Raw genomic sequence first — 121,896 nt, forward strand, 5'->3', positions numbered from 1 at the left:
GTTTAACCTCCAAAATGAAATTTATGTATTGAGGTGGCCAGCACATGATCCTGACTTTGAGCCAGCTTGAATGGACAGAAGTTTCATCCAATGGGAGAAGCAAGGGATCACTACGATATGCCTTTTAATTGATAATCTTGAGCTTATTGATTTTCAAACCATGTGTGAAAGATATACTCTAAATCGTCAGGATTTCTATAGATACCTCCAGCTCCGTCATTACTACACCAAAGATATTAAATGTTCTCTTAAAGGGAATATCTCAACCATCACACAAATGTTTATTAAGGCTTATAAATCAAAACTGAACAAGAAAATAATTGGAAGACTTTACCGGAACATTACTGAGTTACGAGGCCACTCAACAAGTTATATTAAGGAGAAATGGGAGAAAGAATTGGACATTATTATCACACATGACACTGCACGAAAAGAAGCATATTCGTCCCCCGTATGTGCTGTCACTTGGTGTTGGCTCTCACTGCGGTATTGTATCACTTCCTGTTCCTGTTTTGGAGCACAGTCGTGTTTTGCTGTCTGTTAGCTGTTAAGTTTGTATAGCTCGATCCATCTGGATAACAACATATTTTAGTGTAATCTTCACCTACTTTATCTAGAGCACACTCTTTACTGAATCACCTGTATTCACATTATTGACTTGATTTGTTTTTAGAAATTTGCTAGCTTAGTGCAGCTAGTAGCTTAGCTCTTAGCCGACTCACTACCAGCATGGCTTCTTCTCCTGTCTCTCCTGCACTTTCCTGCTCTGGGTGTCACATGTTTAGTTACTCCTCGGCCTCCTTTAGCAGTAACGGTACTGGTAATAAATGTAGTCTGTTTGTAGCTCTGGAGGCCAGGCTTTCTGAACTGGAGACTCGGCTCCGCACCCTGGAAAATCCTACATCTAGCCAGGCCCCTGTAGCGGGTGCGGACCATGGTAGCTTAGCCGCCGTTAGCTCCCCCCCAGCAGATCCCGAGCAGCAGGGAAAACAGGCCAGCTGGGTGACGGTGAGGAGGAAGCGTAGTCCTAAGCAGAAGCCCCGGGTACACCACCAACCTGTTCACGTCTCTAACCGTTTTTCTCCACTCGGTGACACACCCGCCGAGGAACAAACTCTGGTTATTGGTGACTCTGTTTTGAGAAACGTGAAGCTAGAGACACCGGCGACCATAGTCAAATGTCTTCCAGGGGCCAGAGCAGGCGACATTCATGGAAATTTGAAACTGCTGGCTAAGGCTAATCGTAGATTTGGTAAGATCGTTATTCACGTCGGCAGTAATGACACCCGGTTACGCCAATCGGAGGTCACTAAAATTAATATTGACTCGGTGTGTAACTTTGCAAAAACGATGTCGGACTCTGTAGTTTTCTCTGGGCCCCTCCCCAATCAGACCAGGAGCGACATGTTTAGCCGCATGTTCTCCTTGAATCGCTGGCTGTCTGAGTGGTGTCCAAAAAATGACGTGGGCTTCATAGATAATTGGCAAAGTTTCTGGGGAAAACCTGGTCTTGTTAGGAGAGACGGCATCCATCCCACTTTGGATGGAGCAGCTCTCATTTCTAGAAATCTGGCCAAATTTATTAACCCTCCTAAAAACTGACTACCCAGGGTTGAGACCAGGAAGCAGAGTTGCAGTCTTACACGCCTCTCTGCAGCTTCTCTCCTCCTGCCATCCCCCCAAAACCCCATCCCCATAGAGTCGGTGCCTGCTCCCAGACCACCAAAAACCAAAGCTAAAATCAGCAAAAAGCTATTTAAGCATAAAAATTCAAAAACAATAAATAATACAGCTTCATCAACTGCACCAAAGAATAAAACAATTAAATGTGGATTGTTAAACATTAGGTCTCTCTCTTCCAAGTCCCTATTAGTAAATGATTTAATAATTGATCAAAGTATTGATTTATTCTGCCTTACAGAAACCTGGTTACAGCAGGATGAATATGTTAGTTTAAATGAATCAACACCCCCGAGTCACAGTAACTGTCAGAATGCTCGAAGCACAGGTCGAGGAGGAGGATTAGCTGCAATCTTCAATTCCAGCTTATTAATTAATCAGAGACCCAGACAAAGTTTTCATTCTTTTGAAAGCCTGACTCTTAGTCTTGTCCATCCTAATTGGGAAAATCAAAAACCTGTTTTATTTGTTATTATCTATCGTCCACCTGGTCCCTACTCAGAGTTTCTGTCTGATTTCTCAGACTTTTTATCTGATTTAGTGCTCAGTTCAGATAAAATAATTATAGTGGGTGATTTCAACATCCATGTAGATGCTGAGAATGACAGCCTCAACACTGCATTTAATCTATTGTTAGATTCAATTGGCTTCTCTCAAAATGTAAAGGAGCCCACCTACTGTAATGATAAGTGTTAACTAAGGTGTCACCAGCAGGTGTCAGTGTTGTACGAGAGCCCACGTAGGAGGGGTGGAGAAGAAGACAAGGAGTTAAGATGGCAGTTCATGTTACATGTCAAGTCTGAGTCTTTTAATAAATGGCTAGCTGAAGCTAGCCCAATGTTCTTCAAGCTCTTTTATTATAAATAAGACAAGAACATTACATGGTACCAGGATCGGGGTCGAGTAAAGGAAGCAACACAACAAGATGGATGCAGTAAAACCGCCGGGTCCGCTGAAGCTGACTGGAAATGTGGATGCAAGTTGGAGAGCTTTCAAACAGCATTTGCAGCTGTACATGGCGGCAGTCGGAATAGATCGATGAGCAGAGGAAAGAAAAATCGCCGTGCTCCTCACCGTTGCCGGCCCAGAAGCGATAGAAGTCTTCAACACTTTTGTGTTTGCTGAACCTGCCGACAAAGACAAGTTTGACGAGGTCGTAAAGAAGTTTGATGAACACTGCCTGACAAAAAAAAATGAAACGTGTGAAAGATACGTGTTTCGCTCACGCCTACAGCAACAGGGTGAGTCATTTGATAATTTTCTCACAGACCTCAAGATTAAAGCTCAGTCATGTAACTTTGGCGATCTGAAAGACTCCATGATAAGAGATCAAATAGTTTTTGGGACTAATGAAAAGAAGCTCCGAGAGAGATTATTGAGGGAGTCAGACCTCACATTGGCCGAGGCTGTTAAAATATGTCAAGCCGCTGAGTTAGCACGATGCCAGATGCAGACATTTCAAGGCCCTGTGCTAGGAGAAAAGCACCAACAAAATGGCGTAGTGAACGCTGTGGCGCCAAAAAGGACGCAGCGGAGCAAGTTTAATGACAGTGCCGACAGGAATAAAATGAATAATAAAGGGATGTTCGCTTGCAAGCGATGTGGTGAAAAACATGAAGCTAGAAGGTGTCCTGCCTTTGGTAAACGGTGCATGAAGTGCAAGGGACTGAATCACTTCACCAAAATGTGTTTCTCAAAGGGGAAGGAACAAAGCGTGCATACAGTCCAGGAAGACATTGATGACAGTGATAACTTGAGTGAAACCTTTTTCATAAAGACGGTGTCACATGGTGAAAATGTGACTGTGCAGTCCTTAGCTGATGTAAGCCAAATGGTTAATGTAGCAGCTAATGATAAATGGACTGTTCCTTTGCTAGTTAATGGGACGGTGGTGACATTCAAAATTGATACTGGAGCCAAAGCTAACTTGATTAGTGAAACGGATTTCCAGACATTGAAAGAGAAGCCTAAAAGGTTTGCAGAAAAAATCGCTCCTTTGAAAGCTTATAATAATCAGCCGATTCAAACAAAAGGGGGATGTAATCTAAAGGTGACAGCTAAAGGCAAACAGCACAACCTGCTGTTCACCATTGTGCCTGCTGGACATGAATCGCTGCTAGGAGACAAAGCATCAGAAGACTTAGGTCTGGTTAAAAGGATTTACCAGATAAACACAGGCAGCCTGGAGATAGCTGAACAAAATAAAAGTGGTACACCGCAGCACTGTGAAGGGACTTCTGCTATAGTGGAAAAGTTTACCTCTGTGTTTCAAGGACATGGAACATTGCCCCAAACTTACAAAATTCAGCTGAAAGAAAATGCCAAGCCTGTAGTGCATGCTCCAAGGAGAGTACCAGCGCCACTTAGACCAGCTTTAAAAAAAGAACTGGAAAGAATGATGCAAATGGGTGTCATTGAGCGTGTGGAAGAGCCTACAGACTGGGTCAACTCTATCACATGTGTCAAAAAAAATACAGGTGACATTAGAGTGTGCCTTGACCCTAAAGATCTCAATGAAAACATCAAAAGAGAACATTATCAGATTCCAAAACGAGAAGAAATCATGAGTGAGATGGCTGGAGCTAAGTTCTTCAGTAAACTTGATGCCTCACATGGATTCTGGCAACTGAGACTGGACCCAGAAAGCAGCAAATATACCACCTTTAACACACCATTTGGGCGTTACTGTTTTCTGAGGCTTCCATTTGGCATCAAATCTGCTCCAGAGATCTTTCACAGAGCTATGGAATCTGTAATTGAGGGTCTTGAAGGTACCAGAGTCTACATTGATGACTTGGTCATTTGGGGAACAACAAGGCAGCAGCATGATGAAAGGTTGAAAAAACTCTTGGGGAGGGTCAAAAAGAATGGACTCAAACTGAACAGGGACAAATGCCTTTTTGGGGTCACGCAAATGACCTTTTTGGGTGACAAGATCACAAGTGCAGGGGTGGAACCTGATCAGTCAAAAGTGCAAGCTGTACTTGACATGCCAGCCCCTACTGATAAGAAAGGTGTACTGCGAGCCATGGGAATGATTAATTTCCTAGGTAAGTTCATTCCTAACCTAGCTGTCAAGACTACATGCCTTAGAGAGTTGCTACGTCACAACACGGTGTTTGAATGGACAAGGCGACATGAGGACGAATGGCAGAGATTAAAGCAGACTGTTGCTGTTGAGCCAGTGCTCACGTTCTTTGATCCAACAAGGCCAACAAAAATTTCCACTGATGCCTCAAAAGATGGCTTAGGAGCTGTCTTGCTACAGATGCAAGAGGACAGTTGGCAGCCGGTAGCGTATGCATCAAGGTCAATGACAGAGACTGAACAACGTTATGCTCAGATTGAAAAAGAGACTTTGGGCTTAGTGTTTGGTTGTGGAAAATTTCACAGTTATGTCTATGGCTTACCAACGTTTGCAGTAGAAACTGACCACAAACCGCTCATAGCAATCAGAAAAAAGAACCTCAATGACATGTCACCCAGGATTCAACGCCTGATGATGTTTCTACAAAGGTATGACTTTGAACTGATTTATACACCAGGCAAATACATTGTTCTGGCGGATGCACTGTCACGAGCACCAGCTCCAAGTGATGACACACAGTGTAGCCCTGTGTCTGTTGATGTTGAAATGCACATAAACATGGTGACTGCTTCTCTCCCGGCATCAGATGTAATGCTACAGCAAATTGCGCAGGAGACGGCGAAAGACCCGCAACTGCAAAAGGTAATTCACCTGAGCCAGAATGGATGGTCACGAGGTGTTTGTCCGGGTTGGTATCCTGTGCGTGCAGATTTGTGTGTGGCTAATGGTCTGCTTCTGAGACAAAACAGGATTCTCATTCCACAGTCTATGCGTCGAGACATGCTACAACGCATTCATGAGGGACACTTAGGAGTGGAGAAATGCAAAAGGAGAGCGCGAGAAGCTGTGTACTGGCCAGGAATCAACAGAGATATAGAGGAGATGGTTCAAAAGTGTGAAACATGTCTTAAACATCGGTACAAGCAACAGAAAGAGCCGATGCTGATTGCAGATCTTCCCACTGCACCATGGCAAAAAGTAGGTACTGATTTGTTTCATCTACATGGAAAGGACTATCTTCTAGTGGTTGACTACTACTCTAATTATCCTGAAGTAGCGCAGCTTTCCAGTACATCAGCACAGTCTGTCATCACACACATGAAAAGTTTTTTCTCAAGACATGGGATTCCCCATTGTGTGGTGAGTGACAATGGTCCACAATTTGACTGCGGTGAGTTTCGTGATTTTGCAGTTCAGTACGGATTTGAACATGTCACCTCTAGCCCTTTGTATCAGCAGGCTAATGGACAGGCAGAGAAAGGGGTCCAGGTTGTGAAACGATTGTTTAAAAAAGCGAGAGAATGTAATGCTGACCCTTACCTGGCTTTATTGAGTTACAGAGCCACTGCCCTGGAATGTGGAGCATCTCCTGCTGAGTTGCTCATGGGTCGCAAACTGCGCACCACACTTCCTCACATGCCAAGGAAGGATGGCTACAGGAGTGACAACAAGTGGGCTGACAAAAGAATGAAGCTCAAGCAAAGACAGAAGAGGAACTATGATAAAACAGCAAGGAATCTGGTGCCTCTGCAGGAAAAGGATGTTGTGAGGATTGATGGTCCTGAGCTGTGGGACAGAAAAGCAACTGTACTGCAAGAGGTAGGACCCAGATCGTTTGTTGTCGAGACAGAGAATGGTCAAGTTTTAAGGAGAAACAGGAGGAGTCTGTTAAAGATTCAGAATGGTGAGAGTCAAGAGAAAGAGACAGGATGGGAACAAGAGAATGTTGCGACAGAAGTGCAACACAGTGAATCTTCTTCATCATTGCCAGTGACTGTAACACTCAGAAGGTCCACTCGACCTAAGAAACCACCTGAGAGGCTCATAGAACAAATATGAATGAAGTAACGGGTTAACTGTGTAAAGAAAGTGGTAAAGCGTTGCTGACTTTAATGTGTTAAAATGTGTTCCTAATGGTTACAGTTACAGGAAGTGAAAGAGTCATAGTGTAATTTTAAAGACCAATGCTAGTTTGTTTGTTGAAATGTGTTGAAAATACCAAGCATGAATATATTTCTTTTGAGCCATATGCATACATTGAGTTACAAGACATAAGGAAAGTTCATTACTGAAACATGTATGTTGTTGCATTCTGTTTAATATGTAAGTGCTAGTGAAGACTATGTGAATGAGGAATAACTGCTGTGACACTGAGGTAATCTTTTAAGCAGCTGAAAAAAAAAGGGGGATGTAATGATAAGTGTTAACTAAGGTGTCACCAGCAGGTGTCAGTGTTGTACGAGAGCCCACGTAGGAGGGGTGGAGAAGAAGACAAGGAGTTAAGATGGCAGTTCATGTTACATGTCAAGTCTGAGTCTTTTAATAAATGGCTAGCTGAAGCTAGCCCAATGTTCTTCAAGCTCTTTTATTATAAATAAGACAAGAACATTACACCCACCACTTTAATCATACTCTGGATCTTGTCCTAACATATGGCATAGAAACTGAAGACCTAACAGTATTCCCTGAAAGCCCCCTCCTGTCTGATCATTTCTTAGTAACATTTACATTTACTTTAATGGATTACACAGCAGTGGGGAATAAGTTTAATTACAGTAGAAGTCTTTGTGAAAGTGCTGTAACTAAGTTTAAGGATCTAATTCCTTCATTGTTATGCTCTTCAGTGCCAACACAGTGCAGAGCAGCTACCTAAACTCTGCTCCCAGTGAGGTCGATTATCTCGTCAATAGTTTTACATCCTCACTGCGTATAACTTTGGATACTGTGGCTCCTCTGAAAAGGAAAGCTTCAAATCAGAAGTGCCTGACTCCGTGGTATAATTCACAAACGCACAGCTTAAAGCAGATAACCCGAAAGCTGGAGAGGGAATGGCGTCTCACTAAATTAGAAGATGCTCATTTAGCCTGGAAAAAGAGTTTGTTGCTCTATAAAAAAGCCCTCCGTAAAGCTAAGACATCTTACTATTCATCATTAATTGAAGAAAATAAGAACAACCCCAGGTTTCTTTTCAGCACTGTAGCCAGGCTGACAAAGAGTCAGAGCTCTGTAGAGCCGAGTATTCCTTTCACTTTAACTAGTAGTGACTTCATGGATTTCTTTACAAATAAAATTTTAGACATTCGAGAAAAAATGATTCATAACCATCTCAAAGATTATTCTTCATGTTCGGCTGCTTTCAGCACTGCTGGTATTTGTTTAGACTCTTTTGCTCCAGTTGATCTTTCAGAGTTAACTTCAATAGTTACTTCCTCCAAACCAGCAACATGTTTATTAGATCCCATTCCTACTAGACTGTTCAAAGAAGTCTTTCCAATTATTGATGCTTCAATCTTAAAAATGATCAATCAGTCTTTATTAGTTGGCTATGTACCACAGACCTTCAAGGTGGCTGTAATTAAACCTCTGCTTAAAAAGCCATCACTTGACCCAGCTGTCTTAGCTAATTATAGGCCAATCTCCAACCTTCCTTTTCTCTCAAAGATTCTTGAAAGAGTAGTTGTAAAACAGCTAACTGATCATCTGCAGAGGAACGGTTTATTTGAAGAGTTTCAGTCAGGTTTCAGAATTCATCACAGTACAGAAACAGCATTAGTGAAGGTTACAAATGATCTTCTTACAGCCTCTGACAGTGGACTCGTCTCTGTTCTTGTCCTGTTGGACCTCAGTGCAGCTTTTGATACTGTTGACCATAACATTTTATTACAGAGATTAGAGCATACTATAGGTATTAAAGGTACTGCACTGCAGTGGTTTGAATCATATTTATCTCATAGACTCCAATTTGTTCATGTAAATGGGGAGTCTTCTTCAGACAGTAAGGTTAATTATGGAGTTCCACAGGGTTCTGTGCTAGGACCAATTTTATTTACATTATACATGCTTCCCTTAGGCAGTATTATTAGAAAGCACTGCATCAATTTTCATTGTTATGCAGATGATACTCAGCTTTACCTATCAATGAAGCCAGATGACACACATCAATTAGTTAAACTGCAGGAATGTCTTAAAGACATTAAGGCCTGGATGACCTCTAATTTCCTGCTTCTAAATTCAGATCAAACTGAAATTCTTGTTCTCGGCCCCACAAATCTTAGAAACATGGTGTCTAACCAGATACTTACTCTGGATGGCATTACTTTGGCCTCCAGTAACACTGTGAGAAATCTTGGAGTCATTTTTGACCAGGATATGTCCTTCAATGCACATATTAAACAAATATGTATGACCGCTTTTTTGCATTTGCGCAATATTTCTAAAATTAGAAACATCCTTTCTCAGAGTGATGCTGAAAAGCTAATTCATGCATTTATTACTTCTAGGCTGGATTATTGTAATTCATTATTATCAGGCTGTCCTAAAAGCTTTCTGAAAAGCCTTCAGCTGATCCAAAATGCTGCAGCTAGAGTCCTGACAGGGACTAGAAAGAGAGAGCAGATTTCTCCCATATTGGCTTCTCTTCATTGGCTCCCTGTTAAATCTAGAATAGAATTTAAAATTCTTCTCCTCACATACAAGGTCTTGAATAATCAGGCACCATCTTATCTCAAAGACCTCATAGTACCATATCACCCCAATAGAGCACTTCGCTCTCAGACTGCTGGCTTACTTGTGGTTCCTAGGATACTTAAGAGTAGAATGGGAGGCAGAGCCTTCAGCTTTCAGGCCCCTCTTCTGTGGAACCAGCTTCCAGCTTGGATTCGGGAGACAGACACCCTCTCTATTTTTAAGATTAGGCTTAAAACTTTCCTTTATGATAAAGCTTATAGTTAGGGCTGGATCAGGTGACCCTGAACCATCCCTTAGTTATGCTGCTATAGGCCTAGTCTGCTGGGGGGTTCACATAATGCACTGTTTCTCATTCACCTTATTTACTTTGTTTATACTCCACTCTGCATTTAATCATTAATTGATATTAATCTCTGGCTCTCTTCCACAGCATGTCTTTCTCTCCCCTCAGCCCAACCGGTCGCGGCAGATGACTGCCCCTCCCTGAGCCTGGTTCTGCTGGAGGTTTCTTCCTGTTAAAAGGGAGTTTTTCCTTTCCACTGTCGCCAAGTGCTTGCTCATAGGGGGTCGTTTTGACTGTTGGGTTTTCTCTGTATTATTGTAGGGTCTTTACCCACAATACAAAGCGCCTTGAGGCGACAGTTTGTTGTGATTTGGCGCTATATAAATAAAATTGAATTGAATTGAATTGAATTGAATTGAATTGAATTGAATTGAATTGAATGTTTAGCCGCATGTTCTCCTTGAATCGCTGGCTGTCTGAGTGGTGTCCAAAAAACGACGTGGGCTTCATAGATAATTGGCAAAGTTTCTGGGGAAAACCTGGTCTTGTTAGGAGAGATGGCATCCATCCCACTTTGGATGGAGCAGCTCTCATTTCTAATAATCTGTCCAAATTTATTAACCCTAAAACCTGACTACCCAGGGTTGAGACCAGGAAGCAGAGTTGCAGTCTTACACGCCTCTCTGCAGCTTCTCTCCTCCTGCCATCCCCCCAAAACCCCATCCCCACAGAGTCAGTGCCTGCTCCCAGACCACCAAAAAACAAAGCTAAAATCAGCAAAAAGCTATTTAAGCATAAAAATTCAAAAACAATAAATAATACAGCTTCATCAACGGCACCAAAGAATAAAACAATTAAATGTGGATTATCCTGGCCGCTCCTTGCTGGTTGCCTCTCCCCCCCTGCCCCCCTGGGGTGTGGGTACCTCCGGGTTCCTGGGTGGGGCTGGATGTTCTGATGTGGGTGGTGATCCGCTTCCCTGGGGGCTGTGGCGCAGGGCTGCATTGGCTTCTTCGGCGTGGGGGGGGGGCTCTGTGGGGGCTCGTGCGGCCCTCGGGTGCCGGGGGCCCTGAGGCCCTGCTGCGGGCCATGCAGGGGGCTGGCTGCTTGGGGGGGCTTCTCGTTGCCTCAGATTCTTTGGCTTTGATGGCTTTGACCTGTTTGACCTGCTGCCCTCTGGCAGGCGCTACAGGTGCATCAAAGCCAGAACAAACAGACTCAAGAACAGTTTCTTCGCCAGAGCAATCACCACCCTGAACTCACACTCACCCACCATAACTGTGCAACACCCACATCTCTGTGCAATATTATATTATTCATACTGAACAATATCTATCACTCCTATATTGTGTAATATCCAGTATTCATTCACTAGTGCAATATTCATTCACTAGTGCAATATTCATCATCTTCATTATTATATGTATACACGCATTTACTTTCTTACAATGTACAGATGCACCAATGTAGGTATGTATGTATATATTTTTATACATTCGTCTCTGGCTCTCTGGACTCTAGCCCCTGGATTGTGGGGGTTCCGTCTGTAGCCTCCCTCCTTCCTCTTCTGGGGAGTGTACGCGGTTGCCATCGGGATGTGTGGCCCCAAGTCTTCTGAGCTCCTGTGCTGTGGATGGCCTGGGTCCCCTGGGTCCTTCCCTATCTACCTCTGGATCGCGGGGGGCATGGTTGCAGTTTTTCGCCCTCATTATCGAATACATTGCATGACAAAGGCGCATACACACACATTACTACAAACAATAAACTTGTGTGTGTGTGTTTGTGTGTGTGTGTATATGTAGGTGCATATGGGTGTGTGTATGGATGTGTGTGTGTGTGTGTGTGTGTGTGAGTATATCAACCCCTTTTATTTTTATTTATTTATCTTTTTATTTATTTTTTTTTCTATCTCCTTTCTTCTTCTTTTCTCCCCCACCCCCCCCCCCCCCCCCCCCCCTTTTCTCCCCCCCACCTCTTGTTCTTGCCCCTTCCTTGTTGCCTGTCAGACTTGGCATGAATAACTAAATAAAAAGATAAATAAATAAAAATAAAATTGCAAACATTAACAAGAAGAGCCTATAGGAAACATATAGAGCTGTTCTTGTCAAAGCAAATATGTTTGGTACATCAGTGCATTCGGATCATCATTCCGATTGTGAAAGATGCCAGACATGACAGGCTTAAAAAAAAAAAAAAAAAAAAAAGCCAGAACAAACAGACTCAAGAACAGTTTCTTCGCCAGAGCAATCACCACCCTGAACTCTCACACTCACCCACCATAACTGTGCAACACCCACATCTCTGTGCAATATTATATTATTCATACTGAACAATATCTATCACTCCTATATTGTGTAATATCCAGTATTCATTCACTAGTGCAATATTCATTCACTAGTGCAATATTCATCATCTTCATTATTATATGTATACACGCATTTACTTTCTTACAATGTACAGATGCACCAATGTAGGTATGTATGTATATATTTTTATACATTCAATTTTTTGTATATTTTACACATTGTTTATTTTCTATATATCTCTTGTTCATATTGATTATACTAGATTATAATATTTTTATAATATTTTTATTTTCATTTTAGAGAGTTTGATTTTCTGTTACATGGCACTGAACAGGAGTGGCCCTCCAATCTCATTGTACATCCTGTATAATGACAATAAAGGCATTCTATTCTATTCTATTCTATTCTCTGGTGTCCTTGCTCCTTGACTGCGGGGACTCCGTCCGAGACCTCCCTCCCCTGTCTGCTGGGGTGGGTGTGCGGTTGTCTTTGGAATGAGTGGCCACGGGTCTTCTTAGGTCTTGATGGGCTGCTGGTGGCCTGGGCTACCTGGGGTTCTCTTTGCCTGCCTCTAGCTTCTGATGGGCGGGGCTGCGGCTTTCTGCCTTCATTGGTAAGCACATTTCATGACACAAACACATACACCCACATAATAAAACAAATGGTTGGTTTGTGTAACTATGCTTCTTCTTTTATTTTGTTTTCCCCACACAATCTTTAATTTTGCAAATATTGTCAATATCTTATGTTTAACAAGTGACGAACTATTTGGTTTACCTACTTGCTCTCTTTCCTGTTTCTTTTTTCTATTTTTCTCCTTTTTTTTCTCTTCTTCCTCTTTCCCTTTCTCTTTTCTTTCTTTTCTCTTTTCTATTTCTTAAGCCTGTCATTTCTGGCACAATTTGTTAAATAGCATGTTAAAAATAATTCAAATAAAATAAAGGGTCACACAGTAACAAGAGGAGCCTATAGAGAACCTATAGAGCTCATCTTGAAATAGCAAATATGTTTGGCACAACAATGCATTCAGATCACAGTTCTGTTTGCAAGATCTGCCAGACATGACAGGCTTTAAAAAAAAAAAAAAATGTGGATTATTAAACATTAGGTCTTTCTCTTCCAAGTCCCTTTTAGTAAATGATTTGATAATTGATCAACATATTGATTTATTGTGCCTTACAGAAACCTGGTTACAGCAGGATGAATATGTTAGTTTAAATGAATCAACACCCCCGAGTCACAGTAACTGTCAGAATGCTCGAAGCACAGGTCGAGGAGGAGGATTAGCTGCAATCTTCAATTCCAGCTTATTAATTAATCAAAGACCCAGACAAAGTTTTCATTCTTTTGAAAGCCTGACTCTTAGTCTTGTCTATCCTAATTGGGAAACTCAAAAACCTGTTTTATTTGTTATTATCTATCGTCCACCTGGTCCTTACTCAGAGTTTCTGTCTGATTTCTCAGACTTTTTATCTGATTTAGTGCTCAGTTCAGATAAAATCATTATAGTGGGTGATTTTAACATCCATGCAGATGCTGAAAATGACAGCCTCAACACTGCATTTAATCTATTGTTAGATTCAATTGGCTTCTCTCAAAATGTAAAGGAGACCACCCACCACTTTAATCATACTCTGGATCTTGTCCTGACATATGGCATAGAAACTGAAGACTTAACAGTATTCCCTGAAAGCCCCCTCCTGTCTGATTATTTCTTAGTAACAGTTACATTTACTTTAATGAATTACACAGCAGTAGGGACTACGTTTTATTACAGTAGATGTCTTTCTGAAAGTGCTGTAACTACGTTTAAGGGTCTAATTCCTTCATTGTTATGCTCTTCAGTGCCAACACAGTGCAGAGCAGCTACCTAAACTCTGCTCCCAGTGAGCTCGATTATCTCGTCAATAGTACGACTTTGGATACTGTGGCTCCTCTGAAAAGGAAAGCTTCAAATCAGAAGTGCCTGACTCCGTGGTATAATTCACAAACACACAGCTTAAAGCAGATAACCCGAAAGCTGGAGAGGGAATGGCGTCTCTCTGTTATGTTGTGCTATTACATGTAAAGGACACACGATGGAGCTGTGACTGTGAATGAAAAGAGATGCTGCATGTTGAGGAGAAATGAAGAAAAAGAAAGTAAAAAAACCTGAAGCTGATCCACATGTGATGTCGGTTATTCTTACTATTTCAACATAGCCACTACACAATATTGGCGACGAGGATGTCTATTTCTGTGCCTTTACCTGCTCCATTTATGCCTTGCCCGGGGGAACCAGCGATAGCATTTCCAACATGGCTAAAGATGTTTGACAACTACATGTTGGTGATAGCGGCGTCAGGGGATGGCTGGCCTGATGCTAGAAAGCGCGCGGTTCTACTTCATGCCCTGGGAACGGAGGGCCAAAGGCTTTTCTACACCCTGCCGAATACCGGAGACACGTTTGCTGCTGCTGTTACTGCCCTAAAGGAACATTTCGTACCGAAGGTGAACGTCGTTGCTGAACGTCATAAGTTTCGACAAAGAGCACAGAGACCGGATGAAACGGTAAATCAATTCCTAGCTTCTTTACGGGAGTTGGCTGCTGCATGTGACTTTGGTAACATGGAGGAACAAATGCTACGTGATCAGCTGATCGAGTGGATTGCTAACACTCGCGTAAGAGACAGATTGTTACTTGAACCTGACCTCACACTTGCTAAAGCTACTACATTGGCGTTGCAAATTGAAAGTGGATTAAGAGATGCTAACGTTCTCTCTGATGCTGCTGGCGCTTCCGCTCCAGTACGGACCATCCAGAAGCAATCAAAGTCGAGCCGCTTCTGGGATACGAAGAAGAAGCCACCGGATCATGCTCCTTCCACTGCTCAAGCCGCCAGTAATCGTCGTTCCTGCTTCCGTTGTGGATCTTCCAACCATCTTGCTAACAAACCCTCCTGCCCTGCTGCTAAAGCGACCTGCAACAAGTGTGGTAAAGTAGGACATTTTTCTCGAGTATGCCGTTCAGCCCAAAAGGAGGTACGTGAGATCATCATTAATGAGCCCACAGTTCTTTACATGAACACTACAGTGCAAGATAAGATCCTCTGCACAGTTCAAGTGACTGTTAATGGACAATGCGAAGATGTTGAGCTGATTGTAGATACAGGCTCATCTGTGTCCATTATACCAGAGAACATTTATCGCACCTTATTCGCAGAGTGTGTCCTAACTGAACCTACATTTGCTCTTGTTACCTATGCAAAAGAGAAAATTTCTGTGAAAGGGTGTTTAAAAGCTACTATTTCTCATGGTAATTATTCTACTGTAGGTACTCTAGTTGTGGTTGACTCAGGTGCTGCTCTCCTTGGCTTAGATTTATTTCAGGCACTACACATGAAACTTGATGGTCGAAAAGTTGTTACTATTATTACTCCTACTGCTGCTACTGTTCAACCTGCTGTGCCACAGATGGTACCAGACAATGCCCCAGAAGTGTCAGTTCAGGAAGTAGGCTATGCTAAAAACTTCATACACAAAGTACGCACACTGCCAAATGCTGTTCCAGTGCAACAAAAACTCAGGAGACTTCCATTTTCAGTGAGACAAGCTGTTTCGGAGGAACTCAAAGGCCTTGAAGATAAGGGCATCATTGAGCGTATTGATGCTTCTCCTTGGGTTTCTCCCATAGTTGTGACACAGAGGAGAGATGGTGGAAAACCACGCATGTGTGTTGATTTAAGGGAGCCAAACAAGGCTATTGCTGCTGATTGCCATCCATTACCACACATGGATGAACTGTTCTCAAATCTGAGAGGGGCTACTGTCTTTTCCACTATCGATTTAGCTTCTGCCTACCACCAAATGCCTCTGCATTCTGAAAGCCGTGATATTACTGCATTTATCACTCATGATGGACTTTTTCGTTTCTGCAGAGTTCCGTTTGGCTTAGCTTCTGCCCCTTCTGCCTTTCAAAAAATGATGTCAATCGTCCTTACAGGTTTGCCAGGCGTACAAGCATATCTGGATGACATCATCTGCTACGGCTCTACACAAAAAGAACATGATGAAAACCTGCAGAGGGTGCTCCAAGCCCTGGCTGACGCAGGTCTCAAACTGAACATGCACAAATGCCGGTTCAACCAACCTTCACTCAACTACTTGGGGCACACCATTTCAAAAGACGGTCTTCAACCGGACCAGGACAGAGTTACTGCTGTGATCCATGCCCCAGCTCCACACGACATGTCTTCTCTGAGATCTTTCCTTGGTCTCGCATCCTGGTACAGTAAGTTCATTCCAGACTTTGCAACTGTTAGTGAACCACTACGTGCAGTGCTCAGAACCTCCACGGATTTACACTTCAAGTGGACAGTGGAAGCAGAATCCAGTTTTACTGCACTTAAAGGACTGATAGTCAATAGCTCTGCCTTAGCTCTGTATGACCCTGAGTTGCCAACCTATGTTACTACTGATGCTTCCGATTATGGACTGGGTGCAGTGTTAACACAACTTCATTCAGATCAAAGTGAGAGAGTTGTTGCTTTTGCATCCAGAACTCTTTCTCCTGCTGAGCGCAAGTACTCTACAGTTGAACGCGAAGCTCTTGCCTGTGTGTGGGCTGTGGAAAGGTGGAGAACCTACCTCTGGGGTCGTCGCTTTGTCCTTCGTACAGACCACCAAGCACTTACGACTTTACTCACCTCCAAAGGGTCTGGCCGTGCTGGACTGAGAATTGCCAGATGGTCAGCTCGACTGCTCTGCTTCACATATGACGTCACTTACCGCCAAGGACACCAAAATGTCACTGCTGACTGCCTTTCCAGGCTGCCACTACCTGCTGCAAATGAGGTCACAGAGGAACCGGACATGATTGCAACCGTTTTTAAAGAGTCACTGTGTGCCATTTCTCTTTCAGAGTTCACTTCTGCCAGTGACATCTGCCCAGAACTGTCACTGCTGCGCAACCAGATTCAGAAAGGTTGGCCCAAGCGCAAACAGGGTTTGCCCGAGAACCTTACAGCATACTTTCAGGTACGACACGAGCTGTCAGTTCATGGTTCACTGATAATGAGAGGGACACATAGACTTGTTGTTCCTGTTTCACTACAGGCCAGAGTTGTTGATTTAGCACATGAGGGTCACCAAGGCATAGTCCGTACCAAGCAGAGACTGCGTGAACTGTTCTGGTGGCCACATCTGGACAAACTTGTACACTCTGTCATTGCTTCCTGTGTTAACTGCCAGTTCAGTGATAAGGTAGCCGTGACTGCCCCTGCTCCACTTACACCAGTCACGTTCCCCAGCAAACCATGGGAAAAAGTTGCGATAGACATTACAGGTCCATTTGACAATGCTACATGGGACTGCCGTTACGCTGTTGTACTTACAGATTACTATAGCAAATGGCCTGAGGTTGCATTCGCCTCTACTGTCACCACAGATGTCATCATTCGCTTTTTAGCCACTGTGTTCAGTAGGGAAGGTAATCCGATGTACCTTGTGTCTGATAACGGTTGTCAGTTTACTTCTCATGCATTCAGTAACTTTCTACGAGAAAGAGAGATACAACACCTAAGGTCCAGTGTATACTACCCTAAAGCAAATGGTGCTGTGGAGAGATTTAACAGAGTACTTAAGGACTGCATACAGACTAGTGAGAAAAGTCACAACTCATGGAAAGAAGCTGTAACAGAGTTCTTGCACAACTACCGAGCTACTCCTCATGCAACCACTGGAGCAAGCCCATTTGAGCTACTGAGAAACAGGAAAATGCGCACCAAGTTAAACATACTACCAGTAGCACTGAAAAGCAAAACACATGCCCAAATCAAAAAGAGGGTGAAACAAAAGCAAACTAAAATGAAGGAATATACAGACAAGAAAATGCGAGCTAAACCATCAACAGTCAAAGTGGGTGACACGGTTCGTGTTCGCAGACCTGAGCACGTTGCCAAAGGATCCTCAAGATTTACGGAACCACGGATTGTCATGAAGAAAGTTGGACAAAACACATACTTACTGAATGATGGACGCAAGTGGAATGCTTCAAAACTTGCACACTTTCCAAAACAAGCCTTAACTGGTTCAGAACAAAACAATGACACTGTATTGGATACCATTGCACTCCCTGAAAACACTGAGTCTGCCGTTACATTTAGAAGAAGTCAGAGATCTAGAAATGCACCAAGATGGTTAACAGGTTTTGTGAGATAAAGTGAGAACTAAATGTAAATCCCTGCTGTTCAGACTGGTACGACTATTCTTTAAGACCAGTAAAGAGGTATTACTATTCTGCTAAGGTACAATACAAGAAAACAAACAGGTTTAAATCAGAGTTACAAATTTAATGGTTCCTATTATGATGATTAAGGTTGAGTAAAACGGTGGTTATTTTATTATACTGCTGTCATTCATTTAATGGACTGTTGCTGCTATAGCTAATACGATTCGAAAATTTTCATGTTACTGTTGGTTCATTGAAATGTTAGTTTTGCATACATAGCTTTCTGCAGTGAGTTATACAGTGAGAATGTTACATGTAAGTAATTGCTTCAAGAAAAGGGGAAATGTTATGTTGTGCTATTATATGTAAAGGACACACGATGGAGCTGTGACTGTGAATGAAAAGAGATGCTGCATGAAGAAGAAGAAGAAGAAACAGCCTTTATTGTCCCACAGAGGGGAAATTTGGGTGTAACAGCAGCCGCAGTTATTATAAATATAAAAAAAGATATAATAATTCACACTATTAAGAAAAGAATATATATAAAATCAACAAACAATATTAACCTTAATACTACTACTAATAATAATAACACTATATACAATGTACATGATGTGCCTGTGTGTTGAACCTTAACAGGCCGGACTATTTACAGTATATTATATATTATCCTACATTGTGTAGGCTATTGTGGTTTTTGTTGGGAGCAGTGATGGTTATAAAGTCTTACAGCTGCTGGGAGGAAGGATCTGCGGTAACGCTCCTTTGTGCATTTAGGATGCAGCAGTCTGTCACTGAAGGAGCTCTCCAGCTCAGCAACAGTTTCATGCATGGGATGGGAGACCTTGTCCATCAGTGATGTTATTTTGGTCAGAGTCCTTCTGTCTCCCACCACTTGCACTGAGTCGAGACGACATCCTAGGACAGAGCTGGCTTTCCTGATGAGCTTGTCTATCCTCTTCCTCTCAGCTGTAGACAAGCTGCTGCTCCAACATACTGCTGCATAGAAGATGGCTGATGCCACCACAGAGTCATAGAAGGTCTTCAGGAGTGTCCCCTGCACTCCAAAAGACCTCAGCCTTCTCAGCAGGTAGAGTCTGCTCTGACCCTTCCTGTAGAGCGCATCAGTGTTATGAGTCCAGTCCAGTTTATTGTTTAGGTGAACACCCAGGTACTTATAAGAGTCCACTATCTCAATGTCCACTCCCTGGATGTTCACCGGTGTCCGTGTGGTGGGTCTGCGCCTGCGGAAATCCACCACCAGCTCCTTGGTTTTAGCGGCGTTGATCAGGAGGTGGTTCCGCTGGCACCAGTCCACAAAGTCCTGAGTCCACTGTCTGTACTCTGAGTCATCCTCACCTGTGATGAGGCCAACTATGGCAGAGTCGTCAGAGAACTTCTGCAGATGGCAGCGTGGGGAGTTGATGGAGAAGTCTGCAGTGTAGAGGGTGAAGAGGAACGGTGCCAGCACAGTTCCCTGTGGGGCCCCCGTACTGCAGACCAGCCTGTCAGAGACACAGCCCTGTGTCCTCACGTACTGTGGGCGGTCAGTGAGGTAGTCCAGTATCCACTCGGAGATGTGGTGGTCCACTCCTGACAGTTCCAGCTTGTCTCTCAGAAGTCCTGGCTGGATGGTGTTAAAAGCACTGGAGAAATCAAAGAACATGATCCTCACAATGCTTCCAGGCTTCTCCAGGTGGGTCAGAGCTCGGTGCAGGAGGTAGATGATGGCGTCATCCACCCCGATGCCAGGCCGGTAGGCGAACTGCAGCGGGTCCAACGAAGACGACACCATGAGGCGTAGATGGTTGAGGACCAGCCTCTCGAGGGTCTTCATTAGATGCGATGTCAGGGCTACCGGCCTGTAGCTGCTAAGATCCTTTGGATGTTTGGTCTTTGGTACCGGTACCACACAGGAGGTCTTCCACAGTTGTGGTACTTTCCCCAGCTTCAAGCTCAGGTTGAACATGTATCCCATGATGCCACACAGCTGATCTGCGCAGCACCTCAGGAGCCTGGAGCTGATGCCGTCTGGACCAGCAGCCTTTCGCACCTTGATCTTACGTAGCTCCTTCCTCACATGATGAGTTGAGAGGGACAAGATGGAGGTGGGGGATGGGGGTTGTGAGATGGAGTCCTCAGAAGTGAAGGGGGTGGGTGATGGCTGAGAGCTGAGAGGTGTGAGGTCCCAAGAAGAATAAAGGTTGGCAGTCATTAAAGATGGTGGGGCTGACAGCAGGGGGGACTGGGCTGGGGGAGGGGTGGGTGGCTGGTCAAACCTGTTAAAGAACTGGTTCAGGTTGTTAACCCACTCTAAGTCTCCCACAACCCTAGGGCTTGGTTTGTGGCCTGAAATTGAGTTCAAACTCCTCCAAACCCCACTGATGTTGCTCTGCTGTAGCTGGTCCTCCATCTTCTTCCTGTAGATGTTTTTTCCATCCCTGATTTTCCTTCTCAGATCCTTCTGCACGGCTCTCAGCTCCTCCTTATTTCCTGATCTAAAGGCTCTCTTCTTCTCCTTCAGGAGAGCCTTTATTTCAGAGTTGATCCAGGGTTTGTTGTTTGAAAAACACCGTACCCTCCTGGTGGGCACAGTGTTTTCCACGCAGAAATTGATGTAATCAGTGATGCAGTCCGTGATGCTGTCGATGTCCTCCCCATGAGGGGCACAAAGCTCTTCCCACACAGTGGAGCTAAAGCAGTCTCTCAGAGCTTCTTCAGTCTCCTCAGACCATTTCTTCACTGTGTGTGTCACAACTGGTTCTCTGTGTACCAAGGGTTTGTACACAGGCTGGAGATGAACCAGGTTGTGATCTGAGCCCCCCAGGGGAGGCAGAGGTGATGAGCTGTATGCCTCCTTGATGTTGGCATACAGTAGATCCAGTGTGTTGGTATTCCTGGTGTGGCAGGTGACATACTGGGTGAAGGTGGGGAGAGTGGAAGACAGGGAGACGTGGTTAAAGTCCCCTGAGATCAGAAAGAGGGCCTGTGGGTGCTGTGTTTGGAGTCTGCTGGTAGTAGCATGGAGGACATCGCAGGCTGCAGCAGCGTTAGCAGAGGGCGGCACATACACAGTTATCACAATAACATGTGAAAACTCCCGAGGAAGATAGTGCGGTCTCATACCAACAGCGAGCAGTTCAATGTCCTTACTGCAGAGCGTCTCTTTGATGGTTAGATGTCTGGAGTTGCACCATGTTGAGGAGAAATGAAGAAAAAGAAAGTAAAAAAACCTGAAGCTGATCCACATGTGATGTCGGTTATTCTTACTATTTCAACATAGCCACTACACAATACTCTCTAAATTAGAAGATGCTCATTTTGCCTGGAAAAAGAGTTTGCTGCGCTATAAAAAAGGACTTCGTAAAGCTAGGACATCTTAATACTCATCATTAATTGAAGAAAATAAGAACAACCCCAGGTTTGTTTTCAGCACTGTAGCCAGGCTGACAAAGAGTCAGAGCTCTGTAGAGCCGAGTATTCCTTTCACGTTAACTAGTAGTGACTTCATGGATTTCTTTACAAATAAAATTTTAGACAGAGAAAAAATTATTCATAACCATCTCAAAGATTATTCTTCATGTTCGGCTGCTTTCAGCACTGCTGGTATTTGTTTAGACTCTTTGACTCCAGTTGATCTTTCAGAGTTAACTTCAATACTTACTTCCTCCAAACCAGCAACATGTTTATTAGATCCCATTCCTACTAGACTGTTCAAAGAAGTCTTTCCAGTTATTGATGCTTCAATCTTAAAAATGATCAATCTGTCTTTATTAGTTGGCTATGTACCACAGACCTTCAAGGTGGCTGTAATTAAACCTCTACTTAAAAAGCCATCACTTGACCCAGCTGTCTTAGCTAATTATAGGCCAATCTCCAACCTTCCATTTCTCTCAAAGACTCTTGAAAGAGTAGTTGTAAAACAGCTAACTGATCATCTGCAGAGGAACGGTTTATTTGAAGAGTTTCAGTCAGGTTTCAGAATTCATCACAGTACAGAAACAGCATTAGTGAAGGTTACAAATGATCTTCTCACAGCCTCTGACAGTGGACTCATCTCTGTTCTTGTCCTGTTGGACCTCAGTGCAGCTTTTGATACTGTTGACCATAACATTTTATTACAGAGATTAGAGCATACTATAGGTATTAAAGGTACTGCACTGCAGTGGTTTGAATCATATTTATCTAATAGACTCCAATTTGTTCATGTAAATGGGGAGTCTTCTTCACACACTAAGGTTAATTATGGAGTTCCACAGGGTTCTGTGCTAGGACCAATTCTATTTACATTATACATGCTTCCCTTAGGCAGTATTATTAGAAAGCATTGCATCAGTTTTCATTGTTATGCAGATGATACTCAGCTTTACCTATCAATGAAGCCAGATGACACACATCAATTAGTTAAACTGCAGGAATGTCTTAAAGATATTAAGGCCTGGATGACCTCTAATTTCCTGCTTCTAAATTCAGATCAAACTGAAGTTCTTGTACTCGGCCCCACAAATCTTAGAAACATGGTGTCAAACCAGATACTTACTCTGGATGGCATTACTTTGGCCTCCAGTAACACTGTGAGAAATCTTGGAGTCATTTTGACCAGGATATGTCCTTCAATGCACATATTAAACAAATATGTATGACCGCTTTTTTGCATTTGCGCAATATTTCTAAAATTAGAAACATCCTTTCTCAGAGTGATGCTGAAAAGCTCATTCATGCATTTATTACTTCTAGGGTGGAGTACTGTAATTCGTTATTATCAGGCTGTCCTAAAAGCTCCCTGAAAAGTCTTCAGCTGATCCAAAATGCTGCAGCTAGACTACTGACAGGGACTAGAAAGAGAGAGCAGATTTCTCCCATATTGGCTTCTCTTCATTGGCTCCCTGTTAAATCTAGAATAGAATTTAAAATTCTTCTCCTCACCTACAAGGTCTTGAATAATCAGGCTCCATCTTATCTCAAAGACCTCATAGTCCCATATCACCCCAACAGAGCACTTCGCTCTCAGACTGCTGGCTTACTTGTGGTTCCTAGGATACTTAAGAGTAGAATGGGAGGCAGAGCCTTCAGCTTTCAGGCCCCTCTTCTGTGGAACCAGCTCCCAGCTTGGATTCGGGAGACAGACACCCTCTCTATTTTTAAGATTAGGCTTAAAACTTTCCTTTATGATCAAGCTTATAGTTAGGGCTGGATCAGGTGACCCCCAACCATCCCTTAGTTATGCTGCTATAGGCCTAGGCTGCTGGGGGGTTCCCACAATAGACTATTTCTTTTCATTCACCTTATTTACTTTGTTTATACTCCACTCTGCATTTAATCATTAATTGCTATTAATCTCTGGCTCTCTTCCACAGCATGTCTTTTTTTCTCTCCCCTCAGCCCAACCGGTCTCGGCAGATGACCCCCCCTCCCTGAGCCTGGTTCTGCTGGAGGTTTCTTCCTGTTAAAAGGGAGTTTTTCCTTCCCACTGTCGCCAAGTGCTGCTCATAGGTGGTCGTTTTTGACTGTTGGGTTTTCTCTGTATTATTGTAGGGTCTTTACCCGCAATACAAAGTGCCTTGAGGCGACAGTTTGTTGTGATTTGGCGCTATATAAATAAAATTGAAATTGAATTGAAATACTGACGCGGGCGCCACTAGTAAACGGCAGCTTTTGTCAGCATACGAGGAAGCGCATTTTCGTTTGCCTGAGACGGTGTCATGTCCTGGGCCGTTGGCCCAGCGTTTTGTGTTAGTTTATTTCCTGAGTGTGTCCTCCCAGTAGGTTGATGTCTTGTGTTTCCTAGTGTTGTGATATGTCTGCGTCTCTGTCCTGAGTCTGTGCCTGTTGTTTAGTCAGTATGTTCCTTGGTTTGTCACTTCCTGTTTATTTTGACAGTCTGGTTTTCCTGTGCTTTGTGTTCAGCTTTGCTTCCCCTGTGTAATTAGTTTCATTTGCCTCACCTGTTGTTCCCTGCTGTTTCCTCTTGCCCTGATTACCCAGTGTGTATTTAAGCCCTCAGTTTCCATGTGTTCCTTGTCGCGTCGTTGATGTTGTGTGCCCGTGTGTTCCCTGTGTTTGCCCGTCGTCTCCCTTCCAAGATTTTTGTATTTGTTTTTCCCCTGCTTAAATAAATCCCTTTTAAGTTACGCTGACTTCTGGAGTCCTTCGTGTCAGCCATTCCTCGCCTGTTTCCTCCCCGGCCATGACAGAACGACGCGACCAGACTATGGACCCCCGCGGATACCAGGAGCCCCTCCGAGCAAGAGGAAGTGATTTTGGAGCTCATAGATCTCTCCAGGAACATCATTCATGCCACTGATGAACCCCGTCAGATTATTCAGGCAATTTTCTGCTGCAGACTTTTTTCTTCCTCCACTTGGCTCCTCACCCATCCTGACACTGCCTCCCTTGCCCATTCCATAATCATGCTCCGGAAAAACTTACAAGCTAAACTGTATAATATTGGTCGCCCTGTCCAGGGCAAAGACACAACCTTTTTCCTCCAAGCCATCACTAATTCACCTCTCCTGCAGCCGGTCATCTCACCTCCGTCGTCTCCTCCGCACCACTGCAGCTCAGCACCACAGGCGCTGCCTCGCTTTCCGGATCCGCCGTCATCCCTTCAACTCACCTCTCCCACCTCGTCATTTTCATCCTTTCACCCACAGCCCACCGCCTCCCCAGACCTCTCTTGGCTGCCAGATGATGTGGAGATTATTGATTCACCTCTGCTGGTGGACATCCTGGATGCTGAGAATCGTGCTTCCCACTCCAACAGAACGCGAAGGAAGCAGCGCTCCCGGCGTCGCCGTGCTCCTCCCCAGCCACTCTCGCCTCAGTCAGCTGTAGCGCCCGCTCAGTCGCAGTCTTCCCAGTCAGCTGTAGCTCCAGCTCCCCCTCAGTCGCAGTCTTCCCAGTCAGCTGTAGCTCCAGCTCCCCCTCAGTCGCAGTCTTCCCAGTCAGCTGTAGCTCCAGCTCCCCCTCAGTCGCAGTGTTCCAAGTCAGCTGTAGCTCCAGCTCCCCCTCAGTCGCAGTGTTCCAAGTCAGCTGTAGCTCCAGCTCCCCCTCAGTCGCAGTGTTCCAAGTCAGCTGTAGCTCCAGCTCCCCCTCAGTCGCAGTGTTCCAAGTCAGCTGTAGCTCCAGCTCCCCCTCAGTCGCAGTGTTCCAAGTCAGCTGTAGCTCCAGCTCCCCCTCAGTCGCAGTGTTCCAAGTCAGCTGTAGCTCCAGCTCCCCCTCAGTCGCAGTGTTCCAAGTCAGCTGTAGCTCCAGCTCCCCCTCAGTCGCAGTGTTCCAAGTCAGCTGTAGCTCCAGCTCCCCCTCAGTCGCAGTGTTCCAAGTCAGCTGTAGCTCCAGCTCCCCCTCAGTCGCAGTGTTCCAAGTCAGCTGTAGCTCCAGCTCCTCCTCAGTCGCAGTCCCAGACCCCTCAGTTAGCTCCAGCTCCCTCTGTTCACCCTGCTCCAGCTCCCTTAGCTCCAGCTTCCCCTGCACCTGTACCTGTTCGGCGGGTGGGGGCGGCCACGGACGGGCTGACCTCGGCACTCGCACCTGTTCCGCGGGTGGGGGCGGCCACGGACGGGCTGACCTCGGCACTCGCACCTGTTCCGCGGGGGGGGGCGGCCACGGACGGGCTGACCTCGGCACTCGCACCTGTTCCGCGGGTGGGGGCGGCCACGGACGGGCTGACCTCGGCACTCGCACCTGTTCCGCGGGTGGGGGCAGCCAGGTCCAAGCCTTCGCATCGGTTTTCTGTGTTAGCTGCAGCAGCAGGGTCTCAGTCAGCTCTAGCTCCAGTCGCTCTCCCTCGCCTTCAGTCAGCTCCAGTAACTCTTCCTCGGTCCCCAGTGTCAGCTGTTTCAGTGCCCTCTCAGTCAGTTCCCTCAGCCCCTGTCTTAGTTCCTTCGGTTTTGGTCCCAGTTCCCTCAGCTCCTGCTCCTTCTGTAGCTCCAGTAGTGTCAGCTCCCTCTCAGGCCCCAGTGTCAGCTAGCTCTCGGTCTGTTTCCACGCAGCCAGATCTCCCTAGCTCTCGGTCTGTTTCCACGCAGCCAGATCTCCCTAGCTCTCGGTCTGTTTCCACGCAGCCAGATCTCCCTAGCTCTCGGTCTGTTTCCACGCAGCCAGATCTCCCTAGCTCTCGGTCTGTTTCCACGCAGCCAGATCTCCCTAGCTCTCGGTCTGTTTCCACGCAGCCAGATCTCCCTAGCTCTCGGTCTGTTTCCACGCAGCCAGATCTCCCTAGCTCTCGGTCTGTTTCCACGCAGCCAGATCTCCCTAGCTCCCGGCCTGCTTCCACGCAGCCAGTCGTCTCCCGGCCTGCTTCCACGCAGCCAGTCGTCTCCCGGCCTGCTTCCACGCAGCCAGTCGTCTCCCGGCCTGCTTCCACGCAGCCAGTCGTCTCCCGGCCTGCTTCCACGCAGCCAGTCGTCTCCCGGCCTGCTTCCACGCAGCCAGTCGTCTCCCGGCCTGCTTCCACGCAGCCAGTCGTCTCCCGGCCTGCTTCCACGCAGCCAGTCGTCTCCCGGCCTGCTTCCACGCAGTCCCCTGCACCTCGGCTATTCCCCGAGCAGCCCCTGCTGCTCAATAAAGCAGCAGTGTGCCCTGTTCCGCGGTCCCAGCCTACGCATCCGGTGCCTCACTATGTAGGCCCCGTTCAGCCCATGGGCTCAGCTCAGTCCGAGCCGATGGGGGTCTCCGCTCAGTCCGAGCCAGGGGGTCCCGCTCAGTCCGAGCGCTCCGTGCCAGAGGGTCCCGCTCAGTCCGAGCCGATGGGGGTCTCCGCTCAGTCCGAGCCAGGGGGTCCCGCTCAGTCCGAGCGCTCCGCGCCAGAGGGTCCCGCTCAGTCCGAGCGCTCCGCGCCAGAGGGTCCCGCTCAGTCCGAGCCGATGGGGGTCTCCGCTCAGTCCGAGCGCTCCGCGCCAGAGGGTCCCGCTCAGTCCGAGCCGATGGGGGTCTCCGCTCAGTCCGAGCGCTCCGCGCCAGAGGGTCCCACTTAGTCCGCGCCAGAGGGTCCCGCTCAGTCCGAGCGCTCCGCGCCAGAGGGTCCCGCTCAGTCCGAGCGCTCCGCGCACGAGGGTCCCGCTCAGTCCGAGCCGATGGGGGTCTCCGCTCAGTCCGAGCGCTCCGAGCCAGGGGGTCCCGCTCAGTCCGAGCCGGTGGGGGTCTCTGCTCAGTCCGAGCGCTCCACGTCACCCGAGGGTTCCCCACCAGAGCCCGGGGTCGCCCTTCTCCGCCGCCGCATGCCCCGCGGTCGGCCTCCAGTGTCTGCTCCCCGTCACCGCCGCCGCATGCCCCGCGGTCGGCCTCCAGTGACCCCTCCTCGTCGCCGCCGCCGCTGGGAGCGCGGTCGGCCTCCAGTGACCCCTCCTCGTCGCCGCCGCCGCTGGGAGCGCGGTCGGCCTCCAGTGACCCCTCCTCGTCGCCGCCGCCGCTGGGAGCGCGGTCGGCCTCCAGTGACCCCTCCTCGTCGCCGCCGCATGCCGCGCGGTCGGCCTCCAGTGTCTTCTCCTCGTCTCCGCCGCCGCCGCTGGAAGCTCGGTCTGCCTCCGGTGCCTGCTCCCCGTCGCCGCCGCCGCTGGGAGCGCGGTCGGCCTCCAGTGACTCCTCCTCGTCGTCGCCGCCGCCGCTGGGAGCGCGGTCGGCCTCCAGTGACTCCTCCTCGTCGTCGCCGCCGCCGCTGGGAGCGCGGTCGGCCTCCAGTGACTCCTCCTCGTCGTCGCCGCCGCCGCTGGGAGCGCGGTCGGCCTCCAGTGACTCCTCCTCGTCGTCGCCGCCGCCGCTGGGAGCGCGGTCGGCCTCCAGTGACTCCTCCTCGTCGTCGCCGCCGCCGCTGGGAGCGCGGTCGGCCTCCAGTGACTCCTCCTCGTCGTCGCCGCCGCCGCTGGGAGCGCGGTCGGCCTCCAGTGATTCCTTCTCGTCCTCGCCGCCGCCGCCGCTGGGAGCGCGGTCGGCCTCCCTCGTTGGGACTTTGCTTTGTGGCCCCTTGGCCTCTGCGGCCTCCTGAACTGTGTGTTTTTTGTTTTGGATTTCCCACTGACTCCCCTGAACTGTGGACTGTTTTTTCCCCTGCTGTTTTTGTTTTGTCATAGCTCCTGGACTGTTCCTTGTTTCGACCCCCTATTTTGGACATTGGAGCTCTCCGGCCTTGTGCCGTCGCTTTTTGTTTCATCCGGTTGTTTTTTTTGTTTTCTCATCCCCGTGTTTTTGCTCTGGTTTTTGGACTGTATTCAGCTTGTGCCATTGCTTTTCTTTGTTCGGTTCCTTGTGCTTATTGTTTTTTGCCCTTGTGCTCTACCCTTGCTCCAGTGCTTCCTTGTGTTTTTGGGTTTGTTCCTGACTTTGTTTGCTCCCTGTCTGTTTTTGTTTCGGGCCCTCCTTCCTGGTCCCCCGCCTCCCGCCCTGGTCTGGTTTTGTTTCTTGTTTTGGCCGTCGGGAGCCGGCCTTTGAGGGGGGGGTACTGTCATGTCCTGGGCCGTTGGCCCAGCGTTTTGTGTTAGTTTATTTCCTGAGTGTGTCCTCCCAGTAGGTTGATGTCTTGTGTTTCCTAGTGTTGTGATATGTCTGCGTCTCTGTCCTGAGTCTGTGCCTGTTGTTTAGTCAGTATGTTCCTTGGTTTGTCACTTCCTGTTTATTTTGACAGTCTGGTTTTCCTGTGCTTTGTGTTCAGCTTTGCTTCCCCTGTGTAATTAGTTTCATTTGCCTCACCTGTTGTTCCCTGCTGTTTCCTCTTGCCCTGATTACCCAGTGTGTATTTAAGCCCTCAGTTTCCATGTGTTCCTTGTCGCGTCGTTGATGTTGTGTGCCCGTGTGTTCCCTGTGTTTGCCCGTCGTCTCCCTTCCAAGATTTTTGTATTTGTTTTTCCCCTGCTTAAATAAATCCCTTTTAAGTTACGCTGACTTCTGGAGTCCTTCGTGTCAGCCATTCCTCGCCTGTTTCCTCCCCGGCCATGACAGACGGATATGGTCGTTTACGTACCACCAGAAGCAGCGGGGGGTAAAGGTACGGGTGAGCTGGCAGGCGTTGACTACTTTACATATGAATAGCAGCGCTGCAAGCCGAAGCAGCGGCAACAGACCCATGTGGCTTCTCTGTCATTGGATTAAAAAAATGCCATCACAATTCAGCACTCACATGTGATTGGCTGGTAGATCTGTCCCTCATTGGCCTTTATAAAGACAGTCCTGGGTAAGCCCCTCCCTAATAAATATTAACCCAGTAATAAAAATTATTTTTAATTATTATTTCTGTGATATACCTTGTATGTTATGTTGTATTCATGCCATGCTAAAAACCTCAACTAAAAGGAATTCAGTTAAGAGAAACAAATTGTGAGGCACAAGTTTGAATTTCTTTTTTTTATTTACAAAGCAATATGCACATACACACACATCATATATATATATATATATATATATATATATATATATATATATATATATTATAGAAACCAAAAACATTATGACATATAATGCTTTACTACTTCTGGGCCATGTGGTGGTGGTTTTCTCTCAGAGCATGGTCCAGCATACAAACACTTATGGTGCAGGGCGTTGTATTTAGGGTGAGCTTCTAGTCTCACTGCATGAAAAGTGGGGTTTTCGACAGTTTCTTGCATGTAATATTGCCGCACGCCTTGAGCTTTAGGGCTCTCAACAGGAGGCTTTGGCCAGAACAATAAACTGTAGGGAAACTGCCGTGGACTCTCTGTGTCAGTGCTCCCTCAGCTCCCCCCTCTCCTCAGGTCTAGGGCAGGCTTTCATATGTAAAGGAGGTTTCTGTGAGTCATACAAATGTAAATCAAGTACTCACCAGTGGTCACCAGTACTCACCAGTGGTCTACCCCTCCCAACAGTTGTAACCAACATATTTTTAGTTTGAGATATATATAATCAAATTTACATTATCATCTTTTAAGCCTTTTTCCATTACAATGTGACTACACATAAATTATTCTACAGCGAAACATTCAAACAAGACTAAACTCAGAAGAAATCATTCTAATTTATAAATTAGTATTATCTAGTTGGAAATATACTTTTGGACGTTTTCAGCTTTTGTCCCTTTTTCCAATAAGGCTGTGAGCTTCTGTCTGTGAGCTTCTGTCTGTGAGCTTCTGTCTGTGAGCCTTTGTCATGGAGCTTTTTGTGAACCCTGAACTTTAGTGGACTGAGGGAGATAAACAAAGGCTATAACTTGATTTTGGTGACACCACAAGCATTATTTTCATTGAAAAGCATACTCAGTTTTCAGTCTAATTCACTGTAAAAAAAAAAAAAAAGTCTGCCACACCATCATCCTCTTCTGTGCAGTGGCTTCCCAGCTAGCATTGAACATTCAGACAGCATCCCATGAATGCTGCCATAAATGTTCAGTGAATGTTCACATGCATTAATGACATTAAAGACTACCAAGGCAGATGTAATAAGAAAACATATAAACATATAAAACATATAAACTTTTATTTTGCTATACATGGACGTACATAAGCGATATCAGCAAAACCTGTCTGACTGTATTTCTTCTTCAGTCATCATATTAAACCCTATGGATTAACCTCCTGAGACCCGAGCTCCTGTTTAAGATGCATTTTTAATTTCTCCTAGATATTTGTGATTAGATGGACCTGATATAAACTAAGCTTTCTCTTTGAACAGGAAGTTGTATTTTGTTACATGGTTATTACGTATTTTTGTGAAAAAAAATGTCCTCAGATGTGACAATGGGATTATTTTATAGCATAACACAACGAAAACAACATGACTTAAAGTATAAAACACTATTGAGCAGACTGAAGTATAAGGTGCGGCAAAGCCAAAATGTAATGTCCCCATATGTGGATGCAGGGTCTCAGGAGGTTAAAAATGGGATGTCACTCAAGTTCACAAGCATGTGAAGGCAGACGAGCGAATCCTTTGGGCAAAATAGTGTAAACATGACCAAACATGGCTTTTAGGAATGACGTGACACACACCCTTTACATTTCTCATCTTTATTCCAAGAGTAACACGACAGGCGGAGCGGCAGTCCAGAAACTTATGAGACAGTAACACCTCTGTCCTCATTCATCATACGTGTGAATATTTACAGAAGTTCAAGTTTGACTTTATAAAACAAAAGTGCATCAGCTACAATACAAAGACTTAATAAGATGTATTTACAGTTTTAAAAAGGATAAACTCAGCCAAATGTTAGGTAGTTTTGCCTTGTTTTCTTTCTGCCCCATCAGTTTCCGCTCGATCCAAACATGGTGAGTCGGTTTGATTTGAACTGTTTTATTTACAGACTGAATCATCTTTAAATGTTGATTCCATCACTCACCATTGTTAACATTAAAGCCTCCTCAGCTTTGCTTCATCATGAGGCCTCTGGTGTCACCTGTGTAGTTTTTGCATAAAAGTTGGAAGTAGCCAATGCTGAAGAACCTTAAATCTAAATATTTGTAATGACCAGCAGGGGCCGACTCATCTAAGATCTGATTGTATAGAAGTCTCTGAGAAAATGAGCTTCCTGCCCACCTGATCTCTGAGCTCATTAAACTCTTTCCTGATGGTCTCAGTTGCTGCTTTCAGGTACTCTGAAATTATGTTCATTTTGGAAATTATGGTCCAATCAGGAAAAGGAGTAGAAAGTGGGGGAGGATTTATTGTGTGATTGACAAGTTGTTACCATATGAGCATGCCGGATCCTCTATTTTTCTAACAGATCCACCCATCACTCACTCGCTCATCACATTTAGTTTACAAATCCATCAGTTTGAGGCTTCAAAAATGGGGCTCCATCTTTTACATACAGTCTGTGGAGAGGATCAATGGGCAGAGTTTCTTTTTCTCACATGGCACAGTCGCACATCATGTGGACTTGGTGACAGGGAGCAGGTGGAAGATGGGTTAAGGTGAGGCTTCGCAGTCCCTGAGTGACAGGTGGTGATGCATTCAGGTGACCCTTGTGAGGTCATCAGATTTTCTCTGTGTCTTTCAGGTTAAAAGTCATCATGAACATCAATTTATGACTTCACAGGTCCACGAAGACCCCCAGAATATTGTGGTGATGATGTCAGCCACATTATAGCTCCTGTGCTGCCCTCCCATTGGTAACAGGCTGCTTCTCTTCCTCCTTTCTTCTCCGTCTGTTAAAGAAGCCGAGCTGAAGAGAAATGGTGAGAGATTTATGGTTTATAACAACTTTGTGGTGACAGATTCCGCTCTAAAGTAATCAGGATCTCATTTTATCCAGATTCATTGCAGGACAGAGCTGAAAATGTATTTCTGTATTTTTCACCTGATTTTAAAATCTTAAAAAATGTCCTATTTTTTCATTAAGTTACTACTTATCCTACTACTGAGCCCAGAAATTAAAAGTTTATTTTTGGAGTACATGTCCGCTGACCTCCATGATTTATTAATTCTTTGAAGCTATTATATCACTAATTCCAGTCTTTCTGAGGTATTTAACAAAGTAATAATTTAGTGATTGGTGATTATTCAACGACATTTGAGGCTCTGTATGTGTTTTCTGTTTTTTTACCTTCCACAGAGCGAGGACCAGTAAGGCCAGCAGCAGCAAACCTCCCAGTGAGCTTCCCACTATAATCCAGATGGGGATGGAGTGATCCTCCTCCTTCCTCAGATCCAGCATTATCTGCAGTTACAACACAAAACACAATCATCACAAAATAACTGAGTTCATCTCATTTAAATTTGTAGCTTCAAACCTGCTTTTTATTAAGATTATTGTTGGAGTTGGTGGTTGTAATGCGTCAAAGTAGTTTACTACTACATAAAACCAGTGTGTTGCAGTGTTTTACGTACACTGAAAATTTAAAACAAGTAACTAAACATCCTTTTAAAGATGAAATGTAAGTTTAAAAAAAATAATAGCAGGATTCTAGCCAGTGGTTGATCGCCTTTCGCTGCGCCATGCTGAGGTCGTCTTGTGCTGGGCTGAGAATTTCACCGGTTAGCTCTTGGAACTCTTCGCTATTACTGCAATTAGCAAGTAGGCGCACGCCTCGTGCACTCTGCCCCATCACCCATACAGACTGATATTTTTATACCTCTGGCTAGATCACTGCACTCTAAGTATTGTTTCTCCACCAGGCACGGCAAGTGTCGTTCACAAATTGCAGGCACGATCTCGTGACAATCCTGTTCACCCTTGATTTCAAAGGGCTACAGAAAGCAAAATGGTGACCAGTGTGAAACCGAGGAGGAAGAGGAGGCAAAAGGGCACTCAAAGGACAATTTTGAGCTTCCTATTAAAATCCCAGGAGCTGTTAGAGGAAGGATACAGCGCTCTGGGACACGTTGAATGCATGATATGTAAAAAGATGCAAAAAGAATTATTGCTCATTCATATGTGGTTGCAATACTATGGGCATTTAAAAACAGTTACGCAATTGGGAGTGCCAGCGCTCCAGTCGGTCACAAAGGGCTACCAGCACCCTAGCGCCACACACAGCTATACACCTCATACATTCACATGCACAAATACATGTACTCATCACTGACAAGTTAGAGGAGAGGGAGCGATGGGCAAGTCATCATACACCCCCATTTCCTACACCTCACCCAGGGTGGGAGTCAGATGTTGCTTCGGGGGCCTGGCTGGCAGCATCCTGCGGTCGCTGCAGGCCCTGAGGGGGTGTCATTCGCCCCTGCTTCAGATGGTGGGTGGATGTAGATGAGTTTGTGTTTGTGACTTTGTACAATTGTTCCGATCTCTGTATATGGGTGGGTGAATGTTTGTGTGTTGGTATGTATGCGTATGCATAGTTGGACTGTGTCTGGGGCTTGTTGTGCCTTGCCACCATGCACAGAGTTGAGGAGGGCCAGGGTTTCCCCTTGTTGGTTTGTGTAGCCATGCTTTGTTTGGTTTTTACAAGTGCTGTTTGTTTTTTGTATGTTCTTTTTCTTTTTTCCTTTCCTTTTTTTTTTTTTTTTTTTTACAGCTGCAGCAGTTGATGAACCATTGTGATTTTCTACTTGTTCTCTGTTCTCTTTTTTTCTTTTTTCTTTCTTGCTTTTTTCCCATCCTGTCAACTCTGGCATTGCTACAATACAGATATATTTATGAGAAAAATAACACAAATAAATAAATTAAGGTAAAAACACTAACAAGAGGCTCATATAGAGAATCTATAGGGCTCATCTTGGAAGAGCAAATATGTTTGGCACAACAGTGCATTCAGATCATAATTCTGATTGCAAAACCTGCCAGACAAGATTAAATTTAGCAAGCTAATTAGGTTTAGCAAGCTAAAACAGACACACACCGGGATGAATTTTTTTTCTGGCTAGAACCCTGTATAGTTCTTAACATATTTATCAGACTACCACCCAGTGTTAAGGGCTCCAGTGTGCCAGCTCACATTTGGGTATGAAACAGGAATAAAAATTTTTATTTGCCTAATGAATAATTTTTAGCTTTAAACAAGTTTTTGATATAATTCAATGAATGGTGATGCTTCAAAATGCAGAAGTTGTCAGGTGTTTTTGTCCAACTCTACTTTTATAAAAGTGAATTAAAAGTTCACTCAGCAGCACGGTGATCCCCATATACACATAACAAAGAGGAAAATAAATGTATGAAGAAAAACTTTGCAGAAATAAATAGAGATGAATGAATTAAATACAACAATAAAGAAAACAGTAAATAAAACTGAAATTGTAAGGAAAAAAATTATTATTTATTTATTGATTAATTCGTTTTTGATTTTGGCATCTTTGGTCCTTCATATTCCATGTGGTCAATTTATGATTAAAGGAAATATTTGTTGGATATGAAGCAAAACTGTAATTATGGTTCCTGACAGCAGGTGGCAGCACAGCTCTGTGATGCTGTCAGTGTGTCTGCAGATTAAAAGTTAATCAATAAATGACAGAAACTCAGTGATTAAAATCATTTCAGCTGAATTACTGAGTGTATGTCAGTGTTTACAGTTACAGTACAGGAAGGTGCATCAGGGTGACGAGGGTATATCAGATCAGGTGTGTTTTTGGCCGTTTCAGGTGCAGCTCTGCTGATCAGGTGATTTTAAATGTTGGCATGAACTTTGCGGTCGGTTTGAAAGCTGGCAGATTGTTCAGATTTAGATCAAAGATTCTGGAAAAAAGTTTACCCAGTGTGACCTGCTGAGCAGGGCCTGATTTCTCATCTTTTTTCTGGTTTTGTTCAGCTCTAATCTGAAGTGTAACTTCTGACTGAAGAGCCTTCATTTAGAGCAGGGTTATCAAAAGTTTGGGGACCTGAAACCTCTCAGAGGAGGGAGAAAACCCTTCTCATAATCTATAATTTCATATCCTTACTACCCTACATAGTAAGGATGTGATGCATCACAGCATGTTTGTTTTGTTCAGGTCCTAGAATTCTATTTATAGATACAGACTTTTTAATATTAGACCACATCTTTCCTGTTCCTCGCCTCCATGCTGACCTCCATGAGGAGTGATGTTGATGGTCTCACCTGTCTGACAGGTCGGTCCTCCTGGAGGAAAAAGGGACTGGACGCTTCCAGCTGGATCGAGGCAGCGGTCAGCAGCTCCAGAGACTTAAAGTTTACCTGAAAGAGTTAAACATGTAGTTTTCATGTGAGCGCCACATGTGGTTTCTCAGAGGTAAATCTGAGCTTCTTCTCTGCTCTCTGAGGCTCAGAGTCTCCTCAGTGAGCATGTTTCTGATTAGACATGACTTCCTGTCTCCTGATCTTTGTCTTGTTTTATGACAACTGGATGTGGAGTGACTCACGGCGAGCAGATCAGTGAGCTGAAGGCTTCCTCTGAGCGTCACCTTCACCTCTCGGGAGGGCGGCAGGTTCAGTCTGCACTGCACCGCCATGCTCAGGCTGTTACTCTGGTTCTGCAAACACAACACAAATGCACAACATTCAGTACACACATAAAACTCATGAATCGAAGGGGCTCTTTTAGGCTTACCAGCTGTGACAGGTGAGTTAGGTCCTCAGGTGTGGCAGGACTGCTTGTTCTAAGATGAGGCAGTGTGCAGTGGGATCCTGCTACCTGCTGCAAGGAAGAGCAGGACTCGGTTAAAACTAGAAACCTGTAGCAGCATAAATATATAAACACTAAAGATTTGTCCTCAGTGTTTTTGAGGAATGATATTAGAATATAAAACTTAAAGAGAATCTGGTCTTATGTGAGGGTGAGGCACCAAACAACACTCATGCTGGCTTAAAATAAAAATCCTTGAAGGAATTTGGGCTAAAAAGGCATGTCAGCACACAGAGTAGCTCACTCATGTCATACCAGTTTATTTGTAACTCCTGTTTCATCCCAGTGAATTGCCCTGCAAAACTGGGATCTTTTTTGTGTGTGTTCCTTGTGTCAAAAACATGACCGTGGAGCGCCTGGGTGGCTTAGTGGTAAAGCCGGCGACCACATACACGCCGCGGCGCGGGTTTGCGTCCCGGCCTGTCGCCGATTTGCCCGCGTGTCTTCCCCTGTATCTTTCCCCCGTTTCCTGTCTCTCTCCACTGTCACAAAAAGCTGCTGTGGCCAAAAAAAAAAAACTTGATCATAAAACAGGGAAAAAAGAAGTCCTCAAGTTTCAAAAGGTGCTTGGCGTCTGAAGAACAAAGAACACAGGTCTCAGATGATGCCTCCACAGTGAAAACTGAGGGCTTGGCAGCACTTTAAAGATGCAAAGATTGGTCATTTATTTTTATGGGGCTTTAAAAAGTATGAGGAAGGCTCATTCAGGAGAGCCATTGTTTTGGTGTTTCTGCAGCAGTCGATGCAGCACTACCCGGCAACACCAATGATTACCGCGATCTAAAGATTTTCTCCGTCACCTGCTCGATGCTGTAGTCTGTAATGTTCACCAGCTGGTTTCCTTTCATGGTCACAGACCAGAGATCAGCCCTGAACAGGACGTCCTGCACTGAGAAGAGGCCCAGGTTCTGAATCTGCTTGTGAATGAAAACACGGCAGCGTCAGAACATCATTTTTTATTAGAGAGGATATGAAATCATTAAAAGGAAATAGTACTTTTTGACATAACTTTATGCAAAAACACACTCAAAACACAAAAACCTTCTGGATTTCCTGTGTTTGTTTCACTCACGTAATAAGAGAGGTTGAAGGTTGGAGTGCTGCTGTCTGATTGGTCCCAGGAGGAAAAGGAGGAGGAGTCAGCCCTGATTATAAAATGAGGAGAGTTCGGGTCTCTGTCAGGGGAAGGAAGGAATGTTAGAGAACATATTTGCAGACACATCTGAACTCTTCTTAAAGCACACATGCAACTTGTTTTGGTTTAACTTTAAAATCACAAAAAGCATAAAATCTTCACCCACCTGGTGAAGAGGAGCTCGGTTTGGTATTTCAGAGGCAGGAAGATGTCATTGATGTTGTCATCCGGGTATCCCTCATCCCCCTCGCTGAGTAACACACAGATATGCACAATTGAAAGAACATTTTATGAAACTTTAACCAAAAAAAAAGTTTAAAATTAGTCGAGGATAAGAAAGAGCGAAAGGTACTTTTCCCACCATGCATCCTTGTGTTCACACCTCCCAAAGAATCAGAATCAGAATCTTTATTGTCATTGTACACAGAAGTTGCACAACGAAATTTAAAATGCATTCCTTTCTAGGTGCCTCAGACAATAAATAATAAAATAATAAAAATATGAGTGATAAAAATGATTACTAAAATACAGTGCACAATAGTAAATTAACAGACGAATCTAGCCCCAATACACACCAACGCACGCACACAGTCAGCACTACCACCCCACATCACTGTCCAAACCACACAGAGTTCAGTTCAATGATAGCCCTGGCATAAAAGCTGTTCCTCAGTCTGTTTGTTCTGGCCTTCATTGTCCTGAAACGTCTGCCTGATGGCAGTAGCTGAAACAAGGAGTGTCCAGGGTGTGAGGGGTCCTGGAGGATGTTCTGTGCCCTCCTCTGGCAGCGGGCATTGAACAGTTCCTGGAGGGAGGGCAGGGGACAGCCTATGATCTTTTGAGCCGTGTTGATGATTCGCTGGAGTGTTTTCCTGTCTGCTGCTGTGCAGCTGTTGAACCACACGCACAGACAGTAGGTCAGGATGCTCTCTACACAGCAACGGTAGAAGGACACCAGCAGATTCTGGGTCAGATGGTTGCTCCTAAGAACCCTCAGGAAATGCAGTCTCTGTTGGGCCTTCCTGACAATGCTGGTCGTATTGATACTCCAGGTCAAATCATCCTGCAGATGTACTCCCAGGAACCTAAAATCTGAAACCAGCTCCACTTCATCCCCCTCGATGAACAGAGGTTGAATGACATGTGTTGTCCTCCTAAAGTCTACTACCATCTCCTTTGTCTTAGTGGTGTTCAGGATCAAGTTATTCTCACTGCACCACCTTGACAGCCGCTGCACCTCGTCCCGGTATGCTGACTCATCCCCGCCTGATATGAGCCCCACCACAGTGGTGTCATCCGCAAACTTAATGATGCAGTTACTGGCATGTATGGAGGTGCAGTCATGTGTGTAGAGGGTGAAGAGTAGGGGACTCAGCACACAGCCCTGTGGAGAGCCGGTGCTGAGGCTGATGGCTGAAGAGAGGTGGGGACCTACTCTTACCCTCTGGGAACGGTCTGTCAGGAAGTCCTTGATCCAAAGACAGGTGGAGCGTGGTATCCCCAGATCTGACAGTTTAGTCACCAGTCTGCCAGGAAGGATGGTGTTAAACGCCGAGCTGAAGTCCACAAAGAGCAGCCGAGCGTAGTTCCCCCCCTGCTCCAGGTGAGAGAAGGCAGAGTGGAGGGCCGTGGCAATGGCGTCCTCTGTGGACCGGTTGGCTCTGTAGGCAAACTGGTGGGGGTCTAGTCTGGGGGAGAGACTGGAGATGACGTGAGCCCGGACAAGCTTTTCAAAGCACTTCATAACAATTGGTGTGAGTGCTACTGGCCTGTAGTCATTCAAACCTCTGATAGTGTTCTTCTTGGGGATGGGGATGGGGACGATAAATGGAGGAACTAAGTCCTTCATTTATTTTATTGATTCCAATGCTATGGACTGAGCTTCTCCTCAGATCAGCTCAGTCAGTTTTCCACTTTCAAAGAAGCATTTAGAAATTTTATCATTTTCTTTAATAAAGTTTTTATTGTCATAACTCTGGTTTAGGAAGCTGCCACAGAACAATGATGCCTCCACACCACGCACGAGTCCCTGGATTTGAGTCCAGATTCATCTGCGATAGTTTTTGAGATCATCAGTACGATGTCACCCATGTGTATTTCATTTTCCTCGTCTCTTGTGAAAATTTCTAAAGTTATCCTATCTTGCAGCAGGAAAGAAACCTTCCAGAAATTCCTAAATACAGATGTAAATAGACTCCAAAGGTTAATCACTTCCCAACCTCTGGGAACATCCATCCATCCGTTCATTTTCTTCCACTTAGCTGGGTCACAGGGGCAGTAGCCTAAGCAAAGAAGCCCAGACCTCCCTCTCCCCAGCTCATCCAGGGGGGACCCTACTATCCATTCCTTGTTGGAATTATCTGCACCGCTGACTGATCAGCTGCACAAGCTTCATTTTCATTCCTACAATTGAGTGTTGAGCTTACCCACAGTCCCAGAAGCTCAGCTGATCTCTGTAGCACCCCACATTAGCTGATCACTCTTCTACATGCCATATTGATGAATCTGATATTTACTCCGCTTTGGCCTGTCCACAGCTGCTACTGCTGCTGTAAGTAGGTCTGCAACCCACCTCCATCAGTGTTCTCCTTTTTCAAATCTTTTCACATCACATCTGTTGTTCTGTGAGGCGCTCTGTGTCTCCCAGTGGGGAGGTCCCAGAACAGAGCAGTGTCAACCTCATCACCAGTGATGACCCTAATCCCACCCCTATGCAGTCACAGGATGTAGTTGTTGTTCTTTCTTTTAAAACTGCTGTCTAAAGTTTTGACAATCAAGGACATCACATTACAAATGTTCAGTGTCTTACCTGGTAGTTATCATGATGACTCGTACGTGATCCAGGAAGATGGAGTGGCTGAACTCAAACTCCACACGGAAAGTTACCTGGACAGTAAGAGAGGAGGTGCATGCTTGTCCTTTCAAATCTAATCTGCAGGATAAAAACATTTAATTGTCTCCTTTCCCAGGTTGATGTTCTTAATGAGAACATTTTAAGAGTCAGAACACTTAAAATGTTCGCTCCATCACATCATCATGTAAAGCTTCTTGTTTTCCTGTTTTTTATTTTCCTCGGCATCTCGGGCTGAACGTTTTCCCCCCAGCTACATCTCCCCTCATCCAGCAGCCAGAGCCTTTTAAAGAGGAAGCCGGAAATGAGCTCCACCACAGTCTGGACTTTATTCAGACAGCTGCCCTGAGGCTTTTCACAGCAAGGGCTGGGGATCACAATCACGTTTGCAGGGACACTCATTAAAAGGTAATGAAGGATTTTAGTCAGTGGCTATCATTGGCAGCAGATTCCTGCTCCATATAACCACTGTTATTAGTCTGGCTGTAGAACAGCGATATGATGGGCTAATAACTTGTCTATCTGTGATGTTAAAACCTGTACACATATTCAGAAAGAAGCTCCATCACACAAAACCTGCCTGGGATGAGGGCCGTTTGAACAGGGCAAACTCATAACCAGGACTACTTTGTTCAGTGCTGTAATCTTTCCTGACAGAGTGTCAGTAGCTGGGTTTGAGGTTGATGCTTGGTTTTATCCTGAAAATCATCATTTGAATGAAAATGGCCGTGCCCTACCTGGGAAAGCGACTTTATGAACGGAGCGCTGATGTTGCAGCTTCTCTGGGTGGCCAGTCTGTCCTCAGAGGAGCACTCAATCTGGATATCTGATTGGTCCTGAGGGAAGAGAAGGCACAGCATAAATCCACCATGGACTGACTTTTAGGGCTGAAAACAGAAAGTTTGAGTACCTTCACTAAGAGGCTGGAGAAGATCAGGTTGTAGGAGGTGGAGATGTGGATGGCAGCTCCATATGCATTCTCTCCTTGGTTCTCTAGTCGAGCAAACACCACCATCCTCCTTCGCCCAGACTCCACAACAAATGGCTGTTCCTCAGGCACACCCTGGTGGCTGCAGAGGGAGCTGGCAGCCCGTTTGCTCGAACTGCAGAACTGCCTTCAGGTGAAATGCAGAAATTATTACCAGTCTCTTAATAATTAATTCTGATACATGTGAGGGTTTAGTTTAGTAAAGACCAGGTTACTCACTGAACGTTCATGAGGTCAGTGTGACTGTGGAGGGTGAGGTCAGGAACGCAGGTGTCTTCCTGTTCACATCCATTCCAGAAGTGAAGCTATGGCAAGAAAAGATTATTATCACATTTCTCTCCATACACCTGTACTGTGTGAGGGCTCGGTCCACATTGTTGGCAGTTGTAGTTTACTTTGGACACCACCAGGGCTTCCCTGTGGCACAAACTGGACAGAATTTCTCGGCACAGTCAAAAAATGGAAGCTGTAAGCCTCAGTGGTTTCAAAATCACAGCTTTTGCACTTTGAGGAATGGTGGAGGATGGGCAGAAATTGAACTCATCCCTTGGGGGTAGCAAGTATCGAAGGGTCTTGTTCACGAGTGAGGGAAGATTGAAGTAGGGAATGGCAGAAGAATTGGTGTAGTGTCTGCAGTCGTGATGATGTTGTTCTTACCCTCATTTATGGTGAGCTGGTGGTGGTGACTGAACAAATAACAGACAAACAGGAGCTGCTCCTCCTCTACAACAAGGAGCCAGGCTTAGCTGGTTCTGGTATAAGGGCAAGATTCCTCCTAGGTGAGGTATTTTGGTATTCTGACCTTGAAGAAGACCCCAGACAACTAGAACTTCCAAAACTAACTTATTAATCCTTTATCTGATTACATAAAAGTCACAGACCATCTAACAAACTGATATCCCCATTCCATCTGTACCTTCTCCTCAGCTTATCCAAAGTTTCTTTATGGTGTCAGCTAGCTGAACAGGATTCCGGGCGTTCCTGGCAACTTTTTCTATTTCCTCCTGGGGAATTCTGAGGCTCCTCCAGACCAGATGAAATATATAATCTCTCCAGCAAGTTTGGGTCTACCCCAAGGTCTCCTTCCAGTTTGTTGTGTCCACGAAACCTTCAAAGGAGGTACCCAGGAAAGCTGTCCAAACTACCTCAGCTGGCTCCTTTTGACACAAAGGAGAAGCAACTTTGAACTCCTCACCCTTCAGAGAAAACTTAGTTCAACTTCTGGTATCCATGACCTCATTCTTTGGGTCGTTACCCTGAAATCACAACCACGGGTGAGGTTTAAAACTCCACTTAGTTGCTGCGCTCAGTTTTTTGCCTTTTTCACTGTAAATACCAGATCCTTATTTTTACACACACATATTATATATATATATATATATATATATATATTAGGGGTGGGACTCGATTAAAAAAATTATTCGAATTAATTACAAGCTTTGTAATTAATTAATCGAAATTAATCGCATTTTAATCGCATTTCAATATTTGACATGAGAAATATTAATTTAAGTTTAGTTGATGAATGAATCAATATACATAAGCTTAAACTTCAAAATTTTGTTTATTTTCCCACCAGTCTACTACACAGACCAATGAAGGGTGGAAGTGCTCCTGTGATAAGCAAACACCTGAAATTAAAGTTAAGCATCACAACTGGATAGTTTTATTCAACATTAATGTCTCACTTGTTATAGTTATAAATTAATCATTCTCTCAGCTGTATTCCTTGATGTTGAAATGTGTTCTGCTTGTTTTAACAGCTTATTTTGAATTAAAGACTTAAAATTAAACCACAAAAAGGAGAAAAAGTTCGTTCTCCGTTTAACAGCTGCTTTTACACAGCTGTGCTTCGCACTCACGGTTGCTAGGCGACATGAGCTACGCAGAGGTGACGGCAGCTGATATGAAGGCTAGCTGCTCACTTCCGGCCTTTGTGGTGTTCGTGGGCTGCGAAAGACGTGGGCCGGGTCCTTCGCAGGATGCGGCCCCTAATTTGGACATTGTGCATCGATATAATCTGTATGCCGGGAACTCGCGCACTGAGAAACGTTCCACGGTGCAAAGTGCGATTAAAATGCGTTAAAATTTTTAACGCGTTAATTTCCCCATAATTAATTAATCGAAATTGACGCGTTAAAGTCCCACCCCTAATATATATATATATATATATATATATATATATATATATATATATATATATATATATATATATATAGACACACACACACACACAGTGGCTTGCAAAAGTATTCACACCCCTTGAACTTTTCCATATTTTGTCACATTACAACCACAAACATAAATATATTTCACTGGAATTTAATGTGAAAGACCAACACAAAGTGGTTACAATTGTGAAGTGGAAAGAAAATTATACATGATCCAAAACATTTCTTACAAATAAAAAACTGAACAGTGTGGTGTGCAAAAGTATTGAGCCCCCCTGAGTCAATACTTTGTGGAACCACCTTTTGCTGCAGTTACAGCTGCAGGTCTTTTAGGGTTTGTCTCCACCAGCTTTGAACATCTAGTGACTGAAATTTTTGCCCATTCTTCTTTGTAAAACAGCTCGAGCTCAGTCAGATTAGATGGAGAGTGTTTGTGAACAGCAGTTTTCAGATCTTGCCACAAACTCTGGATTGGGTTTAGGTCTGGACTTTGACTGGGCCGTTCTAACACATGAATATGTTTGGTTTGAAACCGTTCCATTGTAGCCCTGCTTTATGTTTAGGGTCGTTGTCCTGCTGGAAGGTGAACCTCCGCCCCAGTCTCAAGTCTTTAGCAGACTCCAACAGGTTTTCTTCCTGTATTTGGCTCCATCCATCTTCCCATCAACTCTGACCAACTTCCCTGTCCCTGCTGAAGAGAAGCAGCCCCAGAGCATGATGCCGCTGCCACCACCATATGTGACAGTGGGGATGGTGTGTTCAGAGTGATGTGCAGTGTTAATTCTCTGCCACACATAGCGTTTTGCATTTTGGCCAAAAAGTTTAATTTTGGCCTCATGTGACCAAAGCACCTTGTTTCACATGTTTGCTGTGTCTCCAACATGGCTTCTGACAAACTGCAAACGGGACTTTTTATGGTTTTCTTTTAACAATGGCTTTCTTCTTCCACTCTTCCATAAGGACCACATTTGTGCAGTGCACGACTAATAGTTGTCCTGTGGACAGATTCCCCCACCTGAGCTGTGGATCTCTGCATTTGGTCCAGAGTCACCATGGGCCTCTTGGCTGCATCTCTGATCAGGGCTCTCCTTGTTCGGCCTGTAAGTTTAGGTGGACGGCCTTGTCTTGGTAGGTTTACAGTTGTGCCATTCTCTCCATTTCCAGATAATGGATTGAACAGCGCTCCGTGAGATGTTCAAAGCTTGGGAAATCTTTTTATAGCCTAAGCCTGCTTTAAACTTCTCTACAACCTTCTTCCTGACCTGTCTGCTGTGTTCTTTGGACTTCATGATGCTGTTTACTCCCCAATATTCTCTTAACCAACCTCTGAGGCCGTCACAGAGCAGCTGTATTTGTACTGAGGTTAGATTACACACAGGTGGACTCTTTTTAGTCATAAGCAGTCATCAGGCAACTTCTGAATGCAACTGGTTGCACTCAGAGAAAAGGGAGCTCAATACTTTTGCACGCCGCACTTTTCAGTTTTTTATTTGTAAAAAATGTTTTGAATCATGTATAATTTTCTTTCCACTTCACAATTGTAACCACTTTGTGTTGGTCTTTCACATTAAATTCCAGTGAAATATATTTATGTTTGTGGCTGTAATGGAAAAGCTCAAGGGGTGTGAATACTTTTGCAAGCCTCTGTGTGTGTGTGTGTGTCTATATATATATATATATATATATATATATATATTAGGGGTGGGACTTTAACGCGTCAATTTCGATTAATTAATTATGGGGAAATTAACGCGTTAAAAATTTTAACGCATTTTAATCGCACTTTGCACCGTGGAACGTTTCTCAGTGCGCGAGTTCCCGGCATACTGATTATATCGACGCACAATGTCCAAATTAGGGGCCGCATCCTGCGAAGGACCCGGCCCACGTCTTTCGCAGCCCACGAACACCACAAAGGCCGGAAGTGAGCAGCTAGCCTTCATATCAGCTGCCGTCACCTCTGCCTAGATCATGTCGCCTAGCAACCGTGAGTGTGAAGCACAGCTGTGTAAAAGCAGCTGTTAAACGGAGAACGAACTTTTTCTCCTTTTTGTGGTTTAATTTTAAGTCTTTAATTCAAAATAAGCTGTTAAAACAAGCATAACACATTTCAACATCAAGGAATACAGCTGAGAGAATGATTAATTTATAACTATAACAAGTGAGACATTAATGTTGAATAAAACTATCCAGTTACGATGCTTAACTTTAATTTCAGGAGTTTGCTTATCACAGGAGCACTTCCACCCTTCATTGGTCTGTGTAGTAGACTGGTGAGAAAATAAACAACATTTTGAAGTTTAAGCTTATGTATATTGATTCATTCATCAACTAAACTTAAATTAATATTTCTCATGTCAAATATTGAAATGCGATTAAAATGCGATTAATTTCGATTAATTAATTACAAAGCTTGTAATTAATTCGATTAATTTTTTTAATCGAGTCCCACCCCAATATTATATATATATATATACATATATATATATATATATTTATTTTATTTTTTTTCTATTTTGTATTTATAATTTCGGCACCTGGAGGATTAATCTTATCTTACAACATGAATTGATCAGTAAATTCAAAGCTTTCAGATTATCACCTTCCTATCAAGAAACTAAATCTTGGCAAAGCAGCCTCTTAAAATTGATGTGTGAAAGCCTAATCTGTTATGAGAAAGTATTTGACATATCTATGAATCTTTTGGTTATTTCTAACGCGGTGATTTTCCTTTTGCTAAAACTTTTTTTTTTTTAATTACTGATTTTTGGCCCTTTGCAGCTTTATTTGACACACAGTAAATGGCAACTAGGTGAGGACTTGAACCTGCACCATCAGCACTGCCACACGGCATATGTGGTCGCTGGTTCAACCACTGAGCCACCCTGGCGCCCGGCTAAAACTTTTTTGATGGGCACAAAAAAACGTGAGTGCTTGAAGCTCAACAACAAAGTCTCACCTCAGTTTTTTGGGTGCTCAGCCAATCCGGGTCCAGCACCGGCCCCTCATCTGGGTTCTGCAATCCTGTCTCCAGGACAACGACAATGGGACGCCCATAATCTGTCGTCTCCTGTTTGTTGTGATTATATTTTTGTGTTTTAGCACTCGCACACAATGGGAATCATTTAACTTTGTGACTGTATTTAAGCTGGGTTGTTTCGGACCTGGACAGAGAAGCCGAGTCGTTGACATTTCTGACCTCCAGTTTGCAGAAACAAACTTCTGGGCTGCTGTCGATCCAATTCATCTAGGACTGCGCGGGGAGGGAAACGCCTCTCATCCAACAGCAGACTGTACCAAACCGCTGAGTGATGAGGAAGAGGAGGAGAAGATGGAAAAAGTGAGCTTAAAAAGGTTTATATGTGGCACAATGAGACTGTAAATAAAAAGAGAGCAGACTTTTACAGGTCCTTTAGAGCAGAGGTCCCCAACCCCCGGGCCGTGGACCGGTACCGGGCCGTGGGACATTTGGTACCGGGCCGCACATAAAGAATAAATAACTTAAATTATTTCCGTTTTACTTATTATCTGCGCCTAAACTATATTTTATTTTGAAAAATGGGCGGATTCGCTCCGTTACTTCCCTCCATGACTTCCTCTTGACGTGTCAAGACGTTTCTGCTCACATGATACGTCACCGCTAAAATTAAACCCAGAAGCTTCAGGCCTGTCTAACGAAATCGGTTGGTTGACCTACATAACGCTTCTTTAAATTTTTGAGTGCTCAACAAGAGTAGAAAAGCGCTATGTAAGAACTAGTCCATTTACCATTTTTATTTATCAACACCGGGGATAGCAGTGAGGTAGACCCAGCCATCAAACTGACTCTCCAGCGCTTGACACCGCGGCTCTGCAGCCACGCTCCATGTGAAATCGGCCGAACCCAGTCAAACCAGAAGCCAGCAAAAATGAGTATCACAGAAACAAGCTCAGGGGGCTTACACTGATTCAGTGTTATGGTGAGTTGTATTTTTCATGCGCTTTATACAGTAAAAATCACCTAAGTCGAAGTCGCACAAATCGGGTTTTCGCTCTAGTTGGATGGCATCTGCAGGTCCTGATTTTTCCTAACATTAATTCCAATAAAATCATCACATAAATCCGTCGGATATTCACCTACCTCGAATGAAAAATCTGGTCCCATTGTAATAAATTTCCAGTTAAATGTGATCGCATAAACTGGATGAGTTTAGCGCTAAAACCCTCCTCAGCTCCTGTCCGCCCACTTCCATGCATCGGCTCGTTCATGCACAACTACACACACACTAACAACGCCTGGAAATTGTTTTAGTGTTTATATCAGTTCATTTCACCGGGGACAATCGTGGCAAGTGTAAGCTACAAACTTGCACTTACGAGTAAAATTTCAGATTATAAAATTTGCAGAAGCAAATTCATAGATGAAGCAGAAGCCATTGCAGCGAAATTCGATAATAGACCCCAAACTGGGCCATTTGAATCCGACTGAGGTGATTTCTACTGTATTTGTTTTTGCGGTGTATCTTATTTTGAAGGCATGTTTTACCATGGCTCTAACAGCTGACCAGGGAGCGCTGTGGGCAGAGAGCCTGTTATTCATGTTGAGGCGGGATATTACGAGAACGCTGCTGATAGAGTTGCATACGAATACAAAGTGGATTCCCGTTTTTTATTATTATACGTAGAAAATATCACACTTGGTTATGGTCGTATCATTTATTTTGACGTATTTATTCACCACACCTTAAAAGCCGGTCCGTGGAAATATTTTCTAACACTAAACCGGTCCGCGGCTCAAAAAAGGTTGGGGACCACTGCTTTAGAGGAAGTGAGGTGATGTTTTGTGGTCATTAGTCCAAACGGTCAAGTTATGATTCCACATAAGTTTTAAGATAATTTTTAGGACTAACTCAGTAACGAGTCCAATTATTGTGTGAATGTCTGTGTAGATTCTCAGTTATCCAGGTCATAGTAGTCTCTGGAGCTTGAAAAAGGCGACTGGACTTCTTTTTGTTTCTTGAAGACGTTTCACCTCTCATCCGAAAGGCTTCTTCAGTTCTCAACCAAATGGTGGAGAGACCCAGGTATTTAAACCCCTGTGGGCGTAGTCCCCTGGAGGTGGTTATGACCCTCTATTGATCATGTGCTTGAACACATGTGCCCAGGTGTGAAGGGGGCGTGGGTCATATTTAATCAGTGGTTTCAGTTGAAACCAACTTAGGACTCCGCTCCATTGTTTCCTGTGGCCTATTGAGGTCACTGGAACAAAGGTGTGAATGGGGGTTGAGACGTCTGGGAAGGGAGCTCAGGACAGCACTGTAAGCGGGGGAAAGTTGGTGACGTAATCCACCTCCTCTGTTCAATGATGGTTGTTCACAGTGGACATAGATGGCTTCTTTCACTCCTCTTTCAAACCATCTGTTTTCCCTGTCCAAAATGTGGACATTGGCATCCTCAAAAGAGTGCCCTTTTTTTTCCTTCAGATGCAGCCATCCCATTGTAGCCAACCTTTACATGGAGGAAGTGGAATGTAAAGCTCTTGGTTCTTTCAAAGGGACGGCACCTAGCCACTGGTACAGATATGTAGATGACACCTGGGTCAAAATCAAAACCCGAGAAGTAGAAGCCTTCACTCGTCACATTAACTCAGTGGATAAATACATACGTTTTACCAGGGAGGACACCAGAGATAACAAGTTACCATTCCTGGACTGTGCGGTGCTTATCGAGGAAGATGGAAGCCTCAACATTGAAGTTTACCGGAAGCCCACACACACAGACCAGTATCTCCTCTTTGACTCCCACCACCCTCTGGAACACAAACTTGGGGTGATCAGGACCCTACAACACCGTGCGGAAAGTGTTCCCTCTAAGGCAGAAGGGAAGCATAAGGAACACACACACATTAAGAAAGCCCTCAAAACATGCGGTTACCCCAACTGGGCCTTCATCAAATCAGCTAAGATGCACAGGAATGAAGGCCAAACACAAACTACAGAGAATGGGAAGGACAAGAGGAACAACATTGTCATCCCATATGTGTCAGGCTTGTCAGAGAAACTCAGAAGAATTTTCTCCAAGCATGACATCTCAGTATACTTCAAACCAAGTCACACCCTAAGACAAAACTGGTTCATCCCAAGGACAAACCCGCCAAACACAAGATCAGCGATGTAGTGTATGCTGTTCAGTGCAGTGAAGAATGCTCGGACCTCTACATTGGTGAAACCAAACAGCCTCTTCACAAACGAATGGCACAACATAGAAGAGCCACCTCGACAGGACAAGATTCAGCAGTACATCTGCATCTGAAGGAAAAAGGGCACTCTTTTGAGGATGCCAATGTCCACATTTTGGACAGGGAAAACAGATGGTTTGAAAGAGGAGTGAAAGAAGCCATCTATGTCCACTGTGAACAACCATCATTGAACAGAGGAGGTGGATTACGTCACCAACTTTCCCCCGCTTACAGTGCTGTCCTGAGCTCCCTTCCCAGACGTCTCAACCCCCATTCACACCTTTGTTCCAGTGACCTCAATAGGCCACAGGAAACAATGGAGCGGAGTCCTAAATTGGTTTCAACTGAAACCACTGATTAAATATGACCCACGCCCCCTTCACACCTGGGCACATGTGTTCAAGCACATGATCAATAGAGGGTCATAACCACCTCCAGGGGACTACGCCCACAGGGGTTTAAATACCTGGGTCTCTCCACCATTTGGTTGAGAACTGAAGAAGCCTTTCGGATGAGAGGTGAAACGTCTTCAGGAAACAAAAAGAAGTCCAGTCGCCTTTTTCAAGCTCCAGAGACTATTGTGTGAATGTGCACAAGAGGATTTAACAACATAATCAAGCACCAACTTTGCATCCAGCTTATTGTAAAGACTGAATTTTACAGCATAGTGTTCCATTCAGCTCAGTTTTACGTATTCAATTCAATTCAATTCAATTTTATTTATATAGCGCCAAATCACAACAAACTGTCGCCTCAAGGCGCTTTGTATTGTGGGTAAAGACCCTACAATAATACAGAGAAAACCCAACAGTCAAAAACGACCCCCTATGAGCAGCACTTGGCGACAGTGGAAAGGAAAAACTCCCTTTTAACAGGAAGAAACCTCCAGCAGAACCAGGCTCAGGGAGGGGCAGTCATCTGCCGCGACCGGTTGGGCTGAGGGGAGAGAAAGACATGCTGTGGAAGAGAGCCAGAGATTAATATCAATTAATGATTAAATGCAGAGTGGAGTATAAACAAAGTAAATAAAGTGAATGAAAAGAAACAGTGCATTATGTGAACCCCCCCAGCAGCCTAGGCCTATAGCAGCATAACTAAGGGATGGTTCAGGGTCACCTGATCCAGCCCTAACTATAAGCTTTATCATAAAGGAAAGTTTTAAGCCTAATCTTAAAAATAGAGAGGGTGTCTGTCTCCTGAATCCAAGCTGGGAGCTGGTTCCACAGAAGAGGCGCCTGAAAGCTGAAGGCTCTGCCTCCCATTCTACTCTTAAGTATCCTAGGAACCACAAGTAAGCCAGCAGTCTGAGAGCGAAGTGCTCTGTTGGGGTGATATGGTACTATGAGGTCTTTGAGATAAGATGGTGCCTGATTATTCAAGACCTTGTAGGTGAGGAGAAGGATTTTAAATTCTATTCTAGATTTAACAGGGAGCCAATGAAGAGAAGCCAATATGGGAGAAATCTGCTCTCTCTTTCTAGTCCCTGTCAGTACTCTAGCTGCAGCATTTTGGATCAGCTGAAGGCTTTTCAGGGAGCTTTTAGGACAGCCTGATAATAATGAATTACAATAATCCAGCCTAGAAGTAATAAATGCATGAATTAGCTTTTCAGCATCACTCTGAGAAAGGATGTTTCTAATTTTAGAAATATTGCGCAAATGCAAAAAAGCGGTCCTGCATATTTGTTTAATATGTGCATTGAAGGACATATCCTGGTCAAAATTGACTCCAAGATTTCTCACAGTGTTACTGGAGGCCAAAGTAATGCCATCCAGAGTAAGTATCTGGTTAGACACCATGTTTCTAAGATTTGTGGGGCCGAGAACAAGAATTTCAGTTTTATCTGAATTTAGAAGCAATTCACCAGTGTATTTCACCAGTTAACAAGAACAGTTGTCCCAAGTTGCTTTATGTTTAAACTGTAGGTAAAGAACCTAAAATTTTAGAGTGAAAATCACAACAAGCAGATAATTTCCTATGATCAGCACTTATTAACAGCGGAGCGGAAAAACGTCCTTTAACAGGAACAAACCTCTAGCAGAACCAGGCTCAGGGAGAGACTAACGACAGAAGGAGAGCACAGAGAGACCACGAACAACAAAAATAGTGGTATATAAACTAGTGTTGTAGTACTCGAGATCGGTCTTGGTCTCGAGACCGCTTTTTGATGGTCTCGGTCTTGTCATGGACTCGGACCTTGCGGACTCGGGATTTTATTTCAAGACCAGTCAAGACCACAGCTATGGAAATATCACTAAATTCCCAGAATATTGTCCAATTTATTTGTTAACACCTTTGCTTTTATTGGATGCAAATCGTACTGATTCAAATCCAACAAAGATTGTGCTTTTCTGCCTCTCAAAGGAGCACCTCGCAGACTCCGCCCCGGCTAGGTCGCTGCTTACGCCTGTATCATTTCACCGCAGTTTGCGATCTACCACAGAGCACGGACAGTTTCATTCACAATGTGTACGTTTGATCTCACTATGGTCATGCGTGTGCTGCATAAATTGAAATAACAACCGGCATCAACACGAAGAGAAGTAAGAGGGAAAATGAAGATCAAAGGAAAATTTCAACAAAAAATCCCAGCATGAAAGGTAAATACCAACCTTCATGTATTTGATACACAAACTAAAAATTTAATGCAAGTTTTAGGGCTGCAACGATTCTTGGAGTAACGCAATTTAATTATTATTAAAAATCCTCGACACAAATTTGTTGCTTTGATGTTTCGTTTCAACTCTGCAGCTCAGCGTTTCCTCCACATTAGTTCTCCATCGCTGTAACAGATTTCCGTCATTTGGAAAAAACAAAAAAACCCAAAAACAACCCTTTAACACGAGTGGATCGCTGAGATGCTTCTCCACGCCCCCACTTCTCTGTGCTGTGAGTGCGCATGTTTGAATGTGCGCGCGTGTTGTGCAGAGGATGTCAGCTGTTATTTTTTCTGTATGTCAGCTGTAGCCACCAGAACAGACCTATAACCACAGTGTACTGGGGAAAGGGGGGCTGCCATTAGCACTAGCAATCGTTCCGTGCCCCCCCTTTCAGTACAGAGGGGATCTGTCAAAATGTTTTTATCAACCACCTGATCAGCAACATGAAGAACAGAGAACTTTGTAGCTGCTCCATCCACCCTGTTTGTTTCAAACAGAGAAACATCTGCAGTACGGAAGTTAAAATATGCTGATGAACTGTTAAAATGAAAAATAATTTCTTATCCAATTACTTGATTAATTGACGGAGTAATCAATTGAATACTTGATTACTAAAATAACTGATAGTTGCAGCCCTACTTGTATTCAGAAAGCCATAGTCAAACATTAGTTTTCAGCACCAGTAGAGCTGTGAGAGGACTTCAAGAATAAAACAACTACAGCTCCCAGCAAGATGATGTCACTTCCTATTGTTGCATTAAAAACGTGATAGTTTATGCTCACAATATGGTGGCTGATATTCAAATGTAGGAAATGCTTTTAGCAGCTGAGGAATCTGGATTATGTTTTTGTTGTGTATTTTTTTATGTGATTTCTGCAAACACAGTGGAAGGAAACGGCACTCTGGGACACATTAAATGCTTGATATATAAATGTAACTTTTCTGGATTATATGCAAAAATTATCATTCTATTGATCTAATAAGGCCTGATTTAGAGTTCTGCATTGATCCTTTCAGTGACGTGCAGTCAGGGGAGGCAGGTGAGGCACGGCCTCACCTGTCATCGTGGAAATATAAAATTAAAAAATAAATTAAATGGTTATATTCATTCAGTGATTTGTATTTTAAAGTTCTTTTCCATTTAACTACACCATTTTTAGATTAGTTTTTTCAAATCGCTGAATTTTTGCATTTGCCGGTCAAATACTAAGAGACGAACGGTGAGGCACCAGCCCGGCGAGCCGCACCACGGATTGCGCAATCCGTGGTGCGGCTCAGTATAGTCATTGCCAATGACTACTAACTGTGCTGGCATGCTATGCAGTGAGACCGGATTACTTTCCCTTTGCATGTGGCTATTAAAATGTTCTAACACTTTTACTATATGAACTAAATTTCTATATTTTAGCTGGTGTATATAATGCACAGTTTTTTTTTTGTTTTTTTCATTAACAACTGTATGTGTGTGTAATGCATTCTTGTGTTGAGCGATCATGAAACTGCTGCGAAGAGACACTAGGTGAGGCACGCAGTTCTCGTGCCTCATGGTAGGGGGCGCTGGTGATCCCAGGGACTCTACGACTCCTCGGCGGCAAGCTACCATAAACAGTTAGCAAGGCCAGTTAGTTTTTCCTGTTGCTTGGCCTTATGTTCAACATGGAAGATTACATAACTCAACTGAAAGAATTTTCTAAACTGGACTTTCAATCGAAGCAGAAGATAATAATTAAAGGAAGACCAACACCGGAGCTAAAAGGTTTGCTTCAGACTATGTTAATGTTAAACAAAAAAACTGTTGCCAATCAAATGGTGAATAAGCTATATGTTTGTAAATCTGATGTGATGACGTCAGTGCCTCACCAGTCACGACCCTCACCGCACGTCACTGGATCCTTTGTGTATAACTGAAAATCCTCTCTGAACCAAACCTGACATGCAGCTCGAGAAATGTAACTACACGTCCAAAAAAACTGATTACTGCTTTCCAGTTTCATCTTAGGCCCCATTACTCAATTAACAAGTGGGAGTGGCATTTAGCAGTTAGCATTAGCTTACTAATTAGCATTAGCATTAGCGCTGGGGTGAGAAATATTTCTTGCTAGAACCCTGAAGTTACCATGGCCACCACCAATGGTAACGGCAGAGAAGTAAGTTTCTCCGCCATTAGTACATTGAGCTAGTGGTGGGCAGATCGGTCCTAATATCGATAATATGGATGCCAACATTGGTATTGGTATTGATGAATATCAGTGTAATGAGATCGATACTTTGGCTTCAGTTTCTCTCCTGTATGCAGTGCTGCGGTTTCATCAATGATGCGAGCTGACTGTCTAAGTGTGGCTCCTGTCACAGCACAGAGCAGGCACACTTTGCTCCTCCCCTCCCCACAGTGTTTTGTTATACTGTCATGTGATGCATAACATATTTTATTTGAGAAAAAAAAGGATTTTGCTATAAATCATTTAAAGCAAATTTAAATTTAAATTTGTAGAAAATTACTGAATGAACGGACATTTTTTATGAATTTTTTTTTTATAATACTTTCTGAATGATCTACCTGGAAAAAAGTTTGCATTTGTTCTTGAGTGATGCTTTTGTACACTTAATTTATGAAAAAAAAAAATTCCAGACATCAATGTATGGGGAAAACTGTTTTGTTAATGTTCTATTGTTTCAGAACAATAACTTTTATTTTGCTAAAGTATTTTCTACTTACATATAAACTTTGCCCAATTCTATCCTTGGTTTTAACTAATTAATGATCCAAAGGAAAAAAATCTTAAACCAGTTAAACTTCATGGAAATTCTTCATAATTATTAAAAAGTATTGGTATCAGTATCGGTGATAATGGCCCCGTGTTTACTTGGCATAGGATCGATACCAAATCTTGAAGTATTGCACACAACTACATTGAGTAGCATACACGAGGAGTGACTGACAGTGCTAAGACCCTCCTCCTGGCTCTGATTGGTTTTTGACTGGGAGCGGTTCAGGGAGGAGGTGGAGGAGCTCCATTTTCTTCGCAGATTGGTCTCATACTGTCGTGACATGGTGACAGTTTTAACAAATATGTAAAAACCAGATTTTTTATAAAAGTTACATCCTGCAGCTCTAATCTGTATGAGATTAAAGGCTTTAGTTCTTACTGTCGATGAGTGTTTGCCATTTTTTCAGTTTTACACATTTAGCTATGTGGTTTTGAAAAAGCTCCCATTTTTACAAAGATTGTTGGTTTAAAAACAACATAACTTTATGCATTGTTTATGAAAGGCAGAGAAAAGTTAAGACTATTGTGATGAACTATGAATAATTGTTTTACATTCTGTGATAAATGATGGAAGTCACCCAGGAGTATTAAATAAAGATGGTTATATTTATTTGAGCTGTGAGTGTTTAATATCAGGACAATTTTATGGGAATGCGGATCTTTCAGATCAATTTGAGAAGTGATTTTGATCATGTTTCACATTTTATTGTGTCATGTAGTGTCAGGCACTGGTCTTGGTCTTGTCTCGGTCTCGCCCCCCCTCGGTCTTGGTCTCGACTGGTCTTGGTCCCTAAAAGTCTTGGTCTTGTCTCGGTTTTGGGTTAGGTGGTCTTGACTACAACACTAATATAAACACACAGGGAGGGATGAGAGGGCAGTGAAGAACTGTTCAGTGCATCATGGGAACCCCTAAGCAGCTTAAAGGCCTTTACACACCAGATGTGTAAAATATGTACAAATGTTTTGTGCATTAGAAATGTTTTTTGGACTCAGCTATTCTTAAGGCAGCCATTCACAGTGACTGTGTCATTTCACAGGATGAATTTGCAGCATTTGTTTTTTCAGATCAAGTTCAATTTTTCTGACTTTCATAAGCAAATTAACTGATCTGACCAATCAGAGCACTGCATTTAGCAACATGTGAGCTCATGGCTCAAATATACTAAATATATAGTGATATGAGAACAGTAAAATAATACAATTTCTACACGCTGCGCTGGGTCAATCGTCTCTGAAATAATTTCTCCGCCTCCTCAGATGTGATCCCAACTCTGCCAACAAGAGCTTAAACTGCCCCACTGACATCCTGAAATATGCGTGAAAGCAGCCGTGATGCAGCTTTATGGAATTATATTTAGGTCAAAAGTCACGCACAAGAAAAAACAATCTGCCAAATTAATTTACTCAGGAATTGCTCAGTTGGGGTGATATGGTACTATGAGGTCTTTGAGATAAGATGGTGCCTGATTATTCAAGACCTTGTATGTGAGGAGAAGGATTTTAAATTCTATTCTAGATTTAACAGGGAGCCAATGAAGAGAAGCCAATATGGGAGAAATCTGCTCTCTCTTTCTAGTCCCTGTCAGTACTCTAGCTGCAGCATTTTGGATCAGCTGAAGGCTTTTCAGGGAGCTTTTAGGACAGCCTGATAATAATGAATTACAACAGTACAGCCTAGAAATGCGACACTGCTGTTGTGGGACTAATCTCTCACAATGAGGAGACAGCCTACAGGAGAGAGGTCTCCCGCCTGGAGAACTGGTGCCAGGAGAACCACCTCCTGCTCAACGTCAGCAAAACGAAGGAACTGATCGTGGACTTCAGCAGGAAGCAGCAGAGGGACTACCATCCACTTGTCATCAGTGGTGCTGAGGTGGAAAGAGTGGACACTTTCAAATACCTGGGAGTGACCATCTCACAGGACCTGTCCTGGACTCATCACATAAACATCACTGTGAAGAAGGCCAGACAGCGTCTCTACCTCCTCAGGCGGCTGAGAGACTTCAAGCTCCCACTCAAGGTGCTCAGGAACTTTTACACCTGCACCATCGAGAGCATCATGCGTGGGAGCATCACCACCTGGATGGGAAACTGCACCAAGCAGGACTTCATGGCCCTAAAAAGGGTGGTTCGTTCAGCTGAACGGACCATCAGAACCACCCTCCCCAACCTGCAGGACATTTACACCAAGCAGTGCAGGCTGAGGGCCATGAAGATCCTAAAACAGCCCAGCCACCCCGGACACTCTCTCTTCTCCCTGCTCCCATCAGGCCGGCGTTACCGCTGCCTGAGGGCTAAGACTGAAAGGTTGAAGAAGAGTTTTTACCCACAAGCCATCCGTCTGCTCAACTCTGAGCCCTAACTGGACCATTATTGCACAGTGTAAATATTATAATTTATAAAAGTGTGCATAGTGTATAGTATATAGAGTATAGTGTATAGTGTGAATTACTTTTTTTATTTTTATTCTTCTTATTTATATGTGTGTGTATATATGGTTGCAGGTACAAAATACATTTCACTGTGCATTGTACTGTGTATAACTGTGCATGTGACAAATAAACACTATCTTAATCTTAATCTTAATCTTAAATGCATGGATTAGCTTTTCAGCATCACTCTGAGAAAGAATGTTTTTAATTTTAAAAATATTGCACATTTGCAAAAAAGCAGTTCTACATATTTGTTTAATATGTGCATTGAAGGACATATCCTGGTCAAAAATGACTCCAAGATTTCTCACAGTGTTATTGGAGGCCAAAGTAATGCCATCCAGAGTAAGTAACTAGATCCAAAAAACCACCAGTTAGCTGCCTCTCTCTGATCCTAGTTCTAGAGGTTTCTTCCTCCTCTCCCTATCACCAAATGCTGCTCATAGAGAATCATCTGATTGCTGGGTTTTTTTTTTCTAATATTGTCTTCATCTTACAATAACAAGCTCCTTGAGGAGGCTGTTGTGAATTGGTCACATAAATAAAATGAAATTGAAATTTGTGATGAACTAGTGAACACTGGTTTTTAATCAGTGTCATATGAAACTTCATGTCACAGCTGGTCAGCTAGTTATACCTTCTGTGCAGAGGTGCTTTTGTCTGGAACAGGTTCTTCATTAAGCCCATCCATGTTAAACAGATTAATGTTGTTCATTAAGTTACTTCTGAAATTGTAATTCAGATGTGATCATCTTACTGCCCTTGTACTTTTTCAATAAGTTTCAGTGCTGTGATTTATGTTTCTGTGGCAGGAACTCTAACTCTCCTTTAAGGCTAAGATAAAGCAGATCCTTATAAATACAGAAATGTACAATCCTAGTTATGCAGGTGTTTGTCAGTTCTTTATCTGAATCTTCATTAGCTTCCACAAAGACATTATAAGTCCTTTTTAGGTTGCAGCCAATGTGCATGTGTGTGTTCTTCATCATAATGTACAGCAAATCGTTGAGTACATAGTACCTTTGGGAAAGCGCCTGTATTTTAAACTCTGCTTCACTGATAATGGGTGAACTTACACTTTTAGTATGGAACTGTAGCGGCCTGAATGCACCTCATAAGCAAAGGAGCACTCTGAATCTATTGAGAAGTAAAAAAGTTGACATTGCATTGCTAAAGGAGACACATTTACTATCAGTTGATGCTGGCCGTCTGGCAGATAAATTCTATCACACAATAGCATTCTCCGCAGCTACTACAAAAACAACGGTGTGGCTATTGTAGCTAGATGGAATCTTCCTCTGAGAGTTCTGTCGTCTTGGACAGATGATGCTGGCAGGATTGTCATCTCCAGAACCGAATTGAATACTAGAAGAATTGCTCTAATATCTGCATATGCCCCAAATGTTTTTGATCCTACATTTTATAATACCTTAACAACTAAAATGCTTGAATTAAGTCACTACTCTTTCATTGTTGGTGCAGATTTTAATGCTGTGTGGGACCCAGCAGTTGATAGATCAAATGTGGCGTCCTCAGGTGATCAGGGCCAGGCTACGCATGCTCTTAAGACTTGGGCCACAAACTTGGGACTTCTAGACATATGGCGAACAATTAGCCCCTCCTCCAAAGACTTTACCTTTTTTTCAGGCAGGCACAAATCATTTTCTTTTATTGATTTTCTTTTTGCCTCCCCCCAGCTTTTTCACTCCATTGACAGAGCAGTCTTACTCCCAATCGCCCTATCAGATCACAAGGGGGTTTTTTGCTCCACCACTCTGGGATGTCTGTCTAAACATGCAGCTAGGTGGCGCTTTAATGCATCTTTATTAAAAAAATAAAACCTATATTGCCCAATTTATTATGGAATTCAAAGAGTTTACAGACATCAATGCTTGCTCAGTGGACGATCCCAGAATCCTTTGGGAAGCAATAAAAGGTTTCATTAGGAACAATGCAATATTATTTTGCTCCAACACACGCAAAGCCAGGTCTGCTCGGCTGCAAGCCCTTGAGAATGAATTAAATAAATTGGATCCTGCTTTGCAATCCAACTACTCAGAACAATTGGCCTTAAAATGTGCAACAATTCGGAAAGAAATGAATGACATTCTAAAACAGAAATCAGAATTTCAAATCCACAGAACCAGGCAAAAATATTACTTTTATGGTGCTAGGCTGAGCCATTTATTAGACATGAAAATACGAACCTGTAACTACTTTTCAGATATACCTGCCATAAAATCTGAAGCTGGCAATATTAGTACCAATCCTTCTATGCTGACTTATATCAGTCAGAGGTTATTCCAAATAGAACATTTTGTGATAAATGGTTAAATCAGCTAGATTTGCCCCATCTCCCTAGATCTGATGCGGTCAATTTAGATAAACTGATTACATTAGGGGAATTAAAAATTGCAGTGCAGAAAATGCAGAGCGGAAAATTGCCAGGCATTGATGGGATCCCCCCAGAGCTCTATGTTTGTTTTTGGGAACAACTGGGCCCTTTCCTTCTTGAGATGATACTTTTCTCTGAGAAGGGTGAGTTTTCAAGAGATGTCAATACTGCTTTAATCTCCTTACTCCTGAAAAAGGATAAGGACCCAACAGAATGCTCTAGTTACCGTCCGCTTAGCCTACTGAATTCGGATTTGAAGATATTTGCAAAGCTTCTTGCTCTTCGCTTGGAGCCTTACATGCCTGTCTTAGTGAGTCCTGACCAAACAGGTTTCATAAAATCAAGACTAGCAGCAGATAACGTCAGACGTCTTCTTCATATAATAGATGCGGCATCAGACAGTAAGACCCCAATGTCATTACTCTCTCTTGATGCGATAAAAGCCTTCGACAGATTGGATGGTCATATCTTTGGTCTGTATTGGAGGCAATGGGCTGTGGTACCACTTTCCTAAGTATGATTAAAGTATTATACTCAAATCCCTCAGCGCGGGTACTAACTGGTCAGAAACTCTCTCCTTTATTTCCAATCTCCAGGTCCTCACGCCAAGGTTGCCCATTGAGCCCTGCACTTTTTGTCCTTTCTCTCAAACCATTAGCCCAAGCTATTCGCCAGTCCAACATGGTCTCACCTATATGTATTCGTGACACGCGACATCAGCTTTCATTATATGTGGATGATGTGCTTGTGTTCCTAGAGAATCCCACTCTATCAGTACCTCATCTTTTGTCCATATGTCAGGAATTTGGGCAGTTTTCAGGGTTTAAAATTAATTGGTCCAAATCTGCACTTTTATATCTCAATGACTCTGCTAAAGAATCAGCTGTCTCTGTGAACATTCCCATAGTTAAACGGTTCTTATATTTGGGAATTGAAGTTTTCCCCAACATAAACCAAATTGTTAAACATAACTACTCGGTTGCACTGGCCAATGTTTTGAATTATATGGACAAATGGGTGGGTCTTCCTATGTCCGTTCGAGCCCGCATCTCAACTATAAAAATGAATGTTTTGCCCAGGATTAATTTTGTCAGCTCAATGCTTCCCCTTCCACCTCCGTCTGATTTCCGGAGTAAACTTCAGTCTGCAGTTTCCAAATTTGTATGGAAGGGAAAGCGGCCACGTCTGAAAATGTCCATCTTACAGAGGAGGAGGGAAGATGGCGGTCTCTCTATTCCAAATTTTAAACTTTATTTTTGGTCTTTCGTATTAAGACTCTTGCTTTACTGGATCGATCCACGCACTCCTGTTTTCTGGCGATCTTTAGAGAGTAGCATGGTAGCTCCTTGGTCCCTTCAGGATATTTTATTTGTTGGTATATCTGACAAACAACGCCAGCTGCATTTTGGTCCTGTCATTTTTCATCTTATACGGACATGGAGAGCAGCTGAAACTCATTGTCATCTTTCCTGTAAATGGCATACTTTTTCCCCAATATTCTCTAATAGAGCACTATTAATAGGTGGAAGACCTATATCTGCCCCACATTGGGAACAGAGGGGTGTTCACTATCTTAAAGCTATTTTTTAATGAGATTGACTGCTCGCTTTCTCTGAGGTTAAGAATGCATTCAATCTGCCAGGCTCCTCCTTTTTCTTTTTCTTTTATCTGCAATTAAGATCAGCACTCAAAGCATATGGAGTCCCCTGGCGGGGCCCTTTACCCACTCATCCATTTTATAAATTACTTACAGTGCAGGCTAAAACCAAAGGTTTGGTGTCCAAGCTTTATCAGGTTTTGACCATCCCTGATCACCCCAGACTCCCAGTGGAGATGGTCTGGGGCCAAGATTGCCCAGAGTTGAACCAGAAAGCTAATTGGCAAGAGGTATGGTCTGATATTTTGCAGGTATCACGCAATCCAGACATCAACAAATTCATTACAATTTTATACACAGAACATATACCACCCCCGTCAAGCTTCACTATATGAAAATTATTAACAGCCCTTTATATACATTTTGTTCACTGAAGGCTCACGGCACATACCTTCATATGATATGGAGCTGCCCTCCTGTTAGTCGTTTTTGGGCTAATATGGCATCCAAATTATCAGAGGTGATTCAAGTAGGGATCCCTATAACAGTGAATGTTCTGATATTAAATGACCTCTCAACGCTTAATCTTCCCCAAACTAAAAAGCGTGCAGTATTTGCTGGCCTGACAGCCACTAAGAAAATGGTTGCGGTTTGTTGGAAGCCGCCTCATTCTCTTTCTGTGAAGTCTTGGGTTCTCTCCTTTTTGGATGTGGTGTATATGGAACTATCGACAGCTCATATCAATGGTGCCTCAGAGGAAACCGTGAATACCTGGTGTGCCATTGCAGAATTCGTGAGAAACATGTTATAAGTCTTGCCTCCAGCCTTCTCCACCTCAATCTCTTAAGCTGTTCAGTCCCTTTTGTTTTGTCTGTGTCTTTGGTCTTTGGTATACATGTATGCAGGTGTTACATGATGTGCATTGCCCACTTTTGTGGTTGCGCTTTTATGATTGTGGTCTTATTATTTTCCTTTTCTCTTTTTTTTTCCTTCTTTTTCTTTTTTTTTTTTTGATTGTTTGTAAACTTCATTGAACTGAAATAAAAAATTTGATCACAAAATAAAATAATTTACAGCAAATGTCTATGTCTGCATGCTGATGTGGCAGTGCAGTCAAACTATCCTTCACTTTTAAAGCATTTAGAAAAAACAAACAGAACTTTTATAATAGCAATGCATGCATACAGTGGGGTAATAACTTCTTTGTGTTTGATCTCCATTAATAATGTGGTGTGTTTCGTGCTGCCTTATTAGTTGTTGCATGCAGCAGCTTACAGTATAACTGCAGAACTCCTTCTCATCTGTTTAACAACTGAAGCTGGGATTTGATTTATGAGAGCACAGAGAGCTGAGGTAAGCTGCCTCACAGCTCATGTTAGAAACGCCACGTCCGCACTTACAGAAAACAAGTCAAGATGAAATCCGATCAAATCTTAAAGATTCAGTCTGTGGCTCTGATCTTCTATCTACTGAACCATGTTTGTGTGTGCATGTCTAATCCAGTCCAGATGTACAGGAGGTTGGGTGGGCAATAAGGAGCTCAAGGAGAGGAAGTGATAAAGGTCTGAGGTGATGGAGAGAGTAGCAGTGACACAGTTAAACGACAGCTGGCTGGTGTTAGCATGTTAGCAAGGTTTCCATGCAGCCAGCCCAAACATCTGGAACAAATTACACAGAGACACGACAACAGTACCAATCTTTGCGACCATGACAAGAATCCCTCCATACAGAAGGTCAGACAGCTGGTCCGTTCAGCTGGAAGACTGCACAGCTGTTGTAATAAGGAGAATTCAGCTTTCTCTTCTGCTCCTTTAAAATCGAAGCTGGGAATTGAATACTTTGCTCAAAGATGTGTGAAATTCACTTGCTAGGTTTAGACGGGAGTCCAGTCATACCATGACTGGCTCAGTGAAACAATTCCAGTATGATCTCATGCGGTAATGTCACAAAAACAGATTAGCTGATGTCACTGTGACCTTTTTTCCTTGGACACAAATCTGATTTTTTTTAGCGTCCGACTTCATTTCCAGAAAAGTGTGAATGCTGCCAAGTGTAAATAACAAAATTCTGCAAAACAGTCACGTCCATGGAAAACAAACTTACTTCTCCCCGCCTGCCAATCTCTATGATATACAACAACATTGTTATTACTGATAAGCCTAGCATGGCTTCACTCCTCAACCATTACTTTGTTAATTCAACTAAAGCTTTTGCTATTCCAGACCCAGTCACTGCCTTGTATGCTGTTTGGCCTTTCCCTTCCAGAAATATTGGTTTCTCCTTCAAGTCGCTCTCTATTTCAGAAGTGCTAGATGAACTCACTAAACTAGACCCAAACAAATCTGCTGGCTTTGACGGACTTGATCCCATGTTCTTAAAAGCATCTGTTCACATCATTGCTGCTCCCATCACAAGAATATTTAACCTGTCTCTACAGCTTTCCGTCTTTCCTTCTGACTGGAAATCAGCCATGATCTTTCCCCTCTTCAAAGGTGGCTCTGGCTCAGTCCTCAACTGCTATCGATCCATTTCCATTTTACCATGCCTATCCAAAGTCCTGGAGAGGCTGGTTTATAAACAGCCAAGCCACTACTTTGTTTCAAACAATATCCTGTCTGACCTTCAATATGGTTTTCGTGCTGGACATGGATGTATGACCGCCATCACAAAGGTCCTTGATGATATTATTACAGCATTAGACAGCAATAAGATACTCATAGCTGCCTTCATTGACCTTGCCAAAACCTTTGATTCAGTTGGCTTTCCAGATTACATTTCTTCTTCTGCAATAAAGCCTCCTTCACTCATGCTTCCAAGCATGCTCTTGTCAAGATGACAATACTCCCAATTCTATGGTGACATCATCTACAAAATGGCATCAAGCACCACTCTCAGAAAACTGGACACTCTTCATCACTCAGCCATCCGCTTTGCTACTAATGCACCTTTCCACACCCATCATTGTGACCTCTACAAACTGGTGGGCTGGCCCTCACTTCATACCTGGCGGCTCCATCACTGGTTTCACTTCATCTATAAGACAATCCTGGGCAAGACACCACCTTATCGGTCATCTCTTCTTCACATAGCCCATAATAACTATCGTCCAAGGTCAAGTGAATACATCAAGCTCGCCATTCCCAATACCTCTACTGGTTTTGGCTGCAACTCCTTTCGCTTTGCAGAAGCAAATGACTGGAACACTTTATAAAGCAACCTCAAACTTATAACTTTAACACCTCTTACTACTTTCAAGCTTAAACTTGAACAGATTATAGTTGATTGTTGCTCTTGCTGATCACCCTGGCTCACACTAATGTACATACCCAAATCCATTTTCTCCTACATATATTCATACATGCGTACACACACGTAAGTTTCTCCCCTTAATGCTAACTCACCTATTCTTCTTCTTACTCCTGCTTTTTATCCATCCATCCACTTCTGCTTATCCTGTTCAGGGTTGCGGGGGGCTGGAGCCTATCCCAGCTGACATAGGTCGAGAGGCAGGGTTCACCCTGTACAGGTCTACCAGCCTGTCACAGGGCCAGCACAGAAAGAAAGACAACCATCCACACTCACACCTATGGGCAATTTAGAGTGGCCAACTAACCTAACCCCAGTAAGTGCATGTCTTTGGACTGTGGGAGGAAACCAGAATAACCGGAGGAAACCCACACAGACACAGGGAGAACATGCAAACTCCACAGAGGGAGAGAGGCCCGGGCCAAGGTGGAATCGAATCCAGGCCGTCCAGATGGTATTCTAACTGTGACGCAGCAGTGCTAACCACCGCACCACCATGCTGCTTTTTATCCAGTTGTAATGATTTCCATGCTTGCTCCATGTTAATCTGGGCTTTTTTATTTTTGGCATGTTTATATGTTTATGTGTGTCTATGTGTGATGGACCGGATTCTATTGGGGCCTCTTGGCCAGGTCATGTTTGTAAATGAGAAGTGGTTCTCAAACATTTCACCTGCTAAAATAAAGGTTTAAAAATAAATAAATAAATAATAAAATAAAACAGAATGCAGCAATTTGTACATCATGAAAAAAGACCAAAGACAGAATATTAAATATTGATTTTGGAGCTGTGCTGGTAACAAGCCTGGAGGATGCAGTATCCATGACTCCCAAACAGAATCTCAGCTCCTGATTGTTCAGATCACAGCACACTTTTCCACTCGGGCCCAGAGATGGTGGCATTTCTGGATCTTGTTTCTGTTTATTTCTTCGGATTGAATTTTAACTTCATATGTGGATGTCACGATGAGCTGTGTTCCCTGCCAATAATTTCAAGTTCATTTAATGTTTCAAATTAATTTCATCCAGTCATGGTTGACAAAGGCTGGCTGTGTGGCATTGTTAAAGGTGAGGATCCAAATGCAGGACTCAGAGGCAGGTGAGTGTGAATAGCAAAAGGTGAGTCTTTATTATGGCCAAAAATGTTGAACAAATAAGCACAGAGAATAATGAAACCAAGGAAAAATAATCTAGTACACACTAGAAACACAGGGAACACAGGCAAGGATACTACCACATGCAACAGCAAGACTCCAACAAATGACAAGGGGAAGACGGAGAGAATAAATAGACAGGAGGGTGATTAGGGAAATAGAGACAGCTGACGCAGAACAGCTGAATGGAATGACACAAATGAGACTAAGGGAAGTAAAGCAAAACACAAAGCACATGGGACAGAAAACTAAAACAGGAAGTGAGAAGACAGAAACACAGACAAAATAGGGAGACAGACATACTGAGGAAAACAGACACAGGAGACTCCACACAGAGGGGGAACACTTAAAAACACTAGGCTTCAGATGTAGGACCATGACACATCCTATTGCTAGTGAAAATATGACTGAACTTGAGCTGTGAGCTTTGTAATATGATGATAAAATCTTGAATCAGGTAAGAAACAGATGTGTTTGGCTGCTCCTTCCACCTACCAACATCTTTCGTGGTGTTCTTCCTGGTCTTTGTCCTAAAGTCCAGACTCAGGCAGATGGTGACAGACATGCAGGTGACCTCTTTTCCTCCTCGCTGACAATCCTTGTTAAAGATATTGACCTTCTCAGGTTCAAAAGTTAGTTTGGCCTGAATCTGCACCACACCACGAGACCTGCAGAGACGGAGCATTCTTATTACCACAACAATGAGTTTGTGTGTGTCGATTAGGCGTGCCTACAGTGTGGAGAGTCAGGTACCATATGACTTAGTTTTATCTGAGGTACTTAAATTAGGTTTGGGTTTTATGAAAAGACCTGTCAGTGCAGTGCCCTCCGATCTGACAAGAGTCTGCTGAGCTAGCACTGAACATTTGGTCCAAATTTGGTCCACATCTGTAGGTTTCTGTGGACCATGTTGAGCCCTCACTGATGGTGTTGACTCATTGTGAATCTGGCTACCACAACTCAGCTGAAAGTTCACCTCATACAATGTTTGGTGTGTCCTGACATTTGCGTCCAATCTGGTCCAACAAATCTGAGGGCCTGAGTTAAGAATTTGACCGCTACTGTCGACAACAAGCATCTATTGAGTAGTGACTTGTCAATCACAAGTTGGCAACCCCCTAAATCATCCCCTGCTTTCTTGTCCTTTTTTATTCTAATGTAGCCGTTATTTAGAGAACAGACATTGTGTTGTGCTGAAGAAGTCTTGAATATAGTCATTAAGGTGTTAAATTAATCAGGAGTGTTTAGTGAGGATAAATAATTAATTGAGCTGTAGGGTCATATTCTCATTGACTTTCATACAGTAAGACTTCAGAGTCACCACCCCCTGCTGGCCTTTAGAAGGAATGCAACTTTGAGGCACTTTTCATAAAACTCAAGGCCACGATTTTAAAAACAGTCTTAAAGTGTCAAATCATCTTTGCTTGTTTATGCATGATGCTCTAACCAAATGATGACAGCAGCGCCCAGTGCTCCCACTGCGAGGTCGACAAGCCCATCTGCATTGATGTCCAGGATGCCATGAAGGCTACGGCCAAAATACTGCAGACCTGCAGAAAAACCAGCCGCAGACAGACGCTGGAGAAGCAAAGTGACATAGCATTAACACTCTCTGTATGAACCAATGCTGTATTATCTCATCCAGCTCAGGTTCCTGAGCCTGTGAACTGGTTACCTGTCTGTACTGCAGCTGGATGGTTTTGCCCTGGCCATGGAAGACATAAACTGCCCCCTGATGGTTGTCCTCCAGCGGTGCTCCCACAACAAGCTCCTTAAACCGATCTCCATTCATGTCAGGTATCTGAGCCAATGCTGAGCCCAGACGGGAGTTTTGAGAGTGGTCAGACACCTCCAGCACCCCCTGCAAGACCAATGACGTCTGGACAAAAATAAAAGATCCTTTGGTTTATTTTAGTTTAAGTTTTATTCTTTTTTAATGAAACCTGGTTTAATAAGGAATTTCACTCCAGCCATGGACAGATTACCAAATGAGCCAAACAGCATGGAGCCAGTGCTTCAAGGGGATAAAAAGCTTTATTTGTGGTCTTGTATCCCCTCAGCTTGCTGCTGGTGATAGATGAGAGGATTGCTTCCCTGAGCCTTCAGGCCAGGGAATGGGTCCTGACTGTTGTTTGCACTTATGTACCAAATGACAGTTCAGAGTACCCACCCTTCTTGGGGTTGCTGGGCTGAGTGCTCAAGGGTGCTCCATCCAGTGACTCCATTGTCCTACTGGGAGACTTCAGTGCTCACGTGGGCAATGACCGTGAGACCTGGAGGGGCGTGACTGCAAGGAACGGCCTACCTGATCAGAACCTGAATGGTGTTTTGTTATTGGACTTCTGTGAAAACCACAGTTGGTCCATAACAAACATCATGCTTGAAAATAAGGATGTTCATAAGTGCACATGGCACCAGGACACCCTAGGTCGCAGGTCAATGATTGATTTTGGAATCGTATCATCAGATCTGCTGTCGTATGTTCTGGACACTCGGGTGAAGAGAGGAGCTGAGTTGTCAACTGAATTAGAATTGTAGAATTTAGAATTTATTTATTTGGTAGGGACAATGCACATTAATAAACAAACTGTAAATTTGCCAGAATTAGCCAAAAGGCTATTTTTCATCAGTTGTCCAACTCCCCACCAGGTCACCACCTGGTGGGGAGGATGCTGTGCTGACGGGGAGCACCTAAATGTATTGTGAGGGTGCGCTGGGAACGCCTGGCAGAGCCCTCACTCCACGAGATCTTCAGCTCCCACCTCCGGCTGAACTTTGGCTGCAAAAACCTGTTTTATTTGTTATTATCTATCATCCACCTGGTCCTTACTCAGAGTTTCTGTCTGATTTATCAGACTTTTTATCTGATTTAGTGCTCAGTTCAGATAAAATAATTATAGTGGGTGATTTCAACATCCATGTAGATGCTGAGAATGACAGCCTCAACACTGCATTTAATCTATTGTTAGATTCAATTGGCTTCTGTCAAAATGTAAAGGAGCCCACCCACCACTTTAATCATACTCTGGATCTTGTCCTGACATATAACATAGAAACTGAAGACTTAACAGTATTCCCTGAAAGCCCCCTCCTGTCTGATCATTTCTTAGTAACATTTACATTTACTTTAATGGATTACACAGCAGTGGGGAATAAGTTTTATTACAGTAGAAGTCTTTCTGAAAGTGCTGTAACTAAGTTTAAGGATCTAATTCCTTCATTATTATGCTCTTCAGTGCCAACACAGTGCAGAGCAGCTACCTAAACTCTGCTCCCAGTGAGGTCGATTATCTCGTCAATAGTTTTACATCCTCACTGCGTATAACTTTGGATACTGTGGCTCCTTTGAAAAGGAAAGCTTCAAATCAGAAGTGCCTGACTCCATGGTATAATTCACAAACGCACAGCTTAAAGCAGATAACCCCTAAGCTGGAGAGGGAATGGCGTCTCTCTAAATTAGAAGATGCTCATTTAGCCTGGAAAAAGAGTTTGTTACTCTATAAAAAAGCCCTCTGTAAAGCTAGGACATCTTACTATTCATCATTAATTGAAGAAAATAAGAACAATCCCAGGTTTCTTTTCAGCACTGTAGCCAGGCTGACAAAGAGTCAGAGCTCTGTAGAGCTGAGTATTCCTTTCACTTTAACTAGTAGTGACTTCATGGATTTCTTTACAAATAAAATTTTAGACATTAGAGAAAAAATTATTCATAACCATCTCAAAGATTTATCTTCATGTTCGGCTGCTTTCAGCACTGCTGGTATTTGTTTAGACTCTTTGGCTCCAGTTGATCTTTCAGAGTTAACTTCAATAGTTACTTCCTCCAAACCAGCAACATGTTTGTTAGATCCCATTCCTACTAGACTGTTCAAAGAAGTCTTTCCAATTATTGATGTTTCAATCTTAAAAATGATCAATCACTCTTTATTAGTTGGCTGTGTACCACAGGCCTTCAAGGTGGCTGTAATTAAACCGCTACTTAAAAAGCCATCACTGACCCAGCTGTCTTAGCTAATTATAGGCCAATCTCCAACCTTCCTTTTCTCTCAAAGATTCTTGAAAGAGTAGTTGTAAAACAGCTAACTGATCATCTGCAGAGGAACGGTTTATTTGAAGAGTTTCAGTCAGGTTTCAGAATTCATCACAGTACAGAAACAGCATTAGTGAAGGTTACCAATGATCTTCTCACAGCCTCTGACAGTGGACTCATCTCTGTTCTTGTCCTGTTGGACCTCAGTGCAGCTTTGATACTGTTAACCATAACATTTTAATACAGAGATTAGAGCATACTATAGGTATTAAAGGTACTGCACTGCAGTGGTTTGAATCATATTTATCTAATAGACTCCAATTTGTTCATGTAAATGTGGAGTCTTCTTCACACACTAAGGTTAATTATGGAGTTCCACAGGGTTCTGTGCTAGGACCAATTTTATTTACATTATACATGCTTCCCTTAGGCCGGCGGTTTTCAAAGTGTGAGGCGCGCCTCCCCTAGGGGGCGCCAGAGCACTTTAGGGGAGGAGCGGTGCGAGGGAAAAAATAAACCGGGAAAAGAAGCTATCTGCTTGCTGTCTACTGATGTGAGAGAAAGAATGGACACATTTTTAGTAAAGAAAAAGGCAGGGGAGACAAGCTCTGGCGTAAGTAGAAAAAAGAGGAAGTATGACCACGACTACTTAAAGTATGGATTTTGTGATGAGTTTGGGGTTGTTCTTATCATTAGAAAAATGAAAAAAGGGCATATTTGCCATACAAAGGCCCTGATAAAATAATTAAAATGGGAGGAAATGTTTTAAAATGTTCATGCGTTAAATTTCATTCAGATAAAGTGTCATTTTAAAAGATGAGATGGTTCTAAAATAAAAGCAATTAGGTGTTTTGTAGTTGCATTTGTTTGTGTGGGTTGATTATTGGGGGGGGCGCAGCAGGCATTGCGCTCCTTGGAGGGGGGGCTCACCCTTTCATACTTTGAAAACCCCTGCCTTAGGCAGTATTAGAAAGCATTGCATCAGTTTTCATTGTTATGCAGATGATACTCAGCTTTACCTATCAATGAAGCCAGATGACACACATCAATTAGTTAAACTGCAGGAATGTCTTTAAGACATTAAGGCCTGGATGACCTCTAATTTCCTGCTTCTAAATTCAGATCAAACTGAAGTTCTTGTACTCGACCCCACAAATCTTATAAACATGGTGTCTAACCAGATACTTACTCTGGATGGCATTACTTTGGCCTCCAGTAACACTGTGAGAAATCTAGGAGTCATTTTTGACCAGGATATGTCCTTCAATGCACATATTAAACAAATATGTAGGACTGCTTTGTTGCATTTGCGCAATATTTCTAAAATTAGAAACATCCTTTCTCAGAGTGATGCTGAAAAACTAATTGATACATTTATTACTTCTAGGCTGGACTATTGTAATTCATTATTATCAGGCTGTCCTAAAAGCTCCCTGAAAAGCCTTCAGCTGATCCAAAATGCTGCAGCTAGAGTACTGACAGGGACTAGAAAGAGAGAGCAGATTTCTCCCATATTGGCTTCTCTTCATTGGCTCCCTGTTAAATCTAGAATAGAATTTAAAATCCTTCTCCTCACATACAAGGTCTTGAATAATTAGGCCCCATCTTATCTCAAAGACCTTATAGTCCCATATCACCCCAACAGAGCACTTCGTTCTCAGACTGCTGGCTTACTTGTGGTTCCTAGGATACTTAAGAGTAGAATAGGAGGCAGAGCCTTCAGCTTTCAGGCCCCTCTTCTGTGGAACCAGCTTCCAGCTTGGATTCGGGAGACAGACACCCTCTCTATTTTTAAGATTAGGCTTAAAACTTTCCTTTTTGATCAAGCTTATAGTTAGGGCTGGATCAGGTGACCCTGAACCATCCCTTAGTTATGCTGCTATAGGCCTAGGCTGCTGGGAGGGTTCCCATGATGCACTGTTTCTTTTCATTCACCTTATTTACTTTGTTTATACTCCACTCTGCATTTAATCATTAATTGTTATTAATCTCTGGTTCTCTTCCACAGCATGTCTTTTTTTCTCTCCCCTCAGCCCAACCGATCATGGCAGATGACCCCCCCTCCCTGAGCCTGGTTCTGCTGGAGGTTTCTTCCTGTTAAAGGGAGTTTTTCCTTCCCACTGTCGCCAAGTGCTGCTCATAGGGGGTCGTTTTGACTGTTGGGTTTTCTCTGTATTATTGTAGGGTCTTTACCTAAAATTCAAATCGCCTCCAGGCGACTGTTTGATGTGATTTGGCACTATACAAATAAAATTGAAATGAAATTAATTAAACGGTTTGGTCTGTCAGCGACTTGGTTGACAGACCTCTGCAACATTGCATGGAGATCTGGGGCAGTCCTGCTAGACTGGCAGACCGGGGTGGTGGTCCCCATATTTGGGTGTGCTCCAACTATTGGGGGATCACACTCCTCAGCCTTCACGGTAAGGAGGGTCCGTCCGTCCATTAGTCAAACCTTGGATTCAAGAGGAACAAGGTTTTCGTCCTGGTCGTGGAATGCTGGTCCAGTTCTTCATCCTCTCGAGGATATTTGAGTGTGCGTGGGAGTTTGCCCATCCAGTCTACTTGTGTTTTTCGGACTTGGAGAAGGCATTCAACAATGTCCCTTGGAGTATCCTGTGGGGGTACTGTGGGAGTATGGGGTGTCTAGCCCATTGTTGCGCAACTCAAAATAACCACAAAACTGACCACCATTGATCAGTAGAACCTGATTATCTGTGTAGGTTCCCAGATCATGGTCGTCTTGAGAAAATGAAGGCAGCTGGACTTCTTTTTGACTGAACTTAAATATGTCCACTTGCCTTCTTTTTTCAAGCTCTCAAGACCAGGAAGAACCTGAAGAGATGAACCCATCTTTGCAGAGTAACTGCAAAGATGCACATGTTCTTTACCTTGACTGAGTTTGACTTTTTTTGTCTGTTAGTAAATGTGGGGTGGGGTACTTTTATTAGTCTGTGCACAGGGCCTTTTTGCCTCATAATCTGTCCATGACTCCAGTGTGGGGTAATTATCTTGCGTTAACTTCCTCTGCTATAATGACAGTTATAGAGAAATTGGCTGCTCCTTCACAGCAGTGAGTTTTTTTTTTTGTTTTTTGTTTTTTCTTAAATACCTGTGGTGCAACAGAGTAGATGTAAACCTTGCCTCTCTCCCAGCCATGGCAGTAATACATGGGTGCTGCCACCAGGAGGACATCAGTCTGTCCATCACTGTCGATGTCCACTGATAACAACTCACTGCCAAAATATGACCCAATCTAAAGCAAAAACAAACAAATATAGAAAAGAGATGAAGGTAAACAACATATTACAGCAAGGAAGACATATCTGGAGTATAGTGGCTAGCCACCGGGTGTAAGTTATCCAAGTATGTTCACAGTGGTTTGTAATGACTAAAACACACCTGCTCTCCCAGCAGTGACTGCCAGATGGTCAGGTCTCCACTGTTCTTTAGGGTGAAAATGATCACCTTGCCAGTGTGGTTGAATCTTGGAGCTCCAGCCACATAAAGCTGAGAGCCGCGGGATGAAATGAGTGAACCCACCGAGTAACCTGAAACAAGAAGAACAACAGAAACTGGGTGGTTTGACTCACACACCTGGTCAGTTCTGGTTTGTTAGACCTGTTTATTTTTCCCAGTTAAGAGAGCTTAAAGTAGACCTCCTCTGCCTTTTCTTATTTCCTGTCATATATCTCCAGTTCCAAAAGGGGATATTTACATTAAACATGACCAAAGTTTCTAATAATGATACCAGAGTATGTCCAAATAATCCCTGTGAGTAAAACACTCACGTTGTCACATTTCTTTCCTATTTTTTCCATATAAAGAGGGGATATCCTTATATGGTGATCTCCTATACAGCAAGCCCCACTATTCTGCTCTTTAATCCTTCTCTTTGTAGTCAATCAGTAGAAAGTTAAAGGGTAGCTGTTTTTAAGGTGGAAAATAGCTACAGCAGCTTGGTGCCGACATACAAGGCCTTGGTGAAGACCCTCAGCTCTAAGATAAAGGATAATTATTTTAAACTGTGAATCATGCAAAGCTACTCTAGTGCACTTCAAGAATATAAATATGAAGCTGCACATAAGAAAAATGTGTTCACTTTGAAGATTTGATGACAGCTGGTAGGCCTGGCTAACTACAAAATTTTACTGTGTAGAAATGTTCATGGTGCTTGAGCTAAAATAAAAGTAAAATAACTGTACAGGCACAGTATGTCGAGCACTGCTGGATTATAATCATCAGAAATAAACATCATAAATGTTTAATGTATCGAGCATTAAGCCAAAAGATACAAAGTAAGGACTACAGGATGTTTCATATGACACTTTACAGTGATATTACCCAGATAGGCTGCGTGGTTCTTGAGCGCCTCAGGAAATTCGTCCCCGTAGGATGATTTTGGTGGAACAACTTTCCCATGTTTGCTTTCTTTTAGCACGGCACCATTCCAGTCATAGGCCCCCACTGCTCCAAGGAGAACACCATCCTAAAAGGAAAATACGGATTTAGATGGAGGGCACTGTACATCCTAACTGTACTAAGCCCTAACCCCTATGTTTGAGAATTCACACTACCCCCTCGAACATAAACCTCAGAGGTCTAACCCTGACCTTATGTCCAGATATGAAAGTTGTTAAATCACTGAGTCATGGGACTGAAATAAATGTGTGTTGATCTCCATTAAAGTTGCTTAGGAGCTACTCCTGGTGTGCAGACTCTACTTTTCTTTTTCTATGATTATTTTTAGTCCTGTACCCAGGTTCTCACATTCTTGGATTGTGCATGTTTCTTTTTTCAATTTTGACTGCAATGAATGACCAGATCTTTGGTTTTGGCAGCACCACAGAGACCCAGCAGCAAGATCTGTGCTGGCCTCAACTGATTCTGGATCTGCAGAACCACACTGGTCACCCATGAGTCTATCGGTAGTTCACAGGTGGTCCTACCATTAAGCACTTCTAGTAGGAACTAACCACTGTCACACAGAGCAGACATTCAAAAAAGACTTGCCAGTTTCTCAAAGTCACTCAGATCTTCACACTTGCAGACCAAACCAGAGTTTAATCAACAGTTTTCAGTCCGGTTGAAGTGAATTAAACTAAACAGATTTGCTGCAAAGTCACCTGAGGTTTATTCCACTTTGATCTTAAAGAGAAGGTCAAGATTTTCAGGTAATAAAAATTAGGTCAAACTCAGGTCAGTGTTGTTAAAGAAGTGATCAATCTAAAGGCATCTGCACTGACTTTTATTTTATTTTAACTTCATAACATCGATCAGGTGGCCAGTGACACACCTGGGAAAATTCCTTATAAAGGGGTGGATGCAGGTATAATCCTGAAGAGGTTCCCAGTGATCTGGTGGATGCTAAGATATTCAGAAGTGAATAACTACAACATAACATCTGTTCAGTTTCTTTTTCTCAGTACCAGTTTGGCCCTAGTTTGGTTGGATCTCGATAACAGTATTATTTGGCTGAGTTCTAAGCTGCAAACCTGAAGACCCTACAATGAAAAAAACCTGCTGGCAAATTTGGAATTGAAATGGCTTCTGAATCGTCTTTAAACTCAGTTGAACTGTCTCAAAATGCATGTGAGCAGCCAGTTAGAGACTATGCTGAATTCTAGCTGTCGTAAAATCCAGATATGAAGGTTATTAAATATTTGAGTCATCATCTCTGCGGGCCAGAAAGTCAAGGACGGCAGTGAGTGACCACATTTTTGGTGATGGCAGAGCCATCCCTCCTTCAAGATCTGAGCTGCACTGGATCTGCAGATTAAGAGTTAAATGTCAAAAACCTGCCTGTGTAAACCTGTAGGAAGTAGGTGAGCATGGTTTTCCTGAGGGCAGCGATGATGCTATGTCTGTTCTCCTCATTTGTCTTCCTGATTTCACATTTTAAATCCCAAAACTTAAGAGCAGAAAGCTCTTTGTCTGTTTGTCTGTGTACAATTATTAATCAGTGCAAGTATATTTGCTTGTGTGTGTGTGCGTGTGAGAGAGAGAGAAAGAGAGAGAGATTTGCATCTATTCCCCAATGAGCAATGAGTTCCTGCATGTATGAATGCTCAGTTGGCAGCTTTACCTTCAGGAAAACCATCTGCTCTGTGTTACACACACAGTTTCCACCTCACTCCCTGATGTTGGAATACAATTTTCCCTGGATGGGAAACAACAGAAATATTTCTAGAAGCTTCTCATCCTGCAGCTTCAGGTTGTTGTCGGGACCAGAACCAGGCTAGCGATGGATGTTTGAGGATGATACCAAACCAGCATTTAAGTTTCTCTGCTCCTGTCCTGAAAGCCTGATGAAATTCAATAATTGTTACTCTGCCAAGTCCCTTATTTGTACAAAAAAAGTAGATCGGGATGTTTTTCAGCAGTAATTTAATGGAAATTATTTTTTATTTTTTTTATCCAATCATGGACAGATCTTTGGAATAAAATCCCAAAATGGAAAAAGACCCAATAGTGTCATGGATCAGCTGTGTGACAGGCAGGAAGGAGGACCCCAACGCAGGATACACCAGACAGGTATAATATAGCTCGGCTTTATTAGGCACAGCTAACAAAATCAAACTCCAGAAAAACAGGGAAAACTGCCAGAGGCACACAGCATGGGGAAACAAAGAGCAAGACAACAACGTGACAACAAGCACTGAAAACACGGGACTTAAATACACAGGAGGATAACGAGGGAAGTGGAAACAGCCGGGAACACAGGTGACGCTAACTACAAGGACAAGACCAGGGGAAGCAAAACTGAACACAACAGACAGAGACCGGACGACTATCAACATAAAACAGGAAGTAACTTAACATAGTACACACCAACTTGACACCTGATGATACTGACACAGAAGGATAACGGGCACCAGCACAACAGAACACAGGGAGACAGAAACAGCAAAACCATAATAAAACAGAACTATATAACAAGAACATAAAGTACTGGGCCACCGGCCCAGGACCATGACACAATAAAGTTCAATCTTCAATCACTTAAAGCATTATGCTTGTCATTTGATTTTCTCAGTCAATAAATACAACGTACCATCAAAATGATCCATCACTAACTCCATAGAGAGCAAAAACCATTTCCCCTCATTTACCTCTGGATCTCTTCCAGCTCTTAAAGGTGCTACATAAATAAGGTTTGATTGATTGAATGGTTCACATCACAGTTTTGTTCTTTTCATGTGAATGGTTGCCCCTGACAACTCAGAACTTTAGGGGAGATCCTGAGGTATGAATTAAGTTCTGTTAATGTTTAAAAAAAAATCAGTAAGCATGCTCTTCATCACAGTGCTAACCTGACACCTCTTCAGGAGATGTGTCAGTAAAAACTGCTGTTTGTTCTCTGAGTCACGGCAGCCATGATCCTCCATATAAGAGTCAGAGATCTGAGTCTGGGGTGAAATTCACTCATTATAGTGGCAACATTTAAATTCATGTTCTGCAACAGAATAAAGCATTCTTTCCAGTTTAAAATAAAGTTCTCATTGGGAGGATGGCGGGGTGATGCTACTGTAAGTCACGGTGCCACTTACACTCGCTTACATTTTGAATCAATATGGAACTGATGACTTTTACACATAGGGTAGTTTTCTCTTGAATTTCAGTCCCTTTTTGGTCCAGCTTAGGGAACAAAACTAATGTTAAGCTTATAAACAGATCACGGTTTAGGTTAAAATACTAAAATAATTTCCTCAAAGACAAATGTAGCTTAGGCACAAAACTTTCTTTTAGCACAAATGCATCACTTTCAAAGTCATGAGTATATATATTTGCAATGAGAATATCCTTTGAAATGGAAAATGTTTTTTTCTTTTATAGACAGAGGTGCAGAACTTTTTGATTGCACTTGGTTTATCACACATAACTACTGCTGTATAAGAGAACAGCTGTTATTGCAAGCCACTCACTTTGACTAAATGTGAGGAGAAGCCGGCCTGAGCCATCTGCAGACTGAACCCTCGACCCTGACTGCTGGTTCCTGCAAACCAGACAAACAACACAAACTGAGCTTTATGGACACTCAAGTCTTCCTGTTACATTTTAATAAATATTAGATAATAATTTGTAATTAATGATATATGTTTTAACAGCATAAATGTTAGCCGACCTTCCAGAGAGAAAATCCTTTCTCCCAGTGCATCCACAATGTCCTTCAATGCAGACTCATCTGTCACGTTGAAGAAGTGCTTCTCATCAGGGTCACTAGCAATGAACTTGATTTCCTTCAAAAAGGCTTCAGGGTTGATTCCCCGACGGTTGTAATAACCCAGAACCTGGAGGAGAAGCACAGGAGACAGGATGGTAGTCAGAAGTTTGAAAGTCCAAAGACAATGAACAGCAATAGATTGGTAGGGAGTGTATCTGGAGCAAAAGCTGAAGTGAGACAGACTTACAGCGATGGCGTACATGGTGATGTTGTCTCTCTCACTGTCTGTGACAGCCTGCACCAGGTGAGGACTGTCATGAGATTCACCGTCTGTAATCACAATCATCACCTTCTGGGCTCCTGGTCGGCCGCCACGCTGGAACGCCTCAGATCTGCACAAGAACATCAGATGATGCTCAGAAGATGATGTTTAAAGCAAAAAACAGTGTTCTTCCAAAGAATATTGAGAATTTCTTTAAGAATAGAGAGGGAAGGTATGATCTGAGAGGGAAATGTAACTTAGTACAACCATGTGTTCGCAGCACTCTTAAAAGTATGTGTTTATCAGTTTGTGGAGTGTGTTTGTGGAATGGTTTAGATGATGAAATTAGGCAAAGTACAAATATTGCACAATTCAAGAAAAAATATAAGGAGTATATATATAATGTGTATGAATACGAATGAGATAGAATGTTTTTCTATTATTGAACTGTAGATACATGTACATTAAGCTCTGATCTATAGAGGATTGAGTAAATTGTATCTACGGGTACTTTAATATCTGGCTGCTTAATGCAGCAGCTGGCTTCACTTGGTTGCTAATGTTAGCAACTCTATCTCTATCTAAATCCTCTGTAAAGCCACATCAAGGAGTTTGTGTTGGACTTTACTTGGTAATCAGCTTGGAGATGGACTAGTTCTTATATAGCACTTTTCTACTCTGTCTGAGCACTCAAAGTGCTTATACAACATGTTTTACATTTACCCATTCATACAAGCACTTCCACGAGTAACTAAGATAAGTGCTTTTATTGTCTAACATTCACACACATTCATGCTCCAACGCTTGTGTCGGAGAGCAACTTGGGGTCCAATATCTTGCCCAAGGATACTTTGGCACGCAGTCCGGAGCAGGGAGGAATTGAACCGCCAACCTTCCGATCAGTAGGTGCCCTGCTCTACCTCCTGAGTGACAGCCACCCCAGGGGTGGAGAGGTACAAATGTTATTCACTCTAAATTCTAATAATAATGAATGTGCTTATTTTTAATCTGTTGTGTAGGACACAAGAAGTGAAAGGGCATTTAAAAAAAATAGCTCCATTTTCTGTTACCTACTGTACCAGTCAAAAGTTTAGAAACACTCACCCAGTGTTTCTAAACTGTAGTGGCTCTACGTGGTAAAAGAATTACAGTTATATCTATTGTGAGTGCCAGTACAGTTTCTTTGTGCGCAGGCTGAAATCAGATGGCCTGTGCTGCTGCTCTGCTGGTGCACTGATGTAACCTGTAACTCCACAGCCATGAACACCACAGCCATGAACACCACAGTAATGTGCACCAATCCAACATAGAGCTTTACTGTAAACTCACCACTGTACAGCAAAATGACCTGTTTATCCTGCACTAAACTGCAGGATTTTCATGCAATCTTTGAATAACACAAAGTTAGTGTACCACAGTTTGTTTTACAGAATGTTCCACAATGTAATTAGATGTAAGCTTTAAAGGTCCAGATTATTAGATGTCCCTGAGCAGTCTTTACGGTTAAATCTAACCTCTATCCTGTCCTTTCTCCATCTCTGAGTGAACTTCTCTTTGGATCTTGCAGACACACAGACATAGTGTGTGACAAACTGCTCAAAAACAGTTTGTGTATTTGCTGATATTTGTTGAGCTGAAAGAAACGCTGCATTTGAAATTACCTGCAACACATTACTGCATTTATGGTTGCTCCTCTGCTGTAGCACTAGCTAGATACCCACTGTAACCCCTGAGTACAATGTTATAAATGATGCATAATTTATATAGTTTGCTTCTTTCATCTCGGTGATGGAGGATATGCCAGTACGATTGAAAATGCTCTTGAGTAATGTTTTATGTGAAGTTCATGATGTTGACTGCTTTATGATTTTACATGACTTCATAAGTTTAAATTGTTCAAATGTGTCATAATGCATAGTAAGTTCTTGTTGCAGTTTGTTAGTGTTGTTAAGGAACTTTAAGATGCAACGTAACATGTCTCGAGAGGAGTAACGGTTACTGAGGTTCAGTGCCATGTGCCAACACAGTGCAGAGCAGCTACCTAAACTCTGCTCCCAGTGAGGTCGATTATCTCGTCAATAGTTTTACATCCTCACTGTTTACCACTTTGGATACTGTGGCTCCTCTGAAAAGGAAAGCTTCAAATCAGAAGTGCCTGACTCCGTGGTATAATTCACAAACGCACAGCTTAAAGCAGATAACCCGAAAGCTGGAGAGGGAATGGCATCTCACTAAATTAGAAGATGCTCATTTAGCCTGGAAAAAGAGTTTGTTGCTCTATAAAAAAGCCTTCCGTAAAGCTAGGACATCTTACTATTCATCATTAATTGAAGAAAATAAGAACAACCCCAGGTTTCTTTTCAGCACTGTAGCCAGGCTGACAAAGAGTCAGAGCTCTGTAGAGCCAAGTATTCCTTTCACTTTAACTAGTAGTGACTTCATGGATTTCTTTACAAATAAAATTTTAGACATTAGAGAAAAAATTATTCATAACCATCTCAAAGATTGATCTTCATGTCCGGCTGCTTTCAGCACTGCTGGTATTTGTTTAGACTCTTTTGCTCCAGTTGATCTTTCAGAGTTAACTTCAATAGTTACTTCCTCCAAACCAGCAACATGTTTGTTAGATCCCATTCCTACTAGACTGTTCAAAGAAGTCTTTCCAATTATTGATGCTTCAATCTTAAAAATGATCAATCACTCTTTATTAGTTGGCTGTGTACCACAGGCCTTCAAGGTGGCTGTAATTAAACCTCTACTTAAAAAGCCATCACTGCCCCAGCTGTCTTAGCTAATTATAGGCCAATCTCCAACCTTCCGTGTCTCTCAAAGACTCTTGAAAGAGTAGTTGTAAAACAGCTAACTGATCATCTGCAGAGGAACGGTTTATTTGAAGAGTTTCAGTCAGGTTTCAGAATTCATCACAGTACAGAAACAGCATTAGTGAAGTTTACCAATGATCTTCTCACAGCCTCTGACAGTGGACTCATCTCTGTGCTTGTCCTGTTGGACCTCAGTGCAGCTTTGATACTGTTAACCATAACATTTTATTACAGAGATTAGAGCATACTATAGGTATTAAAGGTACTGCACTGCAGTGGTTTGAATCATATTTATCTAATAGACTCCAATTTGTTCATGTAAATGGGGAGTCTTCTTCACATACTAAGGTTAATTATGGAGTTCCACAGGGTTCTGTGCTAGGACCAATTTTAATTACATTATACATGCTTCCCTTAGGCAGTATTATTAGAAAGCATTGCATCAGTTTTCATTGTTATGCAGATGATACTCAGCTTTACCTATCAATGAAGCCAGATGACACACATCAATTAGTTAAACTGCAGGAATGTCTTAAAGACATTAAGGCCTGGATGACCTCTAATTTCCTGCTTCTAAATTCTGATCAAACTGAAGTTCTTGTACTCGGCCCCACAAATCTTAGAAACATGGTGTCAAACCAGATACTTACTCTGGATGGCATTACTTTGGCCTCCAGTAACACTGTGAGAAATCTTGGAGTCATTTTTGACCAGGATATGTCCTTCAATGCACATATTAAACAAATATGTAGGACTGCTTTGTTACATTTGCGCAATATTTCTAAAATCAGAAACATACTTTCTCAGAGTGATGCTGAAAAACTAATTGATACATTTATTACTTCTAGGCTGGACTATTGTAATTCATTATTATCAGGCTGTCCTAAAAGCTCCCTGAAAAGTCTTCAGCTGATCCAAAATGCTGCAGCTAGAGTACTGACAGGGACTAGAAAGAGAGAGCAGATTTCTCCCATATTGGCTTCTCTTCATTGGCTCCCTGTTAAATCTAGAATAGAATTTAAAATCCTTCTCCTCACATACAAGGTCTTGAATAATCAGGCACCATCTTATCTCAAAGACCTTATAGTCCCATATCACCCCAACAGAGCACTTCGTTCTCAGACTGCTGGCTTACTTGTGGTTCCTAGGATACTTAAGAGTAGAATGGGAGGCAGAGCCTTCAGCTTTCAGGCCCCTCTTCTGTGGAACCAGCTCCCAGCTTGGATTCAGGAGACAGACACCCTCTCTATTTTTAAGATTAGGCTTAAAACTTTCCTTTTTGATCAAGCTTATAGTTAGGGCTGGATCAGGTGACCCTGAACCCTCCCTTAATTATGCTGCTATAGGCCTAGGCTGCTGGGGGGTTCCCATGATGCACTGTTTCTTTTCATTCACTTTATTTACTTTGTTTATACTCCACTCTGCATTTAATCATTAATTGTTATTAATTTCTGGTTCTCTTCCACAGCATGTCTTTTTTTCTCTCCCCTCAGCCCAACGGGTCATGGCAGATGACTGCCCCTCCCTGAGCCTGGTTCTGCTGGAGGTTTCTTCCTGTTAAGAGGGAGTTTTTCCTTCCCACTGTCACAAGTGCTGCTCATAGGGGGTCGTTTCTGACTGTTGGGTTTTCTCTGTATTATTTTAGGGTCTTTACCCGCAATACAAAGCGCCTTGAGGCAACTGTTTGTTGTGATTTGGTGCTATATAAATAAAATTGAATTGAGGTTACCAAGTGGTTCAGCTTGGAAACTACAACTAAGGACTCATATCTGTTAACCTTGTATACTGTTCTCAGTAGGGCGATAAGTGTAATACGTTTGCATACATAATTGTTACACATTTAAAGGGCACCTTCAGTGAGTTGTTAAAGGAGTTACTACACTGACATTAAACCCTTTAAGTAAGGAAAGGTGATTTATTGCATTTCTGAAGATTTTCCTGCAGTGATTTAACATTTATTCTTATATTTGTGTCAAAATAATTTTCATTGTTCTTACTTTGTTTCGAAGACTGAAGTTAATGTTAAATTCAGTGAAATTTAAGTGATTTCAAATTTATTTGGTGTAATAATGATGTCTACAGTGTCTACATATTCACAAGCCTTTCCAGCTTAAGTCTGTTGTAGCTTTCATTCACACATAGCCAAAGGAACTCCAATATACATTTAATAGCTACACAGTCAGTCATTATCCCAACATGTCTGACACAAGCACTGAGACCTGCCATAAAAATGTCAAAATGCCTATCCAAACTGAAGCAACAAGCACAGAATCTGCAGCAGATGTGGAAAAACTGCGAAGAAGTGAAAGAACGCGAACCCTCACAGAAAAGGGACGAGAGCTTCAAGGAGAGAGATTGAAGGGCTTACAGTGTAGATATAAAATCATCTATGAGAAGTGGAGGTGTCAAGCAAGAATAGGCAAAGAATTATTAACCGATGATGCCCCTGACGATGAACTGAATGAGCTTATTGAGGACATGAAGCACACTTGTTCCAGTGTAAAGGCCATTTATGAAGGGTTACGGCAAGCCCAAACCCCTGAACCAGACTTACGACACAGAGTTGACACGTGCATATCACTCTCAGAATTTATAATTCAAAGAGCAGGGAGTCAGCTTAAAGGCCATAAAGCAAATGAAAATGAAACTTGGCCTGATGTTGGATCAATCTTAGATTCGACAGGTTCCTTATCTAGACCACTGTCTCATCAATCAAAATGTGGTTCTACTCATTCTAGCATGTGCTCACTTAAAAGAATAGAAGCTGTGGCTGAAGCTGCTGCATCTCAGGAGGTCTTAGCAGTATTGGAGGAACAAGAAAGAGAAGAAATAGAACTTCAAATTCTAGAGGCTGAAAATAAACAGTGGCTGACACAATTTGAGTCAGAGAACCTAGCCAGACTACGAGCAATCCAAGATAAACGTAGAAAGCTTGCACGCTTAGAAGAAGTAAAAAGACTGAATGCTGCTAGAGCTCGAGTAAAGGTTTATGATGAAGTTGAAGGAAACATTGAAACAGCTCACTTGTCGTGTAATATTGAAATGGCAGGAGAGCTTAATGTTCTTAACCCCATAGTCCCTCCAGTCACAACATGTGTGCTCCATGCCTCAAGTCCTCCATTCATACCTCATGCTCCACCATTCACAGCCCAAGCCGTCAATGCACCAAATCCCTCATGCACTCCTCAATCTCTAGCAGCAGCATGCCAGGCCCCTCGCTCTCAGTTGCTGCCTCAACCTGCTCCAGCCACAGTGTTTGGGCCTCAGGAGTAGAAGAACATGGATCTGGTTAATGTGTTAGCAGAAGCTATAAGTGCTAATCCAACACCAGAGCCAGCATTATTTACTGGAGACCCCTTGAGATTCAAGGAATGGCAACTATCCTTTGAAACGTTAATAGAACGGAAAAACATCCCAAGGAATGAAAAACTTTATTATCTAAGAAAGTACCTGGGGGGCGCAGCAAAAAAGGCCGTTGAAGGATTTTTCTTTTTAGGCACAGAAGCAGCATATGATTCAGCTTGGAAGCTGCTGGATAAATGTTTCGGAGACCCATTCATAATTGGGAAGTCCCTCAGAGACAAGCTGAATACATGGCCAAAGATAAGCTCCAAGGATGCATGTGAGCTAAGAGAATTTGCAGACTTCCTCAAGAGCTGTGAGGCTGCAATGTCCCATATTAAAACACTGGACGTCCTTAATGACAGCATTGAGAGTCAAAGGATTCTGCTGAAACTGCCAGATTGGTTGGTTTCCAGATAGAACCGTAAGGTTATGGAAGTCAGGCAAGTAAGTGCAGTGTACTCACCATTTAAAGAGCTTGTTGACTTCCTATCCAAGGAAGCAGATCTCACTTGTGACCCCATATCCTCAATACAAGCACTCAAGAGTGTGGAAAGCGAGAAACCAAAGTATCCACGAAATCAAATGATCCAAGTAAAGACACTGAGCACAAATGTGACACTGAGCAGCATTCCATCATGCGTCTTTTGCAAAAGGACAGGACACGTCCTTGACAAGTGTCGCAGGTTTGCTGAAAAGACAATCCAGGACCGGCTCAAGTTTGTGCAAACAGAAAAGCTTTGCTTTGGATGTTTGAAAACTTGTCATCACTCAAGAAGGTGTGATAGCAGGAGTACATGCGAAACTTGTCAAAGGAGACATCCAACTTGCTTGCATGATGACAAATTTAAAGAATCCCAAAGGTCAACACACGTAAATGGAAGTGACATTTCAAATGACAGGGTAAATGCCACAGAAAGTGCTGCAACAGCAACTGCAAACAGAGTCATACAAGAGGGCCCAAGCACACAAACAGCTTCCATCTTACCAGTCTGGGTGTCATCTACCAAGCAGCCTGATCAAGAAGTCCTCGTCTATGCACTGCTAGACACACAAAGTGATACTACCTTCATACTAGATGAAGTGGCCCAAGACCTCAACACAAACAAAGAAAATGCCAGTTTGCAGCTGTCCACAATGTCTGCTAAGTCGACAGTCATATCCTGTCAGAAATTAACAGGTCTGCAAGTAAGGGGATACAACTTAAAGAAAAGGATTCCACTGCCACCTATTTTCACGCGAGAATTCATCCCAGCAAACAGGTTACACATTCCAACTTCTGAAACAGCTCTAAAATGGCCTCATCTAGAGCACCAAGCAGAAAGGATTCCACCACAGCTTGACTGCGAAGTAGGCCTTCTAATTGGCTACAACTGTCAACAAGCCCTTCTTCCAAAGGAAATCCTGTCTGGTGATGAAGATCATCCATATGCACAGCGAACTGATCTTGGCTGGAGTATTATTGGTTGCTCAGATCCAGCGAGCGATGAAAACGACACAATAGGAACCAGCCACAGAATCATAGTATGGCAAGTGATACCGGCTATACAGTCATCAGTTCAGTTAAAGAGAGAAGTACATTTTGTGCACAGGACTCAAGTCAAACAGATCAACCTACCTGACGTAATTAAAACACTCGGATCAGACTTCACAGACCACTCTGCAGATAACAACCCAATTTCTCAAGAAGACCTTCGCTTTCTGTTGAAAGTGAAGGCAGGCATAAGGCACAAGGTAGATGGCCATTATGAACTCCCACTCCCTTTCAAGACAGACAAACCTAATTTTCCAGACAATAAACAGTGTGCAGTCCATAGGCTCAAGTCATTGGAGTGACGACTCAGGAAAAATGAACAATATTACAAGGACTATGTCAAGTTCATGAATGATATCATAAGCAGAGGAGATGCTGAGAAGATGCCACAGTGCGAACTTGATAACCAACCGGCATGGTATATTCCACACCATGGTGTTTACCATCCCCACAAACCCGGTTTTCGACTGTTCAGCACACTTCCAAGAAACTTCTTTAAATGACCATCTCCTGACTGGTCCAGACCTGACTAACACATTACTTGTAGTGTTGTGTCGATTTAGAAAGGGTCCAATAGCCATAATGTGTGACATTGAAAAAATGTTTCACCAGTTCCATGTCACAAGGGAGCACCAAGACTATCTCAGGTTCCTCTGGTGGGACAAGGGAGATTTAGACTCCGAACCCTCAGTGTACAGAATGAGAGTACATCTGTTTGGGGCAGCTTCATCTCCTGGCTGCTGCAACTTTGGTCTCAAGCATCAGGCATCACAGAGTCATGGGGAGTTCAGCGAAGAAGCCATCAAATTCATCCAAGGGAGCTTCTATGTGGATGATGGCCTAACTAGTGTAAAGTCACCTGCCGAAGCCATACATCTGGTGGAGGAGTCAAGAGCCCTGTGCAGAGCAGGAAATCTTTGGCTGCACAAGTTTGTATCCAATGATAAAAGTGTGATTGCAGCAATACCTCCAGAAGAATGTGCCCAGATCAAGGATCTAGACATGGCGCTAGGAGAACTTTGTATCAAGGGAGCGCTTGGAGTTGAGTGGTGCGTGGAAGCAGATGAGTTCCAATTCAGGGTTGTGGTAAAGGAAAACCCACTGACAAGGAGAGGAGTTCTCTCAACTGTTGCCTCAGTTTATGATCCACTGGAGTTTGTGGCTCCATTCATACTAGTAGGTAAACAAATCCTTAAGACTCTGTGCAGAGAAACGGTAAATGGGATGAATCTCTTCCTGAGCACATCCTGCTACAATGGGAGGCATGGCTCAAAGATCTGCCTTACTTGGCAACCCTAAAGATTCCAAGGAGCTACTTTCCATCAAGCTTCGGTGAAGTTCTACTGTACGAGCTTCACAACTTTTCTGATGCAAGTTCCAAAGGGTATGGTGCATGTTCATACCTCAGAGGGGTGAATGAAACTGGACAGATTAGTTGCTCACTTGTCTTGGGCAAAGCTAGAGTAGCCCCTACCAAGCTAACAACTATTCCAAGACTCGAGCTATCATCAGCTGTAACTTCAGTTCGCATTGGTGATATCATTAAAAGGGAGCTCAAGATCAAAAACTTGCAAGAGTATTACTGGACGGATTCAAGGGTGGTTCTCAGCTATGTGAACAATGATGCCAAGAGGTTTCACACATTCATGGCCAACAGCATCCAACGAATAACATCTAGCACAGAACCTGAGCAATGTCAGCTCTGAAACCAATCCAGCTGATTACACGTCTAGAGGATTGAGTGCAATTCAACTGAAGGAGTCTAAGTGGCTGAAAGGACCCGACTTCCTTTGGCAGCAAAATCTTCCACATGAAGAGAGAATGATGGGAGACATACAAGCTACTGATCCTGAGCTTCGGAAAGTACATGTTCATGCTTTCAAGGCAAAGGAACAGAATTCAATGGTTGACCACTTCACCAAATTCTCTGACTGGTCAAGAATAGTGAGAGCTGTTGCCAGGCTCAAAAGATTTGCTGGTGCAAGAAGAATCATTTGCTGAAGATATGAAGATCAATGGCCAGAAGGAAGACACCCTGAGTAAGCACAATAGACTACGTCAGTTGAATGCCTTCTTAGACAATAACAGTGTCCTAAGGGTGGGAGGACGGCTATCTCAGTCAGCCTTACACCATGATGTAAAACATCCTGCAACACTTCCAAGGAAATCTCATGTTTCGGCCCTGCTCATGAAGTACCATCATGAGCGCATACACCACCAAGGAAGAGGCATGACCATGAATGAGTTACATGCAAGCAGAATATTGATCTTAGGATGTGGAAGTGCAGTTTCCTCGCACATTTACAAGTGTGTGCATTGTAGAAAATACAGAAGAGCAACAGAGGTTCAACACATGGCAAATCTCCCTGAAGAGAGAACAGAAATATCTCCCCCTTTCACTTACTGAAGATGGCGCCGGTGAGGTCAGCAGCCGTCGTACCTGCTCCTACGCTTTGTTTGTATATATTAGGTTTAGCTTTAATTCTCGACTTTATAATTCCGCCTGCTCTGTGTCATATCACGTATGACAGACAGACTCTTTTTAATATCAGAATACAGCACTCTGGCTGTATTCTGACACCTTTTTCTCCCGACCCGGCTTGGCCCCAGGAGATCCTGCGTTTCCAGTGGGCCAGCTCAAACAAAGGAGGGCGCAGAGCACCCAGGTCACGGACAAGGCCCCAAGGGAAAAGAGCCGGCGTAAGAGAGAGGCTGAGGCGTAGAGCGCACCAAACGCCACTGCCGAGCATCCTGTTGGCTAATCTCCAGTCACTGGATAACAAGCTGGACGAACTCAGGGCCAGGATACAGTTTCAGAGGGACATAAGGGGCTGCAACATCATCTGTCTCACGGAGACATGGCTGACCCCCCTCATACCGGACCACGCCATACAGCCGTCGGAGTTCTTCAGTGTTCATCGCACAGACAGAACGAGTGAGTCTGGAAAATCAAGAGGAGGAGGTGTGTGCCTAATGATTAATAACAACTGGTGTGACAGTAGGAATGTTGTCCCTCTGAAACAATCATGTTCGCCTAACCTGGAGCTCCTAACCCTGAAATGCCGCCCCCACTACCTGCCCCGCGAGTTCACTTCGGTCATCTTCAGCGCCGTCTATATTCCACCTCAGGCGGACACAAACACTGCACTATCCGAGGCACATGAGGCTATTTCCACCTATCAGGCTAACCAGCGTGATGAGGCTCTCATCGTAGCCGGGGACTTTAACAGTGCAAACTTGAAAAAGGTGATACCGGAGTTTATTCAACACATCGACTGCCCCACCAGAGGAGAGAGGACCCTAGACCACTGCTACTCTCCATTCAAAGAGGGCTACAAAGCAAAGCCTCTTCCGCCTTTTGGGAAGTCTGACCACACCTCTGTCCTTCTCATGCCGAAATACAAACAACGGCTCAGGCAGGAACCCCCTGCTGTGAGAGAAGTGACACGGTGGTCTGATCAAACAGAGGCCGCTCTGCAGGGTGCGTTGGATTCAACCGACTGGGACATGTTTCGCAGCAGCGCGGGCGGAGACATCGAGGAGTTTACGGAAACTGTTGTGGGATTTATTGGGAAAGTTGTTGATGACACTTCATTTAGGAGGACCATCAGGACTTTTCCCAACCAGAAGCCGTGGGTGGATAAATCTGTCCGCGACGCCCTGAGGTCCCGCACCGTTGCCTACAACTCCGGCCTCGCCTCTGGGAACATGGAGGACTACAAGGTTGCATCATACAATGTCCGCAGAGCGGTGAAAGAGGCTAAACATCGCTACGGCCGCAGACTGGAACAGCAACTACAACAGTCTGACTCCAGGGGACTGTGGCAGGGACTACGCACCATCACGGACTACAAAGCACCACACACACCCCCGGTGAGTGCCGACGCTTCTCTGGCTGATGAACTCAACAACTTCTTTGCGCGCTTCGAGTCGGGAAGCCGACAGCCCGCTGCGCTCCCGGCCGGAGGGGCGGAGACACTCACTGTGACGGAGCGCGACGTGAGGAGGGCGTTTAGACGTGTAAACACCAGGAAAGCGGCTGGACCAGACGGTATTAGTGGACGTGTCCTTAAGACCTGCGCTGACCAGCTGGCACCTGTGTTTACACTGATATTCAACCTCTCACTGAAACTGTGTGTGATTCCCACCTGCTTTAAAAAGTCCATCATAGTCCCTGTCCCAAAGAAACCACACCCCAGCAGCCCCAATGACTTCAGGCCCATAGCGCTCACCTCAGTGGTGATGAAGTGTTTTGAGAGACTCATCAAGACATTCATCACCTCCTCACTGCCCACCACCCTCAACCCACTACAGTTTGCATACCGACCAGACAGATCCACAGATGACGCCATATCCTTCCTCCTCCACAAGACCCTTTCACACATAGACACTGGTAAGGGGAACTATGTGAGAGTGCTGTTTGTAGATTACAGCTCAGCATTCAACACCATAGTTCCCTCCAGGCTGGTCTCTAAGCTGCTGGACCTGGGCCTGGGCCCATCCCTGTGCAGGTGGGTTCACAGCTTCCTGACCAGCAGACCACAGGTGGTACGAGTGGGTCACCTCACCTCATCCTCCCTCACCCTCAACACTGGATCCCCCCAAGGCTGTGTGCTCAGCCCTCTGCTGTACTCACTGTACACCCATGACTGCGAGGCCACGTCAGAGTCCAACGTCATCATCAAGTTTGCTGACGACACTGCTGTTGTGGGACTAATCTCCCACAATGAGGAGACAGCCTACAGGATAAGATAGTGTTTATTTGTCACATGCACAGTTATACACAGTACAATGCACAGTGAAATGTATTTAGAGGTATGTAGAGAGAGGTCTCCCGCCTGGAGAACTGGTGCCAGGAGAACCACCTCCTGCTCAACGTCAGCAAAATGAAGGAACTGATCGTGGACTTCAGGAGGAAGCAGCAGAGGGACTACCATCCACTTGTCATCAGTGGTGCTGAGGTGGAAAGAGTGGACACTTTCAAATACCTGGGAGTGACCATCTCACAGGACCTGTCCTGGACTCATCACATAAACATCACTGTGAAGAAGGCCAGACAGCGTCTCTACCTCCTCAGGCGGCTGAGAGACTTCAAGCTCCCACTCAAGGTGCTCAGGAACCTTTACACCTGCACCATCGAGAGCATCATGCGTGGGAGCATCACCACCTGGATGGGAAACTGCACCAAGCAGGACTTCATGGCTCTAAAAAGGGTGGTTCGTTCAGCTGAACGGACCATCAGAACCACCCTCCCCAACCTGCAGGACATTTACACCAAGCAGTGCAGGCTGAGGCCCATGAAGATCCTAAAACAGCCCAGCCACCCCGGACACTCTCTCTTCTCCCTGCTCCCATCAGGCCGGCGTTACCACTGCCTGAGGGCTAAGACTGAAAGGTTGAAGAAGAGTTTTTACCCACAAGCCATCCATCTGCTCAACTCTGAGCCCTAACTGGACCATTATTGCACAATGTAAATATTATAATTTATAATCTATAATTCCACGTAAAAGTGTGTATAGTGTATAGTATATAGAGTATAGTGTATAGTGTGAATTACTTTTTTATTTTTATTCTTTTATGTGTGTGTGTATATATGGTTGCAGGTACAAAATACATTTCACTGTGCGTTGTACTGTGTATAACTGTGCATGTGACGAATAAACACTATCTTAATCTTACTGCGGCATTGATTGTTTTGGCCCCTTTGTGGTAAAGGAAGGAAGAAAGGAGGTCAAACGATATGGATTGTTGTTCACCTGCTTATGTTCCAGAGCAGTACACATAGAAACACTTGATGACTTGACAACCGACGCATTTATGAATGCACTTCGATCAGTCATAGCTATAAGAGGACATGTACGCCAATTGAGATGTGAAAGGGGAACAAATTTCATTGGTGCTAGACGGGAGTTTTCAGAGTTGCTCAAAGAACTGAATCAAGACTGTCAAAGGGGATTTGGTTGTGAGTTTGTGTTTAACGTTCCATCATATGGGTGGAGTCTGGGAGTGTCAGATTCGAACAATCTGAAGCATACTGACTGCAATGCTGGACAAGTCTGCCAGCAGACTTGACACTACAACTTTAAGGACATTTCTCTATGAAACGATGGCCATAATCAACAGCAGGCCACTAAGTGTTGAGCATTTGAACGATCCTACTGTCATGATCCTGGGCCGGTGGCCCAGTGCTTTGTGTTCTTTTGGTTATGTTTTGTTATCTCTGATTATGTTTATTTGGTTTCTGTCATGTGGGTCTTCAGTTGGTTATGGTTTTGTGTTTAGTCTGCATTTGTGTCTTTGTTTACTTCCTGTTTTAGTTTGATAGTTTAGTACTCCCTGTGTCCTGTCTAGTTTTGCTTCCCTTGTTTATTAGGTAGATTCTGTTCACCTGCGCCCCTGGGTTTGCTTTGTTCTTTGTCACGTCCTCGTCTCTGTATGGTCAGTGTTGTCTTCACTGCCCTGCTGTGTGCTTCACGTCTCATGCCATGTTCTTAGTCTTATGTCCATAGTTATGCTTATGTTTATGTTTATGTTTAGTAATTGGTACTGCTGGCACCCGTCTAGACTTTGTTAAATTAAAGTACAAGCTAAATTAAGCTCTTGCCTCTGAGTCCTGCATTGGGTCCTCTGCCTTGCCTGTGACAGCAGAACGTGACAGTAGGACGCGACCACGAAATGGACCCCGTGGACTCTAGTGAATTTGTACGGGAGGTGGAAGAAACAGTCCATAAGTTAATGGACTATGTCTTGCGGATTCTCAATACCAAGGACAAGTGCGAGAGACTTCTGCAACTCACCTTTTGCAGTGGATTCATTTCCTCCACGCCCTGGCTTCAAGAGTGCCCTACCACAGCTTCCCTGGCTCACTCAATCATTTCCCACTGAGATAATCTGCAGTATGAACTGTTTCACATTGGCCACCCAGTTAAGGTGGATTTATCCTCCCTGCTTCAAGTTGTTGCCACATCACCTCTCTTTCTTCCTGTTACCCATCAACTTACCTGCTCCACACCGTCACCGCCGCCGGAGCGGATCACGCCTTCACCGCCGCCGGAGCGGATCACGTCTTCACCGCCGCCGGAGGGGACTTCGCCGCCCACGTCCTCGCAGCCGCCTGCAGCAGCCCCACGTCAGCCGCCTGCAGCAGCCCCACGTCAGCACTCACAGCCACCATCTTCAGAGCCTCCCCTTCAGCCGTCACAGCTGCTAGCTGCAGCAACCCCCAAGCCACGACCATGCTCCATGACGCCCACACCACCTGCCGTAGCAGCCCCCAAGCCACGACCATGTTCCCTTGTGCCCACGCCAGCCTTAGCAGCTCGCCCTCAGTCAGCTCCTGTAGCTCTCCCTCGCCCTCAGTCAGCTCCTGTAGCTCTCCCTCGCTCTCAGTCAGCTCCTGTAGCTCTCCCTCGCTCTCAGTCAGTTTTAGCTCCAGCTCCTGCTCCCTCTGCCTCTCAGCTCCCTTCAGCTTCGGTCCCCTCAGGCCCCTCCACATTAGTTTTGGTCCCTCCTTTGATCCCTTCGGTTCTCTCAGCTCCCTCAGCTTTAGCTATGGTCCCCCCAGCTGACCCCTCAGTTTTGCTCCCCTCTGTGTAAGTCTTTTTAGCTTCATCTCCTTTGGTCCCCCCATCTGACCCCTCAGTTTTGCTCCCCTCTGTGTAAGTCTTTTTAGCTTCAGCTCCTTTGGTCCCCTCTGTCCCCTTAGTCTCGGTCCCTCGGGTCCCTTCCTTAGCCTCAGTCCCCTCTGTATTACCAGGCCCTTCATCTGCTCCCTCAGTCCGCCCTGTAGCTCCCCTCGGTCCCTCAGGTCCCCTTGGCTCCCTCCTCAGCTCAGGTCCCCTCGGTCCCTCAGGTCCCCTTGGCTCCCTCCTCAGCTCAGGCTCCCTTAATCCCTCAGGCTCCCCCTGCTCAGGTCCCCTTAATCCCTCAAGCACCCCCTGCTCAGGTCCCTTCAGCCCCTTTAGTGCCTTCAGTCCCTTCAGTTCCTCTAATAATAGCCCCCTTAGCTAGTGCAGCAGCCCCTCTCGCCACGCTGCATCCTCCTCGCCGCCACCACTGGGAGCGCGGTCAGCCTCAAGCCACGCCATGTCCTCGTCTTCGCCGCCGGGAGCACGGTCGGCCTCAAGCCACACCATGTCCTCGTCTTCACCGCTGCCGCCGGGAGCGCGGCCGGCCTTTGGCCATGCCATGTCCTCGTCGCCGCCGCCGCTGGGAGTGCAGTCGGCCTCAGGTCTCGTCTCCACGTCCTCGTTGCCGCCGCTGGAAGCGCGGTCAGCCCCCTGAACTGTGTTGCCACCTTTGTGGTTTCCCCTGTGCTTTGTCACTCATGTTTTGTTTTTGGACTCTTTTTCCAGCCTTGTGCTGCTGCCTTATGTTCCCTTTCTTGGTTTGTTTTTTGGACTATGGTGTTCTCTTGTTTCGTCTCAAGCCCTCCGTCCTGGTCCCCCGCCTCCCGCCCTGGTTGGGGTTTTGTTTTGTTTTGTCTACTGGCCCAGAACCTCTTACTCCGAACCATATTCTAAAAATGAAATCATCCATTATTCTGCCACCTCCTGGGCAGTTTGTCAAAGACCTCTACCTGCGCAAAAGGTGGAAACAAGTGCAGTTTCTAGCCAATGAATTCTGGCAACGATGGAAGCGGGAATACCTGCTAAACCTCCAACACCGACAGAAATGGCAAAGAAGATTACGAAACTCTAAGGTAGATGACATTGTGATTCTACAAGACGATAGTGCACCAAGAAACAAGTGGAAGCTTGCCAGGGTTGTGGAAGTTACACCTAGTACAGATGACAAGGTGCGAAAGGTGAAATTTCTGGTCAATGAAACTACACTTGATAAGGGAAAACCATTCAATAGATTAGTTCACCTTGAGAGGCCTGTTCACAAGATAGCTACCTTATTGGAGGCCAGTTAAACTGTTTAAGGCTACACTGTTCATTCTTAAAAGTGTTTCACACATTTTATATCTTTCATAGTTTTCTTTGAAGAAATCTCTCATTTAAAATCAATGAACGATTGGTGAGAGTGTAGTGTTGAGTAATGTTTTATGTGAAGTTCATGATGTTGACTGCTTTATGATTTTACATGATTTCATAAGTATATAATTTAAGTTTAAATTGTTCAAATGTGTCATAATGGATAGTAAGTTCTTGTTGCAGTTTGTTTGTGTTGTTAAGGAACTTTAAGATGCAACATAATGTGTCTCGCGAGGAGTAACGGTTACTGAGGTTACAGAGAGAAACTTTTACCTTTCACGGACTGCAGAAGGGCAGATGTTTTTGATATGACTCTGCTGTGTTGTATTTAAGATTCAAGCTATTGTATGAAGCCAAAGCCGATAAGTGACTCAAGGTTTAAATCTCTTTTCATGACAAGCAGCCAAGGAGTTTTCACGGCCTGACTAAGTGAGCGGAGAGAGAGAGAGGGAGAGGCTCAAGCAATAAACACCTGTTTCAAGGAAACGATCTGTGTCTGTGTTGTCGTGGAGAGAGCTACAATGATATTGGTTTTTGTGTGTTATTGTTCTTCCATTTAGGCTCAAATCAGTTTGATCTTTGATAGCAAAGTTATGTGAAGTAAAAACTTCCCTCTTAAAGCTAAAGTAACGAGTGTGTTTTGAAAATGTAAGGAGTAGAGAGTACAGATATTTGTCTAAAAATGTAGGGAGTAAAAGTAAAAAGTAGTCAGAAAAATAAAAACTCGTGTAAAGCACAGATAACTGAAAATTCTACTTAATACAGTACAGTAGAATTTTCAGGTATCCCAACTTTGTTTAGCTGTGAGGCCAAGAAAAGGAAAGAGGAGCCAAGACCTCCAGAAGCTGATGGAGGCTCTAAAGATCTTCAGTTGTCCAGAATCAGAACTGCTTTGACTGAAAAATGCTGGAGATGCTTCATATGTTTGTTCACATTTAGAAGAATAGAATGTCTTAGTAATTACCATAACCACAGTACTTTGGTAATTAATGTGCTGACTGATTTGAGTTTGGCAGGGTTTCCTGAATTTTAAAATGTTATGAATACGATCAAGTCTGTCACAAGCGTTTCCTAACCAGAAACCCTGGTTCAATAACAAGGTAAAGAACCTACTGAGGATAAGAGATGCTACCTACAGCCTGCAAGAAACAGTCTCAAGTGTGGCATTAAGGCTGCCAAAAACAAGTGTAGGCTGAGAATAGACGGTGTATGTGGCTGGGCATACAGACTATTACAGACTATAAATCATATAACACTGCAACACCAAATTACAATCCCCAGCTGGCTGAGGACTTGAATTGTTTTTTACCTGTTTTGACAACAGCATTAGACACACAACTGGATTGGAACCAGATCACCAGGAGCTGTGGTGGAACACAAGAACAACACTAAGTAGAAAAATGTGAGGAGCCTAAATGACAACAGGCCAGTTGTACTCACTCCAGTCATAGCAAAATGCTTTGAAAGAATGATTTTGGCCTACATTAAACTTGCATCCCACCACACTAGATCAGCATCAGTTTGCATATTGCAGAAACAGGTCAACAGAGGATGCCATCAGTATCACCCTTCAAATCACTCTTGGAGAAGCCAAACACTTATGTCAGTTTGCTCTTTATGGGCTTCAGTTCAGCCATTACCACGGTTATACCAACCAGACTGCGTAGCCCAGGCCTCAACTCGACTATCTTTAACTCGATTTCCTGCCTTATCACCCCCAGAGTGTCAGGCTAGGAAAGCACACATCTTCAAGCATCATCCTGAACACTGGTGTTCCTCGAGGATGTGTGCTGAGCCCTCTCCTGTTTGTGCTCTTCATACTGCCATCCATGACCTGTCTATGTGACAAACTCCATCATGAAGTTCACAGACGACACAGCAGTCATGGAACTAACTATCCAACAATGATGAAGGAGCCCACACAACCAAAGTAGAGACACTTGGTGTTCTCATAACAGCAATAAAACAAAGAAATTATGTGGTAGTGGACTTCAAAAGGTCCAAGAAAACAGACCCTAACCCTAAGGCTGTGGAGAGGGTCTCCAGCTTCAAATTCCTCTGTGTATAGCTCTCAGAGAACCTGTCCTGGACTACTCACATCTCTGCTGTCACTGACAAGGCTCAACAATGCCTATACTTCCTGAAGAAGCTGAGGAAGATTGGGCTACCTCAGAACCTCCTCACTAACTTCTACTGGTGCACAGTGGAAAGCATACAGACTGCATCACTGCATTGTATGTTGGATGTAGCTCAGAAGGCACTACACATGGTCACTAATAAGGCCCAGAAAATCAATGGGATCCAGTTACTTGGAGTCAGTGACATCTTCAAGGCCGCTGTGTAAACAGGGTCACTAACATCACCTGAGGGTGTGCACTCCTCAGCCTCCCCGGTAAGGTCTATGCCAGGCTGCTGGAAAGGAGGACCTGTCCACTAGTTGAACCTCAGATTCAAAAGGAACAATGCAGTTTTCATCCTGATCTGGAACACTGGACCAGCTCTTTATCCTCTTGAGGATATTCAAGTGCACATGGGAGAGAGGAGTTCGAGTATCTTGGGGTCTTATTCACAAGTGAACAGAACAGACCAGTGCAGTGTCTGTATCACTGCAGGCCATACCCTCACCAGTTTTGAGGAGGGCCTTGTTTTGGTAAGCATAGGTCTGTATGCTGGTGTTAACATAACAGAAATATGGTCTGACAAGCGTAGGTAAGGGCGAGGGGCTGCACTGAATGCTGCTTTAATGTTCGTTTATGCATGATCCAGTATGTTGTTACCCCTGGTCGCAAAGTCCACATGTTGGTAAAAATGGAGGAGAACCTTGTTCATGTTTGCCTGGTTGAAATCCCCAGCAACAATGAAAACTCCTCAGGATAGGTGTTTTGCAGGTCTTTGATGTAGTGATAGAGGGTATCCAAGGCTATTTTTGTATCTGCATCAGGAGGAACGTAAACACCAATGATGAAAATTCCCATGGGAGGTAGAAGGGGCGGCATTTAACTGACCGAACCTCAATATCTGGTGAACAATGTGAGAAGGTCGTTTTTGTGTCCTTGCACCATGTATTATTGCTGTAGATGCATAAACCCCCACCTCGTGCCTTACCACTGAGAGCGCAGCTCCGATCAGCACGGTGGGTTGTTAGTCCTGCAATGTTAATAGCATCTTCTGAAACTGGGCCATTCAGCCATGTCTCAGTAAAGACTAAAGCGCAGCAGTCTCTCACCTCTCTTTCTGATGTAATGTCCAGCCTGACATAATCCAGTTTGTTCTCTAGTGAGCGAGTATTTGACAGCAGAATTGAAGGCAGTGGAGTTATGCAAGGGTTAGCTTTAGCCCTAGCATTAGCCCCACCGTGAGCACCCTGCTTCTGCTTCTGCATACACCGCCGCCTCCGTCTCCTCTGGAAGCGTGCACCACTGGTGACAGCTGCTGGCACAAGACAGGCCTCACCCCGTTTGCGCAGTAGACCAAGGGCTTCCAATAAATCCGTGGTGTTCAAGTTTATAAAATCCATTTTGCGTTCAGTATTTATTTGCAGAAGGCTGTGCCAATCATACATCCTCTTTTCTCTGCTGATCCATTTATCGCTGTTATTGTCGTGAGCCCATGCAGCTGCTGCTGACACGAGCGCCGCCATCTGATTACTCAGCAGCGGCAAAAATGAGCTTCCTCCGAAGGGTGGCTGGCCTCTCCCATTCACAAGGGGCTCAAAGTAGAGCCGCCCTGGGGAACAACTTGCCCCCCCCCCCGGAGGTGGCTGGCAAGAGGAAGGCCTGGGCTTCTCTGCTTGGGCTACTGTCCCCATGACCGGGCCCCAGAGGAAGAAAATGGATATATATATATATATATATATATATATATATATATATATATATATATATGGTCACGAGATGAGAACCAGGAACTGTTGGAATGCTACTACACATGCAATTCCAGTGAAAGGGATTACATGAAGAGGACCTATGGATTCTTCGACATCCAAACTGACATTGAAACAATTTGTAGCTCAGTGTTCCAACATACAAAGGAAGCAACTACTTTTGCAACTACAGATCGACGAGGTACAACACAATCCTACAGCAAGGGGGAGCCTAAAGACTCAGCTGAATGGGAAGAACAAGATCCGGGCAATCAACACCTATGAACTGCCAGTTGTCAGATACCCTGCTGGGATAATAAGCTGGTCAAAGGAGGAAATGGAAACCACTGATCTCAAGATGAGAAAGCTCCTTACCATGCATAGTGTTGACTAGTGAGTGTCAGAACCACTATCCTAGATGAAACAACAAGGATCCATGAGTACATGGCCACAAAGGATCGGGTTCTTAGTAAGTACCTCAGACAGCAGAAACCCAAGAAAGAAGAGGACGAAGAACAGGAACTATCATGGAAGGACAGCCCTCTGCATGGCATGTAACACCGGCAGATAGAAGAAGTGGCTGATATAGAAAAATCCTACCAATGGCTGGACAAAGCTGCACTGACAGACAGCGCAAAGGGACTAATCATGGCAGCACAGGAACAAGCTCTGAGCACAAGACCGACAGAGGCTGGGGTCTACCACACAGGCAAGACCCCAGGTGCAGGCTGTGCAGAGATGTCCCTGAGACAATTCAGCACAAGATGCAAGATGCTAGCAGGCAGGGCATGCAGGCAGAATGCCATAACCAAGTGGCTGACAGAGTATATAGGAACATCTGTGCCAGGTCAAAATGGGATACGCCCCCAAGAGTAGTTGAGAATGACCGAGCTAAGAGCCTGTGGGACTTCCAGATACAGACAGGCAAGCTTGTGATGGCTATCCTACTGGACACAATAGTGGTGGACAAACAGAGTTAGAAAGCCATACTGATATTATAATACCAAGTGATGGCAGCATCAAGAAGAAAGAACACGAGAAGCTCAATAAATACCAAGGGCTCAGCGAAAAGCTAGAGGCGATGTGGAAGGTGAAGGCAACAATGGTCCATATGGTAATCAGAACAGTCGGGGCAGTGACCCCCAAACTGAGGGAGTGTCTCCAGCAGATTCCAGAAGTGACATCCAAGATCTCTGTCCAGAAGAGCGCAGTCCTGGAAACAGCTAAGATACTGGGCAGGACCCTCAAGCTCCCAGGCCTCTCTTAGAGAACCCGAGGGCAGAGGGCAGAGGGCAAGCTGGGATTTTATATATATATATATATATATATATATATATATATATATATATATAGCTGACTGACCATTTAAGGGTTATGATAAATGTCACTGTGTGGCAGGCAGGGTTGGACCCAAATGCAGGACGTATGAGAACTGAGCTGAACTCAAACAGTTTTATTGCTCGAGGCGCACATACAAAGTAAAAAAAAAACAAAAAAAAACAAAAACACAAGAACACTAAATACATAGGTCTCGGTGGAGCTGGAGGCAGCTACTCTACGCCAAAGCAACAAGGGGGAAAACCTTAAAAACAAAAGTACACGCAGCTTACAGTGACACAACAATGAACTAATGAATACTGAGACCTTAAATACACACACACCAGGTAATCAGGGACAGTTGGGGAGGATGAGGCACAGGTGAACTGAATGACACTAATGAGACAAAGAAGTGAAAACTGAACACAACATACAAGGAGCAGAAGACTGTCAAACTAAAACAGGAAAATACCAAACCTGGAACACAGACTCGCACACTCAAACACATCAGGACAAGATGATTAACACAGACACAGCTGACCTCACACATAAGGGGCTAAGGATAAAACACAGAGACAGCCAAGACTAGAGTGGAAACAGAAACAAAACATGTACTTGACACAACAAAAGTAGTAAAACTACACATAGAACACATGAGACAAGGAACAAAGACACAGAGGGACAAAACAGACACTGGAACACAGAGACGCAGGGAATACAAACAAATGGAAACAGGAATGAAATATGTCATACCGGGCTATGTTGATGCCCAATGCAGTTCTCGTTTCCTCTCCACCTCTTTGGTTGATTTTCCTGGCAGCGTTCACCACTTCCTCCACTGACTGGTAATCATCCAACTTGAACTCATGGACCACTGAGGAGCCATACTGAATCACTCCGACCTCCAATCAAAGCAGAGTCCACATATACAATAAACCACTCATGTAACACCTGTCCAAGCCATCTTGGACAAGCGTTATAGGTTTAATTTAGGTGAAATGATTAATGGAAGCCACACTTTGTTCTCATTGTCAATCTGTATGATAGAGTAACCAACTGCAAATTCAATCCATATCATCTTGTGAGCTGAATTTTAACTGCAATTTTAGGCTGAGCAAAATCAGATTTTCAAATTTTGAAAAAGGCTAAAATGGATTTTAAAAAATGTGACTAATGTTTGTCCATTAGAATGACTATTTGGGTGTTGGGATTCATGTTCCCCAACTGGAAAGACCTGGGAGTACAATTTTTAAAAAAGACAAGAATGGCATATTCTGACTGATCCAAAATGCTGCAGCTAGAGTACTGTCCTGTTGGACCTCAGTGCAGCTTTGATACTGTTGACCATAACATTTTATTACAGAGATTAGAACATACTATAGGTATTAAAGGTACTGCACTGCAGTGGTTTGAATCATATTTATCTAATAGACTCCAATTTGTTCATGTAAATGGAGAGTCTTCTTCACACACTAAGGTTAATTATGGAGTTCCACAGGGTTCTGTGCTAGGACCAATTCTATTTACATTATACATGCTTCCCTTAGGTAGTATTATTAGAAAGCACTGCATACATTTTCATTGTTATGCAGATGATACTCAGCTTTACCTATCAATGAAGCCAGATGACACACATCAATTAGTTAAACTGCAGGAATAAAGACATTAAGGCATGGATGACCTCTAATTTCCTGCTTCTAAATTCTGATCAAACTGAAGTTCTTGTACTCGGCCCCACAAATCTTAGAAACATGGTGTCAAACCAGATACTTACTCTGGATGGCATTACTTTGGCCTCCAGTAACACTGTGAGAAATCTTGGAGTCATTTTTGACCAGGATATGTCCTTCAGTGCACACATTAAACAAATATGTAGGACCGCTTTTTTGCATTTGCGCAATATTTCTAAAATTAGAAACATCCTTTCTCAGAGTGATGCTGAAAAGCTAATTGATGCATTTATTACTTCTAGGCTGGACTATTGTAATTCATTATTATCAAGCTGTCCTAAAAGCTCCCTGAAAAGCCTTCAGCTGATCCAAAATGCTGCAGCTAGAGTACTGACAGGGACTAGAAAGAGAGAGCAGATTTCTCCCATAAGATGGGGCTTGACTATTCGATCAATCGTGTTAAGAAATGGGTTTCACAGAGCCAATAATAACCAGAGGGCGTCACGTAGTTTTGTCAGGTGATTTGGTGCAGCCAGTTACATGATTGGCCAAATGAGGTGTCAATCAAAATGGGAGGGTCTAGTCTGCCATATAAAAGGAACTACAAACCCCCGCGGACGGGACGTGGCCAGTTAAGGGGCTACAGACCAGCTCAAGCCTCCTGTCTTCGCCAGATTGTTAACCAACCTGCTTAGTAAACTAGCCCCCAGCCTTCTCTAGCTCACAGTTTTTGGATCTGTGTAATATTTCTGAGTTTTGTGCTCTATTTTTTGCAATTCAGTCACACACAACCTTCTTGGCTCCCTGTAAAATCCAGAATAGAATTTAAAATTCTTCTTCTCACATACAAGGTCTTGAATAGTCAAGCCCCATCTTATCTTAAAGACTTCATAGTACCATATCACCCCAACAGAGCACTTCACTCTCAGACTGCTGGCTTACTTGTGGTTCCTAGGATACTTGTATAATTGTATAGGGTTAGAGTCACTCAATGATGATGACTGAAATCTCAGAGGGTTAAATCCATTACAATCATCTGTAGGGAGAAAGTGCAGGAAACTCTCACGTCATCTGGTTATAATCAATAGATAAACTAACCTGTGTCTGACCTGGGCCAATGTAGAATTTGTGCAGGATGTTTATGAGGAAGTCTTGAACTTCATACCAGGGGTAAATGGAGTTAGAGCCATCCAGAACAATCACAATATCCATGAATGTCTCGCACCCTACAAGATTTTAAAAGACAATTAGTGGATGGATGGATGGATGGATGGATGGATGGATGGATGGATGGATGGATGGATGGATACTGATTACTCTGCAGGGCGGGTGCGATGGTGTTGGACAGTCTGAAGTTTCGTCCGACTCTAGTGCAGATTCCAGTGCTGTACAGGGAACTTCCACATTCGTGAGACCAGAGTGGACCACAGGTCTGAGGCAGCACAGACACAGATTGGACAAATACAAGAGAAAAGAAAAAAATCAAAGGGTAATGATTTGGTGTGATGTGCAAAAACACATGAAATAAAATCAAAAACAGTGACTAACAGACAGTCCAAGATGTCTGAGCTCCAGCAACTGAAATTCTAAGGTTTTAATTGGATGTTACTTAGCACTAATTAGCTGGTACAGTATCAGGTAGCCTTAGCTCCAAAAAACAAACATGGGGCAACTAAAAAGTCTAATAACTGATGAGGTCTATCTTTTATAGGAAGGTACCCTAACTTTAAGGCCCAGTCAAGAAGAATAGAGGAAGAATAATAAACACAATGTCAACTGTTTGTTTTCACGCCCCTCTGCTCTGCTCTTGATGTCCAGTGCATTGGCTGCACATCACACTGTGTCAAAATGATCTTACATTCAGACGGCGCTGACCTGGTGGTGATTGGACCCCCCCACACACACACCTTTTATAGTGATAAGCTGGCAGTTCTACTCTTAGGTGGTACTCACCACAAAGCTGCTGTCTTTGGGGTTGGACGTCAGCGTCATTCCCAGCCTCATCTTGTCCTTCCTCTCAGACACATTGTTCAGAGTGAGTCTCCCTGAGCACAACCAGAGTAGATGCTTCATGAATCTAAGCTGAATGTTTTGTCTGTATTGTGTTTTTCATTCTATGTCCTATAAAAGCCATCGCCACCTTATTGTGGTGGAGGGGTTTGTGTGTCCCACTGATTCCAGTGGGACACACAAACCCCAGTTTACTGGTTAATGCTAAAAATGTATCACAATGAAAGGAAATAATTATACTAGTCTGAAAAAGACCTTTATTAACGACATAGAAAATCTCATCTGATCTTAGCATGGTCTCCCAAAATCCAGAGCTACCAAGACTGGTTATTGGTATATGGGAAAGGAGACTGAGCTAGTGCATTAGGTTGAGAAATACTAGCTAGATATAGTCAGGCTCACCTCAAGGCTTCCCTGCGCCTTTGAGCCAGGGAACAGGTCCTGACTGTTGTTTGCACTTATGTGCCAAATTACAGTTCAGAGTACCCACCGTTCTTGGAGTCACTGGGCGGGGTGCTCGAAGGTATTCCTTCCTGTGACTCCATCGTCCAACTGGGAGACTTCAGCGCTCACGTGGGCAATGACAGTGAGACCTGGAGGGGCATGATTGGGAGGAATGGCCTGCCTGATCTGAACCTAAATGGTGTTTTGTTATTGGACTTCTGTGCAAACCACAGTTTGTCTATAATGAAGAGTCTGTGTAGATTCTCAGTCATCCAGGTCATAGTAGTCTCTGGAGCTTGAAAAAGGCGACTGGACTTCTTTTTGTTTCTTGAAGACGTTTCACCTCTCATCCGAAAGGCTTCTTCAGTTCTCAACCAAATGGTGGAGAGACCCAGATTGATCATGTGTTCACGCACATGATCAATAGAGGGTCATAACCACCTCCAGGGGACTACGCCCACAGGGGTTTAAATACCTGGGTCTCTCCACCATTTGGTTGAGAACTGAAGAAGCCTTTCGGATGAGAGGTGAAATGTCTTCAAGAAACAAAAAGAAGTCCAGTCGCCTTTTTCAAGCTCCAGAGACTCTATAATGAAGACCATGTTCAAACATAAGGCTGTCCGTAAGAGCACATGGCACCAGGACACCCTAGGTCACAGATCAATGATCGATTTTGTAATTGTATCATCAGATCTGTGGTCGTATGTTCTGGACACTCGGGTGACGAGAGGAGCTGAGCTGTCAACTGATTACCACCTGGTGGGGAGTTGGATCAGGTGGCGGTCCAAATGAGGTGTGTTCTGCACCTCCATTGTTGAGACTGCTGCTCAGAGCTGTGGCTGCAAGGTGGCTGGTGCCTGTCGTGGTGGTAATCCCCGAACAAGATGGCGATCAGCAGAGGTGAAGGGAGCCATCAAGCTGGAGAAGGAGTTCTGTTGAGCTTGGTTGGCCTGTGGGACTCTGGAGGCAGCTGACGTGTACTGGTAGACCAAGCAGAATGTGGCTTGGGAAGTGGCCGAAGCAAAAACTCAGGTGCAGGAGGAGTTTGGTGAGGCCAAGGAAAAAGACTTTCAGACAGCCTTGAAGCAATTCTGACAAACCGTCATGTGACTCAGGAGGGGAAAGTGGTTCTCTACCATTCAGTCCCTGTACAACCGCAGTGAGAGCTTGGTTGTATTGCTGGCAATAATCTGACTCGTTTCCTGTGGGTCTTGGACTTCGTCAAGGCTGATCTTTGTCACCAATTCTGTTCATAATTTCTATGGACAGAATTTTTGGCGCAGCCAAGTGGTGGAAGGTTTCTGCCTCAGTGGCCTCAGAATCTCATCTCAGCTTTTTGCAGATAATGCAGTCTTGTTGGCTTCATCACACAGTGGCCTCCAGCTCGCAGTGGAATGGTTTGGAGCCGAGTGTGAAGCGTCTGGCATGAGAATTAGCACCTCTAACTCTGAGGTCATAGTTCTCAACCAGAAAAGGGTGGAGTGGCCACTCTGGCTCAGGGACGAGCTGCTGCCCCAGGTGGAGGTGGAGTATCTCGGGGTCTTGTTCACGAGTGACGGGAGAAGGGAGCAGGAGATTGACAGATGGATTGGGGCTGTGTCTGCAGTGATGCGGACACAGCACCTCTCTGTCGTGGTGAAGAGGGAGCTGCGTGTGAAGGCAAAGCTGTCGATTTAATGGTCAATTTATATCCCTACCCTCACCTACAGTCACGAGCTTTGGCTAATGACCAAAAGAATGAGATCGTGAGTACAAGCAGCAGAAATGAGCTTCCTCTGAAGGGTGGCTGAGATAGGGTGAGGAGTGCAGCCATTTGGGAGGGGCTCAAAGTAGAGCCGCTCCTCCTCCACATCGAAAGGAGCCAGTTCAGGTGGTTCAGGCATCTGACTAGGATGCCTCTTGGGTGAGATGTTCCGGGCATGTCAACAGGGAGGAGGCCCCGGGGCAGACCCAGGACACGCTGGAGAGATTATATCTCTCATATATCTCAATACCAACATGTCAATATTAACAAAAAAAAAAATTAATTATGCACAACATATTAGCTTTTACTCCCCAAAAATGGTTTATGGTAAATGAAACCTGAATGAAACCTGAAAGTGGTTAAGCCATTGTGGAATATCTCCATCATGAGGTCCACAGCCTAACCTCCTACAGGTTTCATTCTGACCTCTGTGACACTTTACACACCTGAGACCTGCTGTCAGTTTTGATGCTCACCCAGGTTGAGTCGGGTGCAGTTTGCAGAGTCTGGGCTATCCAGCGGGCATCTGTACACATCGCCAGTCTGCTTCTTCCCTGTGGACTCAAAGGGAGCTCCAACCAGCAACCTGCAGCCACACACAGAGTTTGAATCACAAACTTTATTTATAAAGCACAAGTCACAAGTTTGAGAAAGAATGACTAATAGTCTCATCCTCACGGTGAGGATTATGGATGAACACTGGTGTTGGACTGGTACTCAGGATTGTTTAGGAACTGGAAAGGGTTGAATTGGTGCATTCCTACTTTGAGCAACATTTGAGAAATCAGATTATTTTGTTACTAAAGTGTGTGTGACCTAAAGCATCAGGTCTAATATTTCCTCATGTGCATCCCTTCCATTTTTGTATTGCCTCAGTGCAAACAGAGCATGAATATAAACACTATTATTAGCCTTTTTATTTGTGTGTATTATGTTATTGATTTATTGTTAGGTTAAATTATGCATTTTATAGTTGTTTTATTGGTGTGTATTATTTTACTGATTTATTGTTATGATAAATTATGCGTTGTATAGTTGTTTATTTGTGTGTAAATTTTTAAATCTTTTATCTTTGTAAATTTTAATTTTCTCTTGTCCAATTGTGTACAGCACTTTGGTCAGTGGTTGCTGTTTTTAAAGTGCTTTATAAATAAACTTGGCTTGGCTGGCTTGACTTGGCTTGAGCATTCATGAAGGTGCAGAAGAAAGAAATTATATTGCAGGAGATTTTCACACTATGATAAAGATAGCTATCGCAGTCTCCATGAAGGAGCAAACTATAAACTTTTAAAAGCTCTACAAGCCTACAGCATCTGTCTGATATGAAAACTTTATGTCTTGTGGTCTGCTAATCCTTTAATTGGAGTGTTCTTGTTTGGATTTTGGTGTAGTATGAGTTATATGCTTTTAAATCATAGACCTTTAAAATTTTTGGTATTTCTTCTATGTACAGAAACTTTTTCACTTGCCCTCCTGCTTTCAGAGGTCAGTTCTTGTGACAGCGGTCATGTTAAACACAGATCCTACTGCCACGGTTGAACACAGCGGGTGGGTTATTAGTGTTAACCAGCGTAAACGCCACCACATGTGGCCTGGGTGGCGGTTCTGGGAAGAGGGCTGACTCACATACCAGAGGAGCTGCTACAGCAGAGCACTAACCCTCAATCTGCTAAAGTGTCTCCTGTCCACATCAAACAGTGGAAAAGCCATGCTGACAAACCACATCCCAGAAAGCAGACGGACCAGGTTCACATCCTGCAGCCTGCAGCAGCACGCTGCAGACAGAATGCCTCTGACATCATCCCATCATGCTGATCGCTTCCCGAGCAGGTGATGTTATTTAGCTTTTGGTAAAACTTCAAACCTGTACCAGCTCTTCTGCTACTGCTTTACTGGACTCTTAATTGATGGTCTCTGGGATGTATTCGCAGCACACAACAGCTCAAAGGTGAAGCCAAATTTTTCATGAGTTTTCATTCATTGAATGAGCAAGTAAATCCATCAGTGTAGACACTGATGAAATTTAAACAAATATTTTCCTATCAAGCTTTTCTTTGCAAAAGATCACAACTTTGCAGACATTCTGGAATAATGTGGATGCAGTTCAACCCGGGCTTTCTGCACACTCTTCTCAGGTCTGATTTGTTCATTGCGCTCTTTGTAACTGTTTTCAGCAGGATTGAGCTCCTGTGACAGCCCTGCTCCCTCCACCACAGGCAGAATAAAAACTGACTGTTTCTTCTCTGAATAGTTCTTCATAATTTTGGAGCTTCACTTTGGATCATTGTCATGTTGGAGAAGGAAACTGGCTGCAGTACATGAGCTCTGGACTTGTTCCTGCACAAATATCCCAGTTTGCTACCACTGAAGAATCCCAAACCACCCTGCCTGAAAGACGGCATCAGACAATCCTTCAGCATCTTTTCATTTGTTCTTTTTACTCTTCTTCTGCAGCACCTTTAGTTGTTTTTCCACACTTTCAAGTTCCTTAAAGTAGCTTTTCATTATCTACAAAAAGCTCCTTTGCCTCTTTGTGTCTTGCATTTGGGTCCACTTCCAGTTTAAGGGGAAATGTAGCCAGTTATTACCGAAGGAATGCAAATCAAAGCCTTCTGTCAGCTCTGGTACCATTTTGGTTCTGGTGGCTGATCAGTCTCTGAAGGTTTGCTGATGTGCGGAGAAGTCAGACACAAACACACACATGGACAGCAGCATGAATCCTGGCAGAGAAAACAGACCCTCAGCTCGGCTCTGTAAACACATACTGCCAGTGGTCTGACCTCAGATTTAACTGAGGTCACTACAGGTCAACAGGTCTGACCTGAACAGTGTGCTGGGTACCTGAGTAATGCCTTCAGTGTTGGCTCTGAGAGGTGGAAGCTGGCACTCAGGATGTTTGTCTGGTAAATGTTTGCTCCCAGTTCAAATTTTACTTCTGACCACATCATGGGCAACATATCTGCTTTCTAAGTTTAACAACATTTGATTTTGTTGCTGCTCTTGTTATTTTACGTATTTGTCTTAAGTTTAGTGTTTTAGAGAGGAAATATGAGCAATGGCAGCAAGGGAATGGAGACACAGTGGGCTAATGAACCCTAACCAGTCAGGTTCAGGTTCCTCTGTTTGTTCTCATGGGGTTGCAGTTATCCATCCTCACGTGCACATCACATCAAGTATGGACAGCAGATAAGCATTATACCAAAAAAAAAGATTTAAAGATATGAATACATTAGTTCCTGGTAGTGATGCTGCTGGAACAAAGCTGTTTCTTAAACTGTTAGCTCCACTTTGGGACTATAAGCTCTCATCCAGGTGGAAAAATCTAAAACTCACTGTGCAAAGAGTCAAACCAAACCAATTGTTCAGTCTCACTCATGATGCACATTAACCTTTTTTTGTATCTGCACATTTTCTAAAATCAATCATCATTTAGTAAGTAAGTAAATAAGTCAAATTTTATTTATATAGCACCTCTCAAGACATAAATCACAAAGTGCTTCACAACAGTAAAACAAAGTACAATTGGAGTAAGGAAAAAAAAATCTAACCAAACACAAACTAAAGAAGATGAGTTTTTAGCTGTTTTTTTTAAAAGACACCGCCGAATCTGCAGTTCTTGTACACAAGGAGATAGAGTTCCAGAGTCGGGGAGCTACTGTAGCAAAAGCTCTATCTCCTTTAGTTTTCAGCCTTGTGTGATGTAAGGCCAGTAGGCCTTTATCACATGACCTCAGACACATGGCTGGAATGTACAGATGCAAGAGTTCACTGATATACAGTGGGTTCCAAAAGTATTCATACCCCTTGAACTTTTCCATATTTTGTCACATTACAAACACAAACATAAATATATTTCACTGGAATTTAATGTGAAAGACCAACACAAAGTGGTATACAGTTGTGAAGTGGAAAGAAAATTATACATGATTCAAAACATTTTTTACAAATAAAAAACTGAAAAGTGCGGTGTGCAAAAGTATTGAGCCCCCTTTTCTCTGAGTGCAACCAATTGCATTCAGAAGTTGCCTGATGACTGCTAATGACTAAAAAGAGTCCACCTGTGTGTAATCTAATCTCAGTACAAATACAGCATCATGAAATCCAAAGAATACAGCAGACAGGTCAGGAAGAAGGTTGTGGAGAAGGTTAAAGCAGGCTTAGGCTATAAAAAGATTTCCCAAGCTTTGAACAGCTCACGGAGCGCTGTTCAATGCATTGCCTGGAAATGGAAAGAGTACGGCACAACTGTAAACCTACCAAGACAAGGCCGTCCACCTAAACTTACAGGCCGAACAAGGAGACAGGGCTCTCCTTGTTCGGCCTGTAAGTTTAGGTGGACGGCCTTGTCTCAGAGATGCAGCCAAGAGGCCCATGGTGACTGTGGACCAAATGCAGAAATTCACAGCTCAGGTGGGGGAAAATGTCTAAAAATGTTCTAAAAATGTCGTTAGAATAAACAGAATCAATATTTAAACCCAAAGTAAAAACAAGGTCCAGAGTATGTCCTTTAGCATGTGTGGGGCCGGACACATGCTGAGTAAAATTAAAAGAATCCATGACGCTGATAAAACCTCGAAGTGGTCACAGTCATCATCAATATAGATATTAAAATCCCCAACTATGACCAGTCTGGACAATTTTATGGTGGATGATAAGAAGTCACTAAATTCTTTTAAAAACGTGTTACTCGGAGCAGCAGGACAGTACACCACAGCACAGTACAGAGGATCCTTGTTTCCAGTTTTAATCAGCTGTAGTTCAAACGAGGAAAAGTGACCGACCTTTGTTGAGCGACAAGAGAACTAGTTCCAAAACACCGCAGCGAGACCTCCTCCATGGCCAGACGTCCGAGGATGGCTGATGAAGCGATGAAAAGTGTGTGCAGTTTGTCACACAGTGTGTCTGATAGCTAAAAGAACAGTTGCTGTATTTTAAGGGAGAGCAAAGAATGAGCGATAACTTCACTCAGATGGAGAAAGATGTAAGAAAGGTAGAAACGTACTCCAAGGAGATACTTTTACTTTCTTACTTGGAGTAGATTTCAGAGCCTGTACTTTTTTACTTTTACTTGAGTACAGAAGTTGAACCAGTACTTCAACTTTTACCAGAGTAGTTTTTAACACAAGTAGTTGTACTTCTACTTAAGTACAGAATGTCAGTACTTTAGCCACCTCTAGTCTCTGGCTTGTTATCAGCACACAGGTCAAAGTCAGCATCCCTGATGCTCTTTCATCTGCTGCCATCCAGATGACGTCTGTTTGAGGGAAGGTCTTATTTCAGCAGACCACACCATGTCCAGCAGCATGGCATTACCCACGGAAAAAATCTCGAGCTTCATAAAAACAAAATACAACAAAGCAGCAGCTGAGCTTCTATAGCAAGCAAGAACTGGAAACAATTGGCTTGCAGAAAATTATTTGAAATAAGCAAAGACATTCCCTGAATCATCTCCTCAGTTCAGAAACATTTACAGCGATGACCCTGGCTAAAATTACTAACAATTTTAATTTTCTATTCTAGTTCTCTGAAAAGGTCTATAACAGGGATCCTCAAATCCAGGCCTCGAGGGCCGGTGTCCTGCAGGTTTTAGATAAGTCCCTGATCCAACACACTTGAGTCAAATATAGAAGTCATTACCAGGACTCTGGAGAACTTAACTGCATAGGAGGTAATTCAGCCATTTGAATAAGATGTGTTGGATCAGGGACACATCTAAAATCTGCAGGACACCGGCTCTCAAGGCCTGGATTTGAGAATCCCTGGTCTATACTGACCTAAAATAGGATCTTTTTATTAACCTAAGCAAACAGCAACTGAAAACCAAAAGTTTTTAAATCCTAAAAAAAGCTCACACAGGACTTTGAACCGCAGTCTTGAGGGTGAAAGTTCAACATTTGCTCAAGAAAGCAGCACTCCTTCTCCTCAAACTACAGACTAGACCTTTACATATCCATCATGAAGGAAAATTACTGATCTAATTACTGATCACAGCAGCATTTTCCTGACATAGGATTTTTTTTTAAACTTTATGACACAATTTTAGTCTGTTTAATCAACCAATTAGCTGGTTTAAAGTCCTTACAACTAAAGTCGATAAAGAGACGGAGGTCACAGGACCCTGACAGTTTATTGGTACAAATAATTTTCTCATGCACTGAGAAATACTGAGGATAATAAAGAAGACAGACAGCAAGGATTGTTCCTCTGTGGTGAGTCTGTCAGTTTAAAAACATCAGCCAAACACCTGAAAAGCAAATATCACCAGGCAGCACAGAAAAATAATCCTCCAGATTTACCTAGTCCAATCCCCCTTTAACACACACACACACACACACACACACACACACATACACACACACACACAGAGAGAGAGAGAGAGAGAGAGAAATGGAGTGATGGACTTCGCAGAGGGAGGCTGGGGAATAATAAACCACAACACATAGTTTCCAAATCCGGCGCGCCGCCTCAAGATGCAGGAGAGGCTGCTTGCGAGACAAATGCAAATACTTTCCACTTGTTTACCTGAGACTTCAAAAGGAAGAGAGATTTTGTAATCCTGGAGGATTGCGAGGTATTTGTCATGGCTGAAAGAATTTCCAGTTAAAAAAAAAACTGTTGCACAGTCTCACCTGCAGCCGCAGACAGACGCAGGGAGGAAAACAACAGTATGACTTTCTGATAATTATTATTCATTATGTGTAATGAAAGAGAATGAAGCCTTGAAGCTTTCCGCCTGCTCGATTAATTACACCTCATTTTCTGCGCTGAGCTTTATTGATTCCCATGTGACTAACAAACAATGGCTTACATTGCATATGATTTTAGCCTTTTTTTGTTTTTCTATCCACTCATTCTCAACTTTAACGACAAATAATATTTGAAACAAATTTTAATATTAGACAAAGTTAACCCTAATAAATACAAAATGCAGTTTTTAAATGATGATTTCATTCATTAAGGGAACAAAGCTATCCAAACCTACCTGTCCTGTGAGAAACAATAACAGCCCCCCTCTGGACTTCCAGGCCGTACTCGGCACAGATGTTCCTGTATATTATGCCAGCCTCTTGGTTATGGTGTTCCATGTATGTCCTGCCTGCTAGCATCTTGCACCCTGCTGTTATGTGCTGGATTGTCTCAGGGGTATCTCTGCACAGCCTGCACCTGGGGTCTTGCCTTGTGTGGTACACCCCGGCCTCTGTCGGTCTTGTGTGTAGAATTTGTTAAATAATGAATTAACTCTGATTAAACACATTGTTTGGAAAGCTGAGTTCAGCCTCACTGCCTGATCACTGCAGACCTGCTGAATGAAGAAATCCCTTAAGTAGAAGCTGTCTGACAAAGTAAAAGATCTCAGAAAGCAGCACATCATCCACAATCTGAAGAAGCAGCTGAGGAACAAGGTCACTGATATCCATCAGTCTGAAAGGGTCACAGAGACATTTCTGAGGCTTTGGGACTCCAGAGAACCACGGTGAGAGCCGTTATCCACACATGGAGAAAACTTGGAGCAGTGGGAACCTTCCCAGGAGCGACCAACCTACCAAAATTACTCCAAGAGCATCGAGGACTCATCCAGGAGGTCACAGAAGAACCCAGAACAACATCTAAAGAACTGCAGGCCTCACTTGGCTCAGCTAAGGTCAAAGTTCATGATTCAGCAATCAGAAAGAGACTGGGCAAAAATGGCCTCCATGGGAGAGCTCCAAGGAGAAAACCACTGCTGACCAACAAGAGCACAAAGGCTCGGCTCACATCTGCCAACAAACATCTGGATGATCCCTGAGACATTTGTCATGATCCTGGGTCAAGGACCCAGTGTTTTCTGTTGTTGGACTTTTGTCTCTGTTTTGATTCTCAGTTAGATATCTGAGTTCCCTTCTTGCTTTGTTTTGCATTTAATTCCTGTTTCCTATATTCGGGCCTAATCTGTCCCTTGTATTATTTATTTTCTGTCTTTGTATCAGGTTCACGTGGTCTTAGTCTGAGTCTCTGTTTTCTACTTCCTGTTTTGCTTTGTTAGTCCTGGTGTCATGTGCCTGAAATTCTGTTCTGCTTCCTAAGTCTTGTTAGTCAGATTCTGTTCAGCTACGCTCCCTGGTGTGTCCTATTTCCCTGATTTCCTGGTGTGTATATTTTTTCTTTTTTCCCTGGTTCTCTGTTGCGTCATCTGTTATCACTGCTGTTGTTGGTGCTTCCTGCCCTCTGTGAGCTCTCCGTCAGTCTGTATTTCTGTTCAAGTGAGTTTAGTCACCCGTTCTGCTGGCTCCTGTCAAGCTCAGTCTGTCCTGTGTGCCAGCAAATAAAGTTGAGATTAAGTTAAGTCCTGTCTTGAGTCTTGGGGTCTTAAAACCTGCCTGCTACAGAATTCCAGGTTTGAGTCCTGTTACATCTGCAACTAAGACAGCATTTCATAAAAGAACATCAGACAAACAGTCAGACATAGTGGCAGTAGTGTGATGTCTGGGGCTGCTTTGCTGCTTTGGGACGACTTTCTCACACAGGGTAGGTGGGTTTGAATAGCATTGTTCCCTTAATGAATAAAATCATTATTTAAAAGCTGCATTTTGTATTTACTCTAGTTATCTTTGTCTGATATTAAATTTGTTTGATGATCTGAAACATGTAAGTGTGACAAAAATGCAAAAAAATAAGAAAACAGAAAGGAGGCAAATACTTTTTCATGGCACTGGGTATATGTGGAGGTGACCGGTATTGCTTTTTACCCAGATCAATGGAAACAGTATCAGTCTGAATCTCGATCAGTTCCTTAGTGATCCCAACATTCCATTTGAATTCCATCTTTATCTCAAGTTCCTTTGATTCGCATATTTCTTATCAAAATCATCTTACTTTATTAGACTTTAACGCACCTCATGTCCTCTGACATGACAGGTGAGAGTCCATGAAGGTTGAAAATATAAAGATGAAGGATGGAAGAGCAAACAAACACTCACAGCAGACTGTGAGGGAGCCAAGGACAAACTGTACAGGAACGAGTGTGTTTGTATGAGAAAGCAAGAGTAACGAGCTGTGATGCCACAGGATCAGAGCTACGTTATGAAATCCGGATTTACATCAGAAAGAACTATAAATAATATCCACATAAAAAAATGTTCCACATTTCAGACTCATTGGTGGAAAATGTGTCATCATAACATGATCTTGACATCTCAACATAATTCACTGCCACACTGCACAGGGAGCACTGAAATAGACAAGTTTTTCCAAGTCAAAGATATTTCAGCTCTCAAAAACTACAAATCTGCTGCCTTCAGATGAGCCACGGCCTCCAATAAATCCCAACATTCAACAGTTGTTTTTGTATTTTTTACCAGACATGTAGACACTGTCTTTTCTATCTTCACCTAGAAGACACAATAGATGTTCAGCTTAGCTTGAGGAAGGTTAAGATGGGAGTTATGAGTCCCCAAGGGGATGAGAACTTTTTCCTAAAATTCTGTCCAGTGTTAATGTCATACAGTAAACATACATCAATAAAAAAAACCCGTGTTTGAATCCTGTAGATGGCGCGTTTAGACCCTTGCCATTTTAGTGTTTTGAAACTGGACCTCACAAGCGAGGGTCAGAGCCAACAGAGAAACCAATGGATGCTGCAAATCCTCCCCTGCTGCCTGCTCCTTTCTGACCCTGGGAGAACCAGAATCTCCGAAATGAATGTTGCATTTTATTCAGTCAGACCTGAAACCAGTGACTGAGACATGAACTCATCAGGAAAGAGTTTACTGTGCTCAGCAAAGGGGTCACCCCCTGGTGGCTGTTAAAATAATGCAGGTTTAAGGCTTTGTTTTTCAGACCCAGAAGCTACATGTGCCTTCCCACTAACTTCTGCCTCAGCTAAAGCTCATAAATTCTCTTTTCGTGAATGCCTGGAGGTTAAACGTTATTGTAACACCTGGAAGAACAGCCACACTGAATATTTTTATTGGCGCCAAAAGAATTTGGACCATTTTTAACTCTCAGTGGAGCCTCAGAGTTTGACTGATTTGGGGAACTGAAGGAGCATTTGGACCCTGAAATAGTTAATGACATTGGACTGAACAAGTGGATTACAGTAAATGAAGGAATCTAACAAACCAGTCCAGTCTGGCTTCAGTGACCAGTATAAAGCAGCACAGACAGGTTTATGGATGTGATGATGGGATTCTCACCACTGGTGTCCTCCTGCCTCGTGCTGCTGAACCGTGTACCCAAACTGAGTTTCTTTAGAACCAGCGAAGATCTTGAAGTTCTTTGTGTCAAAGTTGAAACAGAGCTGAAGATCTGAAACACAGAAAAAGATTTACTTTTATTCACTGTAACTCTTCACTGCCCAGTATAGCCAGTCCACAGTAATTCCTGCAGCCACATGAGCAGGAAGCAGACCAACAATCAAAAGCAGCTGCAATAGGCTTGGATCATTTCACTCGGAAAATTCTGCTATCACCTGATCACTATCTCTCTGCCTGCCTGCACGCTGAACAATGGCAAGTATTTGTAAATGTAAATTACACTTCATTATCTCTTAAAGAAGACTTATTCTGTTCTCCTTACTTTCTGTCATGTACCTCCTGCACAGATGGTGGATGTTCATGTTAAACAACGCCAAATTTTCAAAAAATGACGTCAAAGCACTGGTGTAGATCTCTGGGGTGATGCAGAGCAAATGTCCACTCTTAGTCTACATCCATGCATTTGTCCCTTTCCAAAAGAAAAAAAAAAGCACTGTGGGATTACTTGTTCAGGTCTGGTTATGAGATCACTGGCTGATGTAGGGTTCAGGCCAAATTAATCTGACTTTCAATGCCACAGGAAAGCCATGCACATGGTTCTTCAGCTGGGCATTAATTCCTAATCTTTTGATCCCAGTGTGACCCTTTGACCTTTAGCTTTTGGTCTGTGTGCTGAAGAATTTCCTGAGCACTCTGGTTTGCCTCCTCCAGCTGTGTAAATGAACAGCGCAATTGGAAAAGTAGGAAGGCTGCTGTGATTGTCTGCCAGCAGCAGTGATGAGTTTGGCTGCTGAGGACAAAAATAAAAGAATTGCAGCACTCTTTGAGACGTGGTTGTTTCCTTGCAGCAGAGAGGAATCTGCTCCTGTTTGAGCTGAGCCAAGAATCTGATCCATCCATCAGACGTGCTGGCAAAGAAGCAAACAGAGCAGGGATGTCAGATCCAGGTCTGATGGTCGCTGCTGCTCAGGGATTTGACCAATGTGGACAACCCTCCCTGACACAGCTGAGTAGATCTGTGTTCACTGACAGATTTTTCCACGTGTCTGAGCTGCTCTCATAATTGATGACAGATTAAAATCCAGCTGCAGTGACTGCAGCAGCTGAGAGATTATTTTTGTTTGAGAAGAACTAAAGTCAGCGCTGTTTCCATATAAATCTCCACTTTTTTTAATCAGTTCAAAGATGGGAGCATGTAATGATCAGAGTTTGACAAGCTGCCAAATGCCGTCTATGTCACTTCCTCCAGCCGGCAGGCAGTCGGCTCTGCTGGCCCCAAATCACCGCGGCCTGACTGTAATGCTGGCTGCAAACGGGCAGCACAGGTCAGAGGTCACAGCTCCAACCTCTCCTAGTATAGTGCACAGCTGATCTGGGCTGCTTTTAGCACTTCTAACCAAGAGGTCTCTGTCATTAGACTCCAAAGATGAGGCCCAGATGAAGTGGACATGTGGGTGCACCAGGACCAAGTCAGGGCCCCAAAAATCAGCAGATGGGCCACATTTGTATTACATGCTGTACTCCATTAGAAAAGCTGGATATTTATAATAACCATTGACTGAGGTTTTTCATTTATTCCCATCTGTATATCAGCTGTCTACAATGTTGGACTGTAACAAGCTTCACAACAGACTCTGAATGGTCGTCACTGGTTTGGGTTGAGGATACTTGGACCGGTCATCGGTCAGATCCTGACTCAAAAATCTGGATCTGGTATAGTGACAGCATGTCAGTCCATTAGATGATCTCTGAGTTATTTTGTGTTTGCTTTGCTATGTGGGGAAACTGACGGTGAATCTGCAGCAGTTTGTAGTTCTTTGTATGTCTGCAGAAGTTTCTGATTGTGTTTAAAGTGAGCTGACAGGCCTGAAGCACTCAAACAAGGCGGAGTTCAGTCAGACAAGGCAGAAGCTAGAAGGATGCTGGTTTGGTTTAATACTTACTGGGAAGTTATGGTATGTGTGAGGAAGCAACAGAGAAACTGGCAGGACTGTAACTGACAGCAATGTGCAGCAGCCTCATTACATGAAAGAATGTTTGTGCATCCAATGCTGTTGCTGTCTCTTCCCCACTTTTCTCCAGTGTTGTAGATCCATTCTGCTGAAGTAGGACATCACAGCAGCTGGTAGCTCCAAAAGTGGACACATCACACCAAAATACATAGATAAACATCACTATGGACTGGAAGAAGTATATGTGCATCAGGTTTGGGGCTGAATGGTCCCTTTAATTTTTATTAAAGGGACCATTCAGCCATTCAGCCCCATTCATATGACCTCAAAAACAAACATCACCATCTTTATTGACGTAAAACAAAAAAACAGTGACTGCTTCATAAAACTGGAGTTTGACAGAATTTGCTGAGGAACATATTGTGGTGTAAATATCTTTAAAGACTAGATTTTTTCAGTGAAGTTTGGTGTGAAAGATTCTCCTTACATAAGATGACACGTATCAAAAATCATCTTGATCATCATCCAGAGTACGCTCTGCTGCTCCCAGTGCTGGCTGCAGCATTAATCATTTTGCTTTCTTTAGTTATATAAAAGGGTTTTTTTTTTTATATGCTTCATACAAATTTCAGGCTGTTCTGTCCCTGAAGCAGAGCTGCGTCTTTGTTACAGACAAAATAAAACCAGCACGCTGCGTGTCTGTGGTTACTATAAAATGCCAAATCCAGCAGTAACAGAAACACCAGCAGTTTTTCAGCGAGGGTTTGTTTTGTTCCAGAGGGTGGAGCTCAACGCAGAGACAGCTTTGAGTGACAATTTAATTGGTTTCCAGATGAGATCAGGAGGTGAAATCACATCCAAACAGTATGGGATGGAGTTCTTGGAGCACCTATCAAGGACGTGTGGTGACGGATGTCTTCCTGTTTGCTGCAACCAACCACAAACTAACAAGCAGCAACAACAGCGAGTTTAATGATCAGCCTAAAAGCCACAACATGCCATAAAATCACTTTATCCTCTGAGTTCGTGCAGAAAAACTCTGGCCTGAAACATCCTGACCCTCCCAACCATCACACCAAACTCTACACTAATTCAGTAAAGGGACCACAGGGACCAGCTTCAATGTGAGGAAACACAATTTAATCAGAGGAAAACAGGAAAAATGATTCCTGAGCCCATCCTCTGAGACTAAAGAGGTCATTTTACACCATGTTGCTGCAGCATGAGGATGGAGACATCAGTCAGCTCCAACACCCCTCACACAGCACAAATAATAGTCATGTTTCTGTCATTTCCTCTTTTATTTTGAAATTACTCCCCTTACATCTTACTGCTGTCAGTTCTGCTTCCGACCTGTTGTTCCTGTTTTCCCACCAGGTTTGGCTCAGCTGATCACTCCAGCAGCAGGAATGTTGCCATTCTGCCATCTCCTGTCACCTTGTCAAAGTTTGCAGGCCTTTCTTAAAGTTATTCCTTGTTTTCTTTCCCTGCTTTAGATTTTCCTTCTATGTTTTTGTTTCCTCGCACTCCTGTTTGCTTTGTTCATGTCACACATTTTTATCTGTCTTTGGATTGTTTGCTTCCACCGATGGAAAACTCAGCCTGGAATTAAACATCTGGATTTTCATTTGGGTCCTTTCACAGGTAAAAGGACCCAAATGATAAAATGCATGGCACCTTTCCAATGGAATTTGGGATATACAGTTTTATTCTGAAAGTTGTTGGTGAAGCGTTTGTTTTTTCTCATGCATCATCGAGTTAACTGCAACATGAACCTTCAAAACAGACAGAAACATCTGGAACATCCACTTTGAGGCCTTGTTCTTTGAAGATTCAGCACCCAACTGTAATCTCCAGCACCAAAATTTGCAGTTCCTCTAATGTCCAGCAGAGGCAGCATTGAGTCAGTCCCCATAGGCTCCCTTGTTAAAACATTCCAGCAGAAATAAGCATGTTTACAGCCTGATACAGGAACTGCTTTGGTCCCTGTAGCTAATTTCCCCCTTCATAACAGCTGTACTGGGGAAGATGCTTCTATAACTGAATTAAGGCTTAAAGTTTGCGTCATTTGGTGCATCAGCGTGTCAGAAACTAGTGTCAGTGTTTTGTGTTCTATAATCCACACTCCTCTGTATCTGAAACAGCCAAGAAATTCCACAAAAGCCTTACTTTAAAACTCTTCTTCAGCATCTTTGTTATCTGCTCATAAATTTATAATCCCAGCTCAGACATGAAACCACAAACCTGCCTTCAGTGGCCTCATATTTACTCCCATTCAACAGCGAGCTGCAGTTGACGTCTTTGTTTTCCTTCGTCTGCGCATGCCGGTCACATCAGGACTACAACTGGCCTCATTTTACAAAGAATCTGAGCACCTAAACTAAAAAGAAAACTTGGATCTAGCAATAAAACCAAGCTGACCACTGAAGTTTGCAGTGAACACTCAGACAGTGTTGTATAAAGTCTCACAGAGGCTAATAAATTTTAAAATTTAAGAAAACCTTTAACAAACCAGACCACCAAACCACAGTCTCTGTTAGAGAAAGCCATATTAATAAAGTTTTACATCACTTTTTGTTAAACTTCCATGTATCTCTGACTCAAAAAAAACTAAAAACTTAGGTTTGAAGTTGAACTCCAGATGCTGTAGAAGAGGCAGCATCCTGATTACAACAAGTTTGCAGTTTCACAGAGAAAAGAGAGAAAGTGGTTGAAGAAAATGAGAAACTTTTTAGCCTTTCTGTCTCTGTCTGCCTTTTGGACATGTGAGTGGACCGGACCTTGACTCAAACTCCTAATCTTGCCATCAGACCATCAGCAGCACCTATCTTATATCAACTCTCTGATCCTCTCATCTCTCTCTGACCTGCTCTGTGTTACCTGTTGCTCGCTCACTCACCTGGCAGGAAACTGCAGGTCCACAGCAGCAGAAGGTGATGATAATCCATGTGTTTGAGAGGAAAACAGTGAAATAAACAGAGTGTGAGTAAGTGAGTCTTAACTCTGCTGCTCTGGTGTGTAAAGAAGAGAGAGGAGGAGGGGGAGGAGTAAATGCACCTCCTCCTGCCTCAAGTGTCTGCTTTTTATTTTTTTAGAGCCTCTTAAAGGTCACCTTTTCTTTTCAGAGCAGGAGCTTTAATGTCTCAGTCACTGCACAAACAGGAAATGCCTCCATTTGTGTCTGTGATTCCAGAGGGTGCTAAAGACCAGATGTGAACATCTGCCCAGTATTCCCCAGGAGAGCTGAGATAATGGATATACAGTCAATAAATGCATCCTATCCCAGTGCAGTGTAGTTTTAAATACATGTGTTGCATCCATTAGTGCAGTTCAAATTCTTTGTAAGCATTTATAATCATTTTTAAGTGTTCATGTTTTCAAACCTGCCAAACAACAACAACAACAAATAGCTAAAAGCAGCCACTCAAGATTCCAAAAGTGAGTCAGTCCCCAAAGACTGTAAATATATGATGGACATGGCCCCATGATGTTACCCTTTGGTTTTGGACTCATTTTGAAGCTTCAATTTTACTTAGATATCAGTATTTATAATTTTGGACATGACTATATTAGTTTTTTGGAGACAAATGTGACCACATTTGTACAAGAGGGATAAAAGACAAACTTTAAGCCTTAGCATAACATTTAAACAGAGACTTATAAAAGCATCCTCCCCCCGTACAGCTGTTCAGAAGGGGGAAATTAGCTCTAGAGACCAAAGCAGTTTCTGTATCAGGCTATAAAGATGTTTATTTCCACTAAAATGTTTTAAGATGACAGTCTATGGCAGGGGTCGGCAACCTGTAATCCGGAAAGAGCCATTTGAACCCGGTTTCCACGGA

The 121,896-nt window shown here is 43.6% G+C and overlaps 2 protein-coding genes across 3 annotated transcripts; one reads left to right on the forward strand and one right to left on the reverse strand.

Moving 5' to 3' along the window:
- The first annotated feature begins 2,755 nt into the window (after positions 1–2,755).
- On the forward strand, positions 2,756–7,007 carry LOC115782116 (uncharacterized protein K02A2.6-like). The gene has a single exon (XM_030732135.1). The coding sequence runs from the start codon at positions 2,999–3,001 to the stop codon at positions 6,605–6,607; it is 3,609 nt and encodes a 1,202-aa protein (XP_030587995.1). The 5' UTR covers positions 2,756–2,998; the 3' UTR covers positions 6,608–7,007.
- A 23,844-nt stretch (positions 7,008–30,851) lies between these two features.
- LOC115782331 (integrin alpha-11-like) lies at positions 30,852–121,055 on the reverse strand. 2 transcript variants are annotated; one of them, XM_030732453.1, is made up of 30 exons: positions 120,954–121,055; positions 116,043–116,154; positions 106,347–106,456; positions 103,626–103,717; positions 102,990–103,104; positions 102,771–102,898; positions 100,756–100,904; positions 78,133–78,277; positions 77,847–78,012; positions 77,647–77,717; positions 74,066–74,210; positions 73,124–73,272; positions 72,834–72,977; positions 67,367–67,570; positions 67,139–67,269; positions 66,187–66,359; positions 46,327–46,466; positions 46,122–46,232; positions 41,211–41,296; positions 40,914–41,118; positions 40,741–40,839; positions 39,962–40,038; positions 37,319–37,402; positions 37,090–37,192; positions 36,818–36,931; positions 35,943–36,026; positions 35,755–35,865; positions 35,474–35,569; positions 32,536–32,649; positions 30,852–32,154 (listed from the first exon to the last, which is right to left on the reverse strand). In XM_030732453.1, the coding sequence occupies exons 1-30, from the start codon at positions 121,000–121,002 to the stop codon at positions 32,074–32,076; spliced, it is 3,588 nt and encodes a 1,195-aa protein (XP_030588313.1). In that variant the 5' UTR covers positions 121,003–121,055; the 3' UTR covers positions 30,852–32,073. The 2 variants fall into 2 exon arrangements, with proteins under 2 accessions (XP_030588313.1, XP_030588312.1); XM_030732452.1 differs by having other exon boundaries at positions 35,943–36,029.
- Between the last annotated feature and the right edge of the window lie 841 nt (positions 121,056–121,896).

Source organism: Archocentrus centrarchus, chromosome 6 (genome assembly GCF_007364275.1).
Source record: "Archocentrus centrarchus isolate MPI-CPG fArcCen1 chromosome 6, fArcCen1, whole genome shotgun sequence".
Lineage (NCBI taxonomy): Eukaryota > Metazoa > Chordata > Actinopteri > Cichliformes > Cichlidae > Archocentrus > Archocentrus centrarchus.

Coding starts and splice junctions, on each gene's coding strand:
- LOC115782116 (XM_030732135.1), top strand. CDS start 2,999: ATGATAAGAGATCAAATAGTTTTTGGGACTAATGAAAAGAAGCTCCGA.
- LOC115782331 (XM_030732452.1), bottom strand. CDS start 121,002: ATGGATTATCATCACCTTCTGCTGCTGTGGACCTGCAGTTTCCTGCCA. Junction 78,278..100,755: donor TTGGGCATCAACATAGCCCG/GTATGACATATT, acceptor GTTCTTGTGCAG/ATCTGAGGCGTTCCAGCGTG. Junction 74,211..77,646: donor TCTCCTCACATTTAGTCAAA/GTGAGTGGCTTG, acceptor TTTTCCTTTTAG/GATGGTGTTCTCCTTGGAGC.